The sequence below is a fragment of the Protopterus annectens genome, chromosome 4.part1, assembly GCF_019279795.1.
Source record: "Protopterus annectens isolate FY-2018-M chromosome 4.part1, PAN1.0, whole genome shotgun sequence".
Lineage (NCBI taxonomy): Eukaryota > Metazoa > Chordata > Ceratodontiformes > Protopteridae > Protopterus > Protopterus annectens.
Genome location: NC_056734.1, coordinates 95,656,621 through 95,800,799, shown reverse-complemented (window position 1 = coordinate 95,800,799; position 144,179 = coordinate 95,656,621). Strand labels below are relative to the sequence as shown.

The following is a 144,179-nucleotide window of genomic DNA, read 5'->3' as shown; positions in this document are numbered from 1 at the left end:
AAACATTAATCACCAACTACAAACAGCAACTATATAAATAAAGTAGAAGAAAAACTTTAAGTAGTTTTTCTCTCAGTTTGAGAGTTTGTTCTGCTTTTTGCGTCTGGCCGTCGTGTTCTTTACCTCAGGCCTGTTATTCCCTTTCCTGGCTTAACTTTAGTTTGTTTGTTTGTATCTTTCGGCTTTTCTCGGTTAGGGGTCGCCACAGCGGAACTCCGATCCGCTAATGATTGGTAGTGGATTTTTACGTACCAGGTTACCAGTCCTGACGCACAACCTTCAACGAAGGCACGCCCCATTCACGTATGCCCCCACACAGAAGACACTCTAGCTGAGAATCGAATGGGACAACGCTACCGCAGCACCACCCTGCAGTAGTTTACAGGAATAAACCTGAATTTTTGTTTTATTTATATTCATTCTGATGACTAGGGAGAGATCGCATGGCTTATACTACCTATTTTCAGGGTAGACCTGAGATGGTATTTGGAGATTTCAAAGTACATTTAGCTAGGATACTAGCAAATTCTATTTCTGTTTGGGATCCATAATGGTACCTTGGTTTAAGATTTGAAGAAGAGGAGAAATAAGGCTGCTTTGTATAAGAGACATAATTCTGTACTTTAGTGATATCTAATTTGAAGGATAGCATCTCAGGATTGCAGCTGACTTCCTTTATGATGCATTGCGGTGTCATGCATTGAACACGTGTCCAAACACTTGTACTGTGTACAAAGAGAGCATCTGGGAAAGAGAACAAAAAAAAAATTTAAGCTTGTTTCCTGCCTTTCCTGTTAAGTGGTCTAGACTGTTTGTAAGCTTCTGAGCCCCCAAGCCCTTCTGTGTTGGAGGGAAGCCTTCTAGCTTAGTTTTGTTTCTTATAACTAGCCAGTTTTCTAGTTTCAGCACTCAAATCTGTTTCTTTGAACTCAGCACTTGTTCAGAACTCATTGTAAGCAATACATAAGCTGCAAATTACTACAGCACTCAACTTTCCTCACTTGTCTAGTGGAAAGCAGTTTTTAGTACTTAATAAATAAGCACTTATCCAGGCATGTCTAAGGGTCAGCTCCCAGTGATTTCTCCTGTCTACCTGATGAATCTGGGCATCTTGGGGCAATGCAGTAATTGCCTCGTGTACACAGACAACCCTCTCCTCCTACCACCCAACACTACAACCTGTGAGAGATGCACTTATATAGCCAAACTGGAAGCAAAGCTCTCTTCACCCAAGACTGGACTAGACCGTCAAGAGGAGAAGGTAAACACTTGCACCACACCACACTCATCACATAGTCCCTCAAAACCTACACCACCAAAACACACACATAGAAACACAAAACACACACCTACATTCGCGGAGGCTCTCAATAAAAACCTGCCCAAGCATCAGGGACATCCAAAGCATAAACGCAAGCAAACTCCACCCCCCAACACAACCCAAATGACATATAGCCCACAAACTCAGTGTGCCACTCAACCACAGCCCATAAGGCATAACAACGTACCCAACACTCTAGTCATAGGTGACTCTATAGTCAGGCACACTGATGTTCCACTCACTAGACTAAAGCAGGAGAAAGTTACTGTCAGCTGCCTGTCAGGTGCCAGGATCTGCCACATAACGCATGCACTCAGATCACTCCACAGTAAGTACAAATATGACACTGTCATTGTCCATGTTGGTGTGAATGACCTGAGACGTACCTCCCTGGACTACATGAAGAGACATGGAGGAGCTCTCCGATCTTGTATCCCAGGCAGGTATGACCCTAACCCTGAGTAGCATCCTGCCATCACCCAGAATGGTACCACAGTACAAGGACAAAATGATTGACTTCAACAATTGGCTAAGCTTCTGGTGTCATTCTAAGGGGATCCAGTATTTGTCTGCCTGGGACGACATGATCGACAGTCCACGATGCTTTGCCAGAGATGGCCTGCACCTGTTGCCCTTAGGATTCCGGATATTGGCTAAGGCTCTTTCCACCCCATAGTGCCTTTTTTAGGCAAGGTTCAAAGGACAAATTCACCACCATAACAGGTACAAGCAAGCAAAATCTGAGAGTAATGCTACTCAGTGCTAGAAGTCTAAACCTCAAAATGCACTCACTCGAGGCACTCCTTAAAATGGAGAACATTGACATCTGTGCAGTGACAGAGACCTGGTTCAAAGCTCCAGAGAGCACCCCTGCATTACCAGGTTTCAATTCATACCACACCTTTCGGCCACCTAACCCAGCAAGAAGCACTAAAGGCTGAGGCGTGTCCATATTCATTAAGAATATCCACACTTCCAAGCTAGTTGCACAGCATAATGCATCCGAGATTATCCAAGTGCAACTAACACTGGGCAAGACCGCAATCCAAATTGTAGCTTGCTACAGACCCCCCACCATGCCCCAGGATTCACACTCCTCATTTCTTGATGCACTGGAAAGTATTAGGGTACAACCCAACACCCTAATAATGGGCGATTTCAACTACCCCACCATTAACTGGGAAAACTACTCGTGTACCAACTCTTTTGCTCAATGATTTCTAGAATTCATAAATTCCAAAGCCTTGGATCAACTTATTCACACCCCCACCAGGGGCAGCAATATCCTAGACCTGGTCATTACCAACATGGGAAACCCATGTTCCACAACAGAGGTCAATTCCTCGTTGGTCAGATCCGACCACAAGCTAATCAGCCTAGACATCCACATCCCACCCCCACCCCCAATTAGGGAAAGCATCGTAAAAAACTTCTCCAAAGCCAACTTCACACTTAAGACAGAAGTGGCAAACTTCATGACACCCATGCAGACGGACAGTAGAGGTATGACTGCCGAATCCTACACAAATGCACTTTTATATGCACTTACACGAATGCATAGATCATGCTATCCCTAATAGAACCAAGGTGTTATCCTCCAAAAAAAGGAAGCCATTCTGGTGGTCCTCTGCCATAAATAAACTCTACAACAGAAGAAAGAAACTGTTGCAAAAAAGAGTAAAATCCCATGATTGGAGGAACTCCCTGGTCAACCTCAGTAAGAAGCTGAGATCCCTCATAAAATCCTCCAAAGCTAGTTACGAAAACAAAATTGCCACTGACTCTAAAGACAGCCACAAAGCATTCTATAGCTATGTCAAGAATCTAAATGGGAACACTCGGATCTGCTCTGAGTTACAGCACAATGGCACTAAATATACAGAACCAACTGATATTGCCAACATCCTAGCAGATAGGTTCATTGCTAACTTTATCCCCCTTTCACCCCCTAGAGGGCCCATCTCTATACTGGAAGAATGCAAAGTTCCTATAATCATGGCTGCACAGGTAAAAAAAACACTCTCCAAAGCCAAGAACGCAGCATCCATGGGACCTGACAATATCCCAGGCTGCGTTCTACACGAACTACAGAATGAACTGGCACCCTACCCAAGTACCATGTTCGATCATAGCCTCACCTCAGGCTTTGTACCCACTGAATGGCGCACCATGATGGTTATCCCACTCCACAAAGGGGGAGCCACGACGGACCCCGGGAACTACCGCCCCATTAGCCTGACGAGCCTGGTCTGCAAGGCCATGGAACGTATCATCGTGGAACTCATAAACAAAGACATTGGTAATCTCCAAACTCTGGACCCTACCCAATTTGGATTTGTAAAAGGCAGATCATGTCTCCTAAACCTGATTCTTTGAAGCAGTCACCAAAGCCATAGATGAGGGTAAAATGGTTCACACAGCTTATCTAGATCTCGCCAAGGCTTTCGACACCATCCCCCACTCTGGAATTATAGATAAGCTCACTAAACTAGGTATAAATCCCTATGTCACAAGATGGGTTGCCAACTGGCTCACGGACAGAACCCACACTGTGAAAGTAGCGGATTCCAAATCCGACATCAGACCAGTGACAAGTGGAGTACCACAGGGTTCAGTCCTGGGTCCTCTCCTGTTTGGTATCTACTTCTCTGAGGTGCAGGCCAACACGGAAGGTCTTTGGCTAACAAAGTTTGCAGATGACTGCAAACTAGGAGCCATAATCGAAACTCCTAACAATGTGGAAAAACTACAAAAGGGCCTCACTGAGACAGATACCTGGTGTCAAAGCCATGACCTGAAGCTCAATGCCAAAGTGTATTGTCATCCCCTTTGGTAAAAACTCTGTACCCATGAGCTACCACATAGCTGGTAGTCTACTTAATGCCGAAAATGTGATGAGACCTTGGGACACAGGTGGACAGGAGTGTCTCCTTTGATAATCACATCGCCACAGTGGTCAGGAAATCCTTCTACGTGGCTCATCTCATCACAAAAGGATTCTCATCCAGAAAAAGGTCATTGTTCCCCTCTACTCATCACTCATTAGACCCATTAGAGTACAAACGCCCCTTTTGGTATGTACCTCACAAGACATCTACAACAACTGGAAAGACCACAGAAATACCTCACAAAGAGGATTACTGGCCTCAAACAGATGCCCTATGCAGACCGTCTCAAAAAACTACAGCTTTACTCCATCGCATATCGCCTACTCAGGGGCGATCTCTGCCTAACATACAAAGCTATGTCAAACCCAGAGCTGTTGGACATGCTCCACTTAATGAAATCCCAATCCCTCCGAGCTACACGCTCTAGGGACCTAAACCTTGTCACCACAATAAACAGAACATGCTGGAGGGATAGATTCCTGTCCCAGAGACTTCCCATACTCTGGAACAGACTACCTATCTATGTCAAACAGAGCTCCTCATTAGCACTCTTCAAGAAAAATCTTGATTGGATGGGAAATGGGAAATTCACCCCGGGGATCACTTCTGTGCTCTTCTCGACAGGGGCACAGGAAAATAATTCTCTTGGGTGGCGAAAGCCAGGGTACATTTTTTGGCTAGGCTTGTATGGGCCCTAAGGCCGATAGCTTAGTACCTACCAGTGAACCTATAATAGGAGTAGAGCCCAGAGCTTCCTGGTCTTCATAACATTAAAGGGAGGGGGGTGCTACTTGCTCAGCTACTGATACTTAAGGCAGACAGGTTCAATGAAAAATTCACCCCTCTGTTCCCCTGTCAGTAAATTAAGACATCCCCAGCACTTGACCCCTCCCATTATCTCTAGGGAGCAAGTCATCACTGCCCTCTCAAAGGCAAAAAATACAGCCTCCATGGGATCTGATATCATCCCAGGCTGCATCCTACATGAGCTCAGGCAGAAACTTGCAGCACCATTAGGCACCCTGTTCAACCAAAGTCTGAGTACCGGTTTCCTCCCAGCTGAGTGGAGGACAGCCACTGTCGTCCCATTGCACAAAGGTTGAGCATCCACCGATCCAGGAAATTATAGACCCATCAAGCCTAACTAGCCTGATCTGCAAGGCCATGGAAAGGATCATCTTGGACCTCATTAACTAGGACATTAGCAACTTCCAAATTCTTCCCTTTTAAGACCCTTTATTGACTACGGTGCCCCTTTTGGCATGTACCTCACAAAGCACATGCAGCAACTGGAGAGACCACAGAGGTTCCTCACAAGGAGAATCCAGGGCCTCAAACATCTACCCAACATAGATAGGCTAAAAGCCCTGTCCCTCTGTTCAGTGTCATACAGACTCCTCAGAAGTGACCTCTGTCTGGCATACAAAGCAATCTCAGACCCCGCCTTGATGGGACTGCTGCATGTCTGCAAGTCAAGCTCCACTTGAGTAACCCACATGCACAACCTCACCTAGTCTGAGACATCAGTAGGACTTGTTGGCAGGACAGATTTGTGTCCCAGATACTCCCCCTTCTATGAAATAGACTCCCTCTCCACATCAAGCAGAGTACCTCAATAACCCGTTTTAAGTGCAACCTGGATAACTGGATGGGGAACAGAAAATATACCACTGGGAATTCCACCTGTGTCCCTGATGGACAGGGGCATCGGGTGCTGACTTGTCGGAACATGGTCTAAATTATTGGCTAGGCTTGTAAGGGCCTCAGGGCCAATAGCCTAGTAAGTTCCTATGATCCTATGTGTAGAACATACAGAAACTTACAAATATTCTATTATAAAGCTTTTTCTCAAATCTGAAGTAACTCTACATTAACTTGTCACAGCATTGTGGCTATAAGTAGTACACACAGGTTTGCAGATCTTTTATAAAGTTTTTTCTCAAAACTGAAGTAGCTGTATGTTAACCTGTGATGGCTCTGGAGTTAAAGGTAGTAGCTCAGTAAAATGTGCTGTATTTCAGGGGAAAAATGTGTTTTGTTTGCAGTTTTACTAAGTATATTGTTCCCATTTATGTGTATGTGTTCTCAGTAACTGAACATGCATTTGCTGAATGAAACACTGTAATTTCACTGACAGGATGTTACACTTGCTGTCCATTTTACTGAATGCTGTTTTGCTGACTTGTTACTATTACTCATCTTGGATATCACTTCAGATTTGATGCAGGCTGGGAATGAGTATATTTTAGTCCTTCACTCCAGGATCAACCCAACCCACATTCTGCTATTGTACTGTTTGTGTTCTGATAATGTTTTTTATGTGCATTTTGCTTCTGTGATGTTTGTTCAAATTTTAAGGATGTAGTGAAGTTCAGATCAGTTACTGTGTGTGTGTGTGTGTGTGTGTGTGTGTGTGTGTGTGTGTGTGTGTGTGTGTGTGTGTGTAAACAAGCATGCAAACTAATCATGGTCTGGTAAGCTGTGTGATCTAATAGCTAAATGTGGCATCTAAAGTATCCATGAAAAAATAGAGATGAAAAAAATGACAGATATTCTAGCCTTTCTTTAATAAATTGAGAATAACATTTTCTTGGCTTCATTGCACCAATGTTAAACACTACAGAAAATGTGCATATCGGCAAAGCAGCCCAGTAATATCTCCAATGATGCTTTTCCTTAACAGCCTTGTTTTCCATTTGTTTTTGGATTGTTAGAGGTAGACAGTTGCAGTTGTTATCATGCATTGCGTCCTACCTTGCAGTTTTACAACACACATTAAGATCTGGTATGCTCAGATAGGAATTAACAGAATTACAGCAGTTTTCACATAGCCTTGATTCTGTAAAAAAATCTTGAAGTCCTTACATTTTTTATGTCCTGGTGTTGGCTGTGCTAATGTGCATCTCTGTCTTGTGTCATAATCAACTAGCTTCTCTTGGGCTGTTTATAGCGTGCACCCTAATGGCGTGAGTGTCAGGAATTATCAGTTTTATCCATGGGCTTGATCTGGATTTTAGAGTTAGGCAAGGTCACCATTATGAGATCTCTTGGATAATGATCAAAAGCTTTTTAACTGCATTGTTTGGAACACCATTGTTTTACACGCACCACACCTGTTAAGTACATATGTTGAAAAATGGAAGCATGAGAATAATATTTCTGCTGAGTAAAAGCTTTGTCTTTTTAACTGCAGCTTGTGTTGCACCAGTGTCTTAAATATCTTTTCACCTTTCCATGTACAGTTACATAAACAACATAGCTTAGTATTTCCAGTGTTTTGTCTCATTGGAACTGTTGTGTCTTGAGTTGCCAGTAGGGCATAACAGCATCAACAAACTTAATACTCTTCCTTTCATGGTGGTGCACTGCTTCTCCTCCCTCAGCAGATGATGTGAGATTTTTTTTCGAAATCAACATTACTGTATTTGTAAGCATTTCTAATACACTCACACCATTAGCATGGCTTTTTTACATTTAAATTAAGCAAGTGTTATGCTTCTGTCTGTGTGGGCGTAAATATATAAAAAGTCTTCACCTTGTCAGAAATGCATCTGTCAGGTTTTCCTCTTAAAGCAAGTCTGATTAGAATACAATGCGAGTAGCTTTGTGAATTTTGGATTCTAGCATGTCAAATGTCTGAAATTGTTGTAAGGCTGAGTGTCAGGTTACATTAGCAGCCTGGTATAGGAGTATGCCCTTATTTGCAGGCATAGTTAGTGAGATCATTCCTGAAGTACAGACAAGTTCACTCTTGACACAACAGTTAAGGCTACTAAATATGTTATCTGTTGGAATGTGGTGCAGAGAGCAGATAGTCTGATAAGTTATAAAAACTTGGTTCTACCACATCTGCCATTTAATCCCTGTTCTCTACAGTAGGACATACTTTAAAATGACATTGCTGCCACTTAAAAGTACAGATGTGCCACTTAATTCATAAGCATTTCTAGTTTTCTGTACATGTGGAAACCCCTATTAGCTACTTGAAATAAAATTAGAAACAACAATTATAAAGAGAAATTAAACATCTGAGAAACATTTGGAGGAAAAGGGCTTGGAAAAGAAGATTTGTAGAACTCTTTTTATGCAAACTTTTTTCCCCTTAAAAGAAATATCTTATTTTTTAACTCTTTTGGCATTGCTTAAATACATCAGAAACCTGAAAGTGTAGTGAAACTGTAGCAAGTCACAAACTTTGGACCAGAAGTGCCCAGTCATTCTTTGAAAAATAACAGACTGTGCCAACCAGTGGTCCAGCAGCTTTAGAACAACAAAACCAATACATGATAAAACTGCTAATATAAAATAATTCATTGAGCTTGTATCGCCATATCTGTGCTGTACATATATGCCTTTAGTGATCACTAACAGAATATGAAATCCAAGTGCTACCTCAAATCCTTGACTGTGGAACAGTGTAAACAAATAACTGAGAATGGAAACTGCCTCAGTTTTTACAGTGTACATGGTACTCCAGCCCTTACAGATGTACTGGCACCATACAACTACCCAGGCGAAAATTGGTAAAGTAAACCACTGGTCAAGCACTGCATATCGGTGTGTCTGAGTTACAATTCTAATCCACTGCACAGGACCATACGCAAGTGCCATCCACGCAAAGACATTCTTCAAATAAAGTAGTTCAGGTTTCTCTTTACCTGCAGCTGTTGTGTTTTCTCTGCTGAGCCAGTATACTCCCAAAATAATATAACCGAGGTTGATACTAGAATTGAAAGGCATTGTCAGAAACTGTGGAAGCCAAGACACTGTTTTTTCAGCATAGTATTCAAGTCCCAGTTCAGTGAAGACTCCATCTAGCAGGCCGAGTCTGGCTACAGCAATGCAAATACAGTATGGTATAGTTACATGCAGCAGTGGCTGTATTATATGCTCTGCCATTCTTTCTAAAAAAGAAAAAATATTGCAATGTCACTTGTGAGTTTTTTTGTAGTAATTTACAATTAATTTGGTTAAGCAGCAGTTTTTGTAACTGCTTTATACGGTAGCAGGTTAATTCTGTATCGTTTGATTTGCACTTTGGCCTCTTCCTGAAACTGAAGTGATACGCCCATTGAGAGGGGGAAGTTGCATCAGAAATGGTGAGTGAATGACGATCAGATGCTTTGAATGGTTGTGGTGTGTAAAGATATCACATTTAACTCATTATTGGCCAAGTCGTTGCTGTCTATTCTACAGTCTACACAAAATGTATTTTATTTAGATATTTTGAAGCAAAGTTCACATGTTTTACAGGAAAGCATTCATGTTTTGTGGATAGGAATGTTGATGTAATAAACGTCTCGTGCTACAGAATCCTTTTTGAAGTTCTACCTGGTTTCCATTGATGGTTGCCAGCATTTGTGAGGGTAATGTCCTAAATGACAAAAAAATAAAAATAAAAATCACTTCATATGTTTGACTTATCCATATGAATGTTCACTCCAGTCGTAGTTTTGTCTTTGGTAATACCACAGGGGTAAAGAGTTCTGTCTTTTTCTTATCTGTGTTCTCTGAACCAGTGGTCTCTTGGCTCCCCTACTGCTTCAGCTTATATTCCATATGAACCTTTGGGCATACCAGGTGGTACCAGTCAGCTTGAGAAAAAAACGATAGTTGGTCCAGCTTAAATATTGCAGCAGTAATAACATCAGAAGGAACACAGTCTGTCCTTCGTAGTGATCACTGTTGCTTCATTCAAGATCTTTATTTTTTGTTGCATCTTTCGGCTTTTCCCGGTTAGGGGTCGCCACAGCAGAACTCTGGTCCGCTAATGATTGGCAGAAGATTTTTAAGTGCCGAGTTGCTGGCCATGACGCACAACCTTCAACGAAGGTACGCCCATTCACGCATGTCTCCACACAGAAGACGCTCTAGCTGAGAATCGAACGGGACAACGTCTTATTGTCATTCAAGATCTTTATTAAAATTCTGAAATCTGCTTGAATTGTCAGCAGGGATGACCAGCTGGAAAACTGTGTGAACTTAAACAGCAGTTTTCTTTGTTTTATGAATTGTTTGAAGTTGTGATTCAGTTGTTTAAGCAAACAGTAAGGCATGAAGGGGTGTGGATTGTTTCAGTAATACTACATAAAAAATATATTACCACATTCCCAGCACCACTGTCAAGCTCGTACATTACAAGATCTTGGGAGTATGTTATGGTCTGTACAGTGAATTGTTGCACTGAAAAATGAGTTGTGTGTGTATATATGTATGTGTGTGTGTGTGTGTGTGTGTGAGTGTGTGTATATATGTGCATATATACATATATATGTGTATGTGTGTGTGTATAACATATATATATATATATATATATATATATATATATATATATAATCCATATATGTGCATGTATGTATATATATGGTTGTCGGGCACGCTCTCGAAACATCAGCATGCCGACACCCAGGAGACCAACATCATTTGGTTGACACAGACAGGTGGTCAACAGGTGTGTGAAATTGAAAATCCCTGACTAGGGAAATATTTCCTTTTCCCATGGATTTTGCAATCTCAGTGTTAGTATATATAATTAGCAGGGGGACAACAATGAGATTTGTTGCATGTGTTGAGGTTCTTTTTTGGCGCAAGCACGTTAACATGTTGACTTTGTTGACCTTTTGCAGTAGACATTTTGGAGGTCAACATATGTGTGTGTATATGATTGCACTTTGCGTGATCAGGTGTACTTAATGTCGAACGTAAAATAGCTGTGCGAAGATGTTTGAAAGTATATACTATCAAATGTCCCAAATATCAAACCTACAAAAGTTAGAGAAAGGAAAACTATTTCCTTTCCTGATCTTCACAGTAAAACCCCCATAACACTAGCCTCAAATTCATCTGAATAGTGGCAGTGTTATGGGGGAATTTGTTTAAGTAGGGAGTATGGTTAGGGTTAGTAATGGGAACATGGGCTAATTTATTGGCTAGGCTTATAAAGGCCTCAGGGCCAGTAGCCTAGTAACTTGCTATGATCCTATTGATTTTATAATCTTAACCCTGCCTCTTTCCCCTACCCTAACCCTACACTTACCTTAAAAAAAAAAAAAAAAAAAAACTTTCTGTAACACTACTATTACCCAAGACAGACTTGGACACACAAACTCTACCAAGACTTTATTTATGTGCTTACATAACCCTGACCCTACCCCTACCCCTAAAATACACACACACACACACACACACACACACACACACACACACACACACACACACACACACACACACAAACAAAATCTGCCCCCTCTCCTATCCCCGACCCTAACTCTTAACACTCACACATGCACAAACACTCTCTCCATACCCCACTGACTTGTCCTAACGAAACATAAGGTTGACATTTTGAACATTCAGCTGCCCATATATTCAGCATTCACCATCCGTAGCATTTGTTGACCAAACATACATTCGACAAAATGCAGGAAAACCATATGAGTTTATAATGAATAATGGACAGTTAGTTTGATCAAAAAGCAAAACGTTGAACAAACTTACCTGCGATTTTACCATTAATCACATTAAAATCATTGCAAAAAAGTGACCACAAATGTAAACCAATAAGTTACATTTACAATTACAAAAAATAAAACAAAAAATAGCTTTTTTTATGGGGGGTGCCCCCTCCCCCCTCAGAAATTAAGTGTACTAACTGCAGGGTAATACAAACTTGAAAAAAAAGGCAAAAATCCTTGAATTATATAAAGGTCAATATAATGAACTTCAACCGTTGCATAATTTGGCAAACTGTACCATTGATGAAAATTGCCACTGTTTCACCACTAAGTAAAATGCATGCATTGATAACGTGTATAGCACTCCTATATACGTATGTATTAATTTACTGATGCATACAAGCATCAAAACACAGGTGATAGATGACATTTAAAAAAAAAAATACCAAAAAATCCACACAGTGTGAGAAAAAAAAAAGATCACAAAAGGAAACGGGTTCCTTTTGTGATCTCTCAACCTAAACCCTAGAACAGATTCAGTTTGTCTCTGAATACTTGTTGTGTTACTGAAGAGATTTCCTAAGGTAAAATATAGAGTTGGGGATAGGGGTATGGTTAGGGTCAACATGCATTAGTAAGGTGGTGCAAAGAGAGCTTCTTACCAGGATAGGCAGTTTAAAAAGTGATGATGACATTTACTCCATCTAGTTCTGTATAAGGTTAGCTGTGATCCACATAGATTGCTGTTGCTCCCAATTCTCAAAACCTTTTGCACAACTCTGCTTGGTCTTATGTAGTTTATTTTTGTATGGGACGTTGCAACTCCAGCTCTCTGCATTGTTGTATTAAAAGACTTATCCCCCACGCCTTAACTATGACTGCTCATTCAGTTTTCCTGCAACAGTTTGCTTTCTTGTTAGCATGACATTTAAAAGTGTAAAGTGCTGTTTAAATTTTACTTCAGTTTTCCATGGTTACTGTGTTCCACTTGACTGATTAGAACAGTATATTGTGTGACTTTTTTGTATGTTTTTACCCATAAACAGCTTGTAAAATTGTGATGAAACATATAGGAAAGTACCTGTGAATGCAGGTGAAAGCTAACCGGAGTCCTGCTGTAGACCTGTTTAGTGGAACTTGGAAATGCAATGCTTGATATTTTGGATTGAAAGTGTTATGTAAAATAGGCCAAGAGAGTTACTTCCTGCCAACAGGAGTCAGGTATGGGTGACAATGATACAGTGGTTTGGTTAGATCTGCTGCCTCACTGAGCTTGGCCCACCGGTTTGGTTCCCCACTGGAGTGTCTTCTCTGTGGAATCCGTAGGTCTTGCCTTTGTGGGTTTTTGCTGGGGTTTTAATTTTCCTGTCACATCGCAAATATATGTCAGATAAGTGAACTGGCGAACCTCTAAATTTCCCTTCAATGAATGTGCCTTTTATTGAATCAGCACCCTGTACAAGAATATTTCTCTGCTTGATGACCATTGAGTGCAAGGACAGGCTTCCAATTTCCTGTGATCCCTGAGTAAGACAAAGAAGGTATCTGAAAATGAATGAGGGAAGCAGTTAATCTGTGAAAGATAAATTGTGTTCTTATTTCATGAATGGAGGGTACAAAATCATAGTTTTTGATATGAGAAAGTATGGCACTGGTTTTACAACTGAAGGTTCAGACAGCACCTTCATTTTTATGTTCCTGTAGTTGAGACAAGGCCTGCATTTGTTACTTACATTGTCTGGTCCAGATTTTATATGTTATCGGCAGCCTGTCACATTCTTGTCTTCTCTGAGCTCATTTTATGAGGTTAAAAAAACAGTGCCAAGACTTAATAGAGACACTAGTGACCACTAACTTCAGAAATCAACTTTTGTAGCATATTTTCACTGTAAAGTTCTTAAGTTTGTGCAGTACTTTGTTTGTGCATTCGTAGTGTGAGGTCATGCACCTTTACAGGGGGCAGTGTGTTAAGTTGTAGGTGAAGAGCATTGATTCTACCTGCTGTTCTGTGCTGCCGAAACTTTTTGGATGTGGCTAGTATGTAACTAGGGTAAAAGACTAGACATGCTTGCTTACCACTATACTTTCTGAGGGTGAATTATACTGTGGAATGATATAGATGGTGATTCTTTCTGAGTCATAGTTTTCAAGCCTTGTTTACTTCATGTTTTTCTGTGTTCATTACCCTGTAATTCACTTGCGTTTTTATATTTCTCTCATTCATTAACGTAAGGACTGAATAAATCCAATTAGATATCCTCTTCCTTCAAAAAGAAACGGACTTCAAATCTTTCCAAATCTTTCATTTTAAAGGTTTTATAGTTTTTATTGGGATAACTGATTTTGTCCTTGTAGATTTCTTCAGAGCCAGATCAAAGGAATGACCTGAAGTCAGTCTCAACATTTTTTTTTTTTTTTTTTTTTTTTAAGGATGAGGATTTTAAATGGAGTTTGTTTTGTTTTCAGAAATAAAATTATTTAATTGAAGGAACTGCTCTAAATACTTGGACTCTGCAAGCATGTGTTGGAATTTTTGTTTGTCCCGATGCATGCTCCTTGAATATGGCCAGGGGGGTGGATTGGAGATACTGGAAGCCCACCCACAGGTGACCTTTGATTGGCTGTATTAATTTATATGAGTGATATTCCTTAGGGCCTGGGTTGTAACTGTTTAGCCATGTCAGCGTTAAAGATGTTAAGATTTGCACTGGGTGTGACGAGGGTGGACAGGATTAGGAATAAGTATATTAGAGGGTCAGCCCAGGTTGGAAGGTTTGGAGACTAAGCCAGAGAGGCAAGATTATGTTGGTTTGGACATGTGCTGAGGAGGGATGCTGAGTATATTGGGAAAAAGATGCTAAGGATGAAGCTACCGGATAACAGGAAAAGAGGAAGGCCTAAGATAAGGTTTATGGATGTGGTGAGAGAGGACATGCAGGTGGTTGGTGTGACAGAGCAAGATGCAGAGGACAGGAAGAAATGGAAACAGATGATCTGCTGTGGCGACCCCTAACGGGAACGGCCGAAAGAAGATGATTCACCTGGTCAACAAACTTCAATAAATGGAGGAAGTCCTTTCAAATGAGAGAATGAAACCATATATGAATATCAGAAGACCACAGTATCAAACTCCAGCCCCCCTTCACTTGCAGGATCTATGTTAGCACTCGTTCCTAGGTTTGCACTGGTAGGGGGATTTGAGATTTTGTAGACAGTGGTCTTCACCATTTTGGTCTTTTGATTATTGCCTCAGCATTATGATTTTCAAGACTGTGATACTAAACCATATTTTTCTACTTGTTTGAATTGTAGCAGCTTAGTGAAGTAGAATTCATGAAGGTGGCCACAAGACACTTGCTTTAACCTGCACAAACAGTTTATTAGTCGTTGGTGTAGAAGTTAGGTTTTCGCTTGTAATGAAAGCAGCCTGCTTTGGGGGATGGGGTTAGATTTACCAGACAACTGACCAGGTGAAATACCCAGTGGTAATTCTCTGTACTGGGGAGGAGGTTTGGTGTTGTGGAATTGCTGGGGAACCTGTGGTGAAGGTTGGAATTACTTCCTTTGTACCTAATTATGGTGAACTGAGAATGTCCATGTAAAGAAAGTGGGCAAACACTGACATTGTTTTACATTTTGCTACCTCTCTTGAAAAAAGTAGGAATCCTTTTCAGTCTGTCTGCAAAGTAATATACCAGAACACCTTGATCTGATGTTGTACAACTCATTCCATTAACCTGAGGGACCCTGTTCCGACACTTGGAATCGACCGGCCACCTTCTTACAGCTTGAGATTCCAAACTTAGCTCCTCCTACCTACCCATATCCCACTCCTCCTGCACTACTGCAGATCATGTTTGCTGTGCTTGGTATTCAACAAGTTCCACTTGAGCTTCTCTTTTTATAGCATTCTTTGGTGAGTTTTCTTTCATTTTTATTTGTCTTCTGCCCTTCACTCTTCTCCCTTTTCTGTCTAACTCTCAGGTTTCTGTCCATTAGGCTATCTTATTTTAAAAAAAAAAAAAAAAGTCTTTCTAGCTACTTTTCTTTCCATCTCTTCACTTTGGCTTTCCCCTTTCTTTCCCCATGGCTGATCAAAAGCCTCTAGGGTTCAAAAAATGCACTTCCGGTGGGCAGAAGATCCCTTTATCTGATGCCCACAGGGAATGCATCTACTGTTTGGGGCCTCTCCATATGGAAGCCCCTTGCAATATCTGCTGGGCTTTTCACCCCTGGGCTCTGGCTGATAGGAGATGCAAGCTCATTTTAAAGGGCTTGCTTTCTCCTGCTGCCTCGAGGGTTCTTTATTCATCAGGGGCTCAACCCCCAGCTAAGAAGCCCAAGGAGGGCCAGGAGTCCAGAAGACAGTTGCCCATGTGGTCCTCCTCGGAACCTCCCCATAAGAAGGCTAAGTTTTCAGAACCGACCCAGTTGGCTCCGAGTTCACTTACCACCTCCTCTCTTCTGCCCTGTTCCTCCTCCGGGGCTATGGGGCCAAGTGTTTTTCACTCTGTCAGCACCATCTGTGTCAGAGCTAGGGTCTTCCATGTTGTGTCTGCTTGGATGATCTCTGAACCATTCCCCATGCAGATCTCCCCATCCCCCATCCTTGGCTTCATTTAGGTATTCTTAAAGTCTGTTTTCTAGGGATGTTGGTAAGCACATATGGCAGTTTCTTAAGACACAGTTCCACATAGGACTTGTGTTCACCCTGTCCACTTCTGGATTTGTGAGGGTGTCTCCGTTCCAGCGTGTTGCTCCTTCTCAGATCCATCCTTCGGTTTTGGAGTTGTCTGTTCCATTGGGTCCTGGTGCTGGGGTGTCGGAGTTGATAGAAATTTCTTCTTCGCCTCTGGCATTGTCCTCGATTTGCTCAGCTCTGGCTGCTTCAGTTCTGAACATGTCTTGGAGCCAGAGCATCGAGGATGGTTCTGGTGTGTTGACTCTGACTCCAAAATTCTCTGAGCTAACTCTTCCCCTCAGGGCCTCAGCCTTTGACAGCTTCGCTCTAACTTCACCCTCAGAGAGAGAGGCCTGTCCGTTCTGGGATGTGTCTGCTCCAGTGGTTTTGGCCCTGGTGAGGCAGCCCCAGGTTTTTTGGAGTCCTTCCGCTTTTGAGGTGGTGGATAGGGTCCTCTCTGCACCCAAGAGACCCTCTGCACCTACTGTAACCGAACCTTCCCTGTCCCATTCTGGAACTGTGTCCAGGACCTATGAGCTACCATATGGACAGACTGTCCTAGAAAGCCTGCAAGCTTGTTCCTTCAGTGGACCCCCAAATGTCTTCCGATACCTCCCCGGAGTGACCCCCCCCCAAGGAGGTTCCTTGGAAGAGACCATGTAAAAGGAGGCACATGGATTCCTTTACAGAATCCCTTACCACAGATACCGACTTCAAGGAAGGTGAAGGGTCACCAAGATCTCCACATGACGAGTTCACCTTTGGTGACATCCTTGAAATCCTTCGCCAGAAGGGTTGATGGTCCCCCCAAACCCCTTCTCTGGAAAAGTCGATGTTAGTTCTGGCCCATCTGCCACCTGGGTGTCCCCCCCCCCCCCCAGGCCAACCCACTGATTCAGCTGGTGTTGTCAAGGGCTTGGAAGGACCCAGATACAGTATAACCCATCCCCAAGCATGTAGATAAAATTTTGAGTGCCCCAGCTGACAAACAGTTTTGGCCCAAGGGAATCCCAGTAGATGTGCTGGTTGTGGTGTCGGCCACGAAAAAAGAGCATGTCAGGAGAGCTCCTCTGTCCACCTCCCTAAATAGAGAATCCTGGGCTCTGGACAGATTTGGTAAGAGGGTCTACGCCTCATCCACCTTTGCTGTTCGGACGTTGAACTACCTCTTTCATTTTACCTGGCTACAAAGGGACTTAGTTAAGGAACTTTCTAGCTCAGTCCCTAGGTCCATACCGCCCGAAGAGCGGGACTCCATTTCCTCAAGGTTGCCCACCCTGCATTCTCTGGCTAATGCATCCATGAGGCTTATAAATAAAAATCAATAAAAAACTTGCCTAAACAGCAGAGACCTCCAATGCACACTCACAAACACTCCACACACAACACCAAACACATCACACACAGCAGACAACACACCAGTGTCTCGCAAACACAGCCTGTAAGGCAAAACAATAAAACATCACAGCCCACAAGACATAACAGTAAACAAACATACTAGTCATTGGTGACTCAATTGTGAGACACATCGATGTCCCCCTCACCAGGCTCAACAAGGAGTAAGGTCACAGTCAGTTGTCTGTCTGGTGCCAGAATCCGCCACATCACGCACGCACTTAAGTCTCTCCACAACAAGTACAAGTACAGCTCTGTCATTGTCCATGTTTGTGTGAATGACTTGAGACGTACTTCCCTGGACTATATGAAGACCGACATGATTGAGCTCCAAGTATGTGCCCCAGGCAGGTATGACCCTACCTCTAAGCAGCATTTTACCTTCACCAAGAATACCACAATACCAACAAAAAAATTGACTTCAACAATTGCTTAGTTTCTTGTGTCATTCCAAGGGGATCCAGTATCTGTCTGCCTAGGATGACATGATCTACAGGCCTTGATACTTTGCTGGAGATGGCCTCCACCTGTCACCACTGGGTTTCCGGTTCCTGGCCAAGGCTGTCACCTCCCCTATTGTGCCTTTTTTAGTCAATGTCCCAAAGGCAAATCTTCCAACATAAAAGATCTGTCAAAAAGCAAATTGAAGGTCATGCTGCTTAATGCTAGGTGCCTTAGCCTGAAAATACACTCACTGGCATCTTCAAGTGCAAGGAGAGCCTCCAATGTCTGTGCAGTCATGGAAACCTGGTTCAGGGCTGTGGAGAGCACCCCTGCCTTACCAGGCTATACCTTATTCCACACATTCTGACCCCAAAATGAGGTCGGGAAAACTAAGGGGTGGTGGAGTCTCTATCTTCATTAAGAACAGAAGCACCTGCAAACTACACCAGGTGCAGCTGACAGTTGGCAAGACACCCATCCAAGTTATAGCCAGCTGTAGACCCCCTTCCATGACTCAGGATACCCATTCCTCTTTCCTGGATCTACTTGAGTCCATTGAGGTACCCCCTAACACCCTGATCCTTGGTGACTTCAACTACTCCAACATAGACTGGGTGAACTATTCCTGCACTAATGCACTCACTCAACAATTCCTTGACTTCATCAGTTCTAATGCACTAGACCAGCTTGTCTCATCCCCCACAAAGGGAGATAACATTCTGGACTTGGTTCTCACCAACATGGGTGACCACTGCACTACTCCCATAGTATGTTCTTCCCTGGTGAGATCAGATCATCAGACTGTCTCATTCTAAGTTTCTATCCCATCCAACCACCCCCCCCAACTGAAATCAAGCTAAAAGACTTCTCAAAAGCAGACTACAGCCTCATAAGGGAGGGTATCTGTAGCTTCACACCTCCGCCCATCTCAGAGGATGCAGACATCAATGCTGAACAGTATGCCAGTGCAGTATGCAAACAGCAGTACAACTGCATGGACTCTGCCATACCCAGCAGAACTAAAATCTTTTCCTCAAGGAAAGACAAACCTCTTTGGTGGACATCCTCTATCAACAGGCTTTACAACAAAAGAAGAAACTGTTGTCCAAGGGAAAAAAGGAACATATTCCAAATTGGAAAAACTCCCTCCTTAGCCTTAACAAGCAAATTAGATCACTAATGAAAGCCTCCAAACTAATTATGCATCAAAACTAGCCTCTGAAACAGAGAAACCACAAAGCCTTTTCAGTTACTGCAGGAACATCCATGGCAAAGCCCAGGTTTGTTCCAAATTAGTACTTAACAGTATCACTTACATCAGTCCTGTTGACTTAGCCAACCTGCTAGCAGATACATTCAGCACAAACTTCACTTCCCTAACTCCCTCAAAGGCCCTTTTGACATCCCCAATACTTGTTCCGCACCACACATCTCCATAGATCGTGCTAAAGGCCATATCCAAGGCAAAGAACACAGCTTCCATGGGACCTGATAGTATCCCAAGCTGTATTCTGCTCTAACTCCAGCAAGAACTGGCTTCACCATTGAGCACTCTATTCAACCACAGCCTAAGTACAGGCTTCATTCCAGCAGAGTGGAGAACTGCCACGGTCATCCCCTTGCATAAAGGTGGTGCCACTACTGACCCTGGAAACTATCGCCCCATTAGCTTGACAAGTCTGATCTGTAAAGCCATGGAGTGTATTATGGATCTCAGAAACGAGGACATAGGCAGTCTCCAAACACTTGACCCCACCCAGTTTGGATACGTCAAGGACAGATCTTGCCTGTTGAACCTGGTTCTCTTCTTTGAGACCGTCACCGAGGCCCTGGATGAGTCAAAGTCCGTACATACAGCTTACCTTGACCTAACTAAGGCCTTTGACACAATCCCCCACTCAGGCATCATCGAAAAGTTAGAACAACTTGGCATAAATCCCTATCTCATCAGGTGGCTGGCCAACTGGCTCACTGACAGGACCCTCAAAGACAAAATAGGCACCTCCACCTCCGATAACAGATCTGTCACTAGTGGAGTTCTCCAGGGATCTATCTGGGACCCCTACTGTTTGGCATCTACTTCTCAGAGGTCCAGGCAAAGACAAAAGACCTGTGGCTGACCATGTTTGCAGATGACTGTAAGTTAGGATAAGTGTTTGGTATAGCAGCCACAACAGAACACTGAAAAAAAATAGCTCTACCAAACGCTATGTAGTCTTGAGGCTCTGAATGAATAATCCACCTGATATTTTGAAAATAAGGCGGTAATTGAAAAGGTGCTGATAACTCGAATTTAATAAAAACAACAAAATCAACTTGAAAATACAAATAGATCCAAGTTAAGCGCTTTCACCCACTTAAATTACGGGCTTCATCAGAACTGAAGATTACCCAGAAAACAGTTACATTTGAAATAACTTTTTGGCGCCAAATATGTAGCTACATTTAAAGTCACAGATACACAACCATTCACCTCACTAATACCTATACATACAAATAATTAAAAAAAATATTCCATGTAATAGCATACTCTAAGCATATAAACCTTAGTATAAAAATATATTGATATTCAATAAATCGTTAAAATTGTATCTTCTATTCATATTAAGCAGTGGTTTAATAGATACAAAGTCATTAAGACCCGGGGGGGTGTGGAAGCATCTGTAAATAATTGCCACCACAATTCTTTGTAAGATAAAATTGCTTTAAAATCTCCACCCCTCGGGTCTATCTTAATACTATCTATTATAGCAAATTTAAAGTGATGACCCTCCCCATATTCCTGAATATGCCTATACAGGGCATTTTTTCCATCTTTCTTCTTAATACTATATAAGTGTGCATAAATTCGCTTGTTAAAATGCCTTTCGGTCTTACCTACATAAAAAGCTGTACAGATGCAACAATTGGCAATGTAAATAATACCTTTAGATTTACAATTCCCCTGGTTAAATTCTATGTACGTCCTATTAATGTTGTTTAGTCTTATGCCTTCACCTTTGTTTATAGTGTAGCATAAATTGCACATGCCACACTTCATTGTATGTTTACAACGGGAATTTAAAGTTAAGGGACCTCTTTCCAAATATTTTTTGATATTTGGGCCCATTTTTTCGACAAAAATAGGACAATATCCTACTATACTCGTGACCTCATCATCCGCCAGAATGATATTCCAATTTGAAATCATAATATCTTTAATTCTAAATGAATAAGGTCCGTATTCAATAACACAAGCTCTACTGAAATTCTTAGATGTCTCTGTTTGTCAATACATTTAACAATATTGTCACTGAAATTGACATTAAAACCCAATAAGGGGATATATTTTCTTCCTCTATTAAACCACTGCTTAATATGAATTGAAGATAAAATTTTAACAATTTATTGAATATAAATATATTTTTATACTAAGGTTTATATGCTTAGAGTATGCTATTACATGGAATATTGTTTTTTAATTATTTGTATGTATAGGTATTAGTGAAGTGAATGGTTGTGTATCGGTGACTTTAAATGTAGCTACATATTTGGCACCAAAAAGTTATTTCAAATGTAACTGTTTTCTGGGTAATCTTCAGTTCTGATGAAGCCTGTAATTTAAGCAGGTGAAAGCGCTTAACTTGGATCTGTTTGTATTTTCAAGTTGATTTTGTTGTTTGTATTAAATTCGAGTTATCAGCACCTTTTGGATTACTGTCTTATTTTCAAAATATCAGGTGGATTATTCATTCAGCGCCTCAAGACTACATAGCGTTTGGTAGAGCTATTTTTTTCAGTGTTCTGTGATGACTGTAAGTTGGGTGCTATCATTGACTCCCCAAATGATGTTAACATACTACAAGAGGGTCCCACAGCAACTAATGACTGGTGCCAAAGTCATGGCTGAAAAATTATATGGTGCTGCTTACTGTGATGGTTTTGAAGTCTTCTTAAGACACTCAGTCTTGCTGGCTGGATTCTGCTGAAATCAAAGTCTGGTTATATTTGCATTCACAGTCTGTTGCATACAGAAACTTGCAGAATATACACTGATGAGAGAATATACTTTGCAGCACCTGTCTTTAGGAGCAGTAACCAATAACTTTTATAATAAACCAAACGGACTAACGTTGCAGCTTAAAGTACTGTTCCACTTTACTTCTCACATGATGTGAGAGATGTAACATTTACCTCGAGACAAATGTGTCTCTACCAATACCCCTAACATAACCGGATTCATACAGATCTTTATATACAATTTTAGTCATGCACATACATATACATTTCCTCTTGGTATTCTATTTTGGAGAATTGCTCATTCTGTAGAAACAATACTAATTGTTGCAGAGGCTGACGCAAATGCTGACTTAGGCCAGCTTTTCTGACAGTGTGAACATCCTGTATTCTGTTTGGATCTTTGTATAAGAACATCTGTTCTTGTGCCAATGCTGATAAGTGTCATAAACATGTCCTGTTGTCCATTTTTTTATATGCAGAATAACATGCTTTTTCACAGTGTTCTTTAAAAGCAGATTTTGCATTTTGCACTTGCATACATCCTGTTTTTAAGTCTGTGAGGGAAAAATGTCCATTCAGCAGATTCCTTATTTTCCAAGCCATGGTCATTTAGTATGGATGCTGATCACATATTATTAAACTCTGTTTCTGCATTTAAGCAAGCTTTATTTTATACCGTATTTTACATATTTGTAACAAAATTACTTTCAACCTTAAAACCCTGTTGAGTATAATCTTACAATGATTTCAAGCTAAATGCAAAAATGTATCTTACCATCCGGCAAAAGCGTGGCCCCTACTGATTACCACATCAACAGCAACCCCATAAGCACACAACCTGTGGTGAGAGACCTGGGTACTCAGGTTGATAACCTCACAAATTCACCATCGTGTAGCGGCAGTGGTCAGAAAAGCCCTTTACTTGATTCATCTCATAAGTAAAGGGATTGCATCAGAAAAAAGGAGGTTATTACCACTCTATACTCCTCCCTCATTAGACCACTAATTGAGTATAAGGTCCCATTTGGTATGTACTAATCCAAACATCTGCACTAACTGGAAAGGCCACTGAAATACCTCACAAAGAGAATCCATGGCCTCCAACACCTGTCCTATGTGGATAGGCTCAAATCACTGTCACTCCATTCGGTATCATGCAGATTGCTTAGAGGTGGCGTGTGTTTTGCCTACAAGGCAATCTCTGACCCTTCCCTATTAGAGATGCACCATATCCATAAGTCTAACTCCTCATGCATTACCCACTCGAAAGGCCTGAATCTAATATGCAACATCAACAAAACCTGCTGGAGAGGCAAGTTTGCCTCCCAGAGGCTGCCCGTTCTCTGGAATAGACTTCCCATACGTGTCAAACAGAGCACCTCGCTGACCCTCTTCAAGAGAAACCTTGATGAGTGGATGGGAAACCACAAATTTGTCCCAGGGGTTCTACCTGTGTCCCTCATGGACAGGGATGACAGGTGCTGACTGAGGTTCTTTTAGGGGGGGGTAAACTCTTGGCTGGGCTTGTAAGGGCCCCAGGGCAATTAGCCTAGTAATCTGCTATGATCCTATTCTCTCTTATGCTGCGGATGGTACCTCAAGGGCAGCTGGTTGAGGCATTGCCTTTAGGCGTCATGCCTGGATGAAGCTGTGAGATTTTGCAGGGCCATACAAACAGTCCTTCGTTAATGCCCCTTTTGATGGCTCCACCTTGTTTGGGCTAACTGTATGTGACACCTTGAATGAGAAAGATGGTAAGACCCTGTCTGCCATTGGGATCCATTTTTCTACTCCACAACGGACCTTTTCTAGGAACCAGTGTAGCAGTAGGAAAACGTGGTTTCAGAAGTCACAGGGCCCATTCCAGGACACTCAGGGAGACTTTTCTCCCTGAGGCAGAGGGGGATATAGTTAGAACAGTAAACGCTGCACACGTGGTTGGGGGGGGTCCACAGAATCAACGATTGTGGGACTCTGTCACAGACAAACCTTTCCAGGGGTCCTGAAGGGTTGCCCAACTGCTGTTCCCTGGAAGCAGTCGGGACAATTTTCCTTACACCCAGAAGCCTGGGAAGCCATCACAAATGACAAATGGGTGCTAAGGGTCGTATCTAGAGGATACTCCATTCCCTTTTCTGACATTCCCAGACAAAAATCTCACCTCCCCGATGTTCCACCCAGACAGAGGGAGAACGCTGCCCAAGAATTAAGGAAGTTACTGGAAAAAAAAAGTCATCAAAGAGGTCCCTTCGATCAGATCGGGTGTTTACTCCAGATTCTGTTTAGTACCCAAAAAAGACAGGGGTCAACGGCCAATGTTGGATGTTCTTCGTGTTTCACTGTTGCAGTCATTACATTTGGGTAATACTGCTGACAGGTTGCCCTCAGTCGGCCTGAATTCCAAAGTCCTGGGTCCTGCGTCAGTCGCTGTCGCCCTTTCCCTATCGTCAGGTCGTCGGGGGTATAAAAGATGTGGCTGACGCCATTTTCTTTAGTCTTTCTTGCTGTGCGGTGCCCGAAGCAGAAGCAGTTCGCAAGTGCCGGTCGGCCGACTCCTGAGATTTTCGAGTTCGAGTTTCAGATCCGAAGTCTTCTATAAAGCTAAGTACCCCATTGGGGAAACTGTTTTCTTGCTCCAGACCGATGTCGGAAAAAGTTATTAATTGTATTTCTTGTGAGAAGCAAATACCTCATAAGGACTTTAATTCTTCTTGTACTCCTTGCCTAGGCCCTGACCATAACGTTTCAGGCTGTCTGTTTTGTGCTAGATTTAACCAATGCACTATTAAGAGTCAGTATGATTTTGCATTAAACTATTTTGGACGCAGGTTTAATTATCCAGAATTGTAGTTGGATAGCCATCCGACTACCGGCGTTCACAAGAGAAGCAAAGAAAAAGATAGACAACCAAGGCCCAAAACTGACGACGAAGCTTCTCCTAAGCCAATCGACGGTTCGCCGGTTCTCAGTGAGGCGCTTTTGCAGCCCCTGACGCCTGCTACTTTAGAGTTGCAGGCCTCTGCCGACTCCCACGTGGAGTCTGCTATGTCGCTGGAAACTGAAGGGATTGGAGCCTCGGATGCTATTGCTTCAGATGGGTCCGGAGCCGCTGAGCAGGCACCGGCTTCCGAGGGTGTATTCCGACCTAAACATCTATACATTAAACCGATTTCAAAGACAAAGACTAAAGCCCCTTCAAAGACAAAGAAGCAATCTCAAGAGCCACGTGGACAGGCCTCTATGCCCAAAAAGCAGATGCTCAAAATGTCCGAAGACTTGATTACCTTGATCAGGGGGCTCCCATCCCCCTCCTGATAAGAGGCCTAGGCAAGAGACTGACTATGAATCTTCAGATCAGGTTTCCATTTCTAATGATTCCTCTTCTGATCAGGAATATTCTCTTCCCCCTTCTGATCAGGAATATTCTCTTCCCCCTATGAGGATTCTGATGCTGAAGAATATATACCTTCAGCTTCTCCACCAGAGGACTATTCTTTTGGGGAAACCTTACATACCATGAGGGAGCATTTCCACTGGGAGAGCCAAGATTTTTCAGAATCTAAAAAGAGGTGTAGGGATTTCATGTTACTACCTCAACATAAGCCACTAGCCATCCCACCTGTTAGACATTGTAGATGATGTGTTTTCGGAGTCTAGTCTTACCCCTGACTCCTTATCTCCTGCTCCTGTTAAGCCCGACAGATATTACAGGGATGTTCATCGTGCATACAGCTGCAGTAATCACAGATGGGTTTTCTGCCGTCAGGCGGGTCCTCGGTCGGCCGAATTTCAAAGTCTAGGTCCGGCGTCGGTTGTTGTCGCTTTCTCTCCTGATGTCAGTGAGGCAGGGATATATAAGACATAGCCGACGTCATGTTCTTCAGTCTTTTTAGCCGTGCAGTGCCCGAAGCAGAAGCAGTTCGCAAGTGCCGGTCGGCCAGCTCCTGAATTTACGAAAAATTGGAAACTGAAGTCTTCATTAAAGCTAAGTACCCCGTTGGGGAAACTTTTCTTGCCTCCGACCGATGTCAGAAAAAGTTAACAATTGTATTTCTTGTGGGAAGCAAATACCGCATAAGGATTTCCATTCCCTCTGCATACCCTGTTTAGGCCCAGACCACGACGTCTCGGGCTGTCGCTTTTGCGCTACTTTCAATAAACGCACTATTAAGCATCGGGCGGAGTTCGCCCAGCACTTTTTTGGTAAAGCCTTTGATTATAAAATGTCGTCGGAGACTCTGACTACCGTTCTGTCCAAAAAACGCAAGGACAAGGACAGACATGCGAGGTCCGCGGTCCCCACCAACACCACAACCGGCTACACGTGGTCCAGTTCTCAGCGAGACGCCTATGCAGTCCCTGACTACCGACGACACTTCTTTGGCGGTGTCTCCTGTAACCGAGACCGCAGGTACCTCGGCCCTTACCCAGACTACAACCACCGAAGCCACTGTGAGTGTTGAGCCTCCTAATGTGGACAGGTCCACTTCCACCCATGGTGTCTTTAGACCCTCATCTTCCTTTTCCATTGAGGCCTTTACTAAATCCAAATCAGCCAGGCATCCCAAGAGGCCTGTTGCACAGGGCCCATCTCCAGGCCCCATGCCTAAAAAGCAGATGCTTAAAATGGCTGAGGATTTAATTACTCTTATCAGGGGTTCCCAGCCCCCTCCTGACAAGAGACCCAGAGTGGAGGAAGATTCTCCCTCTTCTGATCAGGGCTCCATTTTTTCAGAACATTCTGATGTAGAGGAACACTCTTACTCCCCTTATGAAGATTCGGATGCAGAGCAGTCCATTCCTTCTGTATCTCCTTCTGAGGATTTTTCCTTTGGGGAAACCTTGCACCCTAGGGAACACTTCAATTGGGAAGGCCAAGACTTTTCTGATTCCAAGAAAAGACTTAGGGAATTTCTTTTGTTTCCTCAACACAGACCTCTGGCGATACCTCCTGTCTTGGACATACTTGATGATGTTTATTCGGAGGCTTGCCTTAATCCGGATTCCCTCCCTCCTGCCCCAGTCAAGCCTGATAGGTACTACAGAGTTCCTAACTCTCACCAATTTCTCTACAAATGCCATAATGCTGACCCTGAAACCATTTCTCAAGGCCCCAAGGGAATGAAGGCTTCTACTGCTAAGAATCCACTACCTTCCGAAAGAGAGTCTAGATCCTTAGAAAGGTGGGGTAAAAAGGTATATACCTCGGCCACCCTAACCATGAGGGCCTTAAATTGTCAGTTTCATGTGCTTAAATATCAGCAGTTTCTGTTATCACAATTAAGGAATAAAATGTCTCAACCTGAACAACCAGATTTGAAGGAGTTGCAGGATATGATGCATAGTGCAGAACAAGTGGGTAAACACACCTTACAATGTGGCTATGATGCCCTAGAGGCCTCAAGTAGAGCTGCTGTTACAGGATCAGTCATTCGTAGACATGCCTGGCTTAGGGAACAAAGCTTGCCTGATCATGTGAAAGCTAAACTTCTAGATGCTCCTTTACAAAAAGATGTGCTGTTTGGTACTAATGCTGAGGAGATATTACGGAAAATGGAAGAAAAAGCCAAATCTATGCAAGCTGTCAAAGCTTTTCTACAGGTTCAACCACCACGATTTAGCAGAAATTGGCCTTCTAAAAACTGGTCCTTTCCAGCCACAGACAAGCCCCAAAGAGGTAGAAACAGGCGCACAAGGGGCAGAGGACAATCACAAGGATCATATAGAGGCAGGCAGTGGCAAACTCCAGCACAAAGAGGTGGCGAAGGCAGTGCACAACAATACAGGAAACAAACCCAATGACTCCCTCCTTTCCATGCCAAGCAAGTCTCAGCTGGCAGCACCCTTGGGAGGAAAGCTGGCATTATTTACAAGAAATTGGCATATTGTCACAACAGACAAATGGATCCTGGACGTTATAAACAGAGGCTACAGATTTCATTTCCACACTCTTCCAAAAATGAGAGGCATGCCAAACCTGCCACACAATCAAAGGGCAGAGGCACAACTACAAATTTCAAAGCTCATAGACATGAGAGCTATTCAAGAGGTACCTACTCACGAACAAGGTCAAGGTTTTTATTCCAGACTATTTCTGGTACCAAGAAAAGGAACCGACTGGAGACCCATTTTGGACTTATCCATCCTAAACACATTCTTACTCGTACCAAAATTCAAGATGCTCACATTACAGCAGCTTCTTCCCATGCTGGGCAAGGAGTTTTGGCTGGTAACATTGGACCTCAAGGAGGCATACCTGCATGTCCCAATCGGACAAAGCTGCAGAAGATACCTCAGATTTCTTGCAGGTTCAATCCACTATCAATTCTCTGCATTGCCCTTTGGCTTATCTACTGCGCCCAGAGTATTCACGAAATGCCTGGCATCAGTGATTGCCTACTGCAGACTTCAAGGGATACAAATTTACCCTTATTTGGACAACTGCCTGATCCAAGCGGACAGCAAGCACATACTTCTGGAACATCTGGCTTATGTAACACGGTTACTGCATTCTCTGGGATACACAATCAACAAAGAGAAATCCAGGCTAACACCATCTCAGAAAATAACTTTCCTGGGTGCCAACTTGGACACAAACACCCAGATGGCCTATCTTACGCCAGAAAAACAGGGGCAACTACCTCAGTACTTCAGAATACTAGCAAAATGTACCAGGCTTACTGCAAGGAAAATCCTGCAGGCTCTGGGCTTCATGGCATCTTGCATTCTTTTAATCCCTTGTGCAAAGTTGCATATGAGGAAACTTCAATGGTACCTAAAAAAACCTATGGTCTCCACACAGCCACAGTTTGGAAACAATAATACCAATAATTCCATGTCTGCAAAAGGAATTTCTATGGTGGGCCCAAGCATGTCCAACAAACACAGGTCTCCCATTCTGCAAGCCTCAAGCAAATCAAGTCATCACAATAGACGCCTCAGATTACGCCTGGGGGGCACACGTGACAGACAGGTGCATTCAGGGCAAATGGTCCCAAAAGGAAAAGCACCTTCACATCAATCAAAAAGAAATGCTAGCAGTGATAAATGCAATTACAGCTTTCAAGGACCTCCTGCATCCAGGACAATTACTGATAAGAACAGACAACACCACAGTAATGTGGTACATAAACAAACAAGGAGGAACACATTCATACCCCCTGTGCAGACTAGCCATGACACTTTGGAACTTGGCTCTGGAATGGCAAATTGAACTTCAAGCACAGTACTTGCCAGGTTTGGAAAACACGCTGGCAGACAATCTAAGAGGAAATATGACAGATCCACACGAATGGAAGCTGCATCCTCAAGTGTTTACAAAGATAATCCAAGCGTGGGGGAGGCCAGACCTAGATCTTTGCCTCCCACAAGAATCATCAATTGGAAAAGTTTTGTTCAAGGACCTTTCATCCAAATGCCTGGAGAGTGGACGCCCTTTCATTCAGTTGGACAGCATGGACAGTTTACGCTTTCCCACCTCTGCCTCTTCTGCCTAAGGTGCTCTTGAAAGCAAGAGCAGACAGACCGAAGATGATACTGATTGCTCCAGACTGGCCAAGGCAACACTGGTACCCACTCCTGAGGAGCCTAACACATACTCCTCCCTGGTCCCTACCTCTAATGCCTCTTCTGCTGACTCAGCACAGCTACAAAACTCTTCACAGTCAGCTGAAAACACTCAGTCTCGCTGCATGGAAAATTCCTTAACACCACAACAGACCCTACTCCCCAAAGAGGTGCAGGGTGTCATTTTGGAGGCCAGAAGGCCATCTACTAGAAAGGCTTACTCCGCAAAATGGAAACGGTTCTGCTCTTGGAATGAGAAAAAAGGCCAGGACCCTAGAAAACTGATTTTGCCTCCGGTATTACAGTATCTAGCTGAGCTGCTGAACAGTGGACTTTCATTTTCCTCCATAAAAATCCATGCCTCAGCCATTTCTGCAGAATTCAACACGGATCCACCCTTATTTTCTCACCCACTCTTAAGACAGTTCCTCAGAGGGGCTAAGAATATAAGACCACCAAGGAAACAACCAATACCAGCCTGGGATCTTAATTACATTCTAGAAAAATTAACATTGCCTCCCTTTGAACCAGCTGCCTCAACAGATTTGCAATATTTGTCCTGGAAAACAGTTTTCCTTCTGGCCATTACCTCAGCTCGTAGGGTTTCGGAACTACAAGCCCTCATGGCTGTGCAGCCCTTTCTCATCTTCCATCAGGACAGGGTTTCCCTTCGAACCAACCCGTCATTTATGCCTAAAGTAGTATCCAGGGTAGCTTTAAATCAAGCCATACACTTGCCTACCTTTTACCCCAATCCTCAAAAGAAAGGGGAAAGGCTGCTACACTCCTTAGACATCCATAGGCAGCTACATTATTATTTGGACAGAACAAAGCCCTTCAGGAAATCAGAACAACTTTTTGTGTCCTATGCTGTAGGGGCTCAAGGGAAGCCAGTTACCAAGCAGACAATTTCAAAATGGATAGGCCACTGCATATGGTTTTGTTATTCCTATCATTGAAAATCTGTCCCTACAGGCATCAGATCCCACTCCACCAGGGCCACGGCTACCTCTACAGCCTTCCTCAGAGGAGTTCCTACCAAAGATATTTTGGAGGCAGCCACTTGGAGTTCTGTGCATATCTTCACAAAACACTACCACCTGCCTTTATATTCCAAAACTAGAGCAGGCTTTGCCACTGCTGTGTTGCAGGGCATTCTGGCTCATCCCAGTTCCTGTGCGTAGCTTTGGGATTCTACCCATCTGTGATTACTGCAGCTGTATGCACGATGAACATAGTACAGTTTTGTACCTACCATAAATGTAGATGTTCGAGTGCCAATACAGCTGCAGTACAGTTTTCCCTCCCTCCTTCCCCACTTGGCAAAGGCCTAGGGCCTAACCCCTTTTCATACAACCTGATTGGGTTATCCTTCTATGGTATATTTGCTTGCAACTACTGATTTTGGATTATATTGCATTGCATGTATATAAATATAATTTATGTATTGCCTTCCTTCTGGGGGCACCTGACATCTGGGGCAAGAAAGACTGAAGAACATGGCGTCGGCTGTGTCTTGTATACCCCTGCCTCACTGACGTCAGGAGAGAAAGTGACAACAACCGACACCGGACCTAGACTTTGGAATTCGGCCGACCGAGGACCCGCCTGACGGCAGAAAACCCATCTGTGATTACTGCAGCTGTATTAGCACTCGAACATCTACATTTATGGTAGGTACAAAACTGTACTTTCCTGACTCTCATAAATTCCTTTTTAAAAACCCTGCTGCAGACCCAGAAACGGTTTCTCAGGGTCCCAAAGGAGTTAAGGCTTCCGCTGCAAAAAACCCTACCCCCTCTGACAGAGATTCTAGGGCACTGGATAGATGGGGGGGGGGGTTTACATATCTGCTACCTTGGCTATAAGGGCCTTAAACTGTCAGTTTCATATGCTCAAATATCAGCAACATGTCATGGCATTGCTTAAACAGAAAATGTTGTTAAACTCTGAATATGCAGAAAACAAGAAAATGCAGGATTTATTACATGCAGCTGAACAAGTTGGAAAGCATACTTTGCAATGTGGTTTTGATTCTTTAGAGCCCTCCTGCAGGGCCGCAGTTGCAGGTTCTGTAATTAGGAGGCATGCTTGGTTAAAGGAACAAAATCTGCCTGCTCATGTTCAAGTTAAATTATTAGATGCACCTTTACAACATGATACTTTGGTGTTAAGGCAGAAGAGGTGTTAAAGAAAATGGAGGATAAAGCTAAATCTATGCAAACGGTCAAAGATGTTTTACAAGTACAGCCACCTAGGTTTAGTAGACACTGGCCAACAAAGAATTGGTCCTTTCTTGTGTCAGGCCTCAAAGGGGCAGACCCAGACGCCCTAGAGGCAGATCCCAGGCGCAAGGTTCATTCCGCTCAAAACAATGGAGGGCTACTACCTCCAAAGTTGGAGAAGACAAATCACAACCATTCAGGAAACGGTCCCAATGACTTCCCCCTTCCTGCACCAAGCACTTATCTCCTGGCAGCCCCCTTAGGGGGGTAAATTAGCACTTTTCTCAAAATTGGCACATTATAATCAAGGACAAGTGGGTCTTAAATATCATGCCACAAGGCTACAAGTTCCATTTCTATGCCCTGCCAAAGGCAAACGGCTGGCCAGATCTGCCAAAAAATCAATGGGCAGAGGCACAAAAACAAGTCTCATCCCTCATGGACATGGGGGCCATTCAACTAGTACCAGAGCAAGAGCAGGGACAAGGATTTTACTCAAGACTATTCTTGGTAGCCTGGAGGCCAATACTGGACCTATCTATTTTAAACACATTCTTGGTTATACCAAAATTCAAGATGTTTACTTTGCAGCAGCATCTGCCCATGCTGGGCAAGAACGCTTGGCTTGTGACTTTAGACCAAAAAGAGGCATACCTGCATGTCCCAATCAGACAAATATGCAGAAGATACCTCAGATTCAAGGCTGGATCAATGCATTACCAATTCTCTGCACTGCCCTTTGGCTTATCTACTGCGCTCAGGGTCTTTACAGAGTGTCTGGCACCAGTAATTGCATTCTGCAGACAGAGGAATACAAATATATCCTTACTTGGATGACTGTCTAATTCAAGCAGAGAACAAGGACATTCTTCTACAGCATCTGGTGTTTGTGAAAAACTTCTAACATGCCTAGGGTACACAGTCAACGAAAAGAAATCAAATCTACTACCCTCTCAAGAGATAATATTCCTGGGTGCAAGCTTAAATACAACTGCCCAGATGGCTTATCTCACGCCAGACAAACAAGGGCAACTGACAACCTATTTCAAAATGCTGGCAACAAAGGCCCAGTTAGCTGCAAGAAAAATTCTGCAGGCTTTGGGCTTCATGGCATCCTGCATCCTACTAATTCCATATGCAAGACTGCATATGAGGAAACTTCAATGGTACCTAAAAAGTGTTTGGACTCGACATTGCCACAGCCTGGAAACTGATTATTCTCATTCCCTGCCTGCAACAGGAATTTGGTTGGTGGGCAAAGGCTTGTCACCAAAACAAAGGACAGCCATTCACATTACCCCCAGCCAGGCAAACACTAACAATGGACACATCATATTATGCCTGGAGAGCCCACATGGCAGGAAGTTGCATTCAGGGCACATGGACCTCGAACCAAATGCATCTGCATATCAATCAAAAAGAGATGCTAGCAGTTTAAAATGCCCTGACAGCCTTCAAGGACCTACTCCATCCAGGACAACTACTGATAAAGACAGACAACACCACAGTCATGTGGTATATAAACAAGCAGGGGGGCACTCATTCTTACCCTCTTTGCAGACTAGCCATGACTTGCAGGCATAATTCCTGCCAGGAAGGAAAAATACTCTGACAGACGACCTAAGCAGAAACCTCATGGATCCCCACGAGTGGCACGTGGATCCACAAGTCTTCAGCATGATAACAAGGATATGGGGATGCCCGAACATAGATCTATTTGCCTCCCATCACAACTACCAACTAAAGATTCTGCACAAGGATTTATCACCGACAAGCATGGAAAGTGGACGCCCTATCTTTCAGCTGGGAAAACCTATCAGTATATGTATTTCCCCCTCTGCCTCTCCTCCCCAAGGTACTCCTAAAGATCAGACAGGAGAAGCCACGGATGATACTAATTGCCCCAGACTGGCCCCGCCAGTACTGGTATCCAATACTAAGCTGCTTCTCAATGCCCAGCTTGGACCTTAACTCAGATACCTCATCTACTGTCCCAGCAAAACAATCAGATCCTGCACAGCCAACTCAGGACTTTAAACCTGGCAGCATGGCGGATAATGTAGTCATACCAAACGCACCTCTCAGTAAAGCTGTGATGGATGTCATTTTGGAGGCCAGAAGGCCTAGTACTAGAAAATCATAAGTTGGAAAATGGAAGATATTTTGTGCTTGGAACCAGGCACAAGGAACTGATACAGCTGTGCCAAATATTACTCAGATTTTGCAATACTTAACTGAGATGCTGGACAAAGGTCTATCTTTTTCATCTATTAAAATTCATGCCTCTGCCATTTCGGCTCATTACAATACAGAGCCACCAATCTTTTCTCATCCCTTACTAAAACAGTACCTCAGAGGAGCCAAAAACTTAAGGCCTCCAAGAAGATCACCAATGCCTGCATGGGACCTCAACTATGTCTTGGAAAAACTCACCCTGCCACCTTTTGAGCCACCCGCTATAGCCGATATAAAATTTGTATCTTGGAAAACTGCTCTGCTCCTAGCAGTAACTTCTGCAAGACGAGTTTCAGAGCTTCAGGCACTCATGGCTGTGGAACCTTTTATAATTTTTTATCCAGACAGGGTCTCTCTGAGGACAAACCCAACATTCATGCCTAAGGTGGTGTCCAGTGTGGCTCTTAACCAAACTATTAATCTGCCAACTTTTTATCCAAATCCACAGAACAAGGGGGAGAGAATTCTGAATTCTTTGGATGTACACAGACTGCTTAGATTCTACTTGGACAGAACCAGTTTTCCGAAAGACAGAACAATTACTAGTGGCATATGGGAGGCCAAAAAGGATTCCCCCAAAGGGGAAAGAACTATCCATGGCCCGAACGGACTAACGTTGCAGCTTAAAGTACTGTTCCACTTTACTTCTCACATGATGTGAGAGATGTAACATTTACCTCGAGACAAATGTGTCTCTACCAATACCCCTAACATAACCGGATTCATACAGATCTTTATATACAATTTTAGTCATGCACATACATATACATTTCCTCTTGGTATTCTATTTTGGAGAATTGCTCATTCTGTAGAAACAATACTAATTGTTGCAGAGGCTGACGCAAATGCTGACTTAGGCCAGCTTTTCTGACAGTGTGAACATCCTGTATTCTGTTTGGATCTTTGTATAAGAACATCTGTTCTTGTGCCAATGCTGATAAGTGTCATAAACATGTCCTGTTGTCCATTTTTTTTATATGCAGAATAACATGTTTTTTCACAGTGTTCTTTAAAAGCAGATTTTGCATTTTTGCACTTGCATACATCCTGTTTTTAAGTCTGTGAGGGAAAAATGTCCATTCAGCAGATTCCTTATTTTCCAAGCCATGGTCATTTAGTATGGATGCTGATCACATATTATTAAACTCTGTTTCTGCATTTAAGCAAGCTTTATTTTATACCGTATTTTACATATTTGTAACAAAATTACTTTCAACCTTAAAACCCTGTTGAGTATAATCTTACAATGGTTTCAAGCTAAATGCAAAAAAATGTATCTTACCATCCGGCAAAAACGTGGCCCCTACTGATTACCACATCAACAGCAACCCCATAAGCACACAACCTGTGGTGAGAGACCTGGGTACTCAGGTTGATAACCTCACAAATTCACCATCGTGTAACGGCAGTGGTCAGAAAAGCCCTTTACTTGATTCATCTCATAAGTAAAGGGATTGCATCCAGAAAAAAGGAGGTTATTACCACTCTATACTCCTCCCTCATTAGACCACTAATTGAGTATAAGGTCCCATTTGGTATGTACTAATCCAAACATCTGCACTAACTGGAAAGGCCACTGAAATACCTCACAAAGAGAATCCATGGCCTCCAACACCTGTCCTATGTGGATAGGCTCAAATCACTGTCACTCCATTCGGTATCATGCAGATTGCTTAGAGGTGACGTGTGTTTTGCCTACAAGGCAATCTCTGACCCTTCCCTATTAGAGATGCACCATATCCATAAGTCTAACTCCTCATGCATTACCCACTCGAAAGGCCTGAATCTAATATGCAACATCAACAAAACCTGCTGGAGAGGCAAGTTTGCCTCCCAGAGGCTGCCCGTTCTCTGGAATAGACTTCCCATACGTGTCAAACAGAGCACCTCGCTGACCCTCTTCAAGAGAAACCTTGATGAGTGGATGGGAAACCACAAATTTGTCCCAGGGGTTCTACCTGTGTCCCTCATGGACAGGGATGACAGGTGCTTTTATGAGACTTTTATCAAATCTAGACAGCTGTAATAAAGGGAATATTTTTATCAAAACTAAGGCTATTCAATACATCCAACAGATGCCATGAGTCTTTAAAAACATGAGTCTTAACATCCAAAACACCCTTACATTTGATGTCAATAACCTTACTAAAGGTTCAGTCTTACATTTGATGTCAATAACCTTACTAAAGGTCCAGTCTTACCAGTGCTACTTTCATAGACATGAAGCAAGCCTTTGAGACAGTGGATCACACCAGACTACTAGAAAAATATTCTGTGGTTTCTCTAATGAAATAAATGTATGGTTTAAAAACCTAGAGGCAAATTGTTTAGTATAATGGCTTACAATACCCAAACAAAAACAAGTTCTATATCAATGGTAGTCCCTTAACATCCAGTGTTAGGCCCACTCTTATTCTTATTTGTCATTAAAGATCTGTTCTGAGATCTCCCTAATGTAAATTAACTTCTTTATACAGGTGACATTGTTATTACCAAAACCAGCAAAACAATTAAAAGTCCATCTTCAAGCACTGCAGGAGGATTCACAGCAAATAAACTTATAATAAATGCAGCAAAAACTAATATAATACTATTCAGTACTCACAAGAACATTCTAAGAATGTAACCAGGACCGCCAATCTGTGACCCCACTGGATCACCCTCACTAGAAATATTTTAGGAATCACACTCAAATGTAATATTTCCTCACTTGCCCCAGAGAGATATAATGATCAAAAGAACGATTCAGCCTAAAGGGTTTCTTTTTGGGTCCCCCTTAGCCCTTGGACTTCATCTTTACTGGCCCCAATCCTCACTACCCATTACCCACCAGATCTACCTACTTTCTACCCCCAGACCCTGCCCCATTTTACTGGGAGGCAAGTTATGGACTGAGGGTATCCAGGGGCTCAGCCATCTGTGCTTCCTTCGGGGGGTACCCAAGCTTATCAATTACATCTGAGTAACTCCTTGACCATGCCTCCTCAGGGGTGTGGGGAGCAACAACTGCCCTCCCATGATGGATGGGCATGGCTATCCTTCCTGCCGCTTTCTCCATCAGTCACCTGGGCCACTAATCAAAACCTGGGTCACCTAGACCATAGCTGGGGCTTTATCCCACATCACTGGGAACATGTCTCACCTAAAGCTTTTAAAATATGTCTGTTGTAATGCCATTCTTTGAAAATTTAGAGATCAACGACATGATAAAATTCAGGAAGAAAAATAAAAATCTACTAACAATATAAATACAACAATACAATTGCTTCGGGGACACTAGACATTCAGACACATTAGTTTATCTTCATTCTATATTTATATAGGATATAACTATACCACCTTTTATAGGCTTCACAGCAAATACTATAAATGTAATATATGCATATAATATGCATTGTTTGGTTTATTTAATCCCATTTTATATAATTCAATATAACTCAACCAATTATACATCTGCTTTCAGTTTATTTAAATTGTGCAGTATAATGCTAGAGCCCAAATGTCTTGTAAAATTAACTTATTAGCAAACAGCCAGAACAGCGAAGTTCAAGTTCTAAAACTCTTTTTTCAATACTTGGGTATATAATATCGCTTTCAATTTGTATTTATCTGAAACACCAATGTATCAAAAGAGATTTACATCACATGATCAATTATTTAAAACTATACATATAAATTAAAATTATTAAAAGCCCTATTTTCCTTTTAAAAATGAAATATATATATATATATATATATATATATATATATATATATATATATATATATATATATAAATGTAAATCATGTGAATATAAATTAATGTATGATGAATAACGAACAAATATATCAATAACATATTATAGCCTGGTTAAATTATATAATAATGACAATACAATCAATTCAACTCCTTACAATTAATCTTGTTTGACGTAAACAGAAGTCAATGTTGTTCATGGTATTTAATCCTGGTAGTACATCAGCTCTAAAACATCATCCATTTATATTCGCTAATTCTATTTACTAAGTCACCCCCACATGTACTTTCTACTTATACTAGTGTTTTTTTGTTTTGAGTTTATATCACTATGACCCCAGGAGTTGGTCCGCTTTTTATTTATTCATTTGAATAATTTCTTGAATGAGCCTTCCAAGGAAATTAATTTATGCTACAATGTTGTAGTTACTGTTTTGTATTATTAGTTGGTGTAAGTTACTAATGCTTATACAAAAAATGTCATGGTCATTTTCATTATATTTACTTTTCCTTTAGGCACCTAATAATATTTGGTATCTTACATTCATGGACAGCGTAGAGTAAAAGTTTCCTCGTTTGGTTTCAGTCCATTCTAATGAGGCGGCTTGCCTTGTCCTTTGAAGTACGATGCAAATAGTTACATTGCTTTTATTTATTGATTAAGTTCTAGCTATTGTTTATTGATGAGCACATCACTTTCAAGTGGTGCAGCGGTTAACATTGTCGCCTCACAGCAAGAGGCGTTCTCCCTTTCGTTTCTTGGCTGGAGGCGCTTCTGTGTGGAGTCTGCATTATCCTCCTCGCAGTCAGAATGACATCTAAAGACATGCAGGTAGGTGCTGTGACGTGAATGGGTGTGCTCTTCTTTGAAGGTTGGGCATTGGGCTGGCAACTCAGCACTGTAAAAATCAACTGCCAATCATTTGCGGACTGGAGTTCCGCTGTGGTACCACTAACCGGGATAAGCCAAAAGACATACATACATACAGGTTGGAGCAAGTTATACAGCTTTTAATGGCTAGTTTTCCTTCAATGTTCAAAAATGATTTTTCTTTTTAAAAGTACTGTCTTGAAATGTCAGTGTTTTAACCTTCCTAATCAAATGACTAAAGGGAGTTTTCCTATATAAGCAGGATTTACCCAGTGATGGTCTTGTTGCAAGAAACCCTCTTGACAGATGAGGAACACCATAAGTTCAGTAGTTTTGTTCACATGAAGCGAAATGGCTTGACAGCTACTCCAATGGGCTAAAGAAGGGGTGCTACAATACTGATATGTAAAAGGATTTGTCTGTTTAAAATACGGAAAAGAAGGATGGCCACACTATGATAAGGAAAGGCTTGTTGGAGGGGATACATTAAACCATAGTGAATATTTATCTTCAAAGCCGAGGGACAATTAGATGTGGGCTGTGCTACTCTCTGCTATGGAACTGAATATAGAGAAGGCTGGTGACTGGAATACATTTATGACCTTTTGGGTCTGTTCAGTCCAGTCCCAGACTTTTTATGAAGCTCTCTACAATGGCTAGATTTAGAAAAACAATATTATCAAAACATGGGGTTTTGTGTGGATGTTGGAGACTCTGCTAAGAATTATTTTTCCTATACTTGCCAACTCATATCTAGATATAAGAGTTTAGCAACACTGGATACTTAGTCTCTCTCTAATGAGCATGCCAATATGGTGAGCTCTGTCAGCTATTCCAGGTTATGTCCCAATTGGTTAGTATTAAATCTTTGTGAAATCTAACAAAAATATTGGTGATTAAATCTACTTTTATTACAAAGGTATGTCTTTTAATCTGAAAAATAATCACCGCTTAAAGTGATATAGAGTGAGGTACGATTTTTAGCTCAATGCCTTTTTAAACTTGAGATTGATAGGGTTACTACAGGATTTCGGTTTATGAAACAGAGCTGCAGTATTTAGCATTAGATTTATTCAATTCAGAACACAGCTTTCAACAATTTAATGCCACCCCACCCTTCATGGTCCTAGATAAGAATTATAATATGCATATTTTAAGGATGATTACAATAAACAAACAACGAATTAGCTTTTATTAGAAATGTTTTACTGCTGAGATTTTTTATCATTCTTCAGCTGCCTCATAAAGTTTTGCACTGGGGTTAAGGTACAACTCATACAGTGAAAGATTATTAGAATTAGACTTCCAGACACTGATACAGCTGCAGTCCTACCCCATAAAAATTCTGAAAGCTTTTCAATTCTTACTTTATGTGGAGCTACATGTAGGGAGCTGTGATGTTATTTGAGTGGATTAGAATTACCTAACCTTACTAATACTCAAAGGCAGAGTACAAAGAGTAATGCCCCCTGATGTCACTGCTTTGAAGAGGTGTTAGGAATTCGTTTAAGGAGGAGGCAAAAATAAAATGTTATCAGACTCAAACAACCTCTCAATACAAATGTATTTAGGACCATATATATATATATATATATATATATATATATATATATATATATATATATATACATATACACACACACACATATATATATATATATACATATATATATATATATATATATATATATATATATATATATATATATATATATATATATATATATATATATATATATATATATATTATCATTTTGTGCATTTATCAGCCTCCTCATCAACTTGGAAACAGGTCTTAATTTCATTTACTCAAACTAGATAAAGACTCCTTAGCTCAATTAGGCCGATATCAGACTTTAATACGTATTATAAGTGGTTCATAGCAATTCTAGCTATAAGGTTTTCTCGACATCATCCCAACTTAATTGATGTTGATCAATGTGTTTTTTTGTAAAGAAAGTCAAACTTTTGATAATATACTGAAGGCTATATATAGTATTAACAGATAATGCCAAAGTCAAGTCAAAGTCAAAAGTGAACTTTATTGTCATTCAGATTTCACACAACAGTGCAAACTAAATGAAATTTTGTTTCTCCGGACTCAATGTGTAAAATATCACAAGAAGCATTACAACAGACATTATTACATCACAGCAAACCATTACAGACATAACACCCAAAACATTTTATGAATCTAAAACAGTACATTATTGCAGAAAATTCCAACAGTTATCAGTACTGCACAAGAAGGATAGTTTCATCTGCTGGTTTATTGCACCAAAATATGTGTTGAGACTAGCATTTTAGTTATTGCACAAAAATATGAGTTCTCATCAACAGAGGTGCCTGCTACACCTGATGGTCATCATCATGCATGTTATTAGTAGAGATGAGTAGTCTGATGGCCTGTGGAGAGACGCTCTTACTGAATCTGGTGGTTTTGCACCACATGCTGTGCTAGCCCTTTCCATATGATAGGAAGGAAAACAGTCCATGAGTGGGATGAGTGAAGTCCCTGACTATTTTAGTGGCTCTGCTGAGACATCAAGACAAGTATTAGGTCCTGAATAGATGGAAGAGTAGTCCTAATAATTTTCTTGGCTGCTTTCACCACCCTTTGGAGAGACTTCTGATCTGAAGCAGAGCAGTTTCCATACCATACCAAAAGACTGACAAGATGCTTTCTATAGTGCCCCTGTAAAAGGTTATCAAAACAAGTTTTTTCTTCTCATTTTCTGCAGAAAAAGGAAGCTTTGCTCCTGTGACAATGGAATTTGTATTTATGGGCCATGACAAGTTCTCAGTGATATGTACCCCTAAAAACTTGGTGCTTTTTATCCTCTACACTGTTTCTCTGTGGATTGTGAGTGGAGGGTGCACTCCATGGTTCCTTCTAAAGTCAACAATTATCTCCTTGGTCTTAGTCATATTCAAAGCCAGGTTGTTGTTGTTGCACCATACAGTCAGTTGGTTAACCTCCTGTCCGTAGGCTGTTTCATCATCATTACTGATGAAACCCACAACTGTTGTGTCATCTCCAAACTTAATTATGTGATTTGAACTGTACCTGGTGATGCAGTCATGAGTCAGCAAAGTGAACAACAAGGGGCTCAAGACACAACCCTGTGGTACTCCAATGTCGCTAATGATGCTCTCTGGGGTGTTCTTGCCAACGATACCATCTGGGGTCTTCTATGAGGAAGTCTAGTATCCAATTGCACAGTGGGGTGCTGATACCCAGTTGGACCAGTTTCTTTAAAGATGCTGGGGGATGATTGTGTTGAAGACAGAGCTGAAGTCTATGAATAGCATACCCACATAGGAGTTTTTTTTAGGTGGGCCAGAGATAAGTGAAGTGTCAATGAAATAGCATCTACCGTGGAGCAATTAGAACAGTATGCAAATTGGAGTGGATCAAACATTGCAGGAAGTCTTGGTGTTATATAGTCCATGACTAGCCTCTCAAAGCACTTCATTACAGTGGAGGTGAGAGCTATAAGGTGGTAGTGATTGTGGCTTGAGGGTGGAGACTTCTTGTGCAATGGTATGTTGGTTGTATTTTTAAAACATTTGAGTAAGATGGCCTGACTCAAAGGGATGTTGAAGATATCAGTGAGGATGTTTTTCAATTGATCAGCACAGTCCCTCAATACCTGCCCCAAAATGTCAGGTTCAGCTGCTTTCCTTGGGTTTACCTTGCGTAAGGTCCTCCAAACATCAGCTGGTTTGAGACGGAGCACTTTATTGTCCTGGCTAGTGCAGACTTTTGTTGCTGTAGTGTTGTTCTTTTACTTGAACAAACTAAAATATATGTTGAGCTTGTTGAGAAATTCAATGCACTGTGAAGATGAGGGGCTGTAATCTGTTATAGATTGAATTCCTTGCCACAGATGCCTGGAGTCTTTTAGGTCTGTGAAGTGACTCTACATTTTCTGTCCATAGGCATGTGTGGCATCTCTCACACCCCTATTTAGATTTGCTCTGGCTAACTTAAGGGTATCCTTATCTCCCAACTTAAAGGCAGCATTGTGTGCTCTCAGAAGCTCGTACACTCCACTTGTAAGCCAGGGTTTCTGGTTAGCCCATATGGTAATGTTCTTATTGACTGTCACATCGTCCATACACTTTGATATATATCCCATCACAGTCTCTGTGTACTCACCTAGGTTGATGTGCTTTGGTTTACAGTGGCCATCTCTTTGAACATGTTCCAAGCTGTGCTTTAAAAACAATCGTGAAGTGCTGAGACTGCTCCCTCTGGCCATATCCTTAATTGTTTCTTGGATGGCTTCCCTCTGGTTAATAATGGTCTATACGCTGGAACTACCATTATGAGAGATGCTCTGAATTTCCCAGGAGTGGGTGAGGCACTGACTTAAATGCTAGTTTGACATTGGCATACTTTATTCAATATGTTCTCACCCCTAGTTGCAAAATCCACGTGCTGACAGTAATGTGGTAGAACTGACTTCCAGATTGGCCTGATTGAAATCTCCCACTATTATGTGAACATGGACCAGATTCTGGTTTTGCAATTCACTAATCAGCTGGTATGATGTTGCCAGTGCTTCATTTATATTAGTACTGAGAGGAATGTATACAACTGTGATACTAACCCATTAAATTCCCTAGGCAAGTAGAATGGTCTACATTTTAGCAACATGTACTTTATATTTTCAGAGCAGTAATTGGAGACAATCTTGCAGCTGGAACACCAATTTTATTGACATAAATACAGACTCCTCCTCCCTGAGATTTCCCACTGAGACTCTGGGATCTGTCTGCTCTAAATAATGGTAGACCCTCCACATAAACTGCACTACCATTAATGTTGGAATTTAGCCAAGTCTCTGTGAGGATAAGCACACAACAGTTTCTCACCTTGTTTTGAGTAGTCAGCTCTAGTCATAGGTAGTCCATTTTGTTTTCTAATTCATGAATGCTTGCCAGTAATAGATGGAAGTGCAGGCCTGTAGGGGTTAGCTTTTAATTTGGCAATGATTACAGACCATGATCCGCATTTTCGTGATCTTTCACATCTCTTTCGTCTTCTCCAGCATCTGTATCTGTTAAAATTGACTCTGCTTGCACATAGCACTTTGTACAATCTTTGATCATTATTCCTGGTTCTGCATGAATTTGTAGTCGCTAGGCCTCACATGGCCTGCAGACAGTAACTCAGCAAGCCTTTCTACGGAGAGCTTAATAGTCATAGGTTCTAGCAGAGTGTCTCTGCTATAATTTTGTTTTACATCTGTATTTTGGCTGATTCTGTTCCTTCCTTTAATTTAGACATAAAACTAAACACATGCTGCATATTTTCCTGATGAGCTGGAGCAGCTGCTAGACAGTGGGCACCTCCATCTTGAAAAGAAAAAAAAGTGGAAAGTACACACCGCCTTTGGTAGTCAGTTTTGATACTAAAAGGCACTTAAAAGAGTTGGTTGGCATTGTATATTTAATATTTTGGATAGATTTGTGTTCCCTAATGAATACATTTAGAATATGAGGATTGTTTAAGAAAGGTTTTCTACCAAAGTAAAAATTTGTACTAAGTTATCAGAACAATGTACAGCATCAAGAAGTGACAAGGATGCCCATCTACTCCACAACCCCACATATTTCATATTTAGCCTCTGGCTGTCAAGCATCATAAGCTCCCATAAACATGAAACTATTTGGGAAATACAGAAAATAGGGTTTCTTTATATTCAGATTTTTTTAACTAACTCAACGGGTTTGGCGAATTGTCAGGGTACAGAATTAATATTATGAAATGAAAGCCTTCTAGGTTAAGTACAACTCTGTTATAACTGTTGGCAAAAGTTAATCTTTTACTGTAATATTTTTTTCTAAAATACTTAAAACTGCCTCTGGGTACTTCCTTAGAATTGTCATTGTAAGAGATATGTTATAATCTCCAGCATAATTGTAGAGACTTTATTAAACTTTGAGTCACGCTGTCGGGACTTTCATTAAATAACTAAAGCTATACAAATGATGATGCTTGATGCTTCTGTATTTATTATACATCATTCACTCAGTGCTGGGCTCCCCTAAAGTAGACTTTTTCTTAGAAGTGGCACTAGTTTCTAATTTTAGCCTATATAAGGACTCTTGGACCATTTTATACATTCTCAGTAGCATTGCTCTCTCCAGTATGTATATTTATGGACACTTCCAATTTTTGTATAATGTTTTTCTTTAACCCTAATAAACTGAGCATTGTTTTGAGAAGCTTTAATTGACTATTATCAGTATTTCAAAAGTGTCCCTAGTTTGGGCCTTTTTAAAATTAGTTTTGTCCCTAGTTTTTCAGGTAACAAGGTGAGATAGCTGTGCTCAGTAGTCTATAATCTAGGAGGCACTGGAGTCCATGATTTGGAGTTATTTAACCCATGATTTGGAGTTATTTAATCTAATAGCAGCTTTCATTTTTATACAGTATACTTAAATATGATTATAAAGAAAAATGGGAAACATTATTGTTTGCAGTAACTGGTGGCAGTGTAGGCTTTCCCAAAAATATGTCGAAAAAATTTACATAATAAAGATAAAGAAAACCATGACTGTTGGAAGGTTGAAATGAGTCTGTCATATAGTCAAGCGTGTTTCAAAGAATTAATTCTGACTGCTAACTCAAGATAATGGTGAGGAGAGAGATGGGTACCTGGATGTGGTTATTAAAGGTTATTTGTTTAATATATTGAGAATAATTAGTTTATCAGTAATAAAAGCTTATTATATGGGATCAAGTCCAAACTTCCCCTGCAATTTATTATCTAGAGATTATAAAAGGTAAAGACAACTGGGTCAGTTATTTAAAAGTGTCAAGTATTTTCTGTTTGCTGGAGAATATCAGCAATTACTACAGGTGTAAGCACTCTGTGCCTTTAAGAAAACATCTAAATAGCCGAGGCTTACATATTGTTGATATCACCACAACTGCAATAGCGACGGACTAAAGGTAATGCAGGATAATACACTGAATTAGTAAAAATAGCAGAAGGTGCTGGGAGTGAATAATAAAATGTTATTAGTGAGTTGCTAAATCTAGGACAAATCACCCTTTCTGGATGGTGCAGTACATACATACTGAAAGTTTATATATACAATCCAAATATCATAGGTTGTTCATAGATGTCTTTACTGATACTGTAGCAAGAGAGTTTCATGAGAGTGACCTGAGCCCATATTTTCTGGTTTTGTAGCAATCCCAACTGAATTAAAATATGATTTTCAAGCAACATATGCACATTAAGGCTACATGCTCAAGCTTCTTCTCATTTCCTTTTGCTTATAATGTGACCAACTAGAATAAGAAATGAATTGTCATTACTGACATGTTTTACTGATGACAAAATGTATAGAAACTGGAAAAAGTATCCTCCCAATTAAGTACATGTGAATTATTATATGCGTGAGTGATCAACCTTACTGTGTTATAAAGATGTTACAGCATACGTACTCACCTATAACATTCCATCTGTGTTGTCTATCTTTGTTTATTCTTGACGGTCAGTTCCATTCGGCTGCTAGTTATAACTCAAGGCCAGCTCTCAGCTCTCAAGTACCCTCACCTGAGAACTCCCTCTCCTCAATTACCTCAGATCAAGTTTTGCAAGAGATGGGATGGAGAGAGATAGGAACAAATAAACTGTGTATGCATTTAGATATCTATAAATATATATACATAAATATTGGAAAGTAAGCCAGATGGAAGCCTTATCCACACTGTGTCTGGTATAACATAAACGTTTGAGTGCATGTGATCCTCGCTTCCACCAAAAAAAATCTTTGAGGTCGGAGGAATGAGAGGGATAAGTCAAGGATAAGCCGAAGATAGACAACACACAGATGGAATAAATACGATGGAGTATGTAGCATCTTTTATTTGATGTTGTCAAGCCTCATTTTATCCCTTGACAGATGGGGACAGATTCCCCATCTACCTAAAACTTGGATGGACTCATGGAAGGATATTGAGCAATATTCTCGAAGCCAAATCCATGATCTTCCCTAGAGACCAAGAACCAGTTTGTAATGAGTAATAAAACGTGGGAGAAGCCCAAGTAGCTGCTGCACATATGTCATCCATTGAAGCTCCTAGATTGAATAGATGCACTGCTAAAGTGGCTATAGACCTTTTTACAATGTGCTTTGACAGGTTTAGGCAAAGTTAATTTATTTTTATCATAAATTAATGAAATTCAGTTTCAGCCAAAGCTTGGAGAGGGTAATCTTGGTTGACTGCTCCTTGCCTAACTTTTCTTGCACTTGAAAAGCGACAAACAGTTAACAACTTTGATTGTCTTATATTTTTTGTTTTGTGAAGATAGAAAAACGTAATTGGCTATGGACATCCCTATGTAAAATGTAGGGGTGTATTCTCCTTTGTTAGAATGTGGATTAGGAAGAAGACTGGTAAATTTCTAGTCTCGTTAATCTTAGCCTCAGATACTACCTTGCGCAGGAAGAAGAAGTTCATTTATAAAGACACCCTATCCTTATAGAAAACGAGATAAAGAGGTTTGGATGATCAGGCCTGGATTTCTGAAATTCTTCTACGGCTTAGTATTGGCTACCAAAAGACTGTCTTCAAGATAAAACTTCAGATTGTTTTCTCGTGCATGAAGGTTCAAGAGGGAAATGTATTACTACCTATAAATTAAGTTCAGGTCCGAAGGGGAGTCTGACTCTTTGAATGCGGGTTTTCCCAATAAAGGGGTGGGTTGCCTCTTAAGAACGACATTTACAAAAGCCTGTGAAAGGCTTTAAAGAAACGTTCTTCTAAAACCATTGTGAAAATTAGAACTTGCAGCCAGAATGTCTCTGTTATCCCAAACATCGATTATGACAACTTTTTGGCAGTCATCCACAAACATTGCTATACATAGCCCTTGTGTGTTTGACTGTACTTCTGAAAAGTATACACCAGACAGGAGGGGTCCCAGGACTGAGCCATGGGGGACAGCAGTTGTTACCAGCTCGTACAGGAGACCACACTTCTTACCTTGTGTGATCTATCTGTGCCCCAGTTGGCAATCCATCAGATGACAGACATATTTATGCACAGGTTGTTGATTTTGTGGATACAACATGTGTCTGTGATGTTGGCAAAGGGCTTTTTAAGGTCTATGTGGGACGTGTGTAGCTCATTTCATTGATGTATGTCCTGGGTGACTGCCTTCAAAACAGTCTAGCAGGTTTGGGAACCATGATCTGCCCATGACCAAACCGAAATTGGTAGGGTTGGGTGTGTGTAGGCTCCCAATAGCTCTGTTTATGAGTTCCATCATGATGGACGCAGGCTTAGATGGGTGCACACGCATGCACACAGACTTAGACAAGTTTACAGGTGCGCACGCACACAGTGTAAGCACGTTTGCAAGAAATTTCAGTGAAGTCCACAGCGTACACCTTCAGTTTCTGGGTTTTAGCTAGGACAACTGTAGACACGCCTCTTCCAGTCCTGAGTAACTCATAGCAAACACAAGCCACTCTGCTCCAATAAGCTTACAGTCTTTCATACATACCCCCTCATGATACCACCTATCTTCTACTCTACTACTCCCCTACTCCTACACTTACACTCTAGGGACATGGCTCACATGCCAGGGAAAATTGGGATTCACTATCCTTATCCTCATTTGCATAGGATTGCCTACTAATGCTTGGTTACATCTCTCAAACTGAGCTTCCCCCCTTAGCAACCACTACTCAGTAGCCATGTTGTCTTCAGCCTGCCATTCACCTGCATGGTAGAATAATATTTTTAATAAGAATGCCTATTTTTGGCTATATTTTCTTTATTTTCTGTTTTTTAAAGCACCGCACATTTGAGCGGTGCTATGCTTAAACATCGGAGATCAGGAAAAAAAAAATTAATTTTTATTAATTTTCAAATTATAAAAATGCCAATGGCCTTATATTTGGCCATTGGCATGCTTCCTCAACTGGATGCATCCTTTATTTGGAGCTATCAAAGCTCCATTTTGCTATTTGCAGAATGGTACTCTGTTACCAACGGAGTACATTTCTGCAAATAACTCTACTCTTACATGGACAGGTTAGTGTTTCCTGGATCGCAAATTTACCTCATTTGAATAGCTTTCAGCAGCAAATGAGGTAATTTGCATAACATAACACTGTCCGTGCAAGAGTAGTTTTAGGAGCTGTCATGCACGCCCCTGCCAGCTGTTGCTGGATCGCTTGGTAGACATATTGGCTGTCTTCTGTCTTGCACTACTCTTAGACTCCGTGCAAGCCTTCGTGAATCTGGCCCGAAGTGTTTCACTTGCTGTCTGCATTATACAAGGATTTTTTTTTTATTTGAAGTGTGCTAAAGGGGTTTACTAGAGATAAAAACTTCAGACTTTATTGACAGAAATAAAATACGAGCTGAGTGAAGCTAAAACTTATAAAAGCAAATATAAAAGTGGGTGAATGCATTTTAGCCAAGTAGAAATAGATATACTATATCTTCATATAGATGAAGCTGTAGAAACTGGCATGCTTGCTTTAAAGTGAAAATGCAATGGAAATTGGAGAGGAACACAAAATAAGAAGTTATGTACTCACCATAACATTCCATCTGAGTAGGTATATTCATTTGTCTGCAACCTGTGGATCTTGGATCTGATATCGGATCCGAGCAGGCAACTTGTTTCAAGCTAATGGATCTGAGCTCCTAGCTCCTCCCCTCACCCATAATCCCCTGCTAACCCTCCATGACCTCAGATCGAGTTTGCCCGACACTAAATACCCCAACAACAGGGTAACCAACTAAGGAAAGATCCAACAAAGGCCAGGGGGAAAGGAGGGTGGGATGGTTGCAGACAAATGAATCTACCTACTCAGACGGAATGTTATGGTGAGTACATAACTTCTTAATCTGAAGTAGGAAAATTCATTTGTCAGCAACCTGTGGGACAGAGTCCCCAGCTACCTGAACCTTGGGTGGCCATCATGGAAGGATATTCCGAAGCACCGCAGAGCCAAAGGATGCTCTTCCCCTAGAGGTCACGTCCAGTTTGTAGTGACTGATAAGGTATGAGATGAAGCCCAAGTGGCTGCTGAACAAATATCATCCAAGGGAACTCTAGACTTGAAGGCCGCAGAAGTAGAAATAGCACGAGTGGAATGTGCATGAACTCCTTCCGGTGTGGGCCTCCCAGAGGCTTGATATGCCAAGAGGATACACTGAAAAGAAATCCAGCGTGACAGGGATACTTTTGAAATTGCTTTACCCAAATTGAATTTGGCAACGGAAACGAACAGCTGGTCGGATTGCCTATGACCAGCTGTCCTGTGAATATAAAAGCGAAGCTGCCTATGAACATCCAATGAATGCAGCTTGTATTCTCCTTTGTTCTGATATTTAGGGAAGAAAACCGGTAAATTTATGGATTGGTTAATGTTGGTTTCTGATGCTATCTTGGGAAGAAAAGATGGATTGATCCTGAGGTACACTCTGTCTGGGTGAAAGATCAAATAAGGAGGCTTTACAGAAAGAGCTTGAAGCTCCGAAACTCTTTTTGCTGAGGTGATAGCTACCAGAAATGCTGTTTTCCAGGACAAGAATTTGAAATCTACTGAAGCCACAGGTTCAAAAGGTGGAGCAGTCAAGGCTTGGAGAACTAGTGAAAGATCCTACGGAGGAACGGCTTCTTTTATGGGGGGTCTGAGTAAGAAGGTGCCCTTGAGAAAGGTTTTACACAACTTGGCCGACATCAAAGGCCCTGTATCGTGTCCCACGTGGTAATGTGAGATGGCTGCCAATTGCACTTTGACTGTTGAACAACTAGCGCCTTCCTGAAAAAGTTCAGTTAGAAAGTCCAAAATAGATGGAAGAGGAGCCGTAAAGGGATCTAGATCATGATGCTCCGCCCAGATGGAGAAATGTTTCCATTTACTGCGGTATACCTTCCTGGTGGAGGGCTTGTGCGCTGCCACTAGGATGGCTTTAACTGGTGAAGAGATACCATGAGTCCTAACTAGGAGTGGAACTGGAGCAACCAAGCTGTCAGTTTCAGATTGTCCAGGTTTGGGGTTGGTAAGTTTGACGGATGGGAAATTAGATCCGGACTGGTATCCAGAATCCAAGGAGGATTCACTAGGTGAGACCACAGGTAAGGGAACCAAATTTGCCAAGGCCAGAATGGGGCAATGAGGATCATCCTGCTCCCCAACCGCGAGGCTTTCTGTAAAAGTTGTAGCATCAGGCGCAGTGGAGGATAGGCATAAAGAAGACTGGGTGGCCAAGCATGCACCAGAGCGTCTCTTGGAGTTTCCCCTGAAGGGGGGATTATAGCGAAGAAATTGTTGCATTTGGTGTTTGAGGGAGACGCAAAAAGATCGCAGCAGGGTTGCCCCCACATTGCGAATATCTGCTTCACTACTAGTGGATTGAGAGACCACTCGTACGCTGTAAGAAGGGTGCGACTGAGTTTGTCCGCTAGGATGTTGGTCCGTCCCGGAATGTGCGTTGCAATAAGAAAGCGGTTGGTGGAGATCGCCCATTTTCACACTCTTATGGCTTCGCGGCATAGAGGGTAAGATCTGGTTCCCCCCTGTTTGTTGATGTACCAGACAACCGATATGTTGTCCGATTGAATCGCAATCGTTCCTATGGGGAGGAGATCCTAAAGTGCTTGCAACGCGAATAGCACTGCTCTCATCTCCAGAACACTGATATGCAGGGAGGCCTCTGAATCGTTCCACGTGCCTTGGACCGTCCTGCCTGAATAATGCCCCCCCCCACCCGAGGCGGGAGGCGTCCGTGGTCACTGTGGCGAGAGGGGGAGAGATGCAGAAGGGGTGGCCTGTATGGAGGTCCGAGGATTGGAGCCACCATAACAGAGCCCTCCTGCAAGCCTTGCTGATCGCAATAGGGTGATGAAGAGGAAGGGACAGAAAAGACCATTGCACTAGAAGTGTCCATTGCAGTACCCGCCTGTTCAAGCGGGCGCAAGAAAGTAAGGTAATCGCTGCCGCCATGGAGCCTAGTGCCCTCAGGATCAATTCCGCTGGTGAAGTCTCTGATTGAAGGATAGCCCGCACATGGAGTTGCAAATTCCGTATTCTGTCGGAAGTCAGAAATGCTCGTAACTCTCTAGTGTCTATTCTGGCTCCTATGAATTCTATGACCTGTGTCGGGGCCAGAAGGGATTTTACAGCATTGATGGTGATGCCTAGCTGTGGGGCTAGCAGATAAAGAAATCTCTCGCTGAGTAAAGTAAATGCCTTGTTGGGGCGGTCAGGAGCTAGTTGTCCAGGTACGGGAAGACCTGAATTCCCTGGAGTCTCAGGTGGGCCGCAATCACTGCTAATACCTTGGTAAACACCCTGGGGGCTGTGGTGAGGGCAAAGGGAAGGACCCTGAACTGGTAGTGACTGGCTCCCAGCCGGAAGCGGAGGAACCTACTGGATCGTCTGTCCATCAGAATGTGGTAGTACGCATCCTTGAGGTCTATAGAGCACATCCAATTGTTCTCCCTTAGAAGGGAGAGAATAGATTGAAGAGTGACCATTCGGAATTTCTCCTTGGTTACTGACAGGTTCAAGTGGGAAAGGTCTAGGATTGGTCTCAAGTCCCCCGTCTTTTTTGGCACCAAAAAGAACCTGGAGTAGAACCCTAATCCGAGCTGGTCTTGGGGGATGGGCCGGATGGCTCTTTTTGTTAGCAGCTGCTGAATTTCTGCAGCTGCAGCCTCCCTCTGGTCGGGTAGTACATCGGGGAGGTTCTTTGATTTGGGGATATGGAGTAGTGGAATCGTGTACCCTCTGGATATAATGCGAAGCACCCAGCGGTCTGTTGTAATGGACTCCCATGCCGCTAGATGCTCCGAAAAACGCCCCCCGACTGCCCCCAGGAGGAGCCGAACAACCCTTCAGGGGAACTTATGCGTGTGCCATTCAGAGAAAGGTTCTCTGGGCCCAAAGTTCCTCAGAGCCCCTCTGCCCCTGGGGCGGCGTCCTCCCTGTCCTCCTCTGCCACGGAAGGACTGGTTGTCCGGAGCGGGTTGGGAATGTTGCGATTTTCGGAACCACATCTTCTTCTGACCCTTTTGGTTCCTAGAAAAGGACCTATGGGGAGCAGAGAAGTGGACCCCGACGGCAGACAACGTCTTCCCGTCCTTCTCGCTCTGAACAAGAGTATCGCAAACAGTTTTGCCAAAGATGGCAGAACCATCAAAGGGAGCGTTTGCAAAGGACGCTTTGAAAGGCTCCGCAAAGTCACAATGGTGGGGCCAGGCCTGATGTCTCGTGACTAGGCCTGCTTCGCTTGCTCTAGCGGCTCCCTCTGTGGCGTGGGACAGCAACCGCATAGAGGTATTTGAGATTGATCTCAAGAGTGGCCATTCGGGTGGAGTACAATTGCTTGTCATCCGCTGACATGGACTCAGGGGGGAAGCAGCGTATTCTTTGATAAGATCCCGCTGCATCCTGATAACATGTGCCATATAGTTCAGAGATCTTACAGAGAAGGTCGCTGAACCAAAAACTCGTTTCCCTAATCGGTCCTTCATGCGAGACTCTGCTCAGTGGATGGACTGAGGGGCTCTCTTGAGCAAGTTCCCTCTTTGTGGCTGCCGCCGTCAACATGGCATCTACTGGGGGGCCCTTACTCCAATGTGAATGGTCCGAAGGTGGGCTAAGGATCCTGTCCAGACGTTTTGGGATTGGCTCCACGGTGTCCGGGTCCTTCCATGCCCTGTTGGTGATAAGGTCCACCAGGGGGTCAGCCGGAGGGGACACCCAAGAGGTAGATGGGCCTGCCACAAATGCCTCCAGAAACACGGACTCGTCAGAGGTAGACTTTGGGGCAGACCACCCACCTCTGATCCTCAGCATCTCCATGATGTCCCCAAAGGAGACATCCTCGGGGGGTGATCTTGGGGAGTCTTCCCCTTCCTCCAAGTCCGTGTCCTCAGTTAAGGACTCGGGGGAGTCCACGTGCCTCCTTTTGCACTTGTGCTTGTGGGGCACTTCCTCGGGGGTACTGTCCGAGGAGGCCTCGCCAGCTACATCCTGTTCCAGTGGAACCATCTGGGACATTGAAGCAGGCTGTCCCTGTGGCCGGGTGATGGAAGCCTGGCCCAGCAGAGAGGGAGTGCAGGGAGGAGCCGAGACAAGGGCCGGGGGTCCGGATGCTCTCAACAGAGCCCTCTCCACAACATCGAAGGCCAAGGGAGAACCACTTCCTATAGGAACCGAAAGCTGATTCCCACTCAGATCCGATGAAGGGATCGGAACCGATGCCGAGCCCCTCGGATCCGAAGGACCAGTGCGCTCTGACCTGGACGGAGCTGAAGGCACACTGAATCCCTCGGATCCGAAGCTCGGGCCACAGCTCCGAGAGGTCGGATCTGACAGACTCGAGGGCAGGGTCGGATCCGAAGTACCAAGTATTGTCGGCGTCGACACGCCCCCGGCTCCAACGCTGCTTGGCTCCGAATGCTACGAACCCAGAAAGCGGGTCAGAGAAGGAGCAATTGGTTGGAAAAAGGGGGTCGAGCTCCCCCCCAGAGGGGGGGGGGAGGCAGGAGCACTCCCATCGGCAGCTGGGCCTGGATGAACCTTCACATCATCCAGTCCAAGTCTGCATCAGATATGCTGTAAGTGGATCTCGAGGAGGTCACCGAGGCAGGCCTGGAATGCCGCCTCGATGACCGACAGAGATCGGGTGTCCTCCTCCTCGGGCCCCGGGGAGAAGCAGGGGGATCGGAGCAGAGGAGGAGGAGACCTAGAAACAGCAGAAGTAGCCGGGGAAAAGCCCGATTAGCTGGCGGGGCCGACACGGAGGTCTCGGCCCACCACTTGTGGTGCTTCTCCCTCTGTTTCTCCCTCCTAGCCTCCCTCTCCTCCGACCCTTTAGCATGAGTTTGAGTCCCAGACGGAGTAGGGGGGGGCAGGAATGGTAGCAACTACCTGGGTAGGAGCCATGGGAGCAGCGGAGGCCGGAGCTGAGTCCGGGGGCAAAAGTCCCGCCAAGACCAGCTTCGACCTCCGCTCTTTCAGTTCCCTGGGGTTGAACACTGCACAAATGGTACAGCCTGAGGTGAGGTGTTCAACCCCAAAGGCTTGCACCGAGTGTGGCCATCAGCCAGAGAGAGCTTGTGGCCACACTCAGTACATTTTGAAAATATGGCTTTTGGGGCCTCAGCCATTATTAAGATAAAGTAAGCTACACACACAAGCCCCAAATGAACACACAAACACAAACATGCACTATGCACCAGCGAGGGAAGAGAAATACAATTTAAACAAAAATTAGAACTAAGGGAACCTAACACTTCCACACAAAGTAATGAAAAAGTTTTGCGAGAAAAAAACTTTTAAATTTTAAGTTTTAAAGCTTAATTTTTAACTCTGTCAAACTTATCTCACCAGGAGCTCTGAAAAATCCAGCCTTCCACGAGCGCGGCAAACTAGATCTGGGGTCATGGAGGGTTAGCAGGGGATTATGGGTGAGGGGAGGAGCTAGGAGCTTGGATCCATTAGCTTGAAACAAGTTGCCGGCTCGGATCCGATATCGGATCCAAGACACACAAGTTGCTGACAAATGAATTTTCCTACTTCAGATCCAAAGTTTAATTCATCCTGGGAACTAAAACAAGACTGGAATTGTGGATGTACGGGATGTTTAAACGTGAAATGACACTGTGGGTGGGAATGAAAGTGACGTGTTAAAGTGGGCGTGAGTTCTGTCAGCTTGAACTTGGACCTGAATTTTAAACACTGGGATTGTCCCTTTAAACCATGTTTCAGTGACCGCACAGACATCAGCATTCTCCTAGGAGAGGAGCTTGTAGGAAGTGGAGTTTTTTTTGTTTACTACTCAGTAATCCAAAATTTTATGAAATCAGTTTTTCCTTTCTTTACTTGTAACACAGGCATTTAAAGCTATAATTCTATATACCTGTTATTGCATATTAGCTCTACAATAGTTATTTTTTATTACTAGTGTTATTTTTAATATTTTCACTGATTTCATACAAAGCACAACTGTGCCAAATCATTGTTCTTTTCCTAAGTTCCATATTGCGTCTCCTCCCCAAAGCTTTTCTGTTTGTAGTCTCTTACATCTTCCAGTATTATTATATCAACATCACACTTACTGCACTGGTTTAAAATTCCTATTCTTTTTGTTATATTTTAATGTTATTTACATTTAATGAAAAAGCTCTAGAATTTTTACTATATCAGTGTTGTAATTTACATGAAATTGTGTGATTTTTTTAGATAAGTTCAACATATATCTTATTGGCATTATCCATTTACTTTCTTTTTCTGTATTATACTTATCCCCTGGAACTTTCTTTTTTCTTTCTCTTACTTTTTTACCAGTGGAAGTATTTTAAACTTATCATCACTTATTTCAGAATCTCCTTATATATCATCTTGTACAGTATTTTTCACTTTAACTTTATTTTATCTTACTCTACTTCCCTACATCCCCTTTATCTTATATTTATACTATTTCTTCTCTTCATATATGTTGCTCCCTTTTATTTTCTTTACCCTTTCTTTCTACATTACAATCAATCCATAAATGCCCAATTTTGTTGCATTTATAACATCTCATTTCACATTTTCTGCATCATGACCTATTTCCCCACAAATTTAACATTTCATTTTGTCACAATTACTCATCAAGTGAGTATCCTTTCCACAGGGGGGGGCATGTTTTGGGTTGTCCCCAGTATCTACCACCCCCTTGTTGCCTTCTACATTTATCACACTAGGAATTAGAATATTTTTTCTTTTTCAGTTTTCAGTATAATATGACAGTCCCATCCACCAGTCCATAATCCTCTATTATCATAAACTTTAGTAATGTCCATAACTTCTTTACATAGTTTACTTTAATGTCTCTTCAAAGTCTATTTTTCAACTTCAGTCCAAAATTAAGCATGTATTTTCTTTTTTCGTTTCCCTGTGAAATGCTTTGACTACATAAGACTTCCATGGATTACAGTTGTTTTTTGTGAGAGTATGAAAAGGAAAAGCTTTCCATAAAAGAACCAGGCTCAAATATAATATGACAAAATGTCTCCTTGTGAATAAGAATAAAAGTTCTTACTTGAGCCTTTACACCCAATGGCACCATCAGATGAATAATATCATATGTCATACCTGTCCTTTTTTTTTCTTGATTCTGAATTCTTACTAAAATTTTCTGGGATTGCTGACATTATCTTTCTTCTGTTCCTTTCTCGCCACTTTTCCTGCAGTTTCCTTAACTGTCTTAACAATTTCTTCTTTAGGCATTCTTCAAAATATCTTTGGATTCCTCTAACTAAATTTTATTCATGATATTGCCCCATGAAACATCCTTTTCATTCTCTGTCTCACATTATAATAACATTTCACCCAAAATATCATCCACCAACCCTCCCAACTGGAGGGCTGTAATAATACCACCTTCATTTTGTAAATCATTTGCTTACAATGAAGCAAACAAATTCTGTGAAATAGCTCTACTGTGTCCTCTAACAACTTTACCTCAGCACTGGTGTTCACCTCTGTACTTTCTCCAATGCTTGCATTGATCAACATTCTCCCAGTCTCTACTGTACCAGGAATGGAACAATAAATCCACATAGGGATGGTTTTCTAGCACCCATGCCCAATTTAGCCTAGTCTGTATACATACAATCTCAGGTCAGCCCTACAAAGAACTAATCTGGTCAACAAAATGTAAATAAATAAATAAAGTTACATAGATGCTTAGGATCATATAGATGACTTTTATCACAGGGATGGAGACTAAAGCAAAGTATCAAAGAGAATAGAGTAAAACTGTCTTGACTGAAGGACTTCCTTTTTTTGACAATTCTTTTTTCTTCCTTAAAAGAGATGACACCACATTTTCACTCACAATCAGAATTTTAATTTTCCAAAAATGTATCTGCTTGCTTGGAAGTGTAGCTATCTGATACAGAAGTTAAATAGCTAATATGCTCTTATTTCAGGGTTTTTGAGTGTACTGTGAGGTTCAAGGGTGAATTCATTTTGAGCCAAATAGAAGAAACAACATTTGCATAAATTATTTTATGCTGATTTGCCTCCCCACGAACTTAATATAATCAACTGTGACATTTCTGCAGCTTGGAGGAAATGTGATTTCCTCTGTGCAGAATTAAATGTGATACTTTGCACTAGTAGTCAAGGATCTGGTCTTTATGTCAATTATCTGACTGATAGAATGCCTTCCACAGGTGTTCATTATTTCTTTCAAATGGATTTAACCACTGTGACCCGCTTCCAGGCACTTTCTTGTTAAAGTAAGTAAAATGTAGTTGAAGTTAACATTAACACAGTGCAACTTTGGAAAGATAAGACAGCAAACCATGTTATATAGACAGAAAATAAACTAAAACAATGTATAAAATACAAATTGCAGTTAGGGAAACTATGGTACAAACTAAAACACATAGCTACAAGCATTACCTTAAAGAAAACAGTTAAATGTTGGTATGAAATTAGGACCTAACCAACCTTAACTAAAACTAAATCAAAACAGGGTGGATTTTTTGGTCAACAAAATAGTTTTAAAGTAGATAACAAACATCATTTATGACTGAAGTGGAGACAGAATAAAAAAAATGAGGTGGTCCCAGATTGCCAACTCTAGCACTGAGGTTATACAAACAAATCCCTAACTAAACAAGAATAACAACAGAAGTATGAGAAAGAGAGAAAGATGAGAGAAGGGGGAGGTTAAATGATTCCACAGAGGTCAGAGTAGTGAAGGCAGGTAAGACAGGTAGACCTTCAGCAGAAAGGTTAGGTAAATGACACATGAAGAAAGGCTTTTGTTTACCAAGAGTGTGGAGTGTTAGAAGATCACACACTCTGCCTGAATTAAGGTATTTCCATACCTTTAATCAGCTGTCCTTTTACACAATTACTGATTAGCTCCTGTGTTTTTGGGAGTGGGGATTACTACGCTATATAAAGCATGTTAGAGTCCAACTTTTCATTAGGTAGATTAGGAAAAACAGTGTCAATGCATGTAGCTATGAGTCTCAGAGTTGGCAGATACTTCAATAAGGGGTTAATGAGGTGACTTCAAAATTCTAAGTTAGGGCACAAGAGCAAGCATGTGTGGTGCATTCTTTTACTATATCTGAATTGTAGGAAAAGGTGAAAAATACAATTTTATTTAAGATAAAAAGACAAGTACATGGTTTAATTCTGAAAGCTGCCAGGTACAGCAGCTATGTGACTATTTTTGCTTTTCCCACTTGACCCGTTCTGCCCCTGTTGTGTCTAACTCCAGTGGCTCTTTTGTTGCTTGTACTTTATGTCAATTTTATTTAGGGTTATAGAAACAAATTGTGGGCTTGAAGTACTACACACTCACAGTACAATAATCACAACAATTTCCAGTAATTTAACATGCTATCATACTGCTAGTGACTACTTCCTTGATAAACATGAACCCCTATCCATAATGAAAAATATTTTTCTGCTTAGTGATATAACTTATCCATTGATTGAGAGGGGTATGTTTAATCAGTAATAGGATGTAAAAACTACTAGACTTCATAAACCTTAGCACTGATGAGCAAATTTTAAAAGTTCCAACAAGGGGAAAACATATTAGACATTGCTCTAACAAGTATCACTTACAGTTGTCCCCCATCATTACCCAAACTCTTATTACTCTGACCACAGTGCCTTAACTTTCCTGATGTACAACTAACCTAATCTAATAAAAAAGATACCATGTCTAGAGGTTTATTTAAATGGCAAGTACGAGTCCCTGAACAATCACCTTGAATCAATCAGCTGGAACTGCATATTGGGCACCCCTCACAACCTAATGGTAAATTGTTCATGGCCATCTACAACATTTTAAATAACTACATTGATAAACTCGTCTCTGCGCAGCCTAAATGCAGTAAGTAATTTCTGCAAGAAGTATTAAAATGGAAATACATAACTGACATAAAAAACATACAAAGTGTTTGAACTGTACTCAACCAAATGCAACAAGGTTAAAGTCAACCCCCACCAAGAAAAAAGTTCACTAAAACAATGAAAAGTGACAAAGCTCCACACAAGCTTAAACTGTCTGTCAAGGCAGTAACAAAAGTAAAGCCATTCTATCATCACAAAATGAAGGGACAGAACTATAATGTAATGGACTAGAACAAAATGGTATCACCATAACACGAATAGTTAAATAACAGAACTGACTGCTGCCATGTTAAGTTGTTTTAATTGTCTTATAAAATGTCAGAAACTATTTTTATACCTTACCGTATACCACAATTTAGTTCCAGTGAAACATTAGGAAGAAAATCACTTAGTGATACCAGCATTTTAATAAAATATTACTTTCACACAAGTAGTTTTTTTTTTACATTCATGTATAACACAGTTGCTCAGCTTGGGTCTGAAGAGTGAGTGTGTTTTCTTTGCCAAAATCACCTTAGTAAAGCCAACATATAGAGCTTATCCAGTAGCATACACACCCGGAGCAAATGTCAACTCATACAAGGGAACATATGCTTTTCTTTTCTCCCTGTAACATGATCACACCTGAAATTACAATCAGAAATGATTGTTTCTACCCCCAGTATGGTCAGAAGTATCACTGTCACATGATCAGATGAAATACCAGCAAGTCTAATGTTAGAACCAAAAATAGCTTGATATACCCTCTTGCAAACATTCGTAATACATCATTAAAAACTGGCTATGTCCATGGTATCGGGAATCTTATCTGCAGTCAGGTTATTTTGATCCCAGTCCACAAGGGAGGAACTTCAATGTACCCTAGTGATTACTGATTGATCTGTTTCACAAATATACTGTGCAGGGCGATTGAGAGACTTATCATGGAACCTACTCATATGGGTATAAGAAACCTCCTCCATGACATAAGCCAGTATAGTTTTACAGATCTCATATGTTTAACCTCATAAATTCTTTGAGACCGTGACCACCAACCTTGTTGAAGGATGATAGCTCATGCAGCTTACCTCAGTCTGGTTAAAGCATCTGCTATTAGACTCTGACATAATTGTACATAAACTCAGGGAAGGAGCAACAATAAATCAATCTGTTCTCCTCCAATCCATGTTGAGGAGAAAATAAAATGTCTGTTCCTTTCCCCAGAGTAGCAGTCATTAGCCAGGTGTGCTCTCCACAATAAAAAAAGAAGCCAAGAGCATCTCGAAATGGATGTGAGACAATAAAGAAAAAGTTAAAATTCTAAGGCTTTATGTTATGAGCAGACATTTTCAGAATATGGTTATAGTCACAGTAATGAATGAATAACAGCTCACATAAGAGTGTCTGCATACAAATGAAAACAGCATATGTTTCAGTCTTCCACTGCATAGGGTGATTGTCTCTGACTCCTTGTTACTCTGTATCATGTAAAGAAGAAATGTGAGAAACCTTGAGACCCTACATGTTCCATTGTGACACTTCTAAATAACTAAGGTAATGGGGACTGATACAAAGTTGCAATTTAAAATTAGTCAACTGCAGAATATAAATGCTAACAACCTCACAAGAAAGATGCAGCTAAACGCTCACATTCCTGTTAGTTACCTTCAAAAGGACTAGCCTGCTACTACTCATTGCACAGACAAACATACATAAACACTAGGAGGAAAGTTTTTCCACATGGATATGTGTGTGCATATATTTATATTGGCATTCTATCAGTGCAGTACCTCAGGTATAGTTTGCTTTGGGCATGCCTACAGTGATTGGCAAGTGAAATGGGCGCGGATATCTCAGAACAATGGCAATCGTGCTAATTCGCATGTCACATCATGGATACATTACCAGTGTAACTGTCACTTAAATACAAATGTAAATAAAACTTAACTGAAATAAATATAACTTAAATAAAAATCCTCAGACTTACACATGTCAGAAATGAGCTGTTACCGGCTTGTTAACATAATAAAACATTAAAAATCACATGCAGTACCATAGTATAAGAATATTAACACCTGTTTAATGCACTCCCAATTTCCAGTGTTAACACCAAAAATTATGATCAGTTACTCTTTATTACATACTAATTAGCTGGTTTACTGAATGGAATGCTGTTTTACATGAATGTCTTAACTTCTTTCCTTTCTTTTTGTAAATAAACACTCTTCTTTAAGTTACACGGATTTTATTTCCTTAGTTCAATCTAAATGTCTACATATTTTGCTCTTGTAACATGATTTTGAAAGTGTACTACTGAATGGAATGCTGTTTTACATGAATGTCTTAATTTTTTTCCTTTCTCTGTGTAAATAAACAGACTCTTCTTTAAGTTGCATGGATTTTGTTGCCTTATTTCAATCTAAATTTCTACATATTTTGCTGTTGTATGTCCATAGAGCAACATTGTTGTTTGAATGAATATTCATGCAGCTGTTGCCTCCGTCGAGGGCGTGTTTGGGGAGGGATTTGCTACTGCGCATCCTGCAAGGTACTACACTGATATAATGCCTTTATATCTATATACATAAAAACGGTATCTCTATCTATCTATCTATCTATCTATCTATCTATCTATCTATCTATCTATATATCTGCACACACACACACACACACACACACACACACACACACACACACACACACACACACACACACACACACACACACACACACACACACACACACACACACAAAACACAAGCAAATACTTGGCTAATTACCACCTGTCAGAAAACCAACAAACTCACCATAAGATATTCAGTGTTATCAAAAAGGAAAAAAAAAAAAGCAGAAATAAAATTAAGACAACTGAGGTGTAAAACATATCAAAGTGTAAATAACTGTTCCCTCACATCACAGTGATATTAAAGAACATGTAAAATAAACCTGTAAATAAAACTAAAAGTATACATCACTACATTCCTTAGTCATAAAACTTTGCAGCAGAAGTGTAATAACTGCAAAAATTCATACATATTTCACACTCAATATCTACATATAACACAGGAGTTGAACTCCATGATTCATCACTGTTTGACAATTTCACTAGAATAAAGTTTCACTTACCTGTAACATCTCACAGTAGTCTTGTATACATGTATTCAGGTGCCAGTCTTCTACAAAGATCACCTTTGGAGTAATCCCCTGAAAACTCAGCCAGTACTCATGTAACAAAGCATGGCTATTATCCCTCGCATATAGCTCAACAGAACCATTGGGCTTTTCACAAAATCCTCTCAGCCCTGTCCTAAAAAAATGAGATGGGGTTACAAGGAGAGAGTTGAGACAGGCTCAGCTCTCAGACCCTACATTCCAAGGCCTGAAGCAGGTAGCTAGGGAGGCACCTGATTCTCAAGGGAAGGAGGAATCTGTATACTGGAACAAAGGGTTAATGTACAGAGAGTGGACCCCTGAGGGAGGGCTAGAAGGTGAGAGAGTACAGCAGTTGGTAGTGCCTAGAACTTACCACCTGGCGCTTCTAGCCATAGCCCATGATATTCCCTTTGCAGGTCATATGGGCATAAAACGTACAAAGAGATGTATTATGCAGAACTTCTATTGGCCTGGAATTTCCATAGATGTAACAGGGTACTGCAGGACCTGCGAGCAGTGCCAAAAGGTAGGCAAGGCAGGAGACAAGGTGAGATCTCCTTTGATGCCTTTGAGTGTGATTGAGGATCTATTTCAAAAGTTAGCTATGGATATTGTGGGTCCTTTGAGTACCACAAGTTCCACAGGGAAAAATATATCCTAGTGATTGTAGATTATGCTACACGATACCCTGAGGCAGTGGCTTTGTCTTCCATTGAGGCAGAGAATGTGGAAAATGCTTTGCTAGAGATTTTCAGCAGGGTAGGTTTCTCAAAGGAAATGCTGTCTGACAGAGGTGCCAATTTCATGTCAGACCTGCTGGCTTGTCTGTGGAAGTCCTGTGGGGTGAAGCACATGTGACCACCCCTTACCATCCCCAGACTAATGGTCTTGTTGAGAGGTTAAACTCTACAATCAAGTCCATGCTATGGGCATTTGCAGATCAGTTTAAGATGGAGTGGCACAAATATTTGCCCCATCTGCTGTTTGCTTACAGAGAGGTTACCCAGGAACCCACAGGTTTTTCACCCTTTTGAGTTGCTGTATGGGCATAGGGTGAGGGGTCCTCTAGATTTAATTTGAGATGAGTGGGAAGGTGAGTGTGAGTCTCACAAGGAGTCTATTGTGGCATATGTCCTGAACCTCTGGACAAGGGTCAAGGAACTCATGGGCCTGGCCCAGGAGAACCTGGCAGAAGCCCAACAACAGAAAAAAAGTGTGGTATGACAGGAATGCTCGAGCTAGAGACTATGCTGTAGGTCAGCAGGTAATGGTTCTCATTCCTGTCAGACACAAGTTGCAAGCAGCTTGGAAGGGACCCTACAAGGTGGTAAGAAAGGTGAGTGATATTAACTACATGGTGGAACTGCCAGGCAGAAGGCAGGGACACAAATTGTACCGTTAACATGATGAAACCTTACCATAACAGGGAGTCCCTTGTGCTGAGCATTTGCAGTGGGTTGCAGGAGGAGTCTGAGAGAGATCTTGTGACTGATGTTGTATTCATGCTTGCTAGGTGGCAAAAGTTCAGTAAAGAATAGTACGCTGGTGGGGGAAAGTGTGCACTTCTCTTTAAATCTCATGAGGTCCACATCTGGAGTAAATATTTTTTTTGTCATTACCTATCAGCCATCAATTTCTCATACTTCAGTTTGCGAGGTCAACTTTTGTTGAGGCAGCCAAAATAGGTATTTCTACTTACAGCCAGCTCATCTTCCCCTAACAGACATACGTACCAAGAAAACAGCCTTTGCAATGCTTGCAAGAAGCATCCATGCTTTCACAATAATGCTATTAACTGTAGTACTACTCTATTCGTGACAAGCCACTTTGGACTATCATGATCACCAGTGCTTGCTCTGACAGCAGGAATCCACCATCTTTCAGCAGTGCTTGTAAGACAAAGTACTGTCCACCCCATCAAAATGGGAAAGACGATGTCAGCCAGTCACTCCCATCTCCACTACCTTGACAGTCACCCTCACAGCCATTAAATCAAACTCAAGCTGTCTGGGGGATACTCAGAGCTTTATTCTGCCATATCATACAGCTGGTTTGAGCAGGTATGTTGTTTGAAAAGGCAGCAGCTATTGTAATGCAGTGTTTTCTGATGACCCATAGCAAGGTTTAGCCCCATATGGTGCAGAAAAGAAAAACACTGTGATAAATCCTCAAGAGACTAGAACAACTATCTTGTCACTAAAGTCATATTTTTTTTTACTATAAAGGAAAAATAACTGAGTAAGCTTAGTATAAAGTTTGAATGTTCTACTCTGAAATGCCTCTATATAATGTAATTTATATCCTTCCAAAGGACAGGTATTCCCAACTCTGCACAGAACCATGGAATGAATCACACTAAATATGTATACAGAGGGACAGCTTCTTACTTTCTGATGGTAATGTCTCCCAGTGTGTGTTAATATCCAGGAATGGCTCCTGCACAGTGCATGAATACCACAAAGTTTAAAATGGCTTCTTACTTCACCTAAAAAAAATTGAGGGGTACCATTTCCAGGCAGCTAGACCCCCCCCCTCTACTAGCCAGTACTACACATTATGCTCCCTTTTTCCATCAAACCATCTTGTCCAGTACAGTGCTCAACTATGTCATGACAGTCATCCTTGTAACTGGTTGGAGGGGATTGCTTTAAGTCTCAGCCAGCTTTCCCCCTTGTGCATTTCCTGTCAGTGTTCAAAGAGAATGTGCGCAATGGCTAAAATATGGGGGGATAAAACACACTTCCCTGGAGTGACATAACCAACAACAGCCCTGCTTTTCTCCTTGCAGGAAGATACTTCACAGCTGGTCTCTATCAACAGCTCTCTAAAATATGCATGCTTCACCTTCCAACCTCAAAGAAAATTGCAAACAGGAAACTCCTTAGTGTGTTCCTCACTGATAGGACTCCTACATGAACTCTGTTTATCTGAGGCACAATGCTAATCCATCATATAAGCCATGAAGTCAGCCCCTGTGCCCCATTGCTGTTTAGTTGGCAGTCAAAGATCAGCATTTCTCTAGAGAGGGGTGACTTCCCCTATGGCAACTACTTCAGTCTATAAAGTAGAAAACTTGGTCTCATATGCATTACAGCACACTTTGCTTTCACATAGCTGAATTGGGTTGAAACATCATTCTGAGGGAGTCTCCCTCAAAATGCTTGCTGCCTTCTCTCTCTCACTGTTAGAAGAGAATGGTCTCTCTCCAGTTTCATCACTTAAGCAGAACTTTAAACTCCCCATGAAAGAGCGCACTTCCCTTCTAGTCTCTACTAAGAATCATCCTTGGTAGGATGCATCTTCCAGAAAAGTATGCCCCTCACCTTTCCTCCAAGAGAAAGGCAAGCAGGCAATTTTTCATCAGTGATCTCCCTTCCCAGCCAGCTTTTGCTGTGCCTGGGATGCCATTTGAAAACAGATAATATTGGTTGCAATCAGAGCTCCATCATTCTATGACAGGATGGCAGTTAAAAACAGTAAGAGTGCAGGGGCTAAGTGCATAGCAAGAGAACACCACACATCTATGGAGAGGATAATTCACAACATCAATTCACTCATTCTGCAAATCTCAGATTTGGCCACATGTACATTATTGCATACTTAGGATGGTGCTAGTCAGCTATGCAAAAGCTAACTTCTTTCAGTGACTCTTCCTCCTCAAGCAGTCTGTCTTTTTTTCATATTTATTTATTGATTTTTAACTTGGTTGCCAGATGGGGACTCTCTCTCTCTCTATGCAGTTTCAGCACTGTTGTAACTGCTGTTCTCCTACTAAGCAGTCTTATCCAGAAATGGATTCTTCCTGAAACCCCTTTGAATCAATGTGCGTATCACTTTCCAAAATTAATAATACCAGCTCCATGGGTCATGAAAATATCCCTGGATGCCCCCTGGGAAGTATCAAGTCCCACCTAGCAAATTCCTTCAAACACTTCTTCAGGCTGAATGACCCCACTGGTTAGGTTCCTATGTGTGAAGAGTATCTTATATAATGGTAGCCCTTCTACTGAGCCCTAGGAACTGCAGGCCTAAGTCTTGAGTAGTATTTGCGAGACTAGAACATACTGCAGCTGAACTAAAACAATATAGGTGACCTTATATCCATAGATCCACACCAGATTGACTTTGTAAAAGGCAGATCATATATTATTTATTTATTTATTTATTTATTTATTTATTGCAGTTGGTTTACCAGGATAGTCCATTGGGCCAAAAAGAACCCGTTTTCAATGGAGTCCTGGGGAGAAAAGCTCCAAGACAAAATGTACATTCAACATTTGACAGTGACAATGTAGGTACAGAGAGATATTAATACTACGTAGGCAGTAATAAAAATACAACTTATCAAATACAGGATAGCAGTAATAACAGTTAATACATTGAAAGAAACATGCTAGTAATAGAACAAATGTAAACAGCAATACAGATTAGAGAACAAACATAGTAACTAAATAAAAGTAGGGTGTGATACTGAAGGAAATTAGGTAGAGTTAGTTATGTAGGGTGGGAGCAAGAGCATTCCCACTGTGATGCTAGATATAAGACAAGAGACTTTTTGAAGGTAGAGTGGTTAGAGGTGGTGCGGATGGGTGGAGGTAGGGAGTTCCAGAGGCGAGCGAGGCTGAAGGAGAGAAGGTTTTTGCCTGGGGGTGTTTGTGCACTTCTAGTAGATTTTGATTATTTGATCTTAGAACTCTGTTAGGTAGGTGCATTTTAAAGGCAGAGGAAAGGGAGGGACAGAGGGAGGGGTTTAGAATAAGCTTATGGGCTAGAGTTAGTTGAGTGTAAGTTAGTTGATTGGGAAGTTCTAGCCATTTTAGTTTATGGAGGGAGAAACAGTGGTGAGTGGAGGACTTATGGCTGGTGGCGAATTTTGCAATTTTGTTATAGCAGGTGGTAAGTTGTTTTTTTAACAAGGACTGAAGATTAGTTAGTAGTGGGGCGCCATAGAGAAGGCAGGGGATAAGGAAGGAAGTAGAGAGAGTGATTTTAGTAGCAGATGTGAGGTAGGCATTCTGTCTATAAAGCATGCCAAGTTTTTGATGCGTTTTTTTTAATGTTTATTTGCAGGTGGGAGTTAAATTTAAGTTGGTTGTCGATTAGAACCCCAAGTAGTTTGGTCTCTGACACTATTTCAAGAGGTGAGTTGTTTTGAGTAGTAATTAAGAATGTATCCATGTCGGGAGAAGTGACTTTAGAAGGAGTAAATAACATTAGTTTGGTCTTGGTACCATTGAGAGCTAGATGATTACTTAGCATCCATTGCTCTGTGGAAGAGAAGGCATCTTGAGTAAGTTTTTGTAGTGTAGCGATAGATGAGGCAGAACAGATGATAGTTGAGTCATCTGCATATTGGATGATGTTAGAGAATGGGATCGATTTGTGGAAGTCATTAATAAAAATGTTGAAGAGAAGAGGACCCAGTATGGAGCCTTGTGGAACTCCTGTAGGGGTACTAAGGAAAGTGGAAGTGGCTTTTTTCCATTTTACAGCTTGATGTCTGTTAGATAGGTAACTAGAGAACCAGTTCAAGGAGAAGGAAGATAGGTGAAGTTTGGAGAGTTTAGCTAAGAGCAGGCTGTGTGAGATAGTATCGAAGGCTTTGGAAAGGTCAAGAAGTAAGGTGGAAACAACTTGTCCAGAGTCACGGGATTTATTTACAATTTCAAGGAAGGAGAGGAGGGCAGTCATAGTGCTATGATTAGGTCTAAAACCGTGCTGTGTAGGAGTTATAAGATGGTTGTCCAGCAGGTGAGGAAGGAGTTGAAGTTGGACACATTTTTCTAGTATTTTTGAAATGGGGACAGGATGGCTATGGGACGGAAATTAGTACTGTTATTATTGTTACCACCTTTGTGTAGAGGTATAATAAAGGCTTGTTTCCAGATTTGGGAACAGTGCATTCCTGTAGGGAGCAGTTAATTAAGATGCTAATGGGGTAGGCAAGAGTTTCAGCAGCTATGCTGAGAAAGTAAGAAGGGATATTGTCAGGAGCATTGGTACATGGTTTCAATTTCTGAAGGAGTTTCTTTATAGTAGATATAGGTATGGGATTTAATGAGAAGAGGGTGCAGTCAGGAAGGGGGGAATTTTGGGGTGGTGGTGATGAGGCTAGAGTTTGTGCAGAAGGGGGGTAGAGGAGTTAGTGGGTGGGGAGTAGGGTGTAGAAGTAGAGAGAGTAGGGGTGTGTGAGGGGGTATTGGTTAGCAGGGAGGTGTTGGAGAATGAGGAGGTCAATTTGGAAATAGAGTCAATAAAGAAAGAATTAAATTGGGTGGCTAAATCAAGTTCTGGAGCATTAGGGTCTGGGGTAGGAGTATCTGGTTTGCTAGGGTGGAGGAGAGTGGAGATCCCTTTCCAGAATTTTTGAGGGTTGTTTGTATTATGGTTCTGGAGTGTGGGGAAGTAGTTTTGACGATCAAGAGTAATGAGTTTTTTTACTTTATTTCGGAGCATTTTGTATTCATTAAGGAGTGGTGCTGTCTTATGTTTTTGGTAGCGTGCCCAGACTTTGTCTCTCTGTCTCATGGTAGCAAGAGTACTATTGGAGAGCCATGGGGCTGATTTAGTTTTATTCTCTTCGTCCGTAAGGGCGCTTGGGAGTCTAGTAATTTTAAAAATGTTGAGTTGAAGTATGAGACTGCATTGTCTAGAGGTAGTGTTTTTAAACAATTCCAATTAATTGCTTGTAATGAGTTTGAGAAGATTATCGGGTTGAAGTTTTTTGTCACGGATAGTAATATAGTTATGGGTTCGTTGAAGGATAGTGGGAAGCGGTGGGTAAATGTGGGTATGTGGTCACCAAGTGGGTTGGGAAGAGTGCCACTGTTGGTGAAATAGTGAGGATGGGAGACTAGAATCCAATCCAATATACTCCCATTGGAGGGGTTTTTGGCAGGGTGAGTTACCAAAGTGATCAGTTGTGAGAAATTGTAGAGGTTGATGTTAATGGGGTTAGTAGGAGACTGGATAAGGGCCCAATTAATGTTTACATCTCCTAGGATTATGGTTTCATTACTAATGTTACTGGATAGCCAGGAAAGGATAAGTTCGAGTGTGGAGATATTATCTCCTGGGGGAATATAAAGTGAAGCTATACATATGTATTTATAATTATTGATTTGGAGTAGGGTAAGGAGAAGTTCGGCGTTGTTTAAGTGTGGAATAGGTTTGTTGTAGGGAGTAACTACTAGGGAGGAAGAATACAGAAGGCTACTCCTCTGCCTTTTTTGTGAGGTCTGTCTTTTCTAATGATGGAGTAGTTTGGAGGAACTATTTCAGAGTCTTTAATGTGTGGTTTTAGCCAGGTTTCAGAAATGGTCAGGATGTCAGGTTTATTGTGTGTGAGCCAAGCATGAAGGTTTGGGACTTTGTTTACTACACTTTGGGAGTTTAAGGAAGTAAATAATAGGGATTTATTTACGGCGGTTGTGGAGGTGGGGCCTGGATTAGGATGGATGTCTCCAGATATGAGAGCGGTAATCAGATGTAGTATGGAATAATTTAGGTGAGTAGCTAGCAAGGAGATGAGATTGGGTTCTTTTGTAAATTGGAGGGCTTTGCTAGTAGTTACGGTGATAGAGTTAGCATGGATGGAGATAAGTTTGTGTCGAAAAAGAAGGAGGTTTTCTGAGGGGTATAAATGGGGGGAAATAAGAGAGTATGAGAGTGAGAAAGGTGAGTTGTGATGGTTGGTTATGTGAAAGGGTTGGAAGTGGATGGAAATTGTGGGCTGGGAGGGATGGTAGAAATAAGATAAGGTGAGGAGTAGTAATAGTGAAAGGAAGAGGAAGGAGTGTTTAATAAATAAGTACTCAGCTAGCTGCCCTTCTCAGCCATTTTAAACAACCAATTTCCCTTTTTGTACTTGAAATAACCCATTACATTTGGTTATAGATTGGCATTACCCATCTTGTGGTCAATAATAATATTACCCCAGTAAAAATAACTGGGATGATATCATTGAGATGACCTATGCATGGGCTATATGAGCTGCCTCTGTCCATTAGTAGTATAGGGCCAGTTCTGGGGTAAATTTTCTGTTTCCCATCCACAGATCCAAGCTGCTGTCGAATATGGACAGGGATGAGCTTTGTTTTATGTGTATGAGGAGTCTTCTCTATAGCAGCAGTATCCTCTGCGAGATATACATACCCCTGCAAACCAAACCATTCTGTTGACATTGCAGAAGAGGTTTGGATCCCTTTAACTTGCTGATCTGCAGTAAATACATCAGTGGTAGATTAGAGGATGCCTTGTAGTATATGGGATACAGAGTAGAGTGGCAGGGCCTTGAGTCAGTCTATGTTGAACTTGTTTAAGTCTTGTATCCTTTTAGAGAGGATACCTCTGTCAGTGTTATTAGTTGCTGCACGTCTCTGGACAGATACAGGTCAAAGGTGGCATTATACTCGATGATAAGCCTAATGAGGGCTGAGTAAAGGCACACAATGACTTCCAGAGATCTAGACACAATCACTGTTTACAAGCAGTGCAATATAGAAGGCCTTTCTGATGCCACTGCACACGTTGGCAAACTCTCCACATAAGCTCCCAAATCCTGAACTACTAAGACAACTCTCAGGGACGTATTATCAATGGGGTAGCTAACTTAACAAAGATACAGTAATGCATTTTTTGGGCATCTAGTTCCAGTCCATGATTTTGGCACCAGTTATTTTGCGTAAAACTTCATGGATGAAAAAAACACCTTCCTGCAGGATGGCCAAGTCATTTGGGAATTTAATGACTGCTCTTAGCTTACAGTCTGCAAACTTAGTTAGACCCTTTTTGTACTGGGTTTACTTCAGAAAAATACATTCTAATACCTTGTGAATTTGGCAGGTCTTTCAAAAGCAATTCCACAGCCTGGACAAAAATACTACGGAGAGCCTGTCTTTATACACATTAATTTTGGCATTAACTTACAGCAGTAAAGAGTCATCAGATTGGAGATCACACTGAGAACATAATCTAAGATATGTAAATTATTGCTTTGTAACAGCATGAAAACAAAGCTGATGCGCCACAGCTCACTCCAACTATAGTTTACTCAGGCATAGTGATTGTATGAAGTGGTACATTTTGGTGCTTTCCAGAAAACCATGCTTAACTCCATGTACTTCTTAGAATGTAGCAATGACCAATAAACAGGAAGAGTTAAATTGGTTACAGAAACAACTTCTCACTCTTTCATTATATATCGGAGTGAGTTGTTCAGGCACTATCATTCTACACATTAAGAAAGTAAAAACTAGCCCAAATTGATAAGATGAGGCTTTTACATCTTTTTAGCACAGCTAGTGCTAATACTTTCAGAGCAGATTATGTGCAGCAACCTTATGGCACACAACCACAAGAGGTCTGCCTGCCTCTGCACACCAAAGTTGATTTAGCTGCTTCACGCTTGGCTTCTACTTGACGTTTACTCCACTTTTGAGTCCCCTATGCCAATCCACAGATTTCTGTACTCTTTCTGCCCCATTTAGTCCCTTCCTATGCAAGTGTCATAATTCTACAATACCCCGCCACTGGTGCCACTTGTGGCATACTCCATAGTACCACCTGCAAAAGAGCAAGAGTTGAGCAAAAGGAGTGATTATGTTGTGGCCAGTGCAGGGAGTTTTAGCCTAGAAAGGGGATGGGGCATTGTTAGTGGGCATGGCTATTACATCTTCCCAGTCAATGCACAGCAGAAACTCACCCCACCTTCACACTACTAAGGGATTGGCAACATTACTTGTGACCGATGCATAGCTACCCAACCTACTCTATGACCACTTACATTTGTTTCCAAGCTACAATCACCAGCACTGCATGGTCACTGCACCTCAATGAGGCAAGCCTATCCTTCTATAGTATATTCAGCGAGCTATACTAGACCTAAAAAAGAAAAATGGTAGAAGAGCTCAGTGATTTACAAAACACCGTTGTAGTGTGGTTCAGATCATCATCAAATGTGACTGTATCACACTGCTGAAAACGCAGCATGCAGACAACTTCCTCAAAAAGAATTTTATTTTATTTTGTTTGACATTTGTTCACCACGATAGCATGGCTGAGCTTGTGCCCTTTTTCAGTGGAGACCCGGGCAGAAAAGCTCCACCATACAAAATACACAGACAACTGACAGTAAAAAAATCAAGAAAAACATACACAGTACAGGTAAAGGAAGAGCCAGGTTGGATAGTCCTCATTTCCACAACCACCAATCACATAACACATAAAATGTAGTTTTTAATTTAAGAAGCAGATGTAGCTACCTAAAAAAAAAAAAAAATACTACGCTTACTCACTGCCACTCGTGAAGTCACTTAATAGATGCTTTCCTCAGAACAGAATACAACTACGACAAAAACAGTTATGAAGCAATAAACAAGTTCTATGTATCATCATAATAAAGTATTTGCACTAACAAAACGGTACTCAGTTTATTACAGACACGTGTTACTGATAACGCGTCAGCCATGCAAGTTAAGGACTTCTTATATCCTTAACCTAACGCGTCTACTAATAATTCAGCGTTAATCAGTATCTAGTAATAAAACCAAAAATAGAGACAGCTGTTTTACTGCTTTCCAACTGCTCTAGACTGTAAAAGTTGGCTTTGCAGAATGATCGTTCGTTGTGGGTTGCTATAGAAACGAGCCACAACAAGTGATCGTTTTAAAAAGCAGTTATTGACCAGTTACAAGTAAAACATCTGCTTCTTATATTACAACTTTGTTTTTTAGAACTATCGTTCATCGAGGTTGCTAAAGAAATGAATCACAATAGGTTTATAGGTTTATAGGTTCATACTAGGCTATCTGCCCGAGGGCATTTACAAGATCGCTTTGTGGCTTACGCCACCCCTTTAGTATGGGGAACTATACCCATTATTTTGCTGTGCCTCTGTCGAGCAGTGACACTGAGGTAATCCCTGGGGTATATCTGCGATCTCCCATCCATTGGTCAAGATTTCTCTTGAACAAGGCCAGCGAGGTGCTCTGCCTCACATGTACCGGGATTTTGTTCCACAGCAGAGTCTTTGGTGATGAATCTATCCCTCCAGCACGTAAGTCTCCCTTGTGGCTCTGATGGATCTAGATTTTGAGGTGAAGCATATTCATCAAATCTGGGTTTGACATGGCCTTGTATGTTAGTCAAAGGTCACCTCTGAGCAACTCAATAGAGCTGGAGTTCTTTCAGTCGGGCAGCATAGGATAGATTTTTGAGACCCTTTATCCTTTTGGTGAGGAACTTTTGTGGCCTCTCCAGCTGCTGCAAGTGTCGGGACAGATACATTCCGAATGGGGCATTGTACTCAATCATTGGTCTGATGAGTGATGAGTAAAGAGAGACTATAACCTCCCTTGATCTAGATGAGAATCCCTTCATGATAAGGTGGGCAATGTAGAAGGTCTTCCTAACTACTTTAGCTACATGGGTGTCGAATGACAGACTACTATCAACCTGGGTCCCCAGGTCCCTGATAACTTCTTCTGTGCTCAGTGGATTGCCACCTATTTGGTAGCTAGTAACCTTGTTTTGGGTATGACTATGCATTTTTGGCATTTAACTTTAGGCCGTGGCTCTGGCACCCGCTATCCGCCGTTATCGTTCTGTGAGACCCTTCTGAAGGATATCTGTGTCAGATGTTTTCTATGGCAGTTTGCAGTCATCTGCAAACTTTGTCAGCCATAACCCTCCTGTGTTTGCTTGTACTGAAAAGTAGATGCCAAACAAGAGTGGGCCAGGACTGAGCTGGGACACCACTTGTGACAGGCTTTGAGTCTGACATGGCGCCAGCAACTCTGACCCTGTGGGTTCTGTCACTCAGCCAGTTTGCAACCCATCTTGTGATGTATGGGTTAACATTTAAGCTGATGAGTTTTCAATGATAGGGTATTGTATCGAAGGCCTTAGCCAGATCGAGGTAGGCTGTATGGACTGCCTTTCCTCATCAATGGCTTTGGTGACTGTTTCAAAAGTCAACCAAGTTTAAAAGGCATGATCTGCCTTTGACAAAGCCAAACTGGGTTGGATCCAAAGTCTGCAAATTCCTATGTCTTTATTTATGAGGTCCATTATGATCCTCTCCATGGCTTTGCAGATAAGGCTTGTCAAGCTAATGGGCTGGTAATTTCCAGGGTCGGTGGAGGCACCGCCTTTGTGAAGTGGGACCACAGTTGCAGTGCGCCACTCCTGGGCAGAGGTAAGACTTTGATTAAACAGCTGTCCTAGCTGTGGGTTTAATTCCTCATTGAGTTCGGAGCACACAGCCGGGACACCATCAGGTCCCATGGATGCTGTGTTTTTGCTTTGGAGAGAGCAGTTCTCACTTGGGCGCTGGAGATGTTTGGGGGCTGCAATCGTTTGGTATAGATATCTCTCCTTTGGGGGAGGGGAGAAGTTTGCACTGAACCTGTCAGCCAGTATGTTGGCAATGTCTGTAGGATCAGTAATCTTCACATCATTTTGAACTAGTTCTGAGCATATCTGGGAGTTTCCTCCTAGGTTTCTAACATAGCTAAAGAAGGCCTTATGATTGTCTTTTGAGTCTTTAGCTATTTTTCTCTCGAAATTTGCTTTGGATGATTTTATGAGAGCTCTTAGTTTTTACTTATAGTGATCAAGGGTGTCTTACCTTTTAAGGATTTTGCTCTATCTTGTAGTAGCTTCCTCCTTTTGTTGTAGAGTTTGTTTATGGCTGGGGTCCACCAGACTGGACGCTTGCCTTTGGTACAAAGAGTCTTTGTTTTGCTTGGGATTGCCTTATCCATGCAGTCTTGCAGGTGCTGGTAGAAGGCATTTGTAAGTGATTCAGCGGCTTGAGTACTGTTTTTCGTGGGCCTTAAAGGAGACCACACCAGTCTTTAGGAGTGTGCAGTCGGCTTTGAGAAGTTCTTTACTGTGGTCTTTTTATTTCAGGGGGTGGGATGAGGACCTCCAGCGAGATTAGTTTGTGATCTGATCTCACCAGTGAGGGGTATACTCGTGTTGAACATTGTGCTCCCATGTTCGTGATGATGAGATCAAGTATGTTATCTCCTCTTGTGGGAATGGTGACTAGTTGTTCCATGGCATTTGACTTTATGAATTCCAGGAACTTTTGGGCTAGGGTGTTTGGGCTTGAGTAGTGTTCCCAGTCTATATTTGGGTAATTGAAGTCACCTAGTATGATGGTGTTTGGTGATACATTTATCCCCTCTAGTGTTTTCAGGAAGGCCATGTGAGGTTCCTGAGTTTGTGAGGGTGGCCTGTAACATGCTACAATTTGCAGAGCACTCTTGCCTATTAATTGCACCTGGATGGTCTCCGATGCATCATCGAGTCTTGAGGAGTGGGTGTCCTTGATGAATATGGATACCCCCCCTCCTTTCTTGGTATTTTCCTGATTTTGGGGCAGGAACGCATGATATGAGGTAAAACCTGATAGCTGGGTGCTCTCAGGAGCCTTGAACCAGGTTTCTGTCACAGCACAGACATCGATGTTCTCCATACTGAGAAGGGCCTCGAAAGCATTTTGAGATTTAGACTTCTGGCATTGAGCAGCATTATTTTTTTTTTGTGTTCTAGGGTGGTAGGTTTAGAATTTGAGCCTTGCCTAAAAAGGCACTATGGGGTGGTAAGAGCCTTTGCCAATATCCGAATCCCATGGGTGACAGGTGCAAGCCGTGGCTTGTCCAGCATGTCATCCCAGGCAGACAGATACTGGATCCCCTTGAATGACACCAGTGTTTAAGCCAATTGTTAAAGCTGATCATCTTATCTCTGTATTGTGGCATCATTCTTGGTGAAGGTAGGATACTGCTCAAGGTCAGGGTCATACCTGCCTGGGCTACATAATCAGAGAGCTCCTCAATGTCCCTTTTCATGTCCAGTCCAGGGACAGGTCGCTTACACCAGCGTGGACAATGACTGAGTCATATTTGTACCTGCTGTTGAGAGACCTCCGACAGACAGCTTACTGTGACCTTCTCCTTACTCAGTCTGGTGAGCGGGACGTCAGTGTGTCTGACTATGGAGTCACCAATGACTAGTGTGTCTGGCATTGTGTTTGGCCTTAAGGGCTGTGACTGTTTGACACTCTGACTGTGAGGTCTATGTGTTGCAGGTGTTGTGTTCTGAGGTGGTGGTTGTTTGGGTGTCTGCTTTGGTGGCCTCTGCTGTTTTGGTAGATTTTTGATCAGAGCCTCCGAGTATGTCTTTGTGTGTTTATGTGTATGATTTGAGGTTGTAATGGTACTATGTGAGACTGGGTCTATAGTGTGTGTGGTAACCTTCTCCTCCTGACTGGTCTTAATATAAGAATTCTTTTAATATATGTAGTTGAAAAGCACGAGAAACTCCCTTCTCAGCTGATTAGAGCAAGAGGCCCGGACGAACATAAAATAATTGGGGGTGGGTGCAAAAGACCAAAAATAGGGACAGATTTTAAATATTGACATTGAGAGCTTAGAAGGTTTCTAAAATAGCAAGACTTGTCTTAGGTTGAATTTTCTGAAGGACAGAAATTTGAAAGTAAAAAACATGTTATGTACCAACTTCTAAAACTGCAGACGGGAACCGCAATGAATGAGCCTTCTTAAAATCAAAATTGTAATATAACATCAGTTGTTAGGCACTTAAAGTAAAACTGTACATGCTTGTAAGTGCTTAACTTCTGGTTGCATTCCAACTTTGTTTGTTTAAAACAATCGTTCATTGCGGTTGCAACAGAAACAACATAAGCAAAAAATAAATAAATAAATAAATGCTAAAACAACATGATACTACAAAAAAAACCCTGAAATGCTGAATAGTTACTGCTTGTGCAGAGATAGACGGGAGCAAAGAAGCACTAACGCTGGAAGTGGAAGTCCAAGTTAAATGTGATAGGAACCTAAATCTGAAATGTAGTTAACACTGGGAGCTAAATAAGGATTGGGATTTAAGATATACAGGAAGTTTTAAAGAAAAATGACACTGTGGGTGGAAATGTGAGTGACGTGGTAAAATGGGTGTTACTTTGGTCAGCTTAAGTTTCGACCCGAATTTTAAACACTGGGATTGTCCCTTTAAGGCAGCTCATCCCTGATACCCCCACATTTTGTAACAACCTAGGTCATTTATGGTGCTCCCCCCCTAGACTCCATAATACAGGCCATATACCACTGTTACATACACTGGCCTCTGGAGTGCATAAGGGCACATATGTATTATATAGGTGACGCCCACACATATATGGCCCCAGCCCCACCGTATTTATGGGGGATACAACAGCAGTGGACTGATGGCAGCAATGATAGTGTGATATACTCACAGCCCACTACAGAACAACCACCAACAGCATGACATATGTGCAAAGCTTGGTATGTAGGTGGAGGACAGAGGCTGGAACACAGGCACATATGTGGACAACTGTTGCCATATACTAAGCAGGTTGCTGGTGTGACAGGATAGTCTGCAACATACCCTTAGTCAGGGACTTGAGGTTAGAAACAGAAATGGATGCAGCCATGTACCAATAACACTCAACACACACTCTGCCAGTGTAACATCTGACACAGGACCTGTATGGTGGACAGACAAAGCATGATAGGCATACCTGTGGCCAGCAAGAGAATATGCCCACAGTTGTGAGCTATGTAGACACACTGCATTCCAAAGTAAAATGGTATGTACACACATACCCTGTAACAGCAGTACTATACAAAGCATAACACAACTCTACTCGCAGTCTGTCTGTAGTTCCTGATCCTCCTACAAATATATGGCTGCCCTGAGTGTGCCGGTTCTCCTGTAAGAGGTATTGCTACCTGCTGTCGGTAACACTGATGCCCACACACAGGAAGGATGTCCATCACACAGGAAATGTAAAGGGATCACGCCCACATGATGTAGGGATTTATAGTAGCTGATTGCCATGACAGTGGTAACTGGATGTACTACACATGTGTAATCATATATATATATATATATATATATATATATATATATATATATATATATATATATATATATATATATATATATATATATATATATATATATATATATATATATATATATATATATATATATATATATAGCTATCCGGATAAGTATATGTACATCTATTCCCACCATATGTTCTGGACATGGAGTGTAGCCCTACCCCAGCCCCTATAGTCCCAATGTCGTAGTGCATGGGGATGTCATGTATGTATAGCAGGTATATTAGTAGACTATTGCTACTGTCATTGGGATTATCTTCACAGACATGGTGTGTGTGGGAGGTCGCATCTGCTAATAACATGTGTGCCATTGGCTACTAACAGACATCTTAAGGACATCATTGTAAAGTACCGCTGCTAGCACGTACTGCCCCTGTGGACTGTAGCAGAGATAATGGCCAATATATGTGGAAAGTCTGACACACTCTGTACAGTCCAGAGGTATACACATAAGCCCTTAGTGAAAAACGTGTACCATGCTTGACAATATGGATGTAGACAGCCATGTAGCTGGGTATAACACATGATGACTGGTATACATTTGCCACCATAGGTTATGCATTCACACATCCCTGTCTGGCCTGACACATAATGACGGCTGGTACAGGGGTGCCATGGCCACATACTTCCCAATAGATATTGACATATATCTGTACAGCATCCCACTGCTCTGTCTGGCATACATGACTGTTAAGGGAGGCCCGGCAGCAGTACATCTGGCAGGTATCTGTACATGACATCTCACTGGGTAAGTACAGTAAGCTGCTAGGCATGTAATACTGCACTGTGCAGGCTACAGGCAGACTGGCTCAACACTGGCCTGCATCTCCTATTGGGGAATGCACATGTACCTGCATATATAGCAGGCTCAACAGGCATGTCACAGCACAGGGTGAGATACACCTGTGTGAAAGTGCATAACCACAACCAATGTGAACACTGCCACATATGGTAAGCTAGCATAATATTACAGTATGTGGACTATCTGTTCTACACCATCCGCATATGTGCCACTCACAGACTGACCCTACATATACTGGGCTTCTGCACAGTTTGGTCTGATGGCTGTCTGTGGTATGGGACGTGTGTGTATGACCCTACAAACATGTACGGCAATACAGTACCATACAGTGGAGCAGCATGTAACATCAGATAGGAGGGGAACTAGAACAATGACATATACTACAGTCTGTACACAGGCTGAAGTACATATTAACAATACACACACCGTCAACACTCACCATAAGTACATAGACCTCAGTACTGTACAAACATCCACATAATGTCCAGGTTATGTCATGAAATATTACCCCTACTGTACATAACATGTGTAGCAGTCAGATATATCACTGGCTTATCAGATATGATGACACTAATTATAGTGTACAGCACATATGCACCACTTCATGCATGACATATGTACAAAGGTTGACAGAGGTGTGGCTGGAAGCACATACACAGGGCCAATATTGACATGTTGCTGTGATAACCTCATACATTTACTGTAGTAACAGGGTTTATTGCACTATATGTCCTATGAGGTATATGACATCAGAAACCATCACGGCTTTCACCTTCTACAGACTGCAATCCTCACACTACCTTCTGCAGTCTACAGATAGATGCTCCATGGGTAACACATGAAACCAAAGTCATAACACTGCCTAGTCTGCAGATGATCCTGCAGATGGGGATTCCTCATAAACATAGAACTGACATGGCAGGTATTGAGACATGTACGACAGCCATATCCACACAAACAGTGTTAAACCAACATTACTCCAAATACAGTATAGCAGCACTTACAGTCTGTAGTCAGGTCAGGCACATCCCCCTCCTGTTTGTTGCCTTCTTTCCACAGTGTTTGTTGTTAGAGGTAAATCCACAATCCATCTGACATGCTGTTTGCCAAATGGCAGATCTATTTCTTGCTCACAGTGAATGATAAGGGCCAACACCACCAAGATGTTCCTAGATATTGGAGTGTGTTTCCATGCAATTGGCTATGGGAATGTTACCACAGCTGTTTCACATGCAATCAACTAGGGGAGGGCTGCACTTCATGCAGAGGACATCAGCTGATCATGAGCATCACTTAAAATACACATGTTGCTGCCTAAGCAAAGCAGATGAAGCTCTCCACATCCACCAGAGAGGGAGTGGGAGAGGTAGACAGAGGCAAAGACATGTCAGGGAGGGGTGGGAGAGTAAAACTGAAGCATGTTAATGTCACACACCTACCAGCACAGGGTATCAAACCCCTGACAACTATGTAGTGCTGTCACAGTTCTATGCAATTATTGGATGCACCACATGGGTTACCTGCTGTGGAGCACTCAGAGCATATATGTGATGGTGAGTGACATCTGCAACAGGGATGCAGTAGCTATATGGTAGATGACATACACGTGCCTGTCTGCATGAACAGGTGCCAGCGTCAACACAGCCACACTCTCACAGGGACACACACACATTGACACACTTGACAAAGCCAGGTGTACAACTCATCAGTAGTGGGATTGCCACAACACATCACTGTGCAGGTATCACATGCACCACACGTCATATGGAGGTTGTATGGGCAAAAGGTATGAGGGGAGTCTGACATCAGACAGCATGCTTCAATAAGCTCATGGGGGTTGTAGTGAGTGTGGATGTGAACATACATACCATACAACACACACACAAACACACACACAGGGTGCCAGTACTGAAATGCATTGGTGCATGTCTGCATGGGTGTGTGGTGGTCGACTGTGCCAGCAGGTTATACAAGGGTAGGCGATGGGTATACCTTGGCATCAGGCAACATGACAATGTTCTGCATTGTGGCTCAGGGCTGTAGTTTCTGGATTTACCCACAAAGGTAGGTATTATAACCCCATTCAGTCACCTGGGTGACTACTGTGTGTGGCCAATGCTGTGCATCATTTGCCATGTATGTGTTCCTTAGCCCATGACATGGATGGTGTCTGGGATGTGCACACCTCCCACATGCATGAACAGTGGCATGTGGAACTGTGCCTGGGCTGTCTGGCCCATGTTGTGGATACAGATTATCATCAGATGTGCCAGTCCTGCCCACCTGTGGCAGGAACTGGTAATGGCCAGCAGGTTTACTCTGCACCTACATTGATAGCATGCTAACAACATTCCCTGGTGTCAGTAGCATCTGTCCATACAGGGAATGTTGTCAGGCATGGCATGTCTGTTGTGGGTCACATGATGGCACCACAGGTGGTGCTGGTGTCCATTTGGGAACATGGGAGAGGTGCACTGTCTGCATGTACATGCATATTTGACAGATGGACAAGATGACATGCCATCTGTAGCCCACTGCTATCACTCCATAGTTAGTATCAGTGACCAGTATGTAGTGTACTACCCACATATTGGCTGTTGCCTAGGCGTGTGTGTGTGTGTGTGTGTGTGTGTGTGTGTGTGTGTGTGTGTGTGTGTGTGTGTGTGTGTGTGTGTGAGACATGGGTTGAGAGTGTGCTCTGGGTAATACTGGGGTTGCTAACTGTGATTGCCTGGCCTTGATGTCACATGTATGGGTATGGCTTTGCACCCCAGTCTCTCAGCTATTTCACATCTGTTATCCCTGTATGGTGGACATTGTGATATGTAGTAGGGCCACCACATAAGAAATATGCAAAACCTGCTCCACATTGGCCACAGGTGTCACACACTCACAACCCCCTTCTACACGGGATACAAGTTACAAACACACAGACACACATACGCACCTGTCATGTCTGGGAGTGGAACCCTACCTAACTAGTTTATTACACTACAGCACTATTCAGTTGTAGTACGCGCCATGGACATTACTGGAGTACTCCTACCCCAAAGATGTATTTCAGAATGACTGACATCAGCAGGATTGCCAAAGTCGGGTATTTGAAATGTACTGTGTGTGACTAGCCTAAAATGCATTGTTCCCTACACAGACCGTGACACACACACAAAACATCCACAACCAACATGTATGATTATAAAACCCCTAACAGACGTCTGTATTACACTACAGCATAGAGCTGTTATAGGACGCACCATGAGGAGTACTAGAGAACTCTTTCCCAAAAGGTGTATGTCATAATGAATGATATCAACAGGATTGCCAAAGTAGGCCATTTGAAATGTACTGAGTGTGACTAGCCTATAGTACATTGCGCCATACACAGACATTGAAACACGCACACAACATCCAGAACTGCCATGGGTGGGGATGTAACCATACCACTGTTTTATATCACACTACAGCAGTACACAGTTACAGGATGTGCTACAGAGATTACTGGGCCACTACCTTCCCAGAGGTGTATTTCTAGGTGGGTGACAATCAGCAGCCTTGCCAAAGTTGAGTATATGAATTGTAAGGGGTGTGTGTACCCTAAAAAGAATTGCTCTCTACACAGTCAGAGACAGATAGACAGACACACACAGACACACACTCACCAGGTCAGGGGTTAGAACACCTACCTAACTAGTTTATCACACTACAGCGTTATGCGGTTTTGGGACGCATCACAGAGATTACTGGGCTACAACCCTAACAAAGGTATATTTCACATTGGATGACCTCAGCAGGCTTGTCATAGTAGGCCTATGGGGAGGGCAGTGTGTGAATGGGCCATGACCCATTCATCTCGGGGCTGACACGCCACATGCGGGCACACATGGGGTCATATGTCACAGGTATGTGTATACAGCTGCTAGATGACTACTTCCTTGTACAGTCATGTTGCACAGCTGGCACGTGCACCGCATAGTCTATAATGCTCTCAGATACTGGTGGCTGGTATCTGCAGTGAGTGACATATGTACCTCATGTGTTTGGGGCCCTTTGGCTGTGTGCGGGTTGGGACAGGCCTGGGTGGCTCCTTGTCACAGTCACCCTCTTCCACACATCTATGTACGTCTACCTTTAGCTTATTACAGTGTGTTGTTCTGACATATATGTCTGTATTCCTGTTCACTGTGTGTGCAAGGCATGAGTGGTGCATACTGATGAGTGTCTACACTAACAACTGCAACTGCCAGATATGTCTGGTCCACTGGTGTTTGCAGTCATGGAGTTCATGTGTTTAATGGAGTTCATGTGTTTAAGTGTGTGTGACTGACATTGCCTTAATTTCTTTAAGTGTGTGAGCATGCCCAGTATGGCCATCTGTATTGACTGTGTGGATCGTGTCCAGGTAGTCTGTGCTGCAGTGCTGACCTTTGTGTTGTACACCAACAGGTAGCATGCTATCTCTGCAGGGTATCCATCGATCATTTGGCATTGACTGTTACTACATTTCTGCATAGCGGGGGGGGCACACCTGACTGTTCCTACATTTATACAGAGGCGTGAGGGGGGCAAACCTGACTGTTACTGTATTTATATGTAGGTTGGGGAAAGGGCACACCTGACTATTTCTATATGTCTACACAGGTTTGGGGGGGCACACCTGACTGTTACTATATTTCTATGTAGGATGGGGGGCACACCTGACTATTTCTACATTTCTACACAGGATTGGGGGGGCACACCTCACTGTTACTATCTGTCTATGTAGGATGGGGGGGCACACCTGACACTTGTACACATTTAGTAGGACTGTACTGGTGTGTCGGGTACTACATTTCAGTCTGTAGTCTTACCTATCCTGCTGGCTAGGGGCATGCAGTGTACTACAGTTCTTAGCTTTTAATTACCTACATATTAATTTCTGACTTCCTAGTCTTCACAACCGACATCCCACTACCTGGCCTGCTGTAGTCTGTCTGTGTAGGTCTGGGGGGGGGGTTACCCATAGGCCTCATTCAGAGGCCATACTACAGCATTTGTTTGTGGTTGTCTACACCTTTCTTGCTGTCTGTGACTCATGTTGGGTATGTGACCCCCCCCGACTGGCATGTGTGAGTCACTTACCTTGTGGGTGTCCTTGTATTGAGGGTGGTGCTGCAGGGCTGCCTATGTCAGATGCATATATTACACCCCCTACACATGGTTAGGCACAGGTAGTGTAATGTTTGGCATCCCTTTTACTGTATGTGCGAGTCAGAGAGAGGTGTCATTCCCTGGGACCCTACTGTGTCAGTACATGTGCTATGCGTTGCCTCTTTGCCAAGGCCAGGGCATACTGGGCACTCCTCCTTCTGCCTACTGGGGCAGGCTCAAGTTCTTCCTCCTCCAGGTTACTCTGTGCCTGTGCAAGCCTTGGCATTGGTGGGGGGCTGTACGGCCCTGACCCATGCTGTTCCTGCTGCAACTGCTTCTGCAGGATCATATTGTATAGCATAGCACATATCATAACAATTTGGATACATGTAGCTGGTGAATACTGCAAGGCTCCACCGGATGTGTCCAGACACAGGAACCCTGACCTGAGCATCCCAGACACATGCTCTATTATATGTCTGACCTGTGCGTGTGCCTCATTATGGCGTTCTTGTTCAGATGTGTGTGCATTTCTGATGGGTGTCATCAGCCACATCTCCAGTGTGTACCCAGCATCCCCCATTAGGTGACCATAGGGGATGTCCCCATTGGCAAATCTCTGGCACAGCTGCATCAGATGCCATATGTGGGAATCGTCATAGCTTCCATAGCAGCCAGCAAACACATTCATTATAATGCCCTGGGCATTACATACGCCCTGGCAGTTGATGGAGGGGATGCCCCTGCGGTTGATGTAGGCCCTACCCTGCTTACCGGGTGGTGCTTTGATACATATGCGCGTGCAGTCTATAGCACCCACTACCTCAGGGTATTCTGCTATTTGGTGGAAGAGATGCATATTGCTGGTCAACACCTCACGGGTGTTGAGGAAGTATACATGCTCACTGGCATGTGCTGACATGGCATCCAGGAACTGGTGGAATACTCTGGATGCTGATGCCTCTGAGATCCCCATGATATCCCCAGTTGTGCTCTGGGAGGTACCTGTGGCTAGTATAACTAGGCCTGCACATAACTTGGTATCCACTGGGATGGGTTCCCCTCGGTCAGTTTGGTGTCAGGTGTGGCCAGCACAGCTCAACTATTTGCTGTAGAAGGTCTCTGTCCACCCTATAGCACTCCACTATGTCCAACTCATGTAGCCCCTGGTAGGATACCCTGGGTCTGTACACTCTTCTCCGTCTCCTCACTGTGGGTTGTTCAGCAGAATGCACATACATCCTCACCACCCTCAGCCTCTTGCACATGTTGCTCTATGTTTCTTGCTGCAGCCCTTCTCATTTTGTAGGTTTGTTTCTTAAACCTTCCCTGCTTGTATACACCGGTGTTGTAGAGTGTGGGGAAAAACCAGTGGGGAAGGTGTTTGCTTAGTTTGTAGTAGTGTTCTGGGCTGGGCTGCTGCCTGTATAATTGGCTGCTTCTAATACATCTCACCTGTCAGCTAAGCTAGTTCTCCTTGATTACCTTACTACTGCTGTTTTCCTTTTCCATTGCCCTTCTATTTAAGCCCAGGGGCACGCCGCGCAAACAGAGTGCTCAAATGTGCACACTGCTGCTATTTCCTGGTTTAACTTCTTTTTTCTTCCTGTAAAACCCAGTGCGCAGCACGTCCACCCGCTTAGGCAATGTAAAGAGTGCTAGGCAGGTTCTGACACACCCCCTAGCTTAGCTTTGCTAAGCTAAGAGCATACCCCAGCCGCAGGGCTCCAGTCCGCTTACAGTATGCCTGACAAACCCACCCATGATGTCACCTACCTATTAGTCTTGCATTCAGCTATTTATACTCCTACACTGTTGGGACCTGCCTCACATGCTAGGAAAAACTGGGATTCACTATCCTTCCCCTCATTTGCATAGGATTGCCTGCTAATGCATAGTTACATGTGTCAAACTGAGCCTCCCCTTAGCAACCACTATTCACTGGCCAGGTTGTCTTCTGCCTGCCATTGACTTGCATGGCAGAATATTGATTTTAGGTAGAATGCTTATTTCAGGTTTATTTTCTTATTTCCCCCCGATCCCGTTTGCGTGCCACTGGCCTATGCTTAAACAGCTTTGATTTGCGAAAAAAAATTAAAGTTGATTTTTTTTTTGTATTGTTTGCAATGCCAATGGCCTTATACGTTGCCATTGGCATGCTTCCTCAATGATATGCAGCCTTTATTTGGAGCTATCATAGCTCTGTTTTGGATTTTGCAGAAATGTACTCGGTTAATAACCGAGTACATCTCTGCAGATAGCACTAGTCTTGCACGGACTATGGCAAGCTTCCTGGATTGCAAAATCACCTCATTTGCATGGACTTCTCCTGCAAATGGGGTGATTTGCATACCAGGGCTTAGTCCATGTATGATTAGTGCAGGAGCTGTTGTGCACGCCCCTGCAGGCTGTTCCTGGATCGCACTGCAGACTTATTGCCTGCGTGAGCTCCTGCACTAATCATGCACGCCGTGCAGGGCATAGTAAATCCAATGGTCTGTCTTTGATAAATGTGGGATTTACTGAAAAATCTACCAGTTTATGTGCTTCATCAGATCCTTGTTATGGTGGTCATAAATGCAGTCTTTTGACTGATGAGACTGTAATTTCTGCTTGTGGAATATATATAATTAGTCTGAGTTTGCAAATTCTCACAATATTCTTTAGAAGTTGGCAAATATATAGCTTTCAGGGGTGTTGGCAGTGCATCCCATATCAGGAAGTTTCAGAATTCACAGTTGTATAAGATGAGGTTAAGCTACTTTAGCATAGTTTCAGGAATGACAATTGTGGTCCTTGGAGTTCAGATTGGGAGATACCCTCCATGTCTATCAGTACATAGTGCCATTGTTGCAGGACTTTTGATCATCTTGTCTTAAAAGTCCTTCATCTTCTGCCCAGTATATTTTGCCATGTTCTCAGTGGAAACTCTCTGTGGAGAGTTGAGGAATGGCAGAAACCTACTAAATGAATGGATTTGCAACTAATACATTTTTTAGCAGCTCTTTAGAATATAGTTCTGTATAATATAAAAAAATGCCTGTCTCAGTTTTCATTGTTTTCAATGGCTTGTTGAATGCATCTTGCATGTGTTACAACAAAAGTATGTTATGTAACTGTCTTGATTTCCAGTAAAGATATCTGAATCATCTTAGTCAGCATCCAAGTCATTTAAAAAATTAAAAAAAAAAAATACAATCTTCATTTGGCACATACTACAGCCACAATGATTATTAATTTAGTTGTTGAATTATGCAATTTAGTCATTGTGTCATTTTTTTTTTCTGAAATTCTTAAGAAAGTAACTAGTTCAGTTTGTTATCTTGCCTCCAGGCACACCCTACTATTTCAGCTGCTGTCACTGCACACCATTATAGTTCCATAGACAGTTACTAGGCATGCAGTCAAGGAAACCATTGAGGGTACTAGCATGATTTCCAACTTGTCGCAGAGCAGAGTTTGCCTGGCTAAGTGACATAGAGTCAAACCGTAGGTAAATGAAAACTGAGAAAATCAAACTATGAACTACAGGAAGCACATTATTAACAACTTACAGCCCTAATCTGTTGCACTGCCAGACTATAGGCAGTTGTAAGACTGCAATAAGTGGTTCAGCTCACATGATCTGAGTGTATAGTGCTTTCCTTTCTGCTACTGCAGACACTAAGTTGAGAAATAAACTTCCAGAGAAGCCATTGACTGTTACTTAGTAAGCAATGTTTGTTCCTGGTTCTTGATGACAGGCAAAGTTGTAATTACTTTTATCATCTGAGCTATTAGCACTCTTCCTCCATCAGTGGGTATAAGGCCATCTCTGGCCACCAGAAATATAGAGATATTCTTTCAGTATTTGAAAAGGCCGAGTATCAGTACAGACAATGTGTGACTCGAGATCCTTAGTCACCCTTATTCTTATATTATATTAATATTAATATATAGTTACTAAAATACCCCTGTTTGAGATGTGAACATGACCACTGTTCTTGTTTTTATTGTGCACATTTTTGGGAACAAGGAGGTTATTTTTGCTATTTTATTTACAATAATTCACATGTACTGTACAGGCTCAAAATAAATTTATGAGACTCTTATTGGCTTCAGATTCAGGCCATTCCCCTTTCATAGCCCATGACGTGAATTTCAAGGGACCAAAAGGGTTCCCAGAAAAGACTGTTATGAATATTTTAGTATGTTTACTTGCACTATTCATTCTTTTATACTCTCATTTTATTGCAGTGTTATTTTGATTTAAAAATTTCTCTTAAAAGTTGCAAAAATTATAATCTATTGTAGAAAGCAAGCCTCATGTTTCTCTTTGACATGCCAGGGGGACTTAATTAATTATTTGTCAGTTGTAGTGGTAGATTGCAACTAGTCTTTTCTATTTAAGGGGAAAAAATAGCAGAACGTATTTTTGAGATAGCTACCAGAACAGACACCAGTCAGTATATCTGATTTTACCCCTCAACCACCCATTTCTATTGTATTCATAAGTCAAAAGTTGCTCTTGCAATGTCTTCCCCTTTTCTCAATTTAACTTCAAAAAGCCCCTCCCCCCATCAGCTTATTTGTTCTTACTACTAATCATTACAAGATCATGTTGTAAAAGCCTCCCATTGCATTAAACTTCAGTTGCACTCCCATTCATATCTTTACACTCAGTAGTTGTACACTCAAGTACTCATTACGTTATATTATACAATGCCTCCCCTAAAACGTGCATGCTGATTGGCCAGCCCAACCAGCGTGCCCGTTGTAAATCCCTCAATATACTAACGGAAAAAGGTCCGGTCGCCCGGACGTTTTCCGTTAGTATAAAACACTGTCTCGCTATGTTAAAAGAGTTTAACATAGCGACACAGGTTTAAAAAAAGCAACGGAGATCTCCGTTGCTTATTTTAAAGCTGTCTCGCTATGTTAAACCCATTTAACATAGCGAGACAGTAAAAAGCAATGGAGATCTTGCGTTCTCCGTTGCTTTTGCTCAGTTCTGATGTACTGCGCAGCGCAGTACATCAGAACTGCCGCAGAATACCAGACAGCCGGAAGGGCAGTAAGAGGCATTATACAATGCCATTATTTAAGAAAAGTAATTATTTATTTTCTTAAATAATGTCATTATATAATAACAATAACCACTTCTGGGTGTGGTAATGCTGGATTTACCCACGGTTGGCTTTGTTTGGTCCCTCGGGCTTCGCACTCGGGACCAAACCATGCCAACCGTGGGTAAATCCAGCATTACCCACACCCAGGCGTGGGTTATTGCTATATTGTTTACTACTGACCATTATAAGGCAATTTCCCAAACTACTGTCTGCTTTTGGCTATTTTGCTTCCTGTATATAAATGCCTGCATGAGGTGGCATTTTCAAATGAAATTTCTAGAGAATACTAATGACATAATCTTCTATGAAACTACCTTAGCTTGTGCTCCTATCCACAAAAGTAAAGTTACTTTTAGTGAAAAAGGCGTTATCTATGCCACATTTAAAACAAATAAAAATATCACTTTTATCTAGATATGTTTATTCTTTTCTGAAACCTAAAACCACAATATATTTGATAACCTTTCTGTTATTTTTTAACCTGAAGAGAACTGATAGATAAATTTGTATTTTCAGCTCAGTAAAATATGTTCTGCAACTGAGCTTTATTCTCAGTCTTAAGCAAAAGTTTCAAACTCTTAATAGAAACTGAGTATAATATAACATTCCTGGCTGTAAGTGTGAATTATCTTGGCATGTGTTTGTCTAAAATCCAGTATCTCAAGTTCCTTTTGTCATTTCTTGGTAAAACATTCAATAAATTGTTATTAGCGGCACAATTGCAAAATGTACCGTTACTTGGCATTCTTCTCTTACTGCTATTGTTCTGCCTGAGTGTTAAATATAACTTCTCCACACTACCTGTGTCAGTACAGGAAGGTTTGATCATTAACAGTGAAATATATACTATTTTTACTTCTGATATAATGAAAATAGACTATAAAAACATTGCAGACGTACAGCATTTCCAGCTCTGATAAGAAGTCATACATCCAACAGTATGTATAAACTCTTATTATAATGTAATATACAAAACTAGGCTCTATGAGAGAAGTCTGAGTCATTTAAGAGTAACACTCAAACTTGCAATCAGAAATTAGCAAAAAGAAATTCACACATTGCGTTCTGAAACGTGTTATAACATGTTTATTTTTTTAGGAGGGTGTCTATACCCTGCATATCACAACACCTGTACCTCCAGTACTTAAATATACTAATGCTGAAATTGCCATAACTTGGAGTAAGGGGAATTTTTCATGGCAAAAAGATTGCAAGCCTTTTGATCAAAATTACTGAGCACATTTTAGAGAGACAGTCACTAATGCCTCACATTTCTTCTTGGCAGATGGCAAATTATCATAATGAAATACTTTTGAATTTCTGGATTTGGTACCTTTTATTTATTTATTGACATTTGTTTACTGGGAAAGTCCTACTGGGTCACAAGAACATATTTTCATCAGAGTCCTGGGAAGAAAGGCTCCACTTAACAGAGCAAATAAAATAAATCAAAGACACTACATAAGAAATAGTTGAAAATTGTACATTTCAAAAATAAACAATATTGTAAGGCATACAAGCATACTGAAAATGTGTTACAAAGAGAAGAATGTGAAAAAGTAAAGTAAAACACTATATACAATTCTGGAGATTGTCCCTTTGGCAATTTACAGTATGTTTACAATTGAACTAAACTCATGACTTTTACTTATTATTAAAGGGGGGGAGAGAGATTAGGATAGATTAGTATAAATGGGGAGGATGTGATAGGAAAAGTTTGTATAAAGAGGTAAGGAGGGTAGGATAGCCAGGTGATGTTGAGGAAATGGAGATGGGTAGAGAATCTGTACAGAGAGGGGTGCAGAAAAGTAGACAAGACACATGTTCAGCTAGGGGTATAATATGAGCAGAACCATGCATTTTTAGGTTCAGAAGATGCTTGAAGGAAAGACAGTAGGTTACAGTTCTAATAGCCTGTGAAATAGAGTTCCACATTTTGGCAGCAGAATATTTCCACTTGTTTTTGAGGTTTATAGATGTTGAGAAGTTGTTTATCATTCATTAGAACAGATGGGGTTTGTTTGAGTGATAGGAGGGAAGAATAGAGCTTAGTATGAGACACGCATGGGATTTTTAAATGTTATTGTGGGCAGTGGCTAGTTGTATGAAGTCCAGGTAGAGGGGCGATTAAAGCCAGTTCAAGCTTTTAAGGGCCTTGCAATATGTGTATAATTTTGTTCACTGGCAGCATATTTAGCATATTTCAAGTTTCGTTTTAACACGTACCTGCAAGTTGGGAGGTAAGTGGTTGCTAGGGACATTTTAGCAGAGTTAGTAAGAACGTTTTTAATGTCTATAAGGCATGCCAAGTTTCTGGTGAGTTTTTTATATTATTTTGAATGTAGAGTTCAAATCTCAGGTTGTCATCAATTGTCACCAAGCAGTTTTGTATGGGATACAATTTCTATCACTGTATTGTTAAGTGAGAATATTTTGAAGCTGGATTTGTCCTTCAGGTGTGCTTTGGGATGGAATAAGAGTAGTTTTGTTTTTTTTTGGGCATCGAGTAATAATTGGGCATTGTGAAACTGGTTTTCAACAGAGGTGAAGGCTTTCTGTGTGATTTCAAGAAGATATGCCGGAGTGTCAGATTAGCATATTAATGCTGAATCATCAGCATACGGTATAAGTGATGCTTATCTAAAAGAGATAGAGTAGTCTTTAATGAAAATGTTAAAAAGAAGTGGACCAAGAATTGAGCCTTGAGGTGCATCACTGGTAACGGGGAGGTAAGGAGAGAAAGTATATTGCCATCTAACAGTGTTTTGTCTGTCAGATAGGTACCTTTTAAACCACTTAAGTGAAGGAGGGGATAGGCCGAGATGGTGCAGTTGTTGAAGGAGTTTGCTATGTGAGGCTTTATCAAAGGTTTAGGACAGATCTAGAAATATAGAAGAGATAAGTTTGACAGTTACAGTAAACGCTCAGTTAACCGGAACTCAAGCAACCATCAAAAAAAAAAAAAAAAATCGAAGAAATGCAGTACAATTTTCATGTGTTGCACTTTCTGTTTTCCCCCTGCAGAAACATACCTTATGTTTTAGAGTTTTAAAAAGGAAGATGGGAATAAATTCCCTCTCTCCCCAACCTAAGGACAAGTCAAACCAAACAAATAGTATAGGGTACAGTATTAGCATGTTTTTAATAGTAGCTCTCAAGCAACCAGAAAGTACAGTTAACCGGCATCCACCAATCCCCATGGGTGCTGGTTAACTGACAGTTTATGTTTCTTGTTTATATTATCTAAAAAGGATAATAGTACAGTGGTTGTACTATGGCCAGGGTGGAATCCATGCTGAGCGCTGGTTAAGAGCTGTTCTCAGAGGAGGTGGTGAACAAGTTGAGTGTAGATACATTTTTCTAGGATTTTTGAGAGACGGGAGAGAATTGCAATGGGATAAAAGTTAAAGACTTCTGTAGAGTTTCCTCCCTTGTACAGTGAGATGGCATATGATCTTTTCCAAATGGCTGGGATTTCTGCATGACTGTTATGATTAAGATATGATTAAGATAGATACTTCTTCACGCCATTTTTTGAGGTATTCATTTGAGGAGTTGCCAGCTGCAGCTGCCAGCTGTTTAAGTTTTACATTTTTTTTTTTTTTATAGTAGATATATTATTGTTTTTTTAGGTTTTTGTTGTAAGTATTTATAGCTAATTTGTTTGGATTTCTTTTTTTAGGAGAATGTAATGTAGAGGGGTAGTTGGTAGCATAATTGGCAATATTTAGGTGGGGGAGGGTGATTGCTTGTTGGTGAGTTGGTGGTGCCTCTCTAGCTTAAAGGTAGTCGCCATTTCGGGGGGGGGGGGCAGTTTGATAGGGATACAGATCTTTTTTCAAGCCAGTATTGAGTAGTGTGTGTGAATAGTGGATGAGACACTTTTTTGATCACTTTTATGATTAATTTTAGTTGGTCATAGTATTGTTCCTTCTCTTTGAATATTTGTTTTTAGCTTGATTACAAAGTTATCTGTATTACGGAAAGTTCTGGGATTTTTTTTTTTGCTTTAACTACTCCCTGAAAGCTTTGTCTCTAGTGTACATAATGTTTTTGGTGAGGGTAGATAGCCAGGGAGAGTATTTTACTTTTGCTCTTTTTATATGTAGAAGGGCAGCGTTATTCAGACTGTTTAAAAAAGGTATTAATAGTTGTAACTGCGTCATCTAATGGGAGAGTTTTTAGTATAGACCAGTTGAAGGATCTTAGGATACTATTAAATAAATCTTTGTTAAATTTTATGAGAGCCTTAGTTGGTTTCAGTTAGTACATATTAGGATCATGAGTTGCAAGTCTGTGTATGTATACAGGGAGATGGTCACTTAAGGAGTTAAGATCTGTTCCACTGATAGTATATTTATTGGAGTCTGAAACTAAAATCCACTGAAGAATTGTGCCTTTATTACTTTTGTTGTATCTAGTAGGTGTTGTGATTAGTTGAGTAAGACCAAGCAGATTTATGCAGAATGTGGGACTGTCAGAGTTTGCATTTTTCCAGTCAATAGTGACATCACCCAGAATTATTTTTTTATAAGTAATAGTACTAGATACCCATGAGAGAAATTCTTCGAGTATGGGTATGTTGTAACCAGGAGGTGATGTACGTTACAATAATACAGTGTTTTTTTTTTTGTTTTTTTTTTTGAGTTTATCTTTAAAAGTGTTATGAGTATTATGTCTGAGTGAAATTTGTCAGAATAGGAGGAGAGGTTATAGGAGCTGAGGTACAGTAGGGTGACTCCTCCTTACTTGTGAGGTCAAACAGTCCTCATAATGTTATAGCCAGGAGGTAGTATTTTAGTATGTTTCATATTGGAGGCATGTTTCAATGATGGCTAGGATATCTGGGGAGTACAATGATATCCAGGCATGTAGATCTGTAATTTTATTACAGATACTATGAAGATTTAATGTTATCAAACTTAGTTTTGTGGTTGGACTTGTGCTGATGGAGTGCAAGTCTGGTATGTCTTGAAATAGGAATTGGATTGGATGGAAAAATGTCTTTGTATAAGAAGTAAAAAATGCATCAGAGAAGGGATCACTTGTAACCGAAGGAGGGGCGTTATCTGGGCTGTTATGGTGCTTGCAGGAACTGGGGGTATTGAGCTTTAGGTTTAGATTATTAGGACCAAGGTTTGGGTGAATCTCTCTACACAATTGAATCTTTTGTTCTGAAGCAAAAATTTTGAATAATTCCTAAAGGTGGGTATAACTGGATGTTTTGTTTTGAGGAAAGGGTGATCACAGTGAAATATTCTGTATTTAAGACAGAGTAGTGGAGAGATTGAGGAGCCTAGGATTTATCTTAGAATAGTTATAATTGTCTATGTTAAGTAGGAGGCTGGAAGTTGGGGTTATGGTAGTGTAGTTTAAGAGTATAATAGTCTATATGGAAGACCTCCTTTAAGAGTTCTTAACAAAACTTTAATGCAGTTTGAATGCAGTAGGTTTAAGATATTGGATTATCGTTGGGTTTTTGATCATATCCAGCTTATTATGCATTCAAGGCATGGATGCAAAGAAATTCATCCCAAGAGCAAAGTTTGAGAGTTGAATCTTGGAATCTATGTTGGGAACACATAATAAGGGTTATGGTTTTTGAGACCTGATCATAATTCTTTGTAGTGTATAGAGCTTTATCTGCACCATGTACGGCTAGTTACAGAAAAAAAAGTGTAGGAGCACGATGCCTTTGAAAGATGACAAAACAGCACTGACAGACAGACATCAGGCATAAATGAAGTCTTCATTTGGAGAACAAATGACTTTTAACGCCTGTTAGACACTTTGCTTTGTCACATTTTTTTTATTTGTAAGTGTGGCAGAGCAAAGCATCTGTCAGCTTTTAAAGCTGTTTTACTTTCTGTTGCTGTTTTTTGTTGGCTGGCACTGTGCACTCCTAATCCCTAGTGCAAAGACTGATCTTAACAGCACTTAGGGGTACTGAAGAAAAACTTGTTAGCCACTTTCCTGCTGTCAAAAAGTACTTAGAAAACTTGCCTTTTTTGTGTTTTTAGCATAATCATGGCATTCTGTTTACTACATTAAGTTAAGACTGCCATTCTTCCATTAAGGATTTCACGTCAGTTGACACATTTTACTGCAGCACATCATCCTACTCAACAAATGGAATTTTGGTCAAGGAATATCTGCAGTTTATTTCTGATGTAATGCCAACATAAAATTATATATTCTGAACATGCGGTTAATTTCTCTCCCTGAGCAAAAGTCAACTCACACTTAATAGAAACCAAGTACTATGCAACTTGGCAGCCAAGCATGTTCTAATGGCTACACAGGACTATTGCTGGAGCCTTTCAGTACAAGGTTATAAATCTGATATAATTTGGCATTTTTTTGGTAATTGTTTTTGGATAGCAATTCTGGATATCCAGTTTTAAACCCTACTTATTTTGTGGTTACTAATTACTAGTCGCATCTGCATGTTGAATTTCTGAGTGCCAAGCTACATTCCAATTAATGTTTCCTTCTATATTTTTTTTCTGTAATAACATTTCAAATGTTAAATAATATCACTGCCAGGGACAAAGGAATAATGGTTTTGGTTTATGCTATAAAAATGACCGTATTTGTTATGTATTTACTTCTGTGAGATGAAGTAAAAATGTACAGGTTTGTTGTGAACCCAGTCTTAAGACATTTCTATTAAAGATGCTGCTAAATTGCAAAAGTAAAATAGCAACTTCAATTTCGATTTTATCTTCATTGTAGAAAAAAAAATCCTTCTCCCTTCTTTTGGGAAAATAAGCAAAAAAAAAAATAGAGCTATCTCAAAAGCCAGAAAGAAAGAGGACTGGAAACCCAATAAATAGATAAACTTTACTTTGACTCAGAAAAAAACATATATGGTGCTAGCGCTCATGGTCATATGTGGAAACAAGTACATACCATGAGGAGGCCATAGAATGCCATCAGAGCAATGCGGGTGCTTATGTCAGCCACAAGGGATGGGGTTTCATCCATAACGGAGGACTGCTCGTGGCTGTCTGCAACAGCTGTAGCATAGGTTGCTCTCATCCAGAAGATAGCAAATGAATGGATAGTAGTGGTGGCTTGACGGTCAGCAGGGAGAGGGGTCAGAAAAATGACCAAAATGTTATCCTGTCCATAAAAACAAGTCTTGATTAAATGAAGTACAGAAGCTACTTATTTATCAAATGCTCTAGGTTTAACTGTGAATTCAACTGGATACCAGAGGTTGAAAGTGACAATAGTATATTTGCATTGTTTACTTAGAACAAAAAACTGAAAGAAGAAACTGTAAATGCACATATCTTGAGAAAACAATACAAAGATCATGTAGCCTCAGGACATAGTAAATGCATTTGCAAAAAAGATTTCTGCAAAGTTTACACTAAGCAAAGACATATGCTATGGTGCTACAGGGAAAAGGGAGACTTTGCATACATAACTACAGATATGATCATTGCTGCTACAAGGAAGATTAAAAACTCATATTCCATGGAACTAGATGGCATACCTTGTGGTTTCCTACACAGGTTTCAAGGAAAACCAAACTAAACCATCACATTAAACAAAATGGTAGTATATGGATATTTCCTGATGTATGTATGGCAACAGGCTGCAGCAATACTATTTCACATAGGGATGGGGTGTCATATCAGTCCCATGCAATTTCAAACCCCCTCGCCTGACATATGGTCTGCATAAAGTCATAGAAAGTTATAATGGAGGTTATCCAAAATGACAGTAGGGACTGACTACCTGTTGATTTGGAACAGCATGGGTTGTTAAGTTGAGATCCTATTTTATTTTTTTTGGCATTGTTTAAAAACTTAGTATACTAACACTTCATGAAGTAAAAAGAGTACATTGTGCTTATCTTGGCCTTGCTACAGCATTTAGTACTTTTATACATAAAGAAATAGCTGGCACATTAAAAGCATCAGATGCTAATCCATATATAATTCAGTGGGTGAAATACTAGCTAAGCAACAGAGTGCAACAGTATAGGTTGGGGAGTGGGTTCCTCTCTATCCTGATAGAGGTTATTAGTGGCATCCCACAAAGCCTTGTACTGTGGTCATGTATTTTCTTTTCAACCTGTTCATCTCAAATATTAAAGTGTGACTTTAGTTCTGGGAAATTCACTTTGCTGATGACTGCAAAGCATTTCTCCAAGAAGACGAACAAAAAATAAAAAATAAGAACTTGATAAAGCAGTAATGACTTTATCTTTAATGACAACTATCATGAGGCTTGCAAAGAGGACGTAAGTTATGATTATAAAACAAATGGTGAAGTCATAGAAATTACATCATCATTAAAGATTTAGGGGGAGCTAGTAGGCAGCAATTTAAATGTTAAGCACTGTGTATTTGGCAAAATCACAAAGGCATATCCAGTAGCTCATCTTATTTTAAGGGGCATGTCTAATGATTCCAAGGAGATCATCATACCTGTTTAGACATCACTGATCTGACCCAATATTGAATAAAACAGCTTTGGATATTGCCAGTATCTCTCTGTAGTAGGGCAGGCGTTAGACTCTCCAATCTATTTGTGGCTGTAGCTTTCATAGTGAGCATGCAGAAACGTGCGCTTACAAGAGGAGGGCATTGTGAGCCTCCTCACTGATGCAGTTCTAAATTCCCATAGAGGTGGGATTATTCATATCCAGATGCTTTCATTACTGGGATGCTGCTGTCAGCACAAGACATCCTTATGGCTACTTGGATGATGCACCCTGCAGACAGCTGTTACCTCTTTCTGGGAGAAATCCCCAGACTGGAGAAATGAATGATCAGAGTATAGGAAGGAATATGCACTGTGTGATCAAGGGGAGGCTTGATAGTTGGCAGACACAGGGGTAAAAGTCATCCTCTGGTAACAATGTGTAAGTCTTAAGTATGTACAAGACTTAAAAAAACAGAATAGTAGATAGCAATTAGCAACAAATGAAATATATTCAGAAGCATGCTGCATGTAAGCATATAGTAAAATTAGCTAATTGAGCTGTTCAGAATTAAAGCATTCTAAAACAAGTGCAATATCCTATCAGGCTTACTTAAAAAGTTGCACACTAAGGGACTTCGTATAAGAAGACTCAGTCTCATAAACAAGAATTGGGAATAGTAGCTGGTGCCCAAAGGCTGCGGCAAGATAAAAATAAATTGTGCCTGATATCTCCACCAAGTCTTTGGAACAGACAGCAGCCTTACATCTGATAACCTTTTTCCTGGGGACACAGTATCTCAGTCATTGTTTCAGATAAGCAGAAACCATACCATGTAGGTTATTGTGAGAATAACACCTGGCCACAGCTGGAAACCAGCACAGATCCTTTAGCACAAGCATAATATGACAAGATCTATGTATACCAGTCAACATTACGGCAGACAAATTTTGTATCTGTTACAGGTGAGTCAGATAATCATCTTTAAGCCCTAAGTAAAGAACATTGTAGTAGTCAAGACAGAGCGACACTGGTGCATTTACTGCCATCCACAAATCCAAAGATGTGATATAGTGCTTGATATGGGAGATATTCTTCAAATGAAAATAAGATGCCTTGAGCACAACCAACACCTAATCTAACTGGGAGTGTGTTACTGAGAACAACATTCAGACCACAAATGTAAGAGACACATTCCAACTCATTTCCACCCTAAATAATCAATGGTGAGTGTAGAAAAAGATTTAATTAATGGACGAATAAACCAGCATTACCTCAGTGCAGCTGAATGTAACAGATTAAGGCCCTTATGGGACTAGCAGTATAGATTAGTGAAAGATTGAGGATAAAACCATAATTAGCAAGGCCAGAAAGGTGTAGTTGGTTTGAAATAACTACAGCCTGTAAAACAGTGGTCTGTTTGGGGTTCACAGCCACCTGCTTCAGACAATATTATATGTATAATAATCGGTTGTTCATAGATGATCAGGATGGATTATATATGTATAATAATTGCTCATTCATACTTGGTCGGGATGGAAGATGCCTGTATTGTGTTAACTGCTTTACAGAGGAGAGAAAGTGGAGTGCTCAGACTGACTGTATGTTGTCCCATACCCCTGTTATTTGTAAAAATCACAAACGTTTTCAGGTGCAGCCATGTAATTTATTAGTAACCAATGCCATGTACCTTGAGCTTTTAAACTGTCATGGAGTATATATTGCAAAACATAACCAAACAAATAAACTTTACCATCCTAACTTCACAACTTCAGATACAGGCCTGATTTTGTGTGGCATACCATGAAGCACCCCATAGGCATTTACCTGCATCTGAGGGGTTTATATCCACTTTATCCCAGCAAAACCTGCCATTGCAAATATGTTATTTGTTTTTCCATCATCCCAAGAAAGGGAGTAAAAGGAGGGGTTTGAGGTCAACGCAAGTTGCCCACTAAGCTGTTAACAGAATGTTTCCCCTTTTACCTTCCTGACTGTAGTTGAGAAAGGTTCTAAACTGTATATTTAAATAAATAGAAATATTTATAACTAAACATTTGCTAGAGAATTAAACTCTTGAGTATATGCAACAAAAACATTACTGGTTTAAAAACTTAAAAGATATAGGGAAACTATTAAAACAAAAATGCTACTTGCTTTACCAGAAAGCCTTATTACATAAACAAACATTTTTTATATATTATTTAAAACCATGTGCATGGTATCTACTAATTACCTGAACAACTCCTTAAAAACATAGATAAATGTCCAAACCAAAATTAAACAAATGCACTCCATCCTTACAAACCAAATGGGGTTTTTGCCATAGAGGTGTTAGTGCTTAACTATGAAAACATCAAATAACAATGTGGCTTCAGACACTACATGTTTGACTAGTCTTCTGGCTTTTTTGATAACTTGTTATTACATGCACCATGCCCCGTTAAACGAGAAACAGTTGCAAACCAAACTAAGTGAATATCTGGGTGATTGTGCTTAATTGATGCCAAATCTCTGTATAAAAGACAAACTATTCCCTGGGAATAAAGCCCAGACCATTACCACCTGCATGTATTATCACAATCTGACAAAAAAACTACTTCCCGAAGTATTTTGGAAAGAGAATGCAGTACTTGAGTCCACCTTAACTCAGGAAATCCTCTGCAAATAATTTCATACTTGAGGTGGCTTAAACCCAGATTCCTGCCTTTTAACCAGACTCCAGCTCTCTCAGAAGCTTTTAGTATGAAGAAGAGTGCCCCAAAATGAGAATTGTCTTTTTTCAGAAATAACAATAAACATATATAAAAATTGCCTAATAAGACTAACATATGTACCTTAAGTAAGAATGAGAAGATCATCTATCCATTCTGTTTAAAACTTCAACAGATTGCCCCTGTGCTGATATGTTGGAAACCTGACCAGTCCTAAAATCATAAAGGAATGGGAGGATTTTGCATTTGTAGGGATACCTTTATGTATTAAAGACCTGCTTAAACGAGAGTCCATCTCCCCAGTGGTGACTTCTTGCCCTTCTGGTGAAACAAAGAGAAGACTGTTAAAATATAAACATGCAGCTAAAACTTGTAAAGTTAGCCCCCAAGATACAGGCCAAATTATAAGATCTTTAAACTTATGGCAGCAAACTTGCTGGCCAGAACCATGTTGGTTTGTTTTTGACTGACAGACCAATATTAGAATGGATTCAGGAGAAAAGCTACATCAAACCTTCTGAGTGCCCTCAACAATTTATTGATCCTGAAACCGCCAGAGTACAACCAAGTAAAGGGGGGGGGGGGTGGCCTGGAGGACATAATTGAAAAAGAAGGTACAAATGGCATGCAATCCTTTAAGGACATATTTCAATAGCAGCTTACCAGTGAGACATATACTATCTAAGAGGCATCTTCTTTTTTTAATTCAGCCTTTTACAATCCTCGCCAACACCCAAATAAAAAGTAGCTAGGCAGGTAAGGTTCTGGACTTTGGTGTAAACATAAGTGAAAGCTGTAGGTTTGAATCCAGCTTTGAGTTGCCTTACCTTGACCAGTGGATGGGAAATTGAAAATTCACCCTGGGTCTGGCCCCCATGTGTCTGGTAGAGAAGAGGTAGACAATAATGGCCAAACATACTCCTCCCCTTGCACATACCCACTAGAAACTTCCTAACATACACCCTCTTAATAAATGGTCATGATACATAGGGACAAAACTGGGTTGGGCTGCGCGGTTAGGCTTATAAAAGCTCTGGTGGTTATTGGCCTAGTATATACCTATGAACATTTGGCATAGTAAACATTTTAAAGTTACCAAAGTAACCCTGACATAAGCTGATTGATTATAATGAATAAATATTGCAGAATAAGTTAAAATGATCAGTGCTTGTCTTAATTTTGCAGCAAAGGAAAGATGTCATGAAGTGTTTAATTACTGAAGTATACAACCTCCCTCTGCTGTCAGACTAAGAGTGCTAAAACCATAATGAGGTCACTGTTGTCTGGTCACCTAAATTAATTTGGGTATAGTAGTGGGTGACTTATCTGCCTGTGGGGCCAGCTGTTTCAACTTTTTAACCTGCAACTGAGAAAATAAATGTGTCAAAACATTCACCCAGATTCACGAAGCTTCCGTGCAAGAATAAGCTATTCTTGCACGGAAGGGTCTGCATCCTTGTAGAGCAGCAGCACGCCTTGAATATAAATGAAGGCACACTGCTCAGCTCTTATACGGGCATGGATCTGTGTACGAGAGCAGGGGTGTATGTCTGAGAGCAGTGCTCACACTATACACACTCCCCCTGCACTCCATAATTGCTGTACGGCAATGTAATGGCTGTGAGAGTGTCAGCGAAATACCTCTCATCCTCTTAGAGTGTAACAAATCTGGAGAAAGGAAATAAAAGTCTGGCTCACAGACTTAAGTTGATAGAATAACAAGTTATGCTTTAGCATGAATGTGCTGAAGGTTACGAAGTGTAAAACGCACATGTCTGTCATTATTTTCTAACTGCAATCTTTAATTATTTGCCACTAATCCACCAGAAAGCCACAATGCTATGATAAATGGACCAAAAATATAAGGCAAATATCTGCGCAGTCTGTGACAATCTGTACAGTTGAGAGGTATGGCGGACACTGTGAGCGTCAGTGGAGCATACCTCAAATGCAAAGCCTGCCATGTCATCACCATTGTAAAAGCACACCCCCCACTGATAATGTTGCAGAGATCAATGTGCATACCCCTACAGTACAAAAATAAAACACAACAGTTAAATTTTTTTTTTCAGTCCGCAATAAAGTTTAAGCGTAGCTGAGCAGGTGTGCGCATTGCGCAGCTCTGTTTAGCCCAGTGTACACATCATAATGAGCTAAATAGGTATATACTCGACAGCCTAGCAATGTAGGAATGGCAAAGTGGTTAGAGTGTTTGCATTGCAAGTAGTTGTTCCTGGTTTGATCCCCAGTAAAGTCAATTAATGTTTTATATGTGAAAGCAGTACATAATTTATGTTTTTAATAATTAGGTAGTAAAGAACACATATTTGTTAACCAGATTAGTGTAGTAGGTCCAGTTGTGAGGTATGAGTGTAATAAAGTTGTGAAACTCCCATATAAACACAAGTGCCTCTACAGTATAGTCACACAAGAATAAATGGAATGAAAGCACATTGGGGGATGTCAGGGAAGGTAAACAAATTTATAATATGTCAGGAATGATGAATTAATCCCATACAGGTGGTAGTCCATAAAATAAAACATAAGCAATGCTAAGCATTGCACAGATATGCTGACCGGGTGTAAGCATTGTGTAAATATGAATCCTAAGCAATGAGTAGCTCAGCTAAGCAGATTTGCCCATTGGTAAGCAATGCTGAACCTACCCCTGTAAGCACTGCTAACGTTAGCTAAGCAGGTTTGCCCATAGCTTAGTTTAGCTCAGCAGATTCAAAATTGTCCAATCACGGCAAAGGGCAGGAAATCGGATGCATTTAAACCTTGCAGGTGGGAATACAGCTCATAACTGGTTGTAGCTCCCCACTGTAGGCAGTATGGTAGGTGTTAGAGAGGGCATGCTCTGAGTCCAAGGTCATGGCAGGACTCCTTGTAAAAAAACATGATGTGAGACTGCTGCAGGGCCAGTACCAGGGCTCCCAATACAAGGTGGAGATCTGGGAAAGTCTCGCCCATGATCTCACCAATGCCACTGGTATCCCTCGGACTGGTGAGTAGGTCCAGTACCACTATGCTGACTTGAAGTGAAGGAAGAAGGAGCTCTTGGACCAGTGGGCCCAAGAAGCATGACAGAGGGATGATGTCCCAGCAATGTGCAAGTATTCATAGCAATAACTGTTTACCAAAGTCCAGCCTGTGTATGTGATGGATAGGTATGTATAAATGTTTCTCTATCTTCATTACAGCTCCAGCTGAGCGGGTTACAAACCAGGAAGCCCATGCCAGTAGGTTGCAAAGGCTGCATCACAAGGCTGGTGATTAACAATCTAGCTTGTAGTATTCATACCAAATAAATATAAAGGAGTAGAATGTCACCTGGCAGTATTAAAAATAGGTATGGTTTGCACTGAATAAAGCAGACAATATTACAGTAATAGTCTCATATACGTTATATATAAATAAAGCTGTAACTGCCTGTCAATAAAATTGAAAACCCTGGACTGGTTGTGTTTACTCTGGTATGGTATGATTTGAAATGTGTACAGGTTATGCATAGCAACTATAGCTCTGAAAGCATTAAACAATCAAGTCTCATCTGACAAAGTTAGTGCCTCTATAAGACATGAGATTAACTGATATTATAAATGTCACGCACCAAGATCTGATATCTGAATAGTAATGTTGTGTTAATCACCGTTTTCCACACTGTGCTATGTCAAAAGGTATGTATAGGAGTGTATATATAAGAATGTTGCAATTACAAGGTCAGATAGTACAACAAAGAGAGAATGAGAAAGAAATCATTCAAGAAAAAGACAGCAGTTTCTCAATAGCTTCTTCTAATGAAACACACACTTGTTATCTTTTCTTAGCAGAAACAGCCACGGTTCAAATCCCGGGAGTTGTAGTAAGCTGTATGCATAATTTCAAGTAGGATTTTGTGAAAATGTGTAGAAACAGTCAGATAGTGTTAACAAACATTCCCTCCACAGGTCTTCCAGGTAAGAGAAGGCATAAAGTAGCTATAAGAAGGCTGTAATTATACTGTGTCCAACACCCATGGTCCAACCCCAAGGCTGCAGATGCCAACAAGATAAGTACATACACCAAGTGGTCTCCCCCAAGAAATATTCAGAAGTGTCATGCTGTCACAGCTACTCAACAAGTGACCAATAAAAATCAAGGCAGAGTGTGTCAGTAACACACACACACACACACACACACACACACACACACACACACACACACACACACACACACACACAGTATGAGTGCACATATGTAAACCTGACTATGTGAATATGGGTAGAAACAGTCATGTGGTATTAAAAAACATTCCCTCCACAGGTCTTCCAGGTAAGAGAAAGTATAAAGTAGCTATAAGAAGGCAGTAATTATACTGTGTACAAACATACCACTGCCCAAGGTTGTTGTAATAATACCTGTAGACATTTGTTAATTGACATCTCTTATCTTCACCAATAATCTAAACAATTAAGTGAATGGGTATGTTTTCCAACAAACCTAGTGTTGGGATATGTTTCCTGTTGTTCACTATCATTGGTGGCCTGTTAACTAATCCTGGCTGCCATAGCATGTCAGGAAAGTTGATCCCAGCATTTCTCTCTCCCTCCTCATCTGTGTGGGTGGCGGGCCCCAGCACACTGGGACCACCCACCAGATTCTCTCATCATCGCTGTACCTGCACTTGCTTTGGGTGGAGCTGGGGTGAGGGGGGGGGGCTGGCAGGGCCTGGTGGGGGAGAGGCACAGACAGGATCACCCTCCAGGGTCTTGTGCGTAATGAGCTGAAGTGAGTGGAGATCTCTGGGGCAACTGAACTTGCGAGGGCTATTGAGGGACAGCCCCACCCCCTCTGCTCCACCCCTACTCCTCCCCTTACCACCCCCAGAACACTGGGGGTGCAGCAGGGATGTGAAGGTGCAGTGGTGAGCTTTTGATTACCAAAGCCCCATGAGCTCAAATCCCTTTACCTACATGTGTCGCCTACACCACATGTTGTGTCTGTCCATACCACTATGCCCCCCAATGTATACTATCATCCCCATCTTCCTCCCTCTCACCACCAAACTCCAAGAACTTCCCCAACTCCCTTAAAAACAAAACAAAAATAGCTGTCCAAAAAATGTGGTCCCATATAGTGGTGTCCCATAATCTTAATTAAATTTTGTGTCATTGTACACTGTTGTCCTCCTCCTTCTTCTCACAGCTCAGGGAGTCCTCAATCTCTCTCCACTCTTTCTGTATATGCACATGTGTTGCTGTATGTAGTGTACCTACACATGTATATTCCCTAAATCATCATCTAATATCTTTTCCTATTGTTTTTTCTCCTTGTTCCACTATCCTTTCCTATGTTTTTTTCTCTTCTTTCTTACCTTTTTACCACCTTTTTTCACCCTCTTTCCATTAGTTTTCTGTTTAAGCCTGTTTGTAAGGTGGACTAAAGTGTAGCCTACGGGAGTAGCAAGTTTGACTAGCTGTAAGTAGGCATGTAACAGAGGAAGCGCTTATTGCTTACACTTTGTGCAACCTAACAGTAGTTAGAGTTAACACTCCGCTAATGCCTTACATAAACCTATTTAACAAAGCTTGTTGCATCCCAACTCTTATCCTCATAATAGCCCCTTGCCAAAAGCCCAAATAATCAGCCAACGCAAGATCCATGACGCCCTCCACTCTAGTTCAGTGAGTGAACATAACACTCACCAGACTTATCTACTGGTCCTAAGTCTTAACATTATAGTCTACAGTATTCCACAACTTATTCCTAGGACATGTCAAGTTAGTCCTAGGAACAAATGCACTATGCCGTACACAATCTCATATGAGCACAGAACTTTATTGCGTCGATCTCAGTTTGTAGCGTACAGTAAAAAAAGCTATGGTCAGTTCAACAACAGGCCCTGTACGTATAGCTCATCCCCAGTAATGAGAAACCAGCCTAGCAGCATACATACAGTCTCTCATTAGTATGTACATGATATGCAAAGGATCCCAGTGAGCAATTATTAGTACCTGCACAGCACAAAATAACTTGTGTATGAGCAACAATGGTATAGAAGTAAAGTTGTGCATTTAACATTAGACTGATAAAGATGTGTGTAAATAAGTGGTACAAATTAGCATACACAAGTGCTCAGAGTGCATTTAACCTCTTGCTAAGCAAAACGCTTTAAAACCAAACCTAAGTAAACATGTTGCCTTAATGCAAGGCAAAATGCATCACCTTTAAAATATTTGAACACAGCCAAAATTAACCTTATTGCCAGCAGTTATACACTACAGCATCAACATCAGATGTCAGTTTGATAACTGCAACATATGTTAATCAGCAAGACAAGTTTACCCACAGGCCAGTTTTGCCACAGTAAATGTTGGACATTGTAATCATATAATATTCAAATGTATATACTATACATATATATATATATATATATATATATATATATATATATAATATTATATATATATATATATATATATATATATATATATATATATATATATATACATATATATATTATATATATATATATATATATATATATATATATATATATATATATACATATACATATATATATATATATATATATATATATATATATATTTATATATACATGTAGATATATATAAAGAGAGTATATATAGAGAGTGCACAGAAAATCAAACAGCCAGTAATCCTAGAGTTGCCACCTTTTCAAATGGCCAGAGTCTGATTCTTTTCTGTAAATGAGAATTATTGCATTAAAACATATACCCACACTCAATGCAAAGGACATGACACCACAGATTTTGCATAAATATAAATGTTTATTTGTATACTATTTAAGTTGTTTATGCCATTTCTTATATCATGCAGGTGTTTGAAATACAAAAATAACTGATTTATGCAACTATCAAAGAAAATATATGATACATTCTTGGTCCTACCATCTCAGGACATTTGCCATTTTGTCAGTTTTTATCAACAGGACACAACTGCACAAAGAGGGTTTGTCCCTCGGAAAGAGGGACAGGTGGTAACCCAAAGTAATACACGAAAAATAAGATACTCTACTGTCTTGGCCAAACCCTTCAAGTAGTATAACAGTAAAAAACACACTTGCCTTGAATACAAAAATCAATCAACACTTAATTACAGATTCAGTTCAACAGCCTCCAGTTACACTCCGTAGTTAACCCCCTAGGGGGAAAAGTATCAAATGTTACAATGTAAATGGATCCTTTTCATAACAATGCTTTACTTCAAACTGCACTTTCACACTGACAAACAGAATTGTCTGCAAAACAGTAAGCTCTAACCCACCACTGTCCCCATGGTGAAATGTATGAAATTGTACAGCCATATACCTTTATGTTTCTTATTAGTAATATCCCTCAAATGTACTAACAGCCTAGGTTAAAAACATGTAATACCCCTCCCCCATAAAATGTCTTACAAGGGCATATAACATCGTTCTCTATACATTGACCTCTTGACTGTATAGGGTCACACATGTTTCCAGCTGTAGCCCTCATATTTATGGCCCCTACTGCACAACATGTGTGGGATCCACAACATCACTGGGATGATAGCAGGAATGTCAGCACTAAATAATGATAGACCATACCTATCAACCTGTTACTGCATGACATCTGGACAAAGCCTAGTATATAAATGGAAGACAGAGGCCAAAGCACAGGGCCATATTTGAAATATTGCTGTTATACACTGTGAAAGTTGCTGGTGTTACAGGATTGGTTGCAATATACCTTTTCTGAGGAATATGACGTCAGAAACACAAATAGATGTTGACATGTACTGACAGCAATCAACAGAGAGAATGCCACTGATTTGTCAAGGACGACACCTGTCTGGGGAACAGACAAAACATAGCAGGCAAACCTCTGGCCATTATGTGGATTGAGAGCTATGCAGACAGACTGCAATCCATGCCAAACTAGCATGTACACACAAACCATGTAAAATTAGCAGTATACAAAGCATATAACAGCAATACTCACACTCTGTCCCCAGGTCTGGAACCTTTTACAAACATGTAGTTGGCCTGTGTCCACAAGTCTTATTGCAAGAGGTATTCCTACCTGCTGTCTGTAACACTGCTGCCCCCGCACATGAAGGATGTCTTCCATACAGGCAAGGTAAAGGTACAATGCCCACATGAAGTAGTCAATTATAGTAGTGGGTTGCTATGACATTGGCTATTGGAAGAACTACACAGCTGCTCTGCATGTAGTTAGCAAGTGGGGAGCACCAATTGGTGCAGAGGCCATCACCTGCTCATGAGCATCACCTACAAAAGCCATGCTGCAGCCTCTTCAAACCAGCTTGATCCCTATAGCGCAGAGAGAGAGAGGGAAAAAAAACAAAATAAGAAAGACATAAACCTAAACTGGAACACGGAAGAGAGCATAAAAATAAAACAGGTATGTGAAACATGTAAGCATGTAATTGAATGTAGTACTTGGTCTGTAATAATGGGACAGATGATTTTGAAAGAATTATATGTGCCAACAAGACTTGCTGTAATGATGTCCTGCTGAACAGCTGCTATGGACATGGCATCTTGTTCTGTCTGCAGTGGGCCATACCTATCAACTGTACAGATCTTCACAGACTGTCAAGATTTACCCATCATAGTGTTTGGTCTGTTCCTCCTAACATCTATATTTTTCTGGAAGGTGAAAACTGGGAAGTCCAACAAAATCCACAACATGTAAAAGTTAAGCACACAATTTTATTTGAATCGCTTTTTGTCCAGCTAGTAGCCAAACTTCTTCAGACAAGATAAAATAAACTACTACATCCAGCTCCATTTATACTTCATCTAAATCATTTGTTGTACAAATTGATTAATTGGTATGGAAACCACTTTAAAGAAACAGGCTCCTCAAAAGTAAAATAAAATACATTCCACCAGTTTAAACACACATATAAATACATGTTAAAAAATATATAATATGGTACCATAAATAATTATTTACTCATTTTAAGAAAATGTACATAGTCCTAAGGCTTTCCTAATGTGTGCACATTCACCGTAAAAGACTTCTTAATTTTAAAATACAAGACAAAGAAACTTTGTCATTCAAACCAGGAGCCCTATACGATTGTAACTTTAACTGCCAAATCAACTCCTGCCTTTCCAACAGTAGTTGAAATGGGCCCCCTTTAACACTGGGCATGATTTGATCTAATACTCTAAAAACAAAGGAGTGTGTAGGGTGTTGGTCACAGTGCTTAGCTAGAGCATTTTCCAACTTGTTTTTTCTTATACTATACAGGTGCTCGTAAATCCTGTCTTTAAATTTCCAGTCAGTTTTGCCCACATAAAACACAGGGCAAAGCTGACATGAGGCAAGGTAAACCACTGACTTAGATGAACAAGTGTACCTTCCTTCAAGATTGTACTATGAAGTAATGACAAACACTTGAGTTTCATACTCCACATCCTTCATAACAGTCATGGTAATGCAAAATGTATTATGCTACAAACTTCATAGGTTTGTAACAGGCATATTTAAGATCTTTCCCTATTTATCCCCCCATAGTTTTAGGCTTTGTCCAGATGTGATGCTGTAAGAGGTGGAGAGGTAGGATTACAGCTGAGGACCTGACTCGCCCTGGGAAAGGACAGCTCACATATAGCCACCACAAGAGTGTCTGTCAAACAGTCATGACTGTGCCACTGCTAGGCCAGTTAATGGGATATTGCCCATATCCATATGTTACCTATTAATATGAGTATTGTACATGTTTGTATTGTAAATATAAGATACCTATATAGGGCATGTGCGTAGTAAAGTACTGTTGCAGATGTGTGTGTTAACTGCATGTGATATATTGAATTAATAACATTCAACTGTACAGTGTTCTCCTGGACAATAGTCACAGTTGTGACTGATATCTGTAGTCACATATGCATATACTCGTGTTATGTCAGCTATATTATTATGTTATTAATATTGATTTCCCTTTTGTCACCAATTGATATGGGCCATTGTCCAGAAGTCCTGGTATAACAGATTGAGAAGTATGATTGAGCTGAAAGACTGTAAATATAGTGTGCCATACTGACATAGAACACAAATGTATACCAAGTATCCTCTGAGCACATGTATGTATACATATGTTCAGCTGAAAGGCACAAAAGTAATAACTTGGGTTACAAGCAGTCCGGAAAATAGGTTGTGCATGTTGCACGTGTGTAATATCTGTGTCACTGCATACAACAGAAATAAATGTGTACAGCTACTGGTTATTGCATTGCCATGACACTGATATGGGTACTACAGTAGACATGACTATCAGGTAGTAATCAGAGAAGTGTACAACTGTGTTATGAGCCACTGTCCATGCCTACCACTGTACACACCCCTGTTGGAATGCCAGGTTTGTGTGCTGTATACCAATGAGACCAGAGAAAATCATTTCATAATGTTTCTCACCTCAAATGTGACCCATAACTTGTACAATTCTATTGAAAAAGAAACAAAGCTGTTTCAAGGAAGGTGAGCAACCATTGCCAAGTGAAGATGTGTCATGATGTTAGAGTACGAACCAAGACAAATGGATGCTGTAATAATTTCAGCAGGTGTTTACAATACATATCAGTTTAAGGGTGTGCACACACATTCAACTGGCTTACTGTACTGAGCATTATTTCCCATGTTTTTACAGAACAGATTGTTATGTTTTCAATTGACCTGAGAAGGCTATAAGTCACATTGCAGGGGGGATTGTGTTGAAATGAGTTTTTGTGGGGTCATGTTTCAATTGCACAAATACCAGGCAGTGTAACAGGGGTGTGTGCACTTCATATCCACTGTAGCCAAATGGAATCAGGAGTACCTGACCTGTAAAATCAGCCTCCACCAAGGATAGAGTAATCCCCCTTGGTGAGCAGCAGCAATACACAAAGCACATAATAGGTTGCTATAGTGGCTGTATAGAGACACATAGGTGCAGACCACAACTTGGAAGCAAGTCCACCTCTATCTGAGCAAGCATATAGGTTCACAGGTGACTTCCCGTAAGGCTTACTATGAATGTAAATCAGACATATCCACACCACCAAAGCCAATTGCCACAATGTCTCCCCATATGTAATCAGTCTCAGAGGCAGTAACACATTTCAGCCTTTACTGGGGGTAAAGCACACCTCATACACACATGCCATGGATGCAGGCAACCTGCATCAGACAGGTTAGGTGGGAACAGTGTCACCCTGTCCACACCATTTGTACAGGGTATATGCATATCAGCCACACTCCTGCCCTCATCCATGGTGAGCATGTACATAATGCCTACTGATGGCAACAACAACAAGTCTCCATGGGGCATGAGAACATCACAGTCTGCCTCCTACATGAAATCAGGCATGTGCTCACAGCTCCATCACACACTACAGTCAAACACAGACTTGCCACCATCCACATGGAAGATGGCCACTGTCATCCCTCTACATAGAAATGAAATTAAAATTAATTAAACATTAAAATGTTTGTTCAAGGACTCTGGTGAAGAAGCTGTAAATTATAACAGTGCTATGAATAAGAGAAAAAGTACTTTTGTACCACACTTGCCTAGCCAAGTTGACTGTTTTCAAAGAGCATGTGAACATGATTTGTACCTTTATTATAAGGGGAAAACGCATAAGCGTCTATTTGTGAACTTGGATGCTGCACAGAAGCAAGCACTAGAGTCGCTGAGCAATGATGTAAATTTAGTTTTTAGACCTGCCGACAAAGGGGGGGGGGATTGTAGCTATGGATGCTGTTTTTTATCATGATTTAATGACGGAGATGTTAAATGATGACATAGCTTATTTGGAAATAGATAAAGTTGAGGTGAGCTCTATAATAAGAAATGTGCATGATACATTGTACGATCTTTTGATGACGAGATGTGTTGACAAAGCTCTATATGACTATCTGATGATAGAAGCGCCATTAATCCCCCTTATTAAAGGCCTTCCCAAGATACATAAAGGGACGTTTCCTCCGCCCCTACCCATTGTATCTGGGAGGCTGTGGGTTACTGAACATGCGTCCCACTATGTGCAGTCCAAACTGGGTCCCCTGATAGGTTCCATCCCTACCATCCTAAAGAATTCTTTTGACCTACTGGAAGATCTGAAGAGTATTGCTTTATCTGATAATTTGAGATCTGATACATTGATGGTTACTCTGGATATAAAAAATCTATTCACCAGTATTCCCAATGAATTTGGGGTAGATGCAGTTAGGGATTGTTTGGTTGAATTGAGTGGATTAGATAACACGGATCAGTTGACTATTTGTAGTCTTTTAGATGTAATCTTGAATAACAATGTCTTCTTGTTTCAAGATAGGATGTTTAGGCAAACATGGGGGGTGGCCATGGGCACCCCCTGTGCCAATGCCTATGCCAATTTGGCGGTTTATGTATGGGAGAAGACGTTCATATTCAATGACTTAAGATTTAGAGCTAACGTCATTTTATACAGACGTTTTGTTGACGATATCCTCCTTTTTTGGAATGGAGGTATCGAATCCTTGAATGAGTTTATAGAATACATGAGTTCAACCACGACTTTTCTGAGCTTTACCTATGAGCATTCCTTCACGGAAGTGAATTATCTTGATATTACTATCTATAAGAATGCACTGAGTGAGATTACTACCTCCTTATACAGGAAATCATGTTGGAGGAATGGCATACTCCATTATGGGAGTATGCATCCTAGGTATATCTTCCACAATGTTGTTAGAAATCAATTGACAAGAATAGAGAGACTCTGTGATATAGATAGTGTTAAAGAGTGTCTCTTGGATTTCCAGGTCGAGTGCTTTTTGGACAGGGGCTATCCCCCTGAGTTGGTATTAGGATATAGGTATGATACTAGCTTGAATGATGAAGGGCTCCAAAAAAGTGGGACTTCGAGTAGATGTATAGGACATATCACTAGATCGAAAGCTAGATGTCGGGTTTATTTTGATATCAAATATACAAATGATATAGGATATATTAGGGACATCGTCTCTAGTAACTGGAAGCTACTTACTATGGACAGTGAACTGTTGAAAATTGTGGGGGAGAGACCTAATTTTAGGTACAATAACTGTTTTAATCTAAAGAGATTATTGTGTAGGGAGAATACCAAGATTGAGCCATTGGATATTAGAGCAAGGTTTAAGCAGGGAACCTTCCCCTGTAAGAAATGTTCTACCTGTAAATTTATTTCAACTGAGTGGAAATTTGAACGTATTGAGTTAGGCTTACTATTTGAACCAAATATATATGCAACATGTGATACAGCCAATGTTGTATATTTAGCTGACTGTGATAGCTGTGAGGCATATTATGTGGGAATGACCACACGCAGGCTCAAAGATCGAGTCTATAACCATGTCTATGACATAAGAAAAGCTAATATTAATAATGCCTTGGCTAAACACTGTCAAATGTATCCGAATCATGGGTTCAAGTTCAGGGTTTTACAGATACAACATTTGAATAGAAGGGAAGGAGATTCCTTAGGGGCTCTTGAACTAAATGAGCTGAAGTGGATTCTCAAACTTAGAGCCCATAGAGCACCAGGGCTAAATTCAGCTGTTAATATCAGGCCCGCATTGTTATAATATCATTGTTCTTTCTCCCTCTTTTTCTCTCTTTTTATTTTTCCTTATTTTCTTCTTTTCATTTCTCTCCTCCTTTCCTTTTTCCTTCCTGTATATGCTTCCCTCCCTCCCCCCCTCCCCCCTTTGTTCTTTCCTTCTACTTTCTTTCTCCTGTTCTTTTATTTCTTCCCTCCTTCTCTTCTTTCTTCCTTCCCTTTCCTTCACACAATACCCCCCCCCTTTTCTTTTCTTTGTTCTATCTGGTCCAGATTGGTTGTTACATATTCCATGCATTTTTCTAATAGAAGGTAAATACATCAGTATATATAATTTTTATTTTATTTTATTTTAATGTTATTAACTTAGAATGATTATGATAAGTAGTTGTTTCTAGGAAGATAGGTTTTGTCATATGAAGATTTTAAATCTAACTTTTTAAGATTCTATATACATATCATGCACACTGCATGAAAATGGATGTGACAGTATGATTGTTTTTCCTTACCTTACATGGACATTGTTTCCTGTCTAGATAATAAGCTAGCTTAATGATTTGTTTTAATTGCTTAATTATCTGTTAAGTATATTGGCTTATTGTATATAAGGAAGGATCTAAGTTTTTTAAATTTGTAACCTGATGAAGCGCACGACTATTGTGTGTGAAAGCGCTTGTTTTTTACCTAATTAAACAGAATTGTTTGAATTTAAGCATCGTGGTGGTTCCAGTGTTTTCAACTATTACATAGAAATGAATGGAGAATAGAGGATTATGCAGTTAAGTGTCCAACATTGGGTAAACTAAACAGTTCAGGGCCAGGAGTGTAATGCAAGATGCCAAAGCCATGATAGCTTGCAGTGTTATGGTATAGTCTGGATTATTTGCAAGTAATATCCACTGTTGATGTGCAAGTGGACAACCGTATGAGATTCTGTGACCTTTTTTCCTGTTTATGTCTTCCAGGTAATATGCAGCATCCATGGCTGCCAGCATTCAGCAACACATATAATGACACCACAATACAGTATGTGATACAGCATTATGCCATTTTATTCAGCCATAGAGCCCAGGATCTGTAGGACAGGAGCGCCCTGTGGAACGAGCTCATCCACAGGGTAAACGATGTCGGCTTGCACAGCTGAAATTATGAGCAAGTGGGCATCATTGCACTGACCTCATCCGCCACGCCCGGAGTGGGCTCCTCCCTTTGCGAGGGACCGGCTAGTCACAGGTGGGTATCAAGCCATCCAACCCCCACTGACTCACGCTGAGGAGCTCTTCACCAGCTTTGGGGCACCCGCCTGCCGGACAAGCCATGAAGCCAAAGACAGCATTATGGAGATGGGTGTCACCCACACAATGGATGAGGAGCGTGCAGGTAAGGCCCCAGTGCACATTACTAGAACACTGTTGCTTATCTGTTTTTATCTGTATAGTATCTACATACATATGTCAGATAAGATAGCCTGTTGCTGGAGTGTAGTAATGCACAGATGTGCACATCTATATTGATGGCCTGCATAATCCTTAGTATTGGGGTTTGTACTGTTGATGTGCTAAAATGCTGCTTCCACCCAGTACCAATGCCACAGGTGTGGCTACTGACATTACTTCTCTCCCACAACTATTTAGGTCCCTCTGGTATACAACTGGGACAGCAGCCTGTAGCTGGTGAGTATGGAGTTGTTTTTTTCAGGTTTGCCACTACACCGGCCATGTTAAGGCCATGCTATTTGCCATGCACACATTTAACACACCTACCCATAATGCATGCTGTACATGTTCAGTTTTGTTGGTGTTAACTGCACTGCATTACAGTGGTCACCATGGTGACATATCTGAAGGGTATGTAAGATTCCTGCAGTATACTTCACAACCTGTCAGTGCAAGATGTGTGGACATAGATAAATGAAATGGTGGGACAAATGGCCTACAGTAGGGACATGTATGAAACATTACCCTTATATAGTGGATGCAGCAGTGTATACACCACCATTACAATGGCAACTGTTTCTGATATATACAACGGCAGACCACTATAACACATTCCACACCTTTTACAACCTGTAATGTGATCCTAACATGAGCAATAAATGTGTAATATAGAATCCTATGTTAAGACAACAAATATGGGGTATATAAACCTTACAAAACACTGGAAGCATATGTGTGCACACACTCCAAATAACATATTGTGGAGGCAGCTTGTGATGTACTGACAGCATTCACTCTTCTTGAGTACACACCTGCCATCAACTGCAGGGCCTCAATGTCACACCAAGTAATGGTCTGCTGTCCAAGAAGTATGTTAATGACATTTGCCCAGTTGCCTGCAACAGAGGCAGCCATGGCTTGCACACATCTTACAAAGCATGAAATGGATCCCATATCTGAAAGGTAGCAGTCAGGAGTGAGGAAAGTAACTTTACCTCACCATTGCATATACCATGGCAAACAGTGCAGATAGTGATCTAGAAGTGTATTAAATATGGGACAACAGTGATGTGGAAAAGAAACAGATGCCCATCCAGAACAGATGACAAAACATGTTGCAAACTGGTCAGGGAGGCTGCCCAGAGACATGCAGCAACACTGAGGGAGTTGCAGGAATGTCTAGCAAGTACTGCCTGTGTAGTACCTATGTCGACAGTCGCCTGGATTCTGCATAATTGTGGCCTATGGGTTAGGGTAATCAGACGGAAGATTTGTCCCATGTGGAACATTGTCCACGGCTCTGTACAGGTAGCAAAAGCATAACATTAGGTCTCCCAAAGGCATGTGTTGCAATGTGTAATGGTGTCATGAGACCAAGGCTCAAACCTACAGACAGTATTCATAAAGATGCATGTGGTGCACAAGCAACACCTCACTTTACCCCAGGGCCACCATCCCCAAATTTTAGCTTGCTGGTGCCAGTGTGCACCTTTAGGGCTGCTATTCATTAGCTGGAACTAGGCCTATAGACATGGTGGGTGGAATTTGGAATACTGCAAAATAACACTCGTATGTGGCCCACAGTTGTCAAGCACCTGCAATAAGGCTGAGGATGGGGAAGGGTGTCAGCTTCAAACACAACAGTGAACTGAAGCATACATACAAAGCTAGCTAAGAATGGCTGTATCTGAACACATTCAAGGTTTTGAATTGTGCCAGACTTAACCCAGACTCTTCAGCAATAGTGAAGCCACTGTTTGTTTGATACTGCATTGGATTGCACAGGTCATATGTCACATATCAGGTGTGTGTAATTTTATCAAATGCAGTACTGTGGCCCCATTGCATATCATAGAAGAGCCTGGCATGTTAACAGGGGTGTGTACACTCCTCATATCCACATTAAGCTTTTACAGTTGTTGGTGTAACTGGATTTTATTGCACATGCATGCACTGCTGATGATGAGATTGGCAAATCAAAGGTCAGGCATTAATTATTGACATCAGTCCTCATATCATCCCAGTTATGTGTCAGACAAACACATAGTGGCTGTGAGCAACAGAGCAAACATAACTGCCAGACATTTACACATTCAGCAATGATTTGTACACTTGCGAGGTATGGTGCACAGTACATGCCAGTGTGCTGTACAGGTGCACAGCAATAATGTGTACATGGGTGCAGTGTATTCCAGGTGAAGGGGCATCACCTACTAATGCAACTCATGCATCACAGAGATGTATATTGTTGGTAACAAGGATTAAGAATGGCTGCAATGCATGCTGTTGAGTGCCATATCTCAAGCATGTCAACTGTTGGGTAATGAGAGGTCTGTGTAATATCTTTGTGCCACTTCACCTGTGTGTGTGTGTGTGTGTGTGTGTGTGTGTGTGTGTGTGTGTGTGTGTGTGTGTGTGTGTGTGTGTGTGTGTGTGTGTGTGTAAAACAGTAAACCATAACATACAGGGTTTTAATCTAAATTTCTTGTCTGCTCCTCACAGGTGGCAGGGTGGGTCAGGGTCCCTCCTGCAGGCAAACTGATGTTAGTGCCCATACAGACTCTGACAATGATGATAGCCATAGTCAAGCACAGACAGGGTTGTCAGGGGCTGAATCTGTGCCATTGGTTAGCATCCCACTTTTATCCACCCCATCCCCGCATGCAGTCACAATGCCCACACATACCACATCACCAGTGGCCATAGATGAAGGACAGTTGGCGACTGGTGGCATGGGACAGGAAAGTGTGGTGACTATGGCAAGTGTGTCTGTACACAGCAGCCATAGCCAGATAATCAGCGAGGTCCCACCCAGACAGATGAACAGGGGTGCTTGTAGGAGGGCTGCTGGTCATAATGCCCCTGGCAGAAGTGCCACAGCAGGTGTCACCAGACGCATGTTTTGGGCCGTCATGGAGGCACAGGCACGTATGGAGTGCTACACCAGAGATAATCTGAGGCTCCAGAGTGCTACTCTTCTTGCTGTATGTGACTAGATCCGTGATCATTCAGATGCCCACCGTTATTTTGCAGATGTCATGGATAGACGGGTGAGATTGTGGGAATCCTTGACCATATGTTATCTGTGGTAGAGCATGTGGTGGGAGTAGGGCGTCGGCCATGTGGACGTAGGTCAACAACACCAACAGGTAGAGGTCTACATGGATGTGCATCATCTCACTCCTGCTCCCGTAGTGGTATTACCAGCAGCACTGCAGGGGGGTGCTGTCCACACCACAATGCAGCAGGCTACAGGGATGCAGATCCAACAGACAGTTGTCATTGTCAGGCGAGAGAACCATATCTTGGCTCCTGCCTGGTTGTGCCTGTGCAACCCCTGGGATGCACATTTCCCATGTCCATGGCTGGACACAGTGAACTGTACACCCTGCCATGTATGGTCCGCAGCTGTCCAACATACCCCTGTATAGGGCAGCTACATGGCAGAACTGTGTTTGTCCATACACACACACATCACCATCACAGCTAGGGCACCTCCATACTTACACACACCACGTCTGCACAGGCCATTTAATAAACAACCCCCTAACCCACACACATGATGTTAACCAAATGGCTCAGCCTAGGCTTCTGGCAAACCCACACTACACCCTGTGCATGTGATGATACCTGTGCCGCATCCCTGTCATCCATACCATCGATGCAGGGACATGCTAATATTGTTCTGATGCACAGGGTGAATGTACTACAGTTTAGCAATTTAATGCTGTTTAAAACTGTTATCAGCTGGAATGTTTAATGCTTACATGTCAGGGTGTGTAGCTGTCCAGCCATGATGCATTATTGCTGTTATTAACACTGACTGAATGTGGTCTCCATAATGTATTCTGTTTGTGTTCTAGGTGTCTGTGTGTCAGGAGAATGTTGGTCTGCTGTCCTTTCCTACACATTGACTGTGTCATATCCCAGGTAGAGCTGAGCACAAGTAACAGGTCCGTATAACAGTTATTGCATGTGCCACATGGCTGATAGGTCTGAGGGGTGTATACTGTTGAGTGCATGGTGGCTGATGTAAGCAGCTCTTTTACAGTGGACAATGGTGAGTGTACTGGGTGGCACATACCAAATGTTTGTAAATAACACACACACAGATGCTTTTGTGCTGGTGCAACATACAGAGAATAATGTTCACGTGGATATACTTTATTTTGGCCTATATAATTCCACTAAGACCAAATTGCCAAAATATCACATCAGTCTGCCAAGTTTCATTTCAAGGAAAATAGTACTGGTAGGGTATATGTCCTTTTCTCCAATGTAGTGCAATCCTGGAGTTGGTATAAATAGTTGTGCTGGTGTGGGGGGCACAGCCTCCCACTTTGGTGTGTGTGGTGTGGCGTAGAACCACACATTGTCATTAACGACTACTTAACCTCTCAACATAAACTGGACAATATAACAGCACACTAAGCGGGGGGGGGTACGCACAATACTCCCAATGTGAGTGGCTGTGCCCACAACAACCACTCCCAGCTATATATACTAAGTCCACTATCGCTGTACAGCTGTACAGTGGGGAAAAGGGCATTTACACATCCACTACTAGTTTTGATGGAATGAATTTCCACAAGATGATTGCTTTGCAATGTTACTTTTTGCCAGTTAGTTCTCGGACAAATGATCTCCTAGGATATTGTTTTCCTGCAAACTGAAGTAGATCCCTTCATATACACACACACTTACTTGTCAACACTGAAATTAGAACCCCTACCTAGCTACTTATTGCTACTAATGTGTTCGGCCTTAATTGTACACACCACAGAACGTGTAGGGTGAGGTGTGTCCCAAGCTTCCTGTAAAGTGAACAACATCACCAGGTCTTGTACAGTATGGTAATGGGGGACGTACTGGGTGTTAATGGGCACTACATAGTATAACATACTGACATATACGCATTGACAAACACGTACAGTCATAGATACTTTTGACAGACCTGGGTTTAACAGTGCTGACTACCTTGTCAGTGAGTCCATACTGTTAAGAGTTTTTGCACACACCACATGCATTATTGGGCTGAAGAGTGTCATCAGTTACCTGTATGGTTGATGGTGACAGCGGTCCTCATTACAGCGGACCTTGAGACATGTACTTGGGGTACCATGGTGTAAAGACAGTATACCCAGCACCCCCACCCCACATTGGATATAGTACTCACTGAAACCCACGATAATGTTCTGACATACCCACAATCACACATTTACCAGGACTGCAATACGAACTCTTGCCTATCTAATTATTGCTACTACAGGGATATGCATTTACTGCACACACCACAGGGATAGTAGGGTGAGGGTTTTGTCATGGCTGTCCTAATGTCAGCAACATAACCATCCCTTATAATGTATGACAATGTTTAGTGTATTTGGAGAATGAGGCCTCAGAATGCTGTCTCCTACAAATATGCACACTTACACACACTTGCACACACATACACACACACATACTCACATTTGCTAGAATTCAGAGGGTAACCCACACCTATCTACCCATTTGAAGAACAGTGTTATGCTGGAACTGCAAGCTCCAGGTATCCCATAGTGTGAAGAGTGTCACAAGGTAAATTTAATGTGAATTACAGCAGCAGCCCTTTCTAAGTATAGCAATGGGGGGTGTAGTGGGTGAGAAGGCCCTCAGAGTATTTTCAACTACAAGTTTACAAACACTGTTATACTCAGTAATGCACACAGACACATTTGTCAGTACTGAGGTCCATAGGAGCAGGTGTTCCTAGGTGTGTACCAGGCTAATATCCATGGAGAGATGAGAAGAGTAGGGCATGTGAGTACACTGGTATCATACCACCTGACATTTGTCAGCAGGCTATCAACTACTGCCACTTGAGTGATCCCAAGGGTGACAGTTAAATTCAACATCCACGCATCTGGTTTTCTCTTGAAGAGGGTCAGTGAGGTGCTCCAATTGACATGTATGCAACATATATTGTGTAACATGGCCAGTGTCTGGGATAGGGACCTGTCCACAAACATATTCTATTGACTGTGGTAGCCTGGTTGAGGTATCCATGGCATGTGGTGCATACTGAGTGGGGTTTCCTAGCTGTGGTATTCATAACACAGCTGGGCAGACATGTGAGTTAATCAGAGACTGCCTGTAAGCAGCCAAGATGTGACCAGGAACACTTGGAGATTCAGGTCTCTGTACATATAGGACAGCTGTGGGATGGCTAGGGTCCTACATGTGCAGTACACTTGCAGCCTACACAGTTGTAGGTGTCCAGTGAGTTACATGGCAAATGGACCATTGTACCTGCTGATTGGCATACTGACCGGGGTGTAGAGGGGGACATTGACCTCTCCATTACTCAATGACACACCCTTACTTATGCACTGTGCCACATGGAAGGACTTTCTGTCCACAGTGCCAGTGTGGTGGTCAGAAGAGAGGTTTTTGTCAAGCTGTGTTCACAGACCTCCTATAAGTAGATCTGTGCCCATTGAACTACCACCAATGTGGTCATTTGTAGACAATACATTGATTCAACAGGGGATTGGGACACAGTTCTTGACAATGAGACTAAGGCCAGTCTTCTGACAACAGTTGGAGGTGTCAAGTGACAACATTATGCAGGATGTGTACATATTCTGGGGATGTAAACATAGCCCCCAATTAGCAATGCCTGCAAACATTACTAAACACAGTTTATTCATGTTTGGCTGGATGTCAGAGACACACATTACAAACAAGAGTTGACCCAGGACAAGAACCTGTGGTACTTCACTCATGACTGGCAAGCTGTCACCAATCATGACTGGCAGTCTGACATGGGGTCTGCTGCTTTCACACTGTCAGTACCATCCCTGAGCCAGGTTGTGGACCACTTAGTGACACAAGAATTAATGACTAGATGAGTGTGTTTGCCTATAATTCCTGAGTGTGGAATTGTATCCCAGGACTACAAAGGCCGCATATGTTGTTTTGCACTCCATACTGTTCTATAGTTATTTCATATGACAAGCGAATTGTAGGTCTGCAGAGTGTCCACAGCTACTACAAAAGTGGGCCCTGTACAGTGGACATTTGGCAGTGTACTGTGTGGACCACACAAAAGTGTAGCAAAACATCCCCCAACGTATATGGATCACAATGTCAATGACCCAACCACAGACAGACAGACTTGCCTGGAATGAGATTCAAACCCCCTACATATCTAGTTATTGTTACTACAGTATTATGCATTTATCAGACATGCCACATTGCTTACATATGTGACAGGTCTCCAAAGGTATCTTTAAAGGTGAGTGACATCAGCAGCAGTGCTAAACGACGGGAAAGGGAAATGTAGTAAGTGGGAATGTCCTCAAAATCATGTCGCTACAAACAAGCACACTTTTAAATTTGCCTGGACTGAGATTAGAACTCCTACCCAACGAGCATACTGCAATACAGTATTACGCAGTTATCAGATGTGCCACAAAACTTACATATTTGAGAGCTCTCCAAAGGTATCTTTAAAGGTGAGTGACATTAGCAGCAGTGCTAAAGGAGGAGAAAAGGAAATGTAGTACATGGGAATGGCCTCGAAATCATGTCTCTACAAACACAGACACTCTTATGCAAACAGACATACTTTTACATTTTCCTGGACTGACATTAGAACTTCTACATAAATAGTTATTGGTACTTTAGTGTTATACAGTTATCACAAGCACCACACAGCATATAGGGTTGAGGGTTAACAATAGGAATCTGTACAGTGACTGAATGTGGCACATGTTGTGATATTGGGCAATGGGATGTGTACTGGGTGGGGATGGAGTAAAACTGTGATTTCTATCTACACACACACTTGCCAGGACTGAGATTCAAGCCCCTACCTATTTACTTATTTGCTGTAGTAAGTTATGCATTTATCGCACACACTATTGAGCTTACAGATCTGAGGCTTGTCCAAAGATACATCTTAGGTGACATACATTAGCAGATACTGTGGAGTAGGACTACGGGATATGTACTAGGTGGGAAAGACTTCATAATGGGACTGTCTCTCTCACTGTCTTTCTCTCTCTATGTGTGTGTATGTTTGAATAATTGTAGTATGCTGGGCTTAGATATGTGTGTGTATCACACAAACCAGATGAAGATTTACCACATATCTGCCACCTACAACTGGCTGTGGGTTTTCCTGTCCAATGTGTGTGGGTGTGAAGACCAGTTTACATTTTGCTGTATGTGCTCTGACATCTGCAGATAACAGATATCCATAGTCCACTGTGTTGTCAGACATGGGCTTTAAGTGTAGGAGCATGCCCAGTATGTCCTTCTATATTGGGTGTGGGGATTCATTCTCTAAGTGCGGCAGCATGCCCAGTAAGACCTTCTATACTGAGTGTGTGGATCCAATCTCTAAGTGTAGGAGCATGCCCAATATGACCTTCTATATTGATTGTGGGAATCCATTCCAGGGAGAGTTGTAATCCACTCCATGGTTTTGTGTGATACAGCTACACCTAGCAACCTGTTTTTGCAGCATATCTGTAGATAGGTTGCCAATATGGACACACAATGGGCCAAACATGGGGGATACTGTGTGTAACTATGTTTGCTATTACTGTCTGTGTTACGTGTGTGACATGTTATGTTTTAGCATAGATGTTTGGACATAACTACTGTTTTACTCTGTAGTGTATTGTGTCATCAACTACTGACAGATATCTCATTGGTTGCTCACAGTTGTTTACCAGGGAAATACAAGAGGAATGCAGCAGAAACCAATATTGTGAGGCAAAGGCTAGACATTCTGGCAGACTGCTGCCATTGTGGAGGGGTGGCTGCATACAATTGAGTGATGGCTCTGTGTAAATGGTCCAGCACCTTGGTGCTATGCTGTCTGGGTATCCCCTTCTTGTGCATTTCTCAACTTAACTGAATGGCCATATCCTGCTGTGGGCATACCTCTCAGCTTTACAGATTTGCCCAGGTTATACAAAGCCAGGAATCATAAATCTGGTCAGTTTCCCTTCACATTGTGGTTTACAGGCAGGTGTGTGGTTATTCATTCATGGGTTTGCAGTCAGGAGTAAGTATGAGCAAACATTAGAGTTTCAGACTTCACACACTCTATGACATCCATACTTCTAGCCCCCCCCCCCCCTGTTATTCTATCCTCTTTCCAACATTATGGGAGTGATATTTCAGGGGTATCACTATAGTTGGACCTTTATCACTACAGTATTTATGTCTTGGTCCACAATTCTTGCACTACAACTTGGAGAGACATGCTACTGGCATTTTGCAGCAAGGAGTTGCATTCATTTTCCATTTACTGTGCTAGGTTGTTAGTTAGGACCCCATGACATCCCCTATGATGGCAGTATGAGTAAGACATTGGTGTTTGCCTGAGGCCTGTAGGCCATGTGAGAGTAATGCAGGCCATCTGTATCAGACCAGGGCATTCTGTCACTCATACACTCCAGGCTGCAAGCCGGTGGATTCCCCTGGGGTGACAGTGGTAAGTGGGTGAGGTGTTCCTGGCAATCCTTCCTGTTCATAGTGATCCATCAGTCTGGATATGGGCAGGGTGCTGCTTATGGCTAGAGACACACCTGCATGGGACACCTATTCAGCACACTGAGTCGTGTGTGTTTTGCCATAGTCAGTGGGGTCATTCTATACATTCCAACAGCAAGGATCTCACCTGTGAGATACCTGTGGGTGTTGGGGGTGACCTGAGTGCATGTGTGATATGTCAGCTTTGGACACCTGCCTCACAGGTATAAGTGGGACCTTATCCATAACCCACCTTGTGTATGGCCATCGTCAGTCTGGCATTCATGTGTAACAGTACTTTGGTGGTGTGGCAGTGATTGGGCAGACAACCAGTATTCCATAGTGGAGGACAACTAATGTTATGCTAACCTCTAGAAATATAATTCCACAGTTGTGTGCAGCTGAGAGTTATTGTAGGCACTGCATAGGGTACTTCCACCTGTGTAGTGTTTCCATGTAGGTCCCCCTGTCCATGGCCTGTCTAGCTTTCCACCGTTGACTGCTGTTGACATCTAGACAGTGTACACTGTTAACATGGGTGTCACTGAGAAGCACATTGGTTGGCACTGGATTTATTGGGACATGGCCCTGTCAAGCACAGTACTGTGCCTAGGCCACTGAGACAACATACAGGCCTATATGCTGACCACTTCCACACAAAAACCTTAACAGGACAGTAGGAAACAAACCTATCGCACTGACCCCTGCATATTGTTGACATGCACCAATTTATCATGTTGATTGGGACATCTCTGGAACTCTGTGCTCCACTAATATTACTCCACAAACTTATATGTTACTGCATTTCTACATGGGAAAGATCATCTTGTGGTTGGGGGCTGACTTGGTGACCTGATGACTTTACACATTTGCAATGACTGTAGTGGTATTTCTCTTACTCTGTTTACTTCCATTTAGTATTGTATTGTGACCTATCTTGCACAAAGGAGGCATCTCAGTAGAATACCCATGTTAGATTGTATTTGCATACATTTCAGTTTCAGACTTCTTGCCCTTCAGAACTATGATACAACTGTCAGACCTGTTGTACTGTATCTGTGTAGGACTGTAGGGGGGCTGTTCAGCATTACCAGTATTTGAAGGCCATAGCCCGACCTTTCTCTATGGTCATGTACATCTGTGCTGCTGGGTAAGGCTGGGGGTGCATATGTGGACCCTCATTGACAGCCAAGTGTGTAGCATACAGACACCCAGTTATTTGGGCCACCACATGTACTGTGGTAGGAGTTGTCACCTTGTGTACTACTGCCTAGTATGTTGACACCAGTATTTGTTATGGATTTCCTGCTGTTCCATATAGCTGTCAGCTGTCTGATGCTATCCCATTTGGCCACACAATTCCCTTAGATGCTTGCATTCATACCATAGATATCAGTATCAGAACATACTACTACATTCACCAATTGATAGGAGGAGTGACTTACCTTGTGCCTGGGCCAGTACTGCAGATGGTGCTGGAGGGCTGCCTATGTCGGATGCACGCAGTACACTGCCTATACATGGTAAGGCATGAGTTGTGTCATGTTTGGCATCCCTTTTACTGTATGTGCGAGTCAGAGAGGTGTCATTCCCTGGGTCCCTACCTTGTCAGTGTATGTGCTATGCGTTGCCTCTTTGCCAAAGCCTAGGCATACTGGGCATGCCTCCTTCTGCCTACAGGGGCAGGTTCTGGTAGGTCCTCCTCTGAGTTACTCTGTGCCTGTGATGGCCTTGGCAGTGGTGGGGGGCTGTGTGGCCCTGCCCTGTGCTGTTCCTGCTGCAGCTGTTTCCGCAGGATCATATTGTGTAGCATGGCACATACTATGAACATTTGTGTACATGTAGCTGGAAAGTACTGCAAGGCCCCACTGGATGTGTCAAGGCAGCAGAACCATGACTTGAGCATCCCAAACACATGCTCTATAATGATTCTGGTTTGTGCATGTGCCTCATTATGGAGTTCTTGTTCAGGTGTTTCTGCAATTCTGAGGGGTGTCATCAGCCACGGCTCCAGTGCGTGGCCATATTGGATGTCCCCACTGGCAAATGACTGGTATAGCTGTGTCATATGCCAGATGTGAGAGTTGTGATAGCTTCCAGGGCTGCCAGCACACACATTCATGATAATGCCCTGGGCATCACACATGACCTGGCAGTTGATGGAGGGGAAGCCCTTGCTGTTTATGTAGACCCTACCCTGCTCGCAGGGTGGTGCTTTGATGTGTATGTGCATGCAGTCTATAGCACCTACTACCTCAGGGTATTCTGCTATGCAGTGGAAGAGAGATGCATATTGCTGGTCAATGCCTCACAGGTGTTGAGGAAATATATATGCTCACTGGCATGTGCTGACATGGCACCCAGGAACTGGTGGAGTACCCTCGATGCTGATGCCTTTGAGATCTCCATGATATCCCCAGTTGGCCTTTGGAAGGTACCTGTGGCTAGTATTCTTAAGCTTACACATACCTTGGTATCCACTGGGATGGGTTCCCCTCTGTTGGTTCTGTGTGTGAGGTGGGGCTGGCACAGCTCAACAATTTGCTGTAGAATGTCTCTGTCCACCCTATAGCGCTCCACTATCTGCAGCTCATGTAGCCCCTGGTAAGTTACCCTGGGTCTGTACACTCTTCTCCTCTGCACTGTGGGATGGTTGTCAACATTCACATCTTCACCACCCTCAGCCTCTTGCACATATTGATTTATGAAAGTGACATCAGCCCCTAACATTTCGTTAGTTTTGTCAGGTAAAATTTCCCTGTCTGTGTACACCAATGGTGTAGAGTTTGTGGGAAAAAACAGACTGAAAGGTGTTTGCATAGTTTATAGTAGTGTGCTGGCTGCTGCCTGTGTAATTGGCTGATTCTGGTACATTTTTTCTGCCAGGTATGCTAGTTCTCCTTGATTGCCTTCCTACTGCTGTTTGCTGTTTCCCCTTCCCATTTCCTCCCCATTTAAGCCCCATGGCATGCCGTGCATACCCAGTGCTCAGATGTGAACAATGCTGCCATTTCCGTGTTTTTTTTTTTTCTTTTTTTATGTTTATAACCTGGTGCTCGGCGTGCACACCTGTTTAAGCAAGGAAGACAGTGTTAACAATGTAAGACACCCCCCCCTTCCTTAGCTGTGCTTAGTTAAGGGCAAACACGGGCCACAGAGCTCCAATAAGCAACAATGGGTTCTGTTGAAAAGGAAAGGGTAATTTCAAGTTTAGAAGTAGCAGCATACTTAATACCCAAAATGATTTGGAAGATTTGGCGGATTTCTTTGTTAATACATTTATTTCAACTTGATTATTAGACCTGAATATCACTTGCTTGTTTTTGAGCTGATCCTGCCAAATATGAACCAACACCCAAATTGTAATGATTTCTAAAAAAGTAATGTTTGTGTTTTTATGATCTAACCAAGTATGAGAACAAGGAGCAGAAAACCAATGAATATTAAAATAAGCCCCATACCATGGCTGCCAGAGGAGTTTGTGAATAGAGAGTTTCATTTGAAACCCAGTTGCCTTGCCAGAATGAGCAACCATTAAAGTCCAAAAGGAAGCTAGACCATAGTCTGAGACCCTCCTTTATTCTTTTGTTAATTTTTACCCTCTGGTGTTTTTTGCGACCCATTCCCAGCAAATCCACTATGGGTCAGATGAATTTCCACCCTGAGCTATCACTCTGCATGCAAAATGTGTCAGTTTGACTAATTCCATAATCTGCCTGATTGACACTCTCTTGTCTGTAATTCTGTTTCTTATGGTAGCCGATATTTTTTCAGTTTCTTCTAGTCGTAAGCAGAAACAGCCAAAGACTGTATCAATTTCAATCTCCTGGAATGGTAACCACTTAGTAGGGCCATTGATCTCGTCTTGAACTAAGGGGATGCCAAAAGAGTCACATAAGCTTATGAAAGACTGAAGACCATCTTTGGCACCAACCTTGCCTTCTCCAATGATTAAGAAATCATGATCACTGAAAAAGGGAGCATTGTTTCCAGCACCATAACAGAACAAAACTAAAACTCTCAAATGTGGTATAGGCCACAGAACATCCCATTGCCATAGCAATGTTGAAAAAATAATTCTTTTTGAATTGCATGTCAAGTAAATGCCAGTCCTGTGGACAGATGGGTAGGAGAGTAAATGACGATTCTATATCCACTTTGGATAGCTAGGGGTCTTTACATTTTTTTAATAGCTGTTACCCATCACTAAGTGATGAGCATTGAGCTATTGCCTTCTTTTTGCCAATGCCATCATTGACAGAACATCCTTTGGGGTGTGATAGGTGGTGAATAAGGCACTATATCCTGCTATTTTTTTATTTTGTACAAGTCCCAGAAGTGAAATAAATGATTTGAATGGAGGAGTCTGATATGGAGCAATTAGTATTCCTTGGAGGAGTCTGATATGGACCAATTAGTATTTCTTGGAGGAGTCTGATATGGACCAATTAGTATTCCTTTTTCACATTCTTTGAGCAACAAGGACTGTAAAATATGTTCCTTGCCCTTGCCAAATCTACATGGTAATGCTGTATGGAAGTGCAGTTGGTATTAGCTTTAATAGGGAAACCAAACCTCAGCCCTTTATATGAAGACATTAGCCATTATTTCACTTGGGTACTCTTTGAGGAGCTCCTCCAGTACTTTAACCTCAATAATTCCAGTTTGGCTTACTTGAATCTGTGAAAATTATGGGATCTGTTGAACCCTTGAAAGGAATTTCTACCATGTTTTGCAACTGTCTCTGACATAGGTTGTGTTTACCCTTTTTGTTAAGTGTTGGCGATGCCCTGTTATTTCTGAACCAGCATTTTGTTGCAGGCTGTCTTCCACCACAAAAGTTAGATACATGTGCGAATTTGTTTCATGGCTTGTCTTTGGTGAAATCAAAGTCCTCAAGCAGACTAGGTTCCACTTTGGTTTTGTCAACCATGACACTAAGCCAGGTATCAGGCAGCCTGACTTCTCACCTGAATTGATTATTCCTTGCTTTGAGCTTTCTAAAACACTGAATACCAATACTAAGACATGCTCCCTTTAAAACATGAGCCTCTCTTTATAATAAGGAAGTAAGATAACAGAAAGGGAGTCTGACCTGGCTCCTTTTCAGTTACTACAGACATGTAATAAATGAATCAAGGGCCCAGTTATCCCAGAATTTTATTTTTAATTTTTGATTGATGCCTGCCCAAAGCTGAGAGAGTTTCCATCACATCTTTAGATCCCCCACATCCAAAATTCTTTGAATACCATCTGTATCAGTAAGATAAAATATGTCTAGATATTCATCTTTCTGTATTTTTTTGCTTTATTGGCTGAGAGATATGAGTGTGATATTTGACCCATTTACCCCAGAGGATTGGAAAATGTCAACTGAGGCAAAGATGTATCTATCCTGGAAACAGAAAAAGCTGCAGGCAGTGATGGAAAGGAAGGAAGGATTGTTTGCAACCTCGATACTAGCTTAGTGAGAGGTAGGGGAATCTCGTCTATCCATGCCGTAAACCTGTTCCTTAAGAGTCAGGTTACTGCTTCCTACTATTCGAATAAGCCTTGACCTCCCTTCCTCATTCAGTGCATCAATAAATACAAGCAAATATTCATTGGTCTGGCTGACTTGATTATCCCCTTACCTTTGCCCATTTTCTGTTGATTCTGTACCCAGTGAGTTAAGTGGAATGCTGTCCTTGGGTACTTGTGCTCCCACCTCTCTCCCAACATTCCTGTTAGGCTTTTTTAGTGCTGGACCCAGTTGTGGTAGCTCCAAATCACCTGTTTGAGTGAAAGAACTGTGCTGGATCAACTGAGGTGACTCAAAGACTACTCATTGTCTTCAGCCGCAAGCTCGTCAAAAAATAAGTGAATCTCCTCAATGATGTGGTTCCATTTTTGCCTTAAATCTTGTAACAGAGCTGTGATCACAACACCTAAAAGTGAAAATAATACAAGTTAGTGATAACACCTAATAAATATATACACTGTATTCTAATATTCTTGTAAAATGGATAATGAAATAACTACATAATAACCTACAAAGATTAATAAATACAGTTATGACTAAATGAAATAACGTTAAATTGCACTAATAATAAACAGTAAAAAACATTGAAGGGAGAGTTGCTATGAATAATGAGCCCCTATGTTCCTGTAGGATTAGAATAAAAGTGTATGTATGATATATATATATATATATATATATATATATATATATATATATATATATATATATATATATATATCTTATGTTTGTATTGCATATATTTTTTTAATTAATAAAGTAAATAAACAGTTGATGGAAATGGAAAGTCCAAGCAAGACAGATGAAACACGGATATTCAAGCAATTGAGCCTCTCTGGTGTACATGATATGAAGAGTGTTCCTCATTTTTTAATACGTATTCCTATCAGTTCTGCAGTGAAAAAAGGGGCTGGAGTTGCCAAATATTCCGTGATATATATATATATATATATATATATATATATATATATCAGTGTGTGTGTGTATATTTCATTTTTTTTGGCATTGCAGAAAGTGGCAACCCTATCTATTCTGTAAACCTTGGATAGCTCTGTAATTTTAAATGTGCTTACTTTCCTTTAAGAGAGAGGAGGTGAGAGGGGAGGAACGCAGTTTAAGTATGGGTTAAAAATGCAATAGGAACATGAGAGCAGGAATGCAAATTCTTGATGCCCCAAGAGAGTAGTCACCCAATTCAAAAGAAACACTGTTTCCGTAAACTCTACAACTTCATCTTTTATTTTCTAGGTGAGAGCTACTGAAAAGAAAAGGTGAGGAGTAACCTGTGATTGAAAAGCTAATAAAAATGACAATGATCTTGAGGAAGCCCTTTTCTAAGTGTAAGTAAATTAATAAAGTATTCTCTGAATGGAAAATGCTCAGGGGATGTCTCATTACCAATAATTTACCTGTTTCCCCATTTTTAAAATAATAATTTTTATTTATTTTTGTAAAATTGACTGGCCCATTATCATAAACAGAAACAGAGCAAGAGCGACAAAGGGGAAGGACAGGAGGAAGCCAAACCACACATTTCAAACTCCTATTACCACACTTTATATATAAAACAAGAATTAAATCTTCAAGGAAATTCAGGGCAGTACACAAAGTGATGCAGAAATGGGTGTGCTGAAAAACAATCCACTGGAACAATTCTTCTTCTTTCGACTTTTCCCAGTTAGGGGTCGCCACAGTGGATCATCTGTCTATTCATGATTGGCAGTGGAGTTTTTATGGTGTTGAGTTGCCAGCCCGGCACCCAACCTTCCGCAGAAGGCACACACACACTCACATCTAGGGCCAATTTAGAGTGTCCAATCCACCTACTGCATGTCTTTGGGATGTGGGAGGAAACTGGAACACCCAGAGGAAACCCACGCGGCCACAGGGAGGACATGCAGACTCCACACAGAAGGCACCTCAGCCGAGAATTGAACCTGAGAACCTCTTGCTGAGAGGCGATAACGCTAACCGCTGCACCACTGCGGCCACCCAATCCACTGGAACAATATAAGGCCTAATTACATCAAAGCTCATACTTACCTTCGTTGCTGGCTAGAAAGCGAATTTTGTAATAAACACTGACTACCTGAGTGACTGTTAGGGAGTGAGAAACTTCCTTATATTAAGTAGGCCTCATTCTATCTTGAGTGGAGGGCATGGTGTGAGACAAGCAGTTTTGGAATGCAAGTCTTTCATTATATTTTCTGAACACACAGTCTTCCAGAGAAAGAATGAGAAGTTTTTCACTGCCTCTCTCTATTCGCTCTTGCTTTGAGGCATAGTAACCTCAAAGTAAGAATAATAAAGAAAGGGGGAACTTGTCACTACAGAAAATGCTTTTCAGTTGTTTTTTTTTTTCTTCTTCTTTTTTAATTGCAATCATTTTTGAGTAACTCCCCAGGGTTGAGTGCCTGTGCTTTGAATGTTTCTGTACTTGAGCTGTGAGATGAGAGGAATATTTGCTAAACAGCCATGATGCAAGTTCTGTAACTTCAAGGATGTTTGGAGATACTCAGTTTTGTTAATAAATCAACTTTCAACTTCAGATCATCATTATCATGGTAAAAGAGGGACTCCGTGGTCTAATTAGAAGACATTTCGCATTACTTCAGCTTAACTGAAGCAGAAGTGAAAGGGGGGAGCCAGTACTAAGACAGTAGCATACTTTAGTTTAATAAGTCCTTTATTATTTTGCACATTAATAATGCTACATGTTTATCTGGAAAACTTTTTATAAAGTAAGACAAGATAGAAGAGCCTTTAGATAAACATTTTGAGAAAAGTGTTCCTTATTGGGCTTAATACGTCAGATATAGGTGTTCAGAGTTTAAGAAAACAGGGGTTATTCTGTCCTGTTGTAAATAACATTCAGTGATTTGTAAAACACAAAAATTATAAACTGAACCAAAGAAAAACATACAGTGATTTTTAGACTGACTTTTTTCCCTATGTCTTAGAGAATTGCTTAGCGTTGAGAGGCTTACATTTCAGTGCTTGTTATTATATGTTGCTTTTAAGATGGCACTCTGAATCAGAGACACGGTGTTAACAAAAGTTGTCTAACATTGTGCATAACTACATTTGGCTTCCTACTGCAAATTCAACAATGATATTTGCCAATTACTTATTGACTGCACATTACTCTTTCATGACAAGGCAGCTGTTTGTAGATATATTGCATGCTACATTTCCAAGTAATTAATTAACATTTGAGATGACAAATGCAGACAGATCTCTTGTGTATTTTGGAACTGATAAGAACATACCTTGCAATCTCTTTCATAAGCCAAAAGCTGAGTTATCTTACTAGGACTATGTCTTACATATATTAAAGCAATAAATCATATTACTTAAAGGAGAAAAACGTGAATCAGTGCAGAAATGCTCAACATTTCTGCACTTTTCATTCCTGTTTTCTGGTGCTATTAAAATGAATCAGTTATGCAGCATTTTAAAGCTGCCATTCCATTTGTTTTATACAGAAAGTAGAGATCCTTACCATACTGTTTTAGTTTAGTTTCCAAAGCAAGTCTCGCACTGATAAAAAGGTTGCTGTAGTCTCCAGAATGCTGACGTCAGGACTGCAGCAAAGTAGCTGCACTTTTCTTAATGTTCTCTCCCTCAAAACTGACATCACAACATTTGCATGATACCGAGAGAATGCATAGATAATGCTCATTCTGTGAAGTTAGTCCTCCTTCGTCCTTCATCTGCCTGTGTTTATAACCAGCAATTGAGTTCAGGTGTTAGTATTAGCTGCAGTGTGTGTTGAGGGACAGTTCTTTACCTCTTGTAATAAAAGTAAGCATTTCTTTTATTTTATTTATTTGCACTACAGGGACTCTTGTTACTTTTTTCCCACTTTTCTGAGAGAACTGTTTTGTAAGTTTCTGTGAGGCCATTTTTGCTTGGGCTAAAGGAAAGTCTCTCTGTTGATCAGTGGCAGTGAAAAACATTGAGCTGCTTCCCTGCCCCCCGTGGGAGTGGTTACTGACTTGAAACTGTAGTTTTATTGGCCGTTTTGGGTCAATTCCTGGCTCTTTCCAGCCCCTGCTATCAAGCACGCTTTAGAGTGCTTTAGCGCGATTTAGCGTGGAGTTGCCACTAGAGCAGCATCGGGCAGCGCTGGTTTAAGAAGGTTAAACTTTTTCTGGCTCCATAAAGTCTGTTCTTCATTTTTTCCCTTAGAACTGCTCTACTAGTAATCTAAACAGTATATCCCTTAACTAAAAAGTGCAGCACTTGTTCCTAAAAGCTTTTACTTGTCTTAAAAGCATCTTCTTTTCAGGTTTAGCACTTCTGTATTATACAAAGTCCCTCACTAGCAACCCCCCCCCCAGGAGCACCCACTTCCTTACTAAGTCCTCTCTTATTCAGTTACACCCCTAACTTCTAAATTTCTCTAGCATGTCAAAGGACCAGATGCTGGCGTCCTCTCCTGTCCAGTTGGTGAATTTGGGAATATTGAGGCAATGTTACAATTGCCTCATGTACACTGACAACCCTCTCCTCCTCCCACATAACACAAATACTTGCGAGAGATGCAGCTATTTAGCCAAACTGGAGGCTGAGCTCTCTCAACTCAGGACTGGCAAGACCAGACAGGAGGAGAAGGCAACTACACACACCACAAAACCAGTCTCACATAAAGCTATCACAACAATGAATCAAACACATAAACACACAAAGTCATACTCGGAGGCTCTGAGCAAAAATGTACCTAAACAGCAGAGGCCTCCAAAGCAGACATGCAAGCAACTGCCACCTCATGACACACCACAGGCAACACGTAAACCACAAAATCAGTGTGCAAAGCAGTCACAGCCCTTAAGGCCAAATACAACACCAAACATACTTGTCATAGGTGACTCCATAGTCAGACACACTGACGTCCCACTCACCAGGATGAACAAGGAGAGGGTCACAGTAAGCTGCCTATCGGGCACTAGAATCCGCCACATAACACAAGCACTCGGGTCACTCCATAGCAAGTACAAATATGACACAGTCATTGTCCATGCTGGTGTGAATGACCTGAGACGTACCTCCCTGGACTACATGAAAAGAGACATAGAGGAGCTCTCTGATTATGTAGCCCAGGCAGGTATGACCCTGACCCTGAGCAGTATCCTTCCTTCACCAAGAATGATGCCACAACATAGAGACAAGATGATCAGCTTTAACAATTGGCTTAATTTCTGGTGTCATTCAAAGGGGATCCAGTGTCTGTCTGCCTGGGATGACATGCTTGACAAGCCACGCTGCTTCGCAAGGGACGGCTTGCACCTGTCACCCTGGGATTCCGGATATTGGCTAACGCTCTTGCCACCCCCATAGTGCCTTTTTTAGGCAAGGCTCAAATTCTAAACCTACCACCCTAGAAAACAAAAATGGGAAGAAACTAAGGGTAATGCTGCTCAATGCCAGAAGTCTAAATCTCAAAATGCACACACTCGAGGCCCTTCTCAGTATGGAGAACATCGATGTCTGTGCTGTGACTGAAACTTGGTTCAAGGCTCCTGAGAGCACCCCGACACTATCAGGTTTTACCTCATATCATGCGTTCCGGCCCCAAAACCCGGACCACACCACAAAAGGAGGGGGTGTATCCATATTCATCAAGGATACCCACACCTCCAGGTTGGTGGCAACGCACGAAGCATTGGAAACCATCCAGGTGCAATTAACCATAGGCAAAACTGCTCTACAAGTTGTAGCATGCTACAGGCCACCCTCTCAAACTCAGGAACCCCACACAGCCTTCCTGAAGACACTGGAGGGTATAAATGTATCTCCAAACACCATTATATTGGGTGACTTCAACTACCCGAATATAGACTGGGAACATTATTCAAGCCCCAACTTTCTAGCCCAAAGGTTCCTGGAGTTCATAAATTCAAATGCCATGGAACAACTAGTCACTGTTCCCACAAGAGGAGAAAATATACTAGATCTCATCATCACAAACATGGGGACAAAATGCTACACACCGGAAGTATATCCCTCATTGGTGAGATCAGATCACAAACTTATCTCACTGGAAATCCACATCCCCCCACCCCAAACAAAAAAGACCACAGTGAAGAATTTCTCTAAAGCAAACTTCACACTACTCAAGACTGGTGTGGTATCCTTCAAGGCCCCCGAGCCAGTGGAAACCACAACCCAAGCTGCGGAAGCCCTTACAAATGCCTTCTACGAACACCTCCAGGACTGCATGGATCAGGCAATCCCTAATAAAACCAAGACTCTTTCCACCAAGGGCAAACATCCAGTCTGCTGGACCCCAGCCATAAACAAACTTTACAATAAGAGGAGAAAGCTGTTACATGATAGAGCAAAATCCATAAAAGAGAAGACACCCTTGATCATTATTAGTAAAAAAATACGAGCACTCATAAAATCATCCAAGGCCAACTTTGAGAAAAAAATTGCAATAGATTCAAAAGACAATCATAAGGCCTTCTTCAGCTATGTTAGAAACCTGGGTGGAAACTCCCAGATATGCGCAGAATTAGTCCAAAATGATACAAAAATCACTGAACCCACAGACATTGCCAACATACTGGCAGACAGGTTCAGTGCAAACTTCACCCCTCTCCCCCAAAAGGAGAGATAACTATCCCAGCGGAGTGTAGCCTCCCAGACATCTCAAATGCGCAGGTGAAAGCTGCTCTCTCTAAAGCTAAAAACACAGCATCAATGGGACTGGATGGTGTCCCCGGCTGTGTGCCACACAAACTCAATGAGGAACCAAACCCGCATATAAGGCAGCTGTTTAATCTTAGCCTTACCACAGGATACGTGCCCAAGGAGTGGCGTACGGCAACTGTGGTCCCACTACACAAAGGCGGTACCTCTACGGACCCTGGTAATTACCGCCCCATAAGCTTAACAAGCCTGGACTGCAAAGCTATGGAGAGGATCATAATGGAACTCATAAACAAAGACATAGGGGACTTGCAGACAGTGGACCCAACCCAGTTTGGCTTTGTCAAGGGCAGATCATGCCTTTTGAACTTGGTCGACTTCTTCGAAACAGTCACCAAGGCCATTGATGAGGGAAAGGCAGTCCATACAGCCTACCTTGACCTTGCAAAAGCTTTCGACACAATACCCCACTCGGGTATTATAGAGAAACTTACCAGCTTAAATGTAAACCCATATGTCACAAGATGGGTTGCAAACTGGCTAAAGGACAGAACCCACAGGGTTAGAGTTGCTGGCGCCATGTCAGACTCCAAGCCGGTCACAAGTGGTGTCCCACAGGGCTCAGTCCTTGGCCCCGTGTTCTTCGGCATCTACTTCTCAGAAGTACAGGCAAACATAGGAGGACTATGGCTGACAAAGTTTGCAGATGACTGCAAACTGGGCGCCATAGTGGAAAATTCATCGGACACAGATATCCTTCAGAGGGGTCTCACGGAAACTGATAACTGGTGCCAGAGCCATGGCCTGAAGTTAAATGCCAAAAAATGTATAGTCATACCCTTCGGGAAAAACAAGGTAACCCCAAGCTACCATATAGGTGGCAATCCATTAAGCACAGAAGAGGTTATCAGGGACCTGGGGACCCAGGTTGACAGTGGCCTTTCTTTTGACACTCACATTGCTAAAGTGGTTAGAAAGACCTTCTACATTGCCCACCTGATCATGAAGGGATTCACATCCAGATCAAGTGAGGTCATTGTTCCCCTGTACTCTTCACTTATCAGACCAGTGATGGAGTACAATGCCCCATTTGGGATGTATCTCACCCGACACCTGCAGCAATTGGAGAGACCCCAAAAGTTCATCACCAAAAGGATAAAGGGACTCCAAAATCTGTCATATGCTGCCAGACTGAAGAAACTCCAGCTCTATTCAGTCGCATACCTCCTGCTCAGAGGTGACCTGTGCCTGAACCGCCTGCTCAGAGGTGACCTGTGCCTGACATACAAGGCCATGTCCAACCCGGAATTAATGGACATGCTTCACCTCAAAAAATCCAAATCTACCAGATCCACTAGAGCAAGCGACATAAACCTTAGCACAGATATAAATAGGACATGCTGGAGGGATAGATTTGTCACCCAGAGACTCCCTATGCTGTGGAATAAAATCCCGGTCCATGTGAGGCAGAGCACCTCACTGGCTCTTTTCAAGAGAAATCTTGACCGGTGGATGGGAGATCGTAGGTTTACCCCGGGAATCATCTCTGTGTCACTGCTGGACAGAGGCACAACAAACTAATGGGCACAGTATTTTTTAACATAAGGGGTGGCGTAAGCCACAAAACTTTGGGCTAGGCTTATAAATGCCTTAGGGCAGATAGCCTAGTATAAACCTATGAACCTATGCAGTTTTGCAAGCAGGTATTACCATGTAAGCAGCAGTAAAATAATTTTGTGGTCTTGAAATACTAAGCAATCAATGGTACTGTGTATTTTCTTCATAAAGAAAGTATTTTTAGGAAGGTTGGAGGGTTGGGAAAGGTCTCAGTCCCTTTGAAAAGTAAACAATGTAAAGTAAAGGAATGTATTATGCAGTTTGTGTTTGGCACCAGTTTCAAAAGTTGTCATGCTTGTTGGGGTAGAAGCAGTAGTACTGCTTATGGAAAGGTAGGCAATATGTGTGTATGTGTATTGTTATATGTGCATTATGTTATGTATTTTTTGTTTGTTTGTTTTGGTGGGACTTGCCCGTAATCATCCTGCGACTGCAAGCATGTACAAAGCTCAAAGAAGACTTCTGGTCAGCAACTGCACCTTTTTGAAGATAGATGTTACAAAATTGATATACCACATTACATTAGTGAAGTACAACACAGGATGTATGGTAGCAAGTCCTGCCAACCCCCCTCCCCCATTTCATGAAGGCATGGTAAAATTGTCAAGTACACAAATTGTATGAATCTTTCATGAATCTTGTATAATTTTAATCCTTCTGTGACTCTGGAATACTGTCAAATGCTTTTTTTGCATCGATCTATGCTATGCTGATATTGCTGTTTTTTTTTTCATACCTGTTGCCATCAAGTCCTGTGCCAGTCATGCCAATTGATATGTGAAGAGCAACAACAGAAAAAAAAGCAGTGAAGACAAGATGCCTTTCTGTACCAGCATTTCAGTATAGTGTGTGTGTGTGTGTGTGTGTGTGTGTGTGTGTGTGTGTGTGTGTGTGTGTGTGTGTGTGTGTGTGTGTGTGTGTGTGTGTGTGTATGTGAGAGATTGGGTGAGTGAGAACGATGTATGAGTGAATGCAGGTATGAATGAGGAAGTGACTGTGTGTGAGATTGGGAGAGTGAGTGCGATGTATGAGTGAATGCAGGCATGAATTAGGAAGTGACTGCGTGTATGTGTGAGACTGGGAGTGTGAGTGCGATGTATGAGTGAATGCAGGTATGACTAAGGAAGTGACTGTGTGTGTGTGTGTGTGTGTGTGTGTATGTGTGTGTGTGTGTGTGTGTGTGTGTGTGTGTGTGTGTGTGTGTGAGAGATCAGGAGAGTGAGTGCGATGTATGAGTGAATGCATGTACGGATGAGGAAGTGAGTGTGTGTGTGTGTGTGTGTGTGTGTGTGTGTGTGTGTGTGTGTGTGTGTGTGTGTGTGTGTGTGTGTGTGTGAGATTGGGAGAGTGAGAGCGATGTATGAGTGAATGCAGGTATAAATGAGGAAGTGACTGTGTGTGTGTGTGTGTGTGTGTGTGTGTGTGTGTGTGTGTGTGTGTGTGTGTGTGAGATCGGGAGAGTGAGTGTGATGTATGACTGAATGCAAGTGTGTGTGTGTGTGTGTGTGTGTGTGTGTGTGTGTGTGTGTGTGTGTGTGTGTGTGTGTGTGTGTGTGTGAGATCGGGAGAGTGAGTGTGATGTATGACTGAATGCAAGTGTGTGTATGTGTGTGTGTGTGTGTGTGTGTGTGTGTGTGGGATCGGGAGAGTGAGTGCAATGTATGAGTGAATGCAGGTATGAATGAGGATGTGACTGTGTGTGAGATCGGGAGAGTGAGTGCGATGTATGAATGAATGCAGGTATGAATGAGGAAGTAACTGTGTGTGAGATCGGGAGAGTGAGTGCAATGTATGAGTAAATGCAGGTATGAATGAGAAAGTGGCTGTGTGTTTCTGTGAGATCGGGAGAGTGAGTACGATGTATGAGTAAATGTTATGTACTAGTACTCAGTATAGGCAGGTGAGATGAGACTGGGAGGAGTTTCCAATGACAGTAAAGGTGAAAAGCTGCCAAAATGGTATGTTAACCATATTTTAAAAAGTATAAGATTAAAACTATTAGCACAGAACCCTGTCTCTATAAGCAATTAGAAGGAAACACATACTAATATGGTTCATCTTGCTTGAATAATTCTAGATTCTTTTATTTCATGTGATGACAGCTTTTACTTATAAGAGGGCTTCATCAGGTCTAATTTCATCATAAGCCTTCACTGTATTTACACAGTCTTACAAACAATGAAAATTAACTTTTGTCTGTGTACCTAAAAACAAAGTGATAAAAGTCAAGAATATCTGCTGTAATGAAAGAATCATTTTTTTTAACAGATTTGTACAGTTGTGTGAGAAATTCACCATAACAATAGACTGCCAACTTTGTTTCTGTCTGTTTTGATTATTACTCACTTTGGGGTTTTATCCTTTCTGTCCATTTCCAGTTTTATCCATTCCATCTGTTAGATTCTGGTCCAATGTCAAGAAATATTAAGGAATGACAAGGGCTTCCCACTCTCTAACACTCTATAACGAACACATGGTCATATAAGGAAGCGGATATGTTTACTCAAACCAAAATCTGTAAGCAAAAATGTAATACTGGTACATTATCATCGGAAATGGAGTAGGTACACCATAAATGGCTATGTCCAGCAAAAACTGGAATACTGTGCTATAGCAGCATTTTTTTCTTTATCTCCCCACCCCACCTACCAAAAATCAAGCCTTACCCAATTAGACTTGAGCCTATTTTCTTTCTTTCTTTCTTTTCCCTTAGCCCCCCCCCCCCCCCGAGCAACCATCCAGTAATTTCGTATCAGACTCAAGCCCATTTGTTCCCTAGAGGTAAGGACCTTCACTCAGATCCCTTGGGGAAAGTGCTATCCAGAGTCTGTGTCATCCAGGAAAACTTTTGGCAATATTGTGCTGTCACTGGCATCCAGACAATGAGACTATGTTTGTATGAAGGCTCTAGCTCCTCCCTTTTGGGTGGTGATGTGGTTACCTATGTCACAGTAGGATCAGCTCATGTCATGTCTAGGCTTACCTGTGCTTCTTAATGTGACTGCGAAGGACTACCATTACAGGCTTGGATGACCATGTCCACATTGCCTCTGCACTAGTCACTATCATTTTGGTTCTGTCCCTGTCCTCTGGCAGTGGTCTGGTAGGAAGATGTGGCATAAGTTATCTGGGATCCACCTTCTCCTGCCAGGATGGGAATGCCTATCTTGCCTACATATCCATCAAGTGTCTGAGCAGTTAATCAAACCCAGATCACCTGGGCCATATTCACAGCTTTACTCCTCTATGCCATTTGAGCAGCTTGAGCTTGAGATCATTTGTTGTCCCCAGGAGTAGGAATACACCAAATCACCTAGAACATGCTATCATCCATGGAGTATGTGTTATTGCCAGCATATTGGCCATCCTGGCAATGGCAACATTATTATAGGTTCATAGGTTACTATGCTATTGGCCCTAGAGCCTTTACAAGTCTAACCATGTTAATCCCAAATTGCCCTATCTGTCCTTATTAAGTGAACGTATTTTGCAGAGCTAGTCTATGGTCAACATTGACTCCCCTGTCCATGAAGGACATGGCTGCCACCCCGGGGTGAATTTGTGGTCTCCCATCCATTTGTCCAGGTTGCACTTAAATAGGGTCAGTGAGGAGCTCTGCTTCATGTGAATTGGAAATGTGTTCCAGAGGAATGTCAGTCTCTGGGAGACATTTGTCTCTGCAACATGTTCTGTTAATGTCACAGGCTAGTTAAGACCTATAGAGTGAGTGACTCTTGTGCTGTTAGATTTGTGAATGTGAAGCATATCCATCAGGTCAGGGTCGGACACTGTCCTGTAGGACAGGCACAAGTCTCCTCTAAGCAGCCTATACGATGCAGAGTACAGTGACAGGGCTTTTAGTCTGTCCATGTATGTCATGGTTTAGAAACCCTGCATTTTCTTTGTGAGGAACCTCTGTTTCCTCTCCAGCTGTTGCAGGTGTCTGTTGAGGTACATGCAAAAGGGAGCATTGTATCCTGTTACTGGTCTGAAGAAGGTTGAGTACAGGGAGGCTATAACATCCTTAAACATGGATGCAATTCTCTTACCTATAAGGTGCGCAATCTAGAATGTTTTCCTTACTACAGAGGAAAGTTGGTGGTCGAAGTTCAGATTGTTATCTATCTGTGTTCCTAGGTCTCACACCACTAGGTCAGAGCTTGGGGAAGGTGCTGTCAATACTGTAGTTAGTGAGGAATTCTACTTTGCAAAAGGGAATATTCCACTTTTTTGCATTTACTTTCAGACCATGGCTTTGGCACTAGTCATTTGTCTGTTAGCCCTTCCTGTAGTATGTTAACATCATTGGGGCCTCAGTGATTGTACCCAATTTGCAATCATTAGCGAACTTGGTAAGTCAAAGGCCATCTAATTTAGCCTGGATGTCCAAGAAGTAGATTCCAAACAGTAAAGGACCCAGCACAGAATTTGTGGCATGCCACTGCTGATGGGTCTACCAGTAGAAGTAGAAAAGCCAGCTTTGACAATATTTATTCTATCAGTGAGCCAACTGGCTACCTATGTAGTGAAGTAACAGCTAATCCCTAACTGAGAGAGCTTTTCAATGACACCTGAGTGGAGGATTGTGTCAAAAGCCTTGGCTAGGTAATGATGATCTACCCTTAACGTAGCCAGACCGGGTTGAGTCTAGAGTTTGAAGTTCATCTATGTCCTTGTTGATGAAGTCCATAATGATTCTTTCCATACCCTTGTGGATGAGACTGGTTAGACATATGGGTGTATAGTTCCCAGGGTCTGTTGATGGCCTCCCTTTATACAAGGGGATTACTGTTGCCGTTCTCCACTCGGCTAA

General features: G+C 41.6%; 1 protein-coding gene across 1 annotated transcript; it reads right to left on the bottom strand.

Annotated features, from left to right (window-relative positions):
- Nucleotides 1-6,754: 6,754 nt before the first annotated feature.
- Nucleotides 6,755-9,303, bottom strand: TMEM187 (transmembrane protein 187). Its single transcript, XM_044070003.1, has one exon. It carries the CDS (start codon nt 9,106-9,108, stop codon nt 8,326-8,328), a length of 783 nt encoding a protein of 260 aa, XP_043925938.1. The 5' UTR covers nt 9,109-9,303; the 3' UTR covers nt 6,755-8,325.
- Nucleotides 9,304-144,179: the final 134,876 nt, after the last annotated feature.

Bases quoted from the DNA above. Each gene is read 5' to 3' on its own strand.
- TMEM187 (XM_044070003.1), bottom strand. From the start codon at position 9,108: ATGGCAGAGCATATAATACAGCCACTGCTGCATGTAACTATACCATAC.